Raw genomic sequence first — 144,179 nt, 5'->3', positions numbered from 1 at the left:
AATTCGGGGAATGGACTGAAATACCTGGGGCCCATCATGTCATTCCTTGTGGCTTTATCAAGATTGTGGAGATCCTGGCCCATTCCATTCCAGAGTCGGTCATCCAACTCTGCAAGCCAGTCAAGTGTATCCACTGGAACCAATCGGTCAGCAAGGAGATTGAGCGTGTGGCGGACCACAACAGCGACAGCCCTGAGGAGGACCAGGGCTACCATGTCTTAGTGGAGTGTGAGGACTGCGAGTTCATCCTTGCCGACCACGTCATCGTGACTGTATCACTAGGGGTCCTGAAGAAGTACCATGAGAGCCTGTTCCACCCTGGCCTGCCTGAGGAGAAGGTGATGGCCATTCAGAAACTGGGCATTAGCACCACCGACAAAATCTTCCTGGAGTTTGAAGAGCCCTTCTGGAGTCCTGAATGCAACAGCATCCAGTTCGTCTGGGAGGATGAGGCGGAGAGTGAGAGTTTGACTTACCCTGAGGAGTTGTGGTACAAGAAGATCTGCAGCTTTGATGTCCTCTACCCACCGGAGCGGTATGGCTATGTGCTGAGTGGCTGGATCTGCGGGGAGGAGGCTTTGATCATGGAGAAGTATGACGATGAAACTGTGGCAGAAACGTGCACTGAGATGCTGCGTAAATTTACAGGTCAGCAATGCTCTTGTTCCTTTTGTTGGTGGAGAAGAAAGGGGGGACCGAGAGGAAGGAAATGCAGTGAAGTAGTCAATAGCTCCTTGGCCTCTTGTTCCTTTTGAAAGGATGTGCAAATGCTTTAGACGCACCTGCTGCAGAGATGCACTCTATGTATTTATCTAAGTGCCACTGCTCTAAAGGCTTGAGTGTGTTTTGAGACTCATTTATATAGAGATGATGATGAAGAACTGGAGCACACTACATCAAATGGTGGGTTGAGTGCAGTCAGACTCCAAATGCTTTTTTAAAAAAATCTCCAATATCATGTTATCAGCTTTAACAGTTACAGAAACGCATTGACAGTCAGGATTCCCAGGGCCAGATCCTCAGCTGGTGTAAATCAGCATAGCTCCATTAAAGACAATGAAGTTACACCATTTGAGACCAGCTGAGAGTCTGACATTTGGATTCTGTCTCTGACTCCCACTCACTGCACGTGTAAGTCACATAGGACTAAATTTTAAAAAATGAGCCACTCCGGGCTTCACTTTTTCAGAGGCTCTGCCACACTTCTGTTCAATGTTAGCTGCCAGTAGCTTACAGCAGTGAAAATTAGGGACCACCCAAAAATGAAGGCACCCCAAATTAGTGACCTTTTAAAAGTTCAGGCTGTAACAAGTCTGTTTGTCAGTTCTGCATTACCTGTCTAGCTTAGCTGAGGGAAGGGATATATTTGTGAGGTGTAGCTCATTCATGCTGAAAAGCTCGGTGAGATCCTCAGAGGAAAGGTGCTGTATAAACATGCAAATCATCCCTGAGTCAGTGTGTTTCTAGTGGGGATGCCCAGGGATTAGTTCTTGGCCTGACGCTATTTAACATTTTTATCAGTGACCTGGAAGAAAACCTAAAATCAACACTGATAAAGTTTGCAGACAGCACAAAAATTCAGGGACTGGTAAATAATGAAGAGCTCAGCTAATTGTTATATATAGTGATGTGGATTGCTTGGTAAACTGGGCACAGCCAAACAATATGTATTTTAATACAGATACATGTAAACATATGCATCTAGGAATAAAGAATGCAGGCCATACTTTCCCATACAATCCCCCATGGGGGATTCTATTCCAGGAAGCAGTGACTCTGAAAAAGATTTGGGGGCCGTGGTGGATAATCAGCTGAACTTGGACTCCCTGAGTGCTGCTGTGGTATAAAGGGCTAATGTGATCCTGGGATGTATAAAAAGGGGACTCTCGAGTAGAGAGGTTATTTTACCTCTGTATTTGGCACTAATGCGACCACTGCTGGAATACTGTGTCCAGTTCTCATGTCCACAATTCAGCAATAATGTTGATAAATTGGAGAGGTTTCAGAGAAGAGCCATGCAAAAGATTAAAGGATTAGAAAAGCTGCCTTATAGTGATAGACTCGGAGCTCAACCTGTTTAGGTTAACAAAAAGAAGGTTAAGGGATGTCTTGATTACAGTCTATGAGTACCTACATGAGGGAAATATTTGATAATAGGCTCTTCAGTGTAGCAAACAAAGGTATAACATGATCCAGTGACTAGAAGATGAAGATGGGCAACTTCAGAGGGGAAATGAGGCGTCAGATTTTAACAGTGAGGGTAATTAATCCCTGGAACAATTTACCAAGGGTTGTGGTGGATTCTCCATCACTGGCAATTTTTAAATCAAGATTGGATGTGTTTCTAAAAGCTCTGCTCTAGAAATTATCTATGGCATTTTTGTAGAAGAGGTCAGACTAGATTATCACAGTGGTCCCTTCTAGTCTTGGAAAAATACTTTGCAGAAATGCAGAACAGAGCATTGTACAGTCTTGGTCCAAGGATTTTTGGGTTTAGGGACTACTCCATACTAAATTATAATTTTTTTTAAAAAGAGGTGCTATCAAAGATGAGAAATCTTTCTATGCTTCCAGAAGCTTCTCTCTTATTATTAACATATTTGTATCCACACATCTATCCCATGCTAGCCAAACCTTAGTTTTTGATTAACATCCATCATGTCTCCCTGTTCTATTGACCCCTAGACATTTGAACATATTTTCTGTTTTCACATGGTATGAATGGTCAGGTTTCTGCTGTGCATACCAGCCAATCGGGGTTTACAGCTTAGCTGAAGCAAGATGACAAGTTAGCAAAGTTCTCATACCTGTCTGTTGGCTATGAACCATATTCAGATCTTCAGCCATGTTAGTTGGATCAGCTATGCTGATGAGTACTTTCTAATTAGTTGCTTGCATTCAAGAGGCAAATAACTTCTTGTGTATGTAGCCTCACTTGCACATGTAGACGCAGAGTCTAAACTCCTGGGGTAGAGACCAGGGGTGAAATCCTGGCCTTATGGAAGTCCATGGCAAAACTCCTCCTGACTTCATTCAGACTAGGATTTCACTGCACGTCTCCTCTTTAGTTTTGTATATCATGGAGTCCCTTCTCACCATTCACATAATAGACTTTTTTGGAGAAAAGGACAGCTGTTACTCTTTTTTCTTTTTAAATCACTGGCTACAGACCTTCTCCAACACTTCAGGTGAAGACATTCAGAATGTATTTAACAATAAAGATTTTGGCTTGCAATTTGGCTGGTCAGGATTTATTATTCCTCAAAATAAATATTGGCCTAGACTTCCTCTGTCAATACTTATCCCTCCAGTCATCGAGCTTCAGCTCCAGTGCCCGTTGAAGTCAATAGGAATTGAATTGGGACCTAAATCTTGATACCCACTCCAATGTAAATCAATAACTGTTAACCCTAATAATAAGTGGGACTTGTTAGTGACCATAACAGGACAGAAGTTAACTGATGACTTAGTTGCTTTATTTTGCAAGTACTGTAGCACGTTCTCTTGGCCAGTGGTTTGTTGCTGGTTGAGCCACCAGGATACATCAGAGCCATTTCTGGCAGTAGATTAAATTCCTGTGGCAACTTTAACTTTAAGAGAAATCTATGACCTTCTGCTCAGCAATCTGAAAGTTCACATAGCAAGAAACATTTCTCACCATGCACGGCATTAAAAACAGTTGTGTGGTAGTGGAAAATACTATGCCATTAAATAGGAATTTAAAGCTACATTGCCTTTCTGAATCGGGGTGTTATAGAATCATAGACTATTAGGATTGGAAGAGACTCAAGAGGTCATCTAGTCCAATCCCCTGCTCAAAGTAGGACCAACACCAACTATCATCACCACTTCCTCCTTCTCCTCTTTGACTCCATCTGCAGCTAGAACTGCCTTAAGCACAAACAAGACAAAGGTCCTGTTTGGGGCCCAGTGAAGTCTGAGCAACTCATTATTTATTTCCCACCTCCATCTGTTTAGGGGGAAAATACTTACAAGGCTCAATTTTCCATCCTCGGGACCTTCAAATTGCAAGGTTAATCCAGCCTGAATTCCACTCCACTGCACTCCACTCTTCTCCTCTTGTTCCCATCCCAGCCTCCACTGAGATTATAAACAAGAGTGCAGTGGTACCTTCAAAACATCCATATAAATTGAATCGAAATCACTGTTCTTACTAATTACAGCAGGTCAGCTCCAACCTTCCATAAAGACAAGAGAAGGCTCTTTTCTTAACATCAAGTTGTCTTAGTGCTCCATGATGATGCTTTCCAAATCTTATAAATAATCTTGATTGCCATTGTTCCTCCTATTTAAAACTGTTGGGCTTCTTTTTCTATATTATTTTATTCAGTGGGAACTAAATTCTTTAGCCTTCCTCCTCTCCTACTTTGAACCTACCCTCTTACAAGTAAAGTTAGTTACCGAACTCTCTCTCTCTCCTCCCCCTCACTTGTCTTTTCAGGGGGAAATAGTTAGAAATTGGATCTTCTGTATCCACTTTGGTTGCTGTTCCGCATGATCCAACACCTGCGCAGTGTCTATCAGGTTCTCATCCATCTCAGCTGTAACCCATCTTCGTGCTGTGTAGTGACCTAATCCTGAGTCAGAATCTCTGGTTACATTTCCTAGGTATCTAACTCAAATCTCCGTAGCCAAACTGATCTGATCTCTCTCTCAGGCACTCATCACTGCAGGGAAAAGAGGGTTCTTGGAGCATTTCCATTATGCCTTGTGTCCAGTTCCACCGGTGAAATGTTCATGGTTTGATTCATTCCCCCCAAGCAAATCTTTTTATCTGCGGGAAAGTTTTTTCACAGTGCCCGTAGCTAGTCCTCCAAACCCCCTGGGATAACGAGGCATTTTTTTCATTTGTGTTTGCTGGGTGAATTTTGGTGCTCCAAACTCATATTTGGATAGCTAACTAAGAAGCCTGGGCTCCCTCAGCCACTGTTAAAGCTCACCCTTTTCACGGTCAAACCACCTATTCAGGTGCTTCAGACACCCAAGTCTGGAGATTTGGGTCTTAACTGCTCTGTGTCTGTTTAAAATGACTGCACCCCTCTGCACTACTTCCCTGCCTCACAAGAGAGTTGAGCCACATAATCAGTGTTTTGAGATGTTCAGAAGAAAATGCTCTATAAGTCCAAATAATTATTACTATTGCAGGGAATAGCACTACTTGTGACCTAACTCAGAACTTGCCACCAGCAATCTAGAAATAACCATAACCCCTCTGCTCCATCAGGCCCCACCAGTAATGCTGTTGATTTTTATACCTCTAGGTAGCTTTCACACGGGGTGGACATTGAGGGACAGGACAGTGCTATCTCATGCTTCTTTATAAACAGAATACAGGAGTCCCTAGGACTCCCCTCTTCAGCTGTACATGTAAGTTACAGGGTCTGGTCCAGTGCCCACTGAAGTCAGTAGGACTCTTCCTATTGACTTCAGCGGGTGTTGGGTCAGGGGCATGTTCTATTATTTTAGGCTCAGCATAATTTTACTCTCAGTATGTTTCTTGGAGGAGAAGGAGAGGAGACTATCTGCCTCTGGAACCTTAAATTTTACATGTAAATTAGAGTAGTGGATTATCTGTATTTGCTGTGAAAGCCCTTTAGGCTTTTGCTGGTCTGACAACCATTGACAATTCCAATAATTCACAACTGGGTAACTGAAAAATGTAGCATCCTCTAAATCTGATTAAAACAGAGTGTCGCTAGCCCATAGGCCTAGTTTGACTGCTGTATTTGGGGTGGGAGGCAGCTCAAGCCAGGCTAATAGGGCTGCGTGTGTGTGTCGGGGGGAGTGGGGAGAGACGTGTTCTCTCTCTCCCTCTTGCCCCACTTTCGCTGCCTCTCTTCCCCCTTCTGGAGTGGTGGGCACTGCGACGGGCTGCGCGCTACCTGGGCTGGCTTAGCAGGGGAGCTCTGGATGGTGATGCTGTCTGCTGTGCTGACCTGAGCAGGGGAGCCGCGACCACTCTGCCACCAGCTGCCAACGCTGGACTTGATGCTGCCGTTTTCTGGTGACTCCCGGTGCTGCTGCGGCCGCCTTCCTGCCAGGGCTGCTGCTGCTGCTGAGGGGACATGGCATGCCGGGCTCCCGTTTCCCGCTGCACTGCACAGAGGCACGCGGCAGCATGGGCCCCCCCCAGGACTACCAAACAGCCAGTACCCTGGGCTGCTGGGGGACGAGCAGGAGAAAGTTGGGAGTCAGGGAGCTGCTGGCAGGGGCCCAGCTAGGTGCATTAAGTTAAATGCACCGAGCCTTTCCCCCGACTGCAGCGCCTCCCTATAAGTCTGGCCTTGTTTTTTTGAGGGGGCAACGTCCCTTCCCACCCCCCCAACTATGCCCATGCTCTAGACAGTCTGAGACCTTCTACCCATTGAGAATTTGGATTTCTGAGAGCCTGTGGCCAAGGCACTCACTCAGCCATGCAGCGTTTTCCTAAGGCTGACACATGCTGTATTAAATCTGCAACCTCCCTGTGAAATGTGCTTTGTTCTTTCTGCATCATACATGCTTCAGCTTTTAGACTTCCACATTTTCACAGTGTTGGCAAGTGCAAAGTCTAAAATAACGTTCAGCTGTGCTCATGCTTTTCCATTTTACTTTTGGTTAAAGGTTTTGAACATTACTGGACTTCCTGCAATAATGTACAACCTGCATGGAGTTCCAAAAGATATTCAAAGCTACAGCTGAAAAGCTTGACCCTTCCGTCTTCAGGAACACTTGGATCCTGATCTGTATTTTGTGGGTGGCTCCTAACTCTACAATGGACCAAACAAAGGGCTTGATATAAAGCCCACTGATATGAATGAGGCTTTCCATAGACTAAAGTGATCCCTAAATCCCCAGATCAGAACACCACCCAGCTTTCTGAGGAAGGTAGCTTTCTAGGAGGAACTGATCCAAAGGAAGTAAATCAGCTCTGTCTACTCACTCTTAAGCAAGCTACAAGGCTGACTGACTGCAAAACACACAGGCAAAACTCTACTCGATTTCAGTGGGAGTTACTTACGTGCATGCACACACATTCATCCCTCACTAGGCCCTAAAACTATGATACCCTGGTTTGTGTATTGTAAATCCACATACCCTTGTCTCAGAACTAGTAGTATGAAAACAGAATAAAGAGAGGCTGGTTTGGGTTCCATGGATTCCCCCTCCATAGATTCAGAAATATGAACCCTGGTGGTGTAATAATGGGTACACTCTGTGATGCTTCCCAGGAGTACTCGGGGCTGGGATTCACCTCGCTATCACCTGCCCTAAGCATGAGGGAGCCTTGTATGTACCTGCCCTGGGTAAGCGCCCGGACACTGCCAGCCACAGGCAGCATGAGCACTCTCAGCCTACCCAGGCTGTGTCATCCCTTTGCAGGTTAGTGATACATACACGCCAGTCCCTGAGTCCTCTGAGCATCCGCTGGAGTATCCAGCCCCTGATCCACTGGGCACTCACAGGGAATTCACAGATCCACTACTCCCAAGGGAACAATATGTACTGGCCTATCAGTGTCACCTCAGGATCACTGCTCCGCTTAACACACAGCACTTAGATATGTTTATAGTGCAAACAGCAATATGTTCATTTGACAAGGAACAGTGATTGGAGAAGAAGCAAGTAGGATTAATGGAAATAAATGATTAGAAATAAAATAAAATCATAAAACACATTCTAGAGCTTAATCTCATAACTAGCAAGTTGTCCTCTTCACCCAAAGTCCTTCTCACAGTAGTTTTCAACTAGATAGCTAAGCACCTGCCTTTTGTAAGCCCAAGCCCACTGGCAGCTTGTCTCCCCAGATGGAGGATGCCAGGGTATCTCTCTGTGCACACCTCCATGTAACAGACAAGTCCTTTGCTTTTCACCTGTAAATGGATTTCTCTCCCTGATGTTCACTTCTTCCAATTAATTTCTTCTGAAGTTCCGCAATCTCCTCATTAGCATATGACTCAGTATGCAAACAGACTCCTGTTGTAAAACACGCAATGCACAATGGTCAGCCAAGCATTTAAGAACATAATTTGCAGTATATATACGCGGCTTCTTACATAGTATCGACTCATACATTTTGCAAAGATTAGGATGACTAGTGTGACACAGGCTTTCAGTAGAGACCTGAAGTGATACTCTTCAGTGGAGTGGTATGTAAATACCACACCCAGGATATACTCTAACCCTTCTGCATCCCTCTCCCAGAAGTCCTAGGTCATACGCTCCTGCGTTAATGATAGCCAAAGTATTTGCACAACCATCATCTCTCTATTTGAATAGCGCATCTGTGATCCTTTCTTAGCAGTTTCCACATCCACATCAATGCATTTATTTGATCTGTGGACAAACAGAAGCAGCCTGACTATCCAGCTATCTATAAAAAAAAGTTATGAGAGTATCCTGTTAGATGAGTTTCTTGACAGATTTTCAGCTGAGTTTTGCTTCCCTATCAAGCTGAGGTAGCATTTCTAATTGGCTTTCTTCCCCTACAAGGAAGCACTGCAACATTGTGGCTTGTAGAGTTTGTCTTACGTATTCCTATTTCCCCTCAAATGGAGCTTCCCTCTATCAGTCTGCCATGGCTGGCCAGGTGGAAGTTAAAGAAACCATAGGATTTCTGTTGCAAAGTTGAGGGATAGTCTGTTTCTTGGCCAGCATTCCCCATCTCCCACAATTTCTCGCCCCAAATGTAACAGGTTTCTAATACTTAAGGTGGCGTGAATGCTACAGTCAAGTGCATAATAGATACTGCTGTTTACCTACACCTCCACTGTACTGCAAAGAGGAGGATGGTCTGGGCACAAGCCCAGGGCTGAGAGTAAGGAGGTCTCAGATCTGCATCTTGCTGTGCCACAGATACTTTGGGTTGACCACGGGAAGTCAGTTTATCTCTCTGTGTTTCAGTTTCCAGTTAGTGATATGGGAATGATGATGCTTCAGTTGCAGAAGGACTGAAGCTTTACTCATGAGAGTGGACTTTTGGAGATCTTCAAAAAGGAAACACAAAGTTGTTTTTTACACAAGTATCCGAGTCATTGCTTTGCTAAGCCCACTGATTTTATACAACTGCCGTTCAGGCTAGAGATACCCCAAACTCTCTTCCTTTCACAAATTCAGTACTTCTCTGGCTTCTGTAATATGTTTGCATGCTCCTTAACAGCCTCTGAATTATCTCTTTTTAATCTCTGTCCCTGCTTTTGTGTGATTCTCAATTTAAAATTCAGTACTCGTAAGGGCAACGTCATGTTCCCAGCGTTATCAACTTTTTATTATTGTTCTGTTATGTATTGACGCCTTCACCTAAAGACCTCTGGGCACCTTGACAATATAAAATGAGAACATGCACCCTTTACAATGTGAAGGCAACAAAGGCTCATTTCTAACCACCTCCTCTTATTTGGATTGGCACTGTACAATACATTGTGTGGCTTTTGTGTAAGTGCTTTGGAATGTGCTCTGTAAGAAGACTTTAGAGTACAACAGTATTTGCATTGTGTTATGGCGCTTGCCATATGTTCTCTTGGGCTTATGCTCAACCTTTTCAAAATAAAATGTGACAGCAATTTCCTTGACAAATCTGATATCTTAAAATGTGGCTTCCTATTTCTGCATGGCTCAGACATTTATCAGACTGTTCATTTCAAACCCAAGTCATTGCCTGGAACCATTGCTGGTCCTGCTCCTGATTTTACTGGAAGAGCGTATTATTAATTCCTTTGTTTTATCCTTAAAATTTTACTAAAATCTACAAATGGCTGCGTACATGTTCCTTGACTGTACGGGTTCAAGAATAAAGGTCTTGCTTATTTGTCCGTATTTATACTTTAGTCCCGGTGGTCATCAGTTCAACAGTATTACTATGCCACAATGTATGCTTCTGTGGAGGAACTTTCTGTTGTATGTCCACCTAATATTCTTACAGCATTGTAAGCATACAAGGGGTGAGCTGTAACCAGAGGACTAACCAGCCCCTGTCCTCAAGAGAACTATTTTAGGCTTGTTACGTATGGTTGTCACGCTGACTATGGTTAGGCACTTAGAGTTGTATTTTAAAAATGTGAAGAAATAACTAGCTGCATGGGCACGTTGCAGAGCTCCCCGGTGGTCGCCTCCCATGCCTTTGGCACATCGATGTTGCAGCCGCATTTCTCTGGACTGTGTTTTCTCCTTTGGTTTTGACCCAGGGAATCCAAACATTCCGAAACCTCGCCGCATCCTGCGGTCCTCATGGGGCAGCAATCCCAACTTCCGAGGATCCTATTCTTACACCCAGGTTGGGTCTAGCGGGGCTGACGTGGAGAAACTTGCTAAGCCACTGCCTTATACGGAAAGCTCCAAGACAGTTGTAAGTATTGAACACTAGGATGGAGAGAGAGATGGTTTGGCTATGACTTTATTAAGGGCACTTGCTATTTTCCAGCTCGCTGAGTTCCATGGTTTGTAGCCTACTTTCAATACAATATTTATACCGATCTGTGCGGGCCTCTATTCTCCTCTCCTTGCAGTTCTTTGTTTCTTATACCTACTGGAAATCTGCCCTCAAATATTTTAAACCTGTTCTTGGGATGATTTTATTCAGAGAGGTTTTGCCTCCCTGCTTCACCTGCCTGTTCTTTTTACTACTGCTTTTGGGGGTGGTATTGGGGCATTGAACACACAGAGGCACCTTCGGACGTTTGCTCCTCATCAGCCAGGGCAGGCACCTGTAAAAGAGACTCTCAGGTTGGTCATGATTGGCTGGTGCGTTTTTAAACACTACTTTCTCTGTCTATGCTAGGTGCAAAGTCCTGTTAGAAACGATGGGGGTTAAATAGCGATTGTTTATTCATTTTAAACACAACCCTTTTTTCATAGTGTTCCTGGGAAGCAGTGACTCTGGAAAAAGGGGTCATTTGGGGGTCATGATCGATGTGCTCTCCAGTGTGATGCTGTGGCCAAAAGAGCTAATGTGATCCTGGGATGCATAAACAGGGGAATCCTGGGGAGGAGCAGAGGGGTTATTTGACCTCTGTATTTGGTTCAGGGCGAACGGTGCTGGAATCCTGTGTCCAGTTCTGGTGCCCACAATTCAGGAAGGATGTTAATAAATTGGAGAGGGTTCAGAAAAAAGCCACGAGAATGATTAAAGGATTAGAACAAAATCATGTCTTATAGTGAGAGGCTCAAAGAACTCAATCTGTTTAGCTTAACAAAGAGAAGGTTAAGGGGTTACTTCATTACAGTCTGCAAGTATCTACATGGAGAGCAAATATTAATAATAATAAAGGGCACTTCTGTCTAATAGAGAAAAATGTGACATGATCCTAAGGCTGGAAATCGAAGCTAGACAAAGTCAGACTGGAAGTAAGGGGTACATTTCTAACAGTGAGGGTAATTAACCTTTGAAGACCGGTAATTTTTAAATGAGGAGAGGATGTTTGTCTGAAAGCTCTGCTCAAGGGATTATTTTGGGGAAGTTCCATGGCCTGTGTATACAGGAGGTCAGACTAGATGATCACAGTGGTCCCATCCGGCCTTAGAATTGTGCATCTCTGAGTGAGTGTTAAACATGGCCTCAGTAGCGACTTATCCTGAGGGCTAATTCAGAATATGCCAGAGCAGTGTATTGAGAACCCCTTCTGTGGCTGTGCTAGTACATTAGAGATCCTGCCTCTTGTCGTGAATCTCATGCGTTGGGAGTTCAAGTCTGTGTGATAAAATGTTCTTCTTAGGCAGTCCCAGTTCTTTGAATGTGGTGCTAAGAAGACATGTGAGGTGTCTGCGATGTCCGTGCAATTTCCCAGGCTACTTGTTTTGTCTCAGGGTCTAGACCCCCTTCCTAGAGAGATGATGACTTGTCAACCTGCCTTCTGTGATCCTGTCTCTTCTTTTGGCTATACACTTTTTGTATAATTATGAGGGTCAGAGGGGCCTATTAAAAGGGGAAGATGAGATTTTGAATAATTCTGTGAACATCTCTACTTCCTGTGGAATTCATCACTTCAAAGCCTGTGTAGCCTTTTCCCCTTTCATACCTCTCACGTGTGGGGGAATTTAATTAATAAAATCTCTGGATGAACCAGAGCTTTTTCATATGCGATCCCCTTAACAGGCACATAGATACTGTGGTGAGAGACGCTATAAAATCAAGAGAGATGCCACTGTTCTCTAAGTCCAGGAATCTGGTGGCTTTGTGATGTATCTTGTCATACTGGGAAAAATTAAACTTAACCCTCAAAAAGAATACAGTGAACATGGCATCGTGTGGGATGAAAGAAGCAGAAACTGAATCCACAGAGAAGGTAAAGCTTTCAAACCTCCTCTAGGGTAGATGTGCTGCGGTCGGGTAAAAAATGATTTGTACCAGTACAGCTGCAATGGTGTATCCATGCCCTCAGAGGATGATACTACGCAGTCACGCTAGCCAGTATATATTTGGTACTCACAACTGCATGTTTTGCATGTAGCTGTGGCACATCCCTTTGGAAATTCTGCCTGATGCCCACAAGAATTTGGGTGTTAATTTTGAGAGTGTAGAAGGGCAATAGAATGTTTGACTCTTTCCTGGAACTATAATGGATGGAAGCCTGTAACTTCCACTGACTTTTTTTCTTATCTCCAGCCTATGCAGGTGATGTTTTCGGGAGAGGCCACTCATAGGAAGTATTATTCCACTACCCATGGTGCTTTGCTTTCTGGCCAGAGAGAGGCTGCTCACCTCATTGAAATGTACCAAGACCTCTTACAATGCAGGAACTGAAAGGCTTAATGTTTGAGAAGAACCACTAACTCGTGATACCTTTTACAGTTGTGTGTAGGTTTTTTTAAATTAATAGTAGAACAATTTCTATCTTTTTATATAAAAAAGCCCTAACTGTTTAAAAACATAGTCCCCTGTAGCTTATTTCCTTTACTGTATTGTTAACAGAGGAGGGTGCTCTTTCTGTATGGTAAACTTTGCGTGTGTGTGTGTGTGTGTCATTTTAATTGCACTTTCAGTGCCTCTTCATTTTTTTTTCTGTATTGTAAGTGCCTTCTCTTCTAAAATAAATGTTGCAATAAAATATCTGAGTGGTGTGGTACATCCTGTACACTTGTTTGGGAGCTTCTGCTCAATACTTTTTTTTTCTCTTTCCAAAAAGTTTATGGATTTCTGTTCCCTGCCATGGGATTCTGAATAGGAGGGGTCTTTTCTCTTAATGTGTGTCTTCACTGCAGAGTTCACTTGGGTGATTAGCACGGCTTAGCCTAGTCCAGCTGTGAGCAGTCACACTGCAAAGCCCTGCCTAAGGGTATGGCTACATTTGGAATTTCAAAGCGCTGCCCCGGCAGCGCTGCGGGAGCGCTGCCGCGGCAGCGCTTTGAAGTGTGAGTGTAGTCGGAGCGGCAGCGCTGGGAGAGAGCTCTCCCAGCGCTGCATGTAAACCACATCCTTTACGGGTGTAGCGTGCAGTGCTGGGAGCCATGCTCCCAGCGCTGCCGCCCTGATTACACTGACGCTTTACAGCGCTGTATCTTGCAGCGCTCAGGGGGGTGTTTTTTCACACCCCTGAGCGCGAAAGTTGCAGCGCTGTAAAGTGTGAGTGTAGCCATGGCCCAAGTTATTGTGTTTTCACTGGTGTTGCATTCCTATTGGACTTCTAGGGGCATATCCCATGAGGTTGTGTGCTGCTGTAAGTTGAGCTGCTCTATGATTTTTCCCAGTGAATTGTGGGAGAACTTGTCTGTCCTTCTGGGCACATGGGGGGAATTGTGGGAAGGCACTTGAGTGATTTAGCCTGTATCAGTGTTTCTCAAACTGGGGCTGCCGCTTGTGTAGGGAAAGCCCCTGGCGGGCCGGGCCGGTTTGTTTACCTGCCCCGTCTGCAGGTCCAACCGATCGCAGCTCCCACTGGCTGTGGTTCGCTGCTCCAGGCCAATGAGAGCTGCTAGAAGCGGCGCAGGCCAAGGAACTTACTGACCGCAGCTTCCAGCATCCCCCATTGGCCTGCAGCGGTGAACCACGGCCAGTGGGAGCCGCGATCGGCTGGACCTGCAGACTGTGCAGTTAAACAAACCGGCCCGGTCCACCAGGGGCTTTCCCTACACAAGTGGCGACCCCAGTTTGAGAACCACTGGCCCGTATCCACAGGGCAAAGTGGTCAGGTTATCAGCCTGAGTGAAAGCAGCATTAGCCTATATCCCCAGCTAGCTTGGGTTTAAAGCAAACTCAGATGAGAGCGTTTTGCATGTGGATAGGAGCAGGGTCAGGGGAACACCTGTGTAAGAGCCCAAGCTAACTCTGCAGTGAAGACAGGTACTTAATTCTGTTTGTTTGGTGGCAGATGCCCCAGATGCGCTTTCCAAACAGAAGAAGACAAGGGACCAAAGTCCTTTGAAGTCTGATACTACCACTCACGATAGTAAAGGCCAGGCCTGGCAGCAGTTTGCAGGATTGTGGATAGCAGGTGTTTTAAAATGTATTCTGAATGCTCCAAATACACTGGTAGACATGGACCTGAGGTAGATCCCCAGCATCTAACCATCAGGAGGCCCGATCCAAGCTTTGCAGCCCAAGCCTACCTGTGCACATTTGAGACAGCATATCCTCAGAGGGGTAGGGACCAGCTTCCCTCCTGTTCCATCTCTAATTCCCTTGGCTCTGTGAGAAGGAATATTCTGCTCGTACGCTGTAGGCGGTACCCATATGAGAATACAGAGCATGGGCACTGTTTGAGGCGGATGCTTACTGCACACTCAAATTGGGGCTAACTGTGTTTTAAACACCGTTAGGTTGCCACCTAGCTTAATCTTGTAATATATGTGGGGGTAGGAGGATTTTGTTTTTTGCATGTCTCGGTGATCCTTTTGTGAGGCCAGCTATCTGTAACAGGCCTAGGTTCTGGGGCAATTGGATAAAACAATGGCCTGGCACCTTCCCCCACCTTTGTTTTATTGAAAGCTCAGATTCCATTATGCCTCGGACTTGAGAGCCTGGCACTGATTTAACAATCCAACTCCACGTTCTGTGAGGAGCCTAAACATCACGCAAAAGATTAGGGAATCTCTCTGTCAAGGTTTGTTTATGGTGTACTCTGTCTCTTTCCTTTTGCATGTCTGACCCTGGTGTCCGGCACTGACTAGGGTAATACACTTTTATCAGGGGAGCATCCCAAGGCAATGATACCAGCAGTAGTAATCCAGCACAGCTCAGCCCTAGCCAGTTGGCTTATTTGAAAAATGGTTAAAACTGAAGTTAGATTAAATTTCTAGCCCACAGTACAAAGCCTTGAAAATGTAATTAAAAAGGGAGAGAGCTTGAAAACGGATACAAGCATCTATTGCACCATGGGCCTCTCAAAATGTCAAGGACAGCTGAGCTAGAACTTCAATTTTCCAGCACCAAGAGGACAGACCTTTCCCACTTGAGCTAATGGAGAAGCTCGTAAGAACCTAAAAAAGGCCATACTGAGTCAGATCAATGGTCCATCTAGCCCAGTATCTTGTCTTCCAACAGTGGCCAATGCCAGATGCTTCAGAGGGAATGAACAGAACAGAATAATTTGAGTGATCCATCCCGTCACCCAGCCCCGGCTTCTGGCAGTCAGAGGTTCAGGGAGCATGGGGTTGTGGCCCAGTCCATACTGGCTAATAGCCACTGATGGACCTATCCTCCATGAGCTTATCTAATTCTTTTTTGAACACAGTTATACTTTTGACCTTCACAACATCCCCTGCAAATGAGTTCCACCGGCTCACTGTGTGTTGTACGAAGAAGTACTTCCTTATGTTTGTTTTAAACCTGCTCCCTATCAATTTCATTGGGTGATCTGCTGGTTCTTGTGTTATCTCCATTAGCAACTAGCCATATACACCATATGACATACAGTTGAACAGTTCTGTTTGCATCCAGGAGAGGTCAGTGTAGCACATAGAGCCCTGCCCAGATACAACATTTATATCCACATCCGATCTGTGACCCACAACAATGGCCTGCAGATATCAGCAGATTTGCAGGTCTCTACACATAGTCATTCCTCAGTGTACCAAATTGTTTATGAAGAGGCGCTTCAGTGATCAGGTTTTCCAGCTGTAGTTTGTATTCCAGCAATGCAATCTGGACTATGAAAATCTGTTTCACTGTGAAAGGAGGAGGGCACCAAATGCATAATTAGTGGAAACCATCTGTGCCAAATCCCCAGAGCTACTTATCAGTTTAACAGAGAATTCTCCTAAGGTCTAATTAGGCTTCTCAAAAAGAAACTCACTGTTTATTTTAAAAATGCACTTAATTGGGTATTAGCATTAGCAACAGGCTGAAGCATATGTGTGCCCGTGTGTGTCATTTACTTCTCTTGAAGTTTTTCCCTTATTTGTGTACAGCAAATATTTGCCAGAGCATATGTTCCTTTTATACTGTAAACACAAATGGGCCATAAAACAAAACCCGACTTTTCAGCAAATACTGAACAGGGATCTGGGTGCAAATGCAGAGGTGGGTTTGGTTTATGCAGATTGTCGTTCAGGGTGTTTCGGCTGCCCGGAATTCTGTGGGCAGTTTGGCTAAATGGGTCTGGTTTAGACCCTTTACTGCAAAACCAAAAATCTATAGTTGAAGCCTATAATGTCACTCTGGTGATCACATACCCACATCCACCCCTTGTCTCCTCTGCCATCGGGTTAGACACCAGGAATTACCATAGTGGGTCAGACCTAGAATCCATCTAGTCCAGTATTTTGTCTCTCGGACAGTGACCGGTATCAGATACTTTAGAAGAAGGTGAAACAAACCCTGTGGTAATGAATCTTGAAATAATGTACCCGGAGTCTGTAATTTTGGAGTACAAATAATTTTGTTTTTCTGAGAACTATACATCTTTTCTTTTTTAAGATGAACAAAAATAGACGTGAGATTATTGTTAAAACTAACAAAAATGCTGTTCTAAACAAAACTTGTGGATCTCAGACAACACATGCCATGCGCCCCTGCTTAACCTCTTAGCTTGTTGCATTCTTTCCACTGTCTGTCTACCTGGACAAGGGGATTATGCTTTGGCACTAAAGTGAAGCACATGTGCACATACTTGCAGGATTAGGAGTTTAAACTATTAACTCTGCTAGATGGGGATCTTCTTTTCTTGCTTTTTTGCAAAGTACCTAACTGTCTGTGACTAGTGGGTAAGTAATGCCTCTGCTGTGAAGGTTCTGAGGGCTGGTTTACACGGGGGGGGCGGGGGGGTAATCGATCTACGATATGCAATTTCATCTATGCTGTTCACGTAGCTGAAGTCAAAGTATCTTAGTTCGACCTCCCTGGCCGTCCTCACGGCCGCAAGTCGACTGCCGCAGCTCCTCCTTCAACTCCGCTTACTCCTGCCGAGGTGGAGTACAGGCGTCAATTCGGGGATCGATTTATCACCTCCAGACGAGACACAATAAATCAGTCCAATAGATGGATTACTATCCAGTGATCCGGGTGGCCTGAGTGGCAGCAGAGTGCAACATAGCGTGACCTTCCGATTCTTCCTGGGTATGTGTATAGTGAAAAATACCTCTTGCAAAATGAAGTTGGAAAATGTCGCCATTTCATAGGGCTGCTCCAGTTTTGCACCCTAACAAAACAAGTTAATTCTCCACAAACAAGACTTGTTCATGATTAATATTTCATCCAGTCCTAATATGGATGCCAGCAGAAGAGCCAGAACAAGCCACACCTGAGGAGTTTATTGTCTGCGTGCATGACACACTCTACGTCACAATGACGCTTTAGGATTATTTCCTAGCAGTCAGGTCTATTAGGGTGGAATAATCTCCCAAATGAAGTAGTGGGAAGCCCCATCACTTGAACACACAATGTGGGGAGGCATCATGTCTTTGGTGATTAGCTAGCAGTTTGCAGGAGGCACACTCAGATGCTACAGCATAGAACATATTGACTCCATTCAAAGACTGCACTTGCTCCCTCTGTGCTTCTGGATGCAATTTATGGTGCTGTCTCTCACCTGTAAAGCCCTGTAGGTTGGGCCTTAGGTACCTGGCTCTTTCCCCATTTGGCAGCTGAGGTCATCTGGAATGTCTGGCGCTGGAGACACTTTGTTTCATGGAGGGCCATTGCTCTGGAACTTGCTTTCCCAACTAATCCACCAGTGGCTGTCAATTAGCCTTCTGCGCTTGGTGTGGAGCCTGCAATAGTTTATTAGAAAGTGTCTTCCAGTGTAGACATTAGGACAGCCTGGTCTGTCTGTCTGTTTTCACAGCTTTTAGCTCTGTGACTATGTGATGAGTGCATTTATAAATGGAATAAAAACTCTGTCTGCAACACAATACTCTGTAGCTTCTTTATCTGCAGTGTAACCCAACCTGGTTGGCAGAGTCAGACGGTTACCAAAGCAAAGCACAGAACCTGGAAATGAAGAGGGCCAGGCAAAGAGGGGAAGATGGTGGTGGTTTGTGAGATGTGAAGAAAGCTGGGCTTGATGATGATACAGGAAGGCAATGCCAGATGGCAGAAGCTGCAAAGAAAGAAGGCACTTGGACCTACAAGCAGAGAGAGAGAGGGAGAAATCCATTTGCAGTAATACCCAAGGAGGTAGCTCTGATCTGATTGGCACCCCTCTAGCTGATGTAGCGCAGATGCAGTTATGCTGACAGAAGAGTGCTTCTGTGGGCTTGGTTAATGTCTGGGGAGGTGGTGTAGCTATGACAGCAGAATTCCTTCTGTTGGCTTATGCTGCATATCCACTAGGGGTCTCTGCTGACATATCCATATTGGCCAGAGCGTAGTGTAGACAAGGGCTAAGCTACAGCTACATAGCCTCCCGCCTCAGAGTACAGCACCTGCTGAAGGTAATTCCCTCCAGGAACACTGCCCTCTTTGGACAGTCATAGCTAACCCCCTGGCCTGTTCAGGCTTTGATTCCGTGCCCACTGCCCTGAAATCTGGGCTCCGGGGGTGTAAATTGAGGAGGAACCTGATACACAGTTACACATCCTCACATTAGGTGTGTGGCAGGCCTCAGAACAGAGCCCTGGTCTCCTGGGTGCCAGTCCTGTGTTCAGTCCATTGTCCCAGGCTGCCTCCTGTTGAATGGAATTTCTTGTTTGCAGTTAGTTGCTTCCCCCAAACAGCCATAGTAATCTCACATTTTTCCACCCTTATCTTTTTTTTTAAAGGAGATATACCTATCTCATAGAGCTGGAAGGGACCCTGAAAGGTCATCAAGTCCAGCCCCCTGCCTTCACTGGCAGGACCCAGTACTGATTTTTGCCCTAGATCCCTAAGTGGTCCCCTCAAGGATTGAGCTCATAAGCCTAGGTTTAGTAGGTCAATGCTCAAACCACTGAGCTATCCCTCCCCCCAGACAGGCCCTGAGGAGCATTTGCAGCAGTCAGAGGGCATTAAATACCTAACAAAAGATGACCTTACAACTCCCCCCACACCTACAATCTATTACATGATCCAAGATACACACAGCAGATAAACAAACCTACAGACTCACCCAGGTGGGCACTCGTTACTGAACCAAACACTGGAGGAAAAGGAGGGATGATGGCTCTGATCACAGGCAATCTCCCAGCAGCCCCCACTTACAGAGAAATAATTAGGGAAAGTTCTCCCTGAGTAACTAACTCAGAAGAGCAACACAAAGTCAGAGCTGGGCCTCCAATGGCTGTTTGCTGTCAGTCTTCTAGCTGGTATAACGTTATGATTAAAGCTGACCTAAAAAATGACAGCAACTGATCCAGGCAGCTGTAATGCTGCTTGATGTGTCACTTGTCAATGGAATCATCCAGTGCCTACATTTCACTCCCTCTGCAGTATGCAGAACTGATAGGTTTAAGCACCACCTGGTGATGAATGATTTATGTGTCTTGCCTCTGCTGGGTAGAATATGTAGTGCACCTGATTGTTGGCTCGTTCTACAGGCTGGAAGAGGTGACTTTCTGTTTGAGCTCGATAGCTAGATGTAGTTTTGGTTTTGATGGGTAAATATCAAGATGGTCCCAAGCCACTAAGGCTGGCTCTGGATCCAAATTTCCCCAAAGTTCAGTGGGGCTGGAATCTAGTTGCCCCATCTCAAAAAAGATATATTGGAATTGGAAAAGTTACAAGAAAGGACAACAAAAATGATTAGGGGTCGGGAACAGCTTCCATATGAAGAGAGATTAATAAGATTAGTCATCTCTTTTCCAAACTGAAAAGTCACAAAGGGGGATATGATTGAGAGCTATAAAATCATGACTGGTGTGGAGAAAGTAAATAAGGAAGTGTTATTTACTCCTCCTCGTAACACAAGAACTAGGGGTCACCAAATGAAATTAGTAGGCAGCAGGTTTAAAACAAGCAAAAGGAAGTATTTCTTCATGCAATGCACAGTCAACCTGTGGAACTTTTTGCCAGAGGATGTTGTGAAGGCCAAGACTAAAACAAGATTAAAAAAGAACTAGATAAATTCATGGAGGATAGGTCCATCAATGGCTATTAGCCAGGATGGGCAGGGATGGTGTCCCTAGCCTCTGTTTGCCTGAAGCTGCGACTGGGCGACAGGGGATGGATCACTTGATCATTACCTGTTCTGTTCATTCCCTCTGGGGCACCTGGCATTGGCCACTGACAGAAGACAGGATACTGGGCTAGATGGACCTTTCGTCTGACCCAATATGGCTGTTCTTAATCTGGAGTGTTGGTTTTGGCCTCTTGTTCTGAATTGTCACTGACATTAGGCAACAACAGATAGGGTCTTTTGCATCTATATGTTCTGATTGCACCTAAGCCTGAGTACCTGGTATGAGCCCACTCAAGCATCATATATCATGCATCCGATGACCCCACGAAAGCTCATTCTGCAATACGCCTGTTAGTCTATAAGGTGCCACAGGACTCTTTGCTGCTCAAGCATCATAGGAAGGGCCAGTAAACAGGAAGCCTCTTCTGAATAGAAAGGATTATCTAGAGATACGAGTCACATGTTGCAGCAGGTAACCAAGGCCATGTCTACACTACAAATTTTGGTCGACTGAGCTTACATCGGCACACAGCCTCTGCAGTGATTACGTGGCTTGTGTGTGCACACATTTGGCTCCTTGCAAGGAACAGCTCCTGAAAGCCAGTAACAATCGATGTAAGAACGCAGCATCTGCACTGACACTGTGTTGACCTAACTACATTGACCTTGACTCTGAGCCTCTTGGGGAAGTGGTGTTACTAAATCAGCGTCGACGGGAGCCAAATTTAAGTGAAAACACTTCCACAGCTAGGTCGACGTGAGGCAGGTTATATTGACCTAACCGTGCAGTGTAGACCAGGCCTAATTACAGAGTTCAGAGTGAGTACCCCTATGGGCCTAACCATTTCAGTTAGACATGGGAAATGTGGCTCAATTTGCTGCCATATCTAGGTGGTGCAGGTGTCGTGTGTGTGTGTGTGTGAGAGAGAGAGAGGGGAAGGGATATTGCGGGGTTCCTGCCTTACGAGGAGAAATACTTTAACTCTTCTTTTCCTTTTAAATCTATTGTTCTTTTGCTTCACCCCATTTCTCCTCAGGAAATTTCTCCTAGGCTGTCTCCATTACTAGTGCTGCAGCTTCACAGCTATGGTACTGCAGCTGTGCAGCTGTAGTGTAGACATTTACTACGGTAACAGAAGGGTTATTTCCATTGCTGCAGTATATCCATCCCCCTGGAGAGGCAATAGTGTGGTCAATGGAGGAATTCTTCCGTTGGTCTAGTGGTGTCCATACCAGGGCTTAGGTCAGTTTAATGACGTCTCTCAGGAGTGTGAGTGACATAACTATGGAGACCTACATTTTAGGTGTAGACCAGGCCTTGGACCCAATAGGAACTTTCTGTTGTTGACATCAGAGGGCCAAATTGTGGTGTGAATTCAGAATAACTCCCCTGAAAAGAGCAAAGTTTTGGGGGGTTATACCAGAACAGTATTGCCAACTCTGAGTGTTCAAAAATCATGAACCAGGCCTAAGGAAAAAAAGATAATGAAATTGCCTCAAAACCATGAGATCTATATGAATAATTTTGGTGATTTTTGTTTGTAGAATGGTTTTTGAGCCTTTGGGGTGAGTGTATCTGTCACATTTTCAAGTTTTTCTCTGCTTTTTAATTTTTTTTTAAAATAAATGCTGGGGTTCTTATGTAATTACCTGACTCCAAGATCTGGGGCTTTTAAAGAAAACAAGAGAGATTGCACAACACACAATAAAAGCACAAGAGTTGGCCATACTGCCGGTGTCCCCACTTTCTGTCAGGCTTACGGGTCAAACCCAGGGACCAAGCAATTTCTGTGTGCTGGATGCTCCTAAAAATCCTAGCCAGCCCCTCCAGATGTGCTAACTTACCCCCGTGTGGCTCTCTGGTTAAAGGGCTGCAGCACTTCCTGGCTGTGGTGCCCTTTGTTGGCACACAGCTGCCTGTCCCTAGCCAGCTCTGTGGCTCTTCCAAAACCCGTGTGCCCCTCTTCTCTCGTTCCCCTCCAATGGCCAGCCTGCTGCTCCTTTCCTGTCCTTGGCTAACAATTTGGTGCAGTTTCATCTCTGACTTCTTATGGAGATTGTTTAATGGGGGTGACTGGGTAATAAATGGACACTGGTCAGGCTTCTGACCAGGGCAAGACAATACAGCTCTGGGGTTCTAGGCTGGGCAGCTGGGGGAATTGGCTGGAGTCTTCTCTATTGTTGGTTCATGAGTGGCCGGGAGAAGCATTCATGTAACTCGGTTGGATGTGTCCTTGCCTGTGGATGTCTGTGTATGTACAGGATCTAGAGGGGTCTGCAGCTTGTCACAGCATCACAGTGATAGAAGGAGCCCAGGTTGGTGAGACAGAGGGCTCAGTGGTACCCTGGTTCTAAGTTACAGCCTGGGGAACCTGTAACCCCCCCATGGCCTTCCCCACCGTTCTACCCACTGTCACTGCTGTCACTTCTCCTCCCCCACCCAGGGGTTCCCTAAGGGAGCGTAGAGGTTGCCCAGCTATCTGCACCAGCTGCTTCAGTGACTGCTGGTGGCCAAACGGCAGCTCCCGCAGGAGGGTCCAGCTGGGCTGCAGGAACATAGACAGGGCTGCTGGGTGCATGAGCGTCACATAAGATGCCTGACACTCAGCAGCCCCGCCCTGTGCCGGCTAAAACGACTGCAGCATCCCAGTGCAGGCACCCCAGGCCTGCCTGGTTGCTGCTTTAGCTGGCCCTGTTTGCAGGGATGCCGCACCACAGTCTTTGGAGGGGTTCGTGGGACAGATGGGCCCAAGCGTCACAAGGAGGGGTGCTGGGATCCGAATGTTGGGTTTTCCCTAATGTGGCCTCAATTATATCCCCCCCTCAGGTGGGGCAGGGGTTTCATGTCTGTTGGCCCCCCACTCCCCTCTGGCCTCCTCATGCTCTATAGCCCACGGTTCATGCCTTCACCGTCCCCGGCTGTGCACTGGTATGGCTAACACTGCTCTCTCCAGGGTGTTCCATCCCCTCGGAGGTGTGGGGTCCTCAGGGCCGACCCTGGGGCTGGAGGTGAGCTCCCAGTGTCGGCAGGGTGTTCTCCGCACAGAGGGAATGTGAGGGTAGAAGTGGTTTATACCTGCCGCCTGTCCCCCCCAGGCACAGCCAGGCCCCAGAAGCCAGAGTTTCTCCTGGCTCACACTGACTCTTACTGTTCTTGTTGGGGGCCAGTCTCCTTGACTGGGTTGCAAGCCTCATTGATTGGCAGCTCTAGGGGCCCGCAGCAGCCACCCAGGTCCCATGCCAGCACCTCCCTGGGGTTAGCTGTGGACTCAGTCCCCCACCTGTCTGTTCTCGGGGGCACTGCTAGCCCCACTGCATTGCCCAGGCAAGGGCTGCTACCAGGCTGATTGGGGGATGCTTCTAATCTGTGGGTCAGTGTAGCAGGGTGGTTACCCACTCCTGCCCTGCGGGGCTTGAAACAGCCCAGGGGAGGGCTATGGCTGGGGCAAGAAGCCTGGGGTGATTGGAGGAAAGTAGGCTCAACTGGGGCCATGCCCCAATCGGGCCCAGCTGGCCCTTATAAAAGGCTGTGAGCCAGAGGCCCAGGTAGGTTCCCTCTGCCGACACAGACATGGACACCACCCCTGCCCCCGCCCCCGCCCCCTGGCTGTAAGGTGCCAAGCAGGGAACCTAGACTGAAGCAGGGCTGGGGAAATGCCAAAGGAGCTGGGGAGCTCTGGCCTAGGAAAGCCCCAAGCTGCAGGCCTGATAAGGCCTATCAGGTACTGGGTTGCAGAGGGAAGCTCCTGGGTAGGCAGAGGCAGCAGGTCTGAACCCCTTTGCCTAGGATGACTGGTGTACACTGCAGTCTGCTCCAGTGAGTGGGGGCGAGATGGGGACTGGCAGTAGCCTAACACTGAGGTGAAGTGGGGATAGTGGGTGGGGGTTCCCCTGGGAGGGGGGAGACCCTGAGGCTGTGAGGGGTTACTGCCAGGGGGGCAGCACCCCAGGTAAAAGGGGCACTGGGTCCTGGGAGGGACATGGGCCAGCGGTAAGGTGGATCACTGGCCTCTAGAGGGTGTTCTGGATGCTGGAAGAGCTAATTCCTCGAGACAACCAGCAGGAGGTGCTGCAGGGGTGAGTCCACATCGCTACAGTCAGTCTCTGTGCTCTTGTATCACATTGGGGGTGTCTCTTGCTCTGCAGAGAGACTCTGCAACCTACCCCTGTTCCTGGCCACTTCAAGTAGGGGGCCTACAAAGCAAAGGTCATATCATGAGCCGTCTCTCCTCCAGCTCCTCTCATTTCTTCTCTCTCATTCCTCCCGGTTATATCATCAGCTGGATCCCATATCAGCGCTGCCTTCCTAGGATTCTGTTTCATCGGACCCTTTGCTCAGCAAAGCAGTCCCTGAGCACCATCTCCTGGAGAGCCTTACATAGTACAGCTGGGAGGATCTTAAACTGAGTGTAGAGGTGCTGGCTGGAGCTTGATCCTCTCCGGGCAGTGGGGAGCCACACTGGCTCACTGCACACTTCTGAGGTTTGGGGAATTAGTCTGGCCATGGGAGCCTTCCCTAGCGGCCCTTGTGGAGGCAGAAATAAGTGCAGTTATGCTGGGGCCCTAGGTCAGGGTGGGGCAACAATGACTCAGACCCTTGGGCAGGGGCTGAGCAATAATGCTATCACAGTAGCAATATAAACAGTAGTAAACCCCAGCCCTAGGTCAGGGCAGGGCCATAATGAGTCAGGCCCTCAGGCAGGGCTGAGCAATAACAGTAGGTCCAAGCCTCTAAAGGGCTGGGGAGACGGTCACCCACGAGTTGGGTGGCAGGTGGGACGCAGGCCCACCCACTCTACTGCATCCCAGCCCGGGGCTCTAGCAGCGGCAGATGACCCGATGCTGCGTCAGTGGGGATCCTGGCCACAACACACTGACATGGGGCTCTGGCAGTGCTGCAGCAAGACTTGGGTCAGCTGCCCCCAGGCTACTTCCTACCCCCCCCAAGGTACTAAGTCACAGCTTCTCTGGGTAGCGGGTGCCAGGCAGGCCTGGCAGCTCCTCCAGGTAGCAGGCGCCAGGCAGGCCCGGCCAGTCCTGGTGGGCACCTTGGGCCACAGGAGTTTCCCTCTCACAGGCTAGGCTGGAGGTGGCGGGCCTCCCTGGCGACTGGCCCTCTGCTGAGCTCTGAGGTCGGGCTTTTATACTTCTGGCTCACCACCTGACCCTGTGAGGGGCGGGCTCAGAGCTCCCTAGCTCCGCCCACCCCAGCCTCTGGGGGTGGCTCCCCGGGGCGGCGGGGAGCCACACCGCCTCACTACACCGATGTATTAAATTAGTGGCACTAATGCAGTCCTGTGGTTGATAAATTATATATTGGGGAAATACTTAATACAGCACATAGGTCACACTAACAAGCTGGGGACAGAATTTTGGAAAGCAATGACTGAAAAGGCCTCGAAGCAGAGGTGACGCATGGGGGAGGGGGGGGCAAGTGCTTCCCTTTATCCCCCCCCAGATTTCTGCGAACACCAAGGTGCTCTTGCAGGGCTTGCTCTGTTTGCATTGCTGGGGGGGATGGGATGCTCTGTCCTTCTCCCATTGTACCTCCCCCCTGCATGTTTCTGGCTCACTCGGCCCCTGTCCCAAGCGCCTCAGCCTGGGTAGGGAGCGGTGGGGGTGGGCCACCGCTGCCTCCGAAGCCGGGCTTGCTCACCGACAGCCATCATTAAGGTTAAGAGTTTGCCATGGATATTTTTAGTAAAAGTCAGGGACAAATCCTGGGCAATCACCAAAGATTCACGGAAGCCCGTGACCTGTCCCTGACTTTTACTAAAAATATCCCTGATGAAATGGGGAGGGGAGAGGATCCAGCACCTGCAGCGTCTGGGAGCTCTGGGGTCCCCCGCTGCCTGCAGGAGTCCCCTTCCCATTGTGGTTGGGAGATCTGGGGTCCCCTCCACCTACTGAAGGGATTTACGGGAGGGGCCCTGGCCACCCACAGTGGCCGAAATGTCTGGGGTCTCCACACCACCCACAGAGCCTGGGAGCTGCAGGGTCCCCCTGCTTGCCAACTGCTTGGAGCTCTGGGGGACCCCCACCACCTGCCACAGCTGGAAGCTCTCATAAGGCACAGAGGCAGCAATCCGGAGCAGCCACCCTCAACAGGTGTGAGAAGCGGCTCCATCCTGACTCCTCCGCTTCCTGCCCAGGCCAGGCCACTGGGGTGAGGGGCTGAGCAAGCTGGAAACATGCTGGGGGTGGGAGGGTCAGCAGGACAAGAACAGAGTCCCCCCCCCCCTGCAGGTAATTTTGGCAGGGAGAGTGTGGCAGCTTCAGGCTGAGCGCAGGGCAGGGGGGTCACAGGGGAAGGTGCTGGAAGCAGGTTCCCTCTGTTCAGCTCCAGTTAGGAGCATTGCCTATGCTCCTCCCCTTGCTGAGGGGCCTGCAAGGGTCTGGGAGCTCTGGGGAGACACTGTGTTATTGCAAGCCTCTCCCCCAGATGGGCCCAGCCCAGAGGCATGTGCTGCCTGCTCCTCTTGCCCTAGCCCCCAGGAGTTGGTGCAATTGGCTGCCCTGGCCCAAGGAGATGAGGCTGGAACTCTCCTCTTAGGGTTGACGAGTGAGGCAGTCATGTGCCCTCCCTTTACCTTTAACTCCCTGCCCCAGTATCAGCAGGTATGAGGTATCTCTGCCTTGAAGGTCATGGTGGATGGACTGAATGTGACCCCCCCGTCCCCACTGTGCTGCTGTGGCTAAGAGAGCACATGTGAGTAATAGAGGTAGAAGAATTTCGAGCAGAGATAGGGAAGTGGGCTTAGCTCTGTACACAGCCGTGGAGGGGACACTGCTGGATTCTGAGTTCAGTTTTGGTGTCCCCACCTCAAAAACGGTGTAAAACTGTGAAAAGGATTCAGAAAAGAGCTATCAGAATGATTCATGGTCTGGAAAACCTGCCCCAATGTGACAGACTAAATAAACTCAGTCTCACTAGTTTATCCCAGAGACGGTTAAGAGGTGACTGGTTCCTGATCTGTAGGATCTACAGGGGGAAGAGGTTTGTGATAGGACAGGTCTCTTGAGAGGGCTGGCAAAGGCAGAACCAGTTGTAACGGCTGGAAGCTGAAGCTAAGCAAATTTAGGCTAGAAAAAAGGTGCAGTTGTTTTTGAACCAAGAAGGTAATTAAACATTGGGCACATCTTCTCTAGGGCCAGGGTGGATTGTCCAGCACTTGAAGACTTTAAATCAGGATGGTTGGTCATAAGAAATGCTCTGGCTCATCCACAAATCAGGGACTTGATGCAAAAATCACTGGGAGAGAGTCTCTGGTTCATGTTGTAGAGGAGTCAGATCACAATAGGTCCTTCTGGCCTGAACCTATGAACAGCCGCACTCAGAGAAAAGCTTTCGTGAAAAATGTCACCACTTCCTCAGTTGAATGACTCCCGGGATGAAATTCACCCTGTGCTGTGCACCGAGCCAGCAGGTCCCTGCACTGCTTAGCTTCCACTTCAGTCCTCACATCAGGACTTCAGTGGTGCCCAGGCAACATGCTGGCCCTCGGCACGGGGTGAACTCCACCCCGTGTGTCTTTAGAGTCACGTCCAGGCAGGGCTGGCGCTACCATTCAGGCAGCCTAGGTAATCGCCTAGGGCACCAGAATAAATGGTGGGTGCCGTTTTGCCGGAGGAGGCGGCAGGCGGCTCTGGTGGAGCTGCCGCAGTGGTGCCTGCGGAGGGTCCAGTGCTTCGTGGCTCTGGTGGAGCTGCCGCAGTCGTGCCTGCTGATGGTCAGCTGCTTGCGCGGCTCCGGTGGACCTCCCGCAGGCACCACTGCGGCAGCTCCAGTGGAGCCGCGGGACCAGAGTGCGGGGCGGCGAAATTGCTGTCCGCCTAGGGCGCTCAAACCCCTAGCGCCGGTCCTGGGTCCAGGTGACTTTCTTGTCCTAAAGGAGCCTTGCCTCTCGCTGCCCCTAGGGAGCTGGAGGCACTCTGGGAAAGCAAGCTGCATTTTCTGTGTTTATGTAATGTTATTTCAATGTATCGAATACACACAGCCCAAAAGTTATTGGGGTATGTGTGACGGTGCCACTCAGAAGGCTTTATGGAAATATGCTTATGTATGTATATTATATAACATAACTAGAATGTGTTTTATGCTACATATGTCATGTAACATCTCTGTAAAGGTCATGATCTACTGAATCTATTAATCCTATTTGTATGCACGTATCATTTCTTTATTCAAAGTTATGAATATTGGCTGCATACTTGTTTGAGTCTAAGTAGGGTTTAGTGAAGCAGTTGGTCAGCTTCCTGAGAAGACTATTCTCAGTAAGTACCCCATCAAGAAACATTTAAGCCAACAAGAACTGGGAGACACCAATCCACATCTGGACTTTCCCAGGAATGTGGCTTGGCTGGTAAGGACATGTGACTTTCCCAGGTGACTCCAATACTCCATTTTGTAGCTGGACTTTGCATAGGAGAGAGGACGGGGTCTCCACCCACAAGAGACAGTCTATTTAAGACCAGGGGAGATCCCTCTATTTTGTCTTCAGCTGGCTAAAGAGAGAGCCTCTCCACTCCCAAAGTTACCTGAAAGAAACTGGAACAAAGGACAGTGACTGCAAGGGGTGTGAGTGATTGCTGGACCCAGACTAAAAGGAGATTAGTCTGTAAAAGGGAGCATTCTGGAACTGGGAGATTCTGTATTCAGTCTGATTAGACATAGATTTGCGTGTTTTATTTTATTTTGCTTGGTGACTTACTTTGTTTGGTCTGTTACTATCTGGAACCACTTAAATCCTACTTTCTATTTTTAATAAAATCACTTTTTACTTATTAATTAAACCAGAGTATGTGTTAATACTGGGGGGGAGGAAGGACAACTGTGCATCTCTGTCTATCAGTGTTATAGAGGGCGAACAATATGAGTTTACCCTGTATAAGCTTTATACAGGGTAAAACGGATTTATTTGGGTCTGGACCCCATTGGGAGCTGGGTATCTGAGTGTTAAAGGCAGGAACACTTCTGTAAGGTGCTTTCAGGTAATCCTACAGCTGTTAGGGGATGAGATTCATACCTGGGTGTGGGTTTGCAGCAGGCTAGTGAGTCTGGTTCAAACCAGGCAGGGCACTGAAGTCTTAAGGTGCCAGGGCAGGAAAGCAGGGGCAGAAGTAGTCTTGGCACATCAGGTGGCAGCTCCCAAGGGGGGTTCTGTGATCTAACCTGTCACAGTATATACATCTATTGGACAGAAACTGCTTAGCCCCATGTAGATTACACAGACTAGGCCAAAAGGGTTCCTCAAGGAAGCATTGGCGTGGCAGTTCTGTTACTATCATAGATAATATATTGGATAACCAGTAATATCTGGGTATATTTACTGACTACTGAGACCGGAGAGTGGGGATCACTTGGCCACATGCTCTTTTACATGGATGCTTAAAATAACTTGGGCCCAAGTGATTTGCCTCTGGGCATAGTGCAAATCAGTGCAGCAAAGGGGCCAGATTCTCAGGTGAAGCTTGGGGGAAGGGATCACAAAGGTGGGTATTGCATGTCCTGATCCTCAGACCACTCTGTGCTGGTCTGATCCCTGGACACAGATCTCTAACCTGTACCAGCTGTCAATAGTCACAAGCAGCTGTTACAGCAGCTGGGGACTGTTGAAATGCAGTGACACATGCTCCCTGGGCCGGCTGAAAAGCTGGTTGTGGGAACTGCTATGGCATCTCTGCTACACCTGAGCATCCCCCTACCTGTGGAGCTCCTCTGGGGACTGCATCTGCTGAACGTCGGGCTACTCTGAGGATTGTTTTGCGAACTTTTGGACAAAGTGGGGGGGTTTATTGCCCCAAAATGCTGATTTGTCAAAACCAAAACTGTTCATGAAACATGATCAGTTTTGACGACGCTCCCAACTCCAAAAAATCAAGGGTGTGTGTATGTGAAGAAGTTCTACCACTTTTGGAATGTCCTGTTTCAGTAGTTTTGACCTGAAAAATCAAAACTTTTCCAGTTGAAACAACCTTTAAAGGCAGCCTGGACTAAAATGGTCCTGTAAGGAGCAATCTGACACTAGTTAGGAGAGGTCTTTAATGACTGAATAGGTCTTTTCCATCTCTAACATTAGAGGCTCCAAAGGTACCTATTACAGTCATGTTAATTGGATTATAAAGTGACTGAACACTGCCATCTTGTGGCAAATTTAGATAGCTATGCGATCTGGTTACCAAAAATGAAGAAAGCAACCAAACAACGGGGGTCAAGTTGGACATGAATTCCCTGGGCTTTGGGTCAAGCTGTTTATTTGCAAATAAATGATTCTTGTGTCAGGTGCTGTTATTCACAGCATCATTTCGCACATAACCACATAATAGTCAGGTAGTGCCGAGCATGTTCCGATTCAGGATGGTTTCACTGATTCATTCTGGAAGCAAGTCCACCTGGTGAGCAACGTCTCATTCTCTAGGACAGGAAGATGAAGAAACCTTAACCTGTTTTGGTCAATTTGGGTTAGCTCATTATCTGGTTAAATATACAGTCAATTTTCATTATCTTTATCTTTGTATATGCTTGGTTATCACTACAGCAAAAAATTGGTATTTTGTCTCATTTTTAAGTTTGTATATTTTAAGTAAAGTTTAGTTGTTAATTTAAAAAAAATAAGTTTAGTTGAGTTTTAGTTTGTTTGAATAAAAATACTGTCCTTTATGATTGAGTATTCAGTGTTTGCCTTTTAATAAAATAAAATTCCCTAGGTGCACATCCTAATGAAATGTGCTGCACACGCCTATGCTCTTATCCCTAGATGCGGTGCCCTCCAAATCCAGACAGGAGAACCATGGCAGGCCATTGTAGGTGAAACTTGCTCTCCACTTGCTGACAACAGAGGATTTCCCTCTTCAGCAGCTGCAATCCATTGCCTTTCTTTACACAGTCTCCCATTTACTCAAAGCAGTGCAAAATCCATGCCTAAATCAACCTTTCGTGATGATTTTAAAGAGGCTTCCTGTCTGGGCTCAGCCTGGGCACTTCAGCATTGCCTTGTTTGCTTTTGGTATCTGGAAAATAAAGGAAACAACAGAGCTAAAACAACATAAAACAGAGATAATATGGTCAGAAAACTATTATGTACCCAGGCGAAACAACTGTAAACAAGTTCTCCTGTGTAATGGGAGCCCAGCCAGGTGGCTGACAAATTGCAATTAGCAGCATTACCTCATGGACAGGCAAACCCAACAGATGTGATGAAGGCACTGGAGGGATTTATGGTGGAAGATTAAAAAAGAAAAATATTTACAGCTTGGCTGACCAGCAGCTAAGGGATGAGAGGGGGCCTACATCATTTGAATACGTGGAGGGCATTCCCATCAGGGAAGGAGAGGTATTCTTGGTTGCAGTGCCAGGGGGAGCTAGTAGTGATGGGATGGAATTAAAATAAGGAGACTGTAGATTAAGGGCCACATCCTCAGCTGCTGCAAATCAGCATGGTTTGCTTGTCTTCAACAGAGCTCTGCTGAGTCATGCCAGCTGAGGACTTGACCATAAACATCCAGGGAAACAATTCTTGACAGAAGGGAAGTGGTGGAAACCTCCTGATTTGCAAAAACTAGATGGCTAAAGCATGAGAAAATGTACTTTGTGAATTATCAAATGTTTGACAGTGCTCTGGAGATGGAGGGCCAGGCAGAATGCAGCTGGGATAAAATAGCATAATGCTACAGAGCTCGATGGGGATATGCTGTTTTAGCTGCAGATCTGGTCCTGAAGGTGCTGTGTAAGTGCTAAGTCATCTTATTGCACTGTTATTTGTCATGTAGCCAGGGAGCAATCCTGCACTGGTATAAGTGCCGACTCCATGGATGTTCTGGGGCTCTAGCACCCATGGGAAAAAAATAGAGGGTGCTCAGCAACCAGGAGCCAGAGCTTGTGTGAAATGTGATGAGTTTGGTGATGCTAACAGCTTCTGCCCTAGGGGCAGGTTGGTTGTTTATAAACAGAGGGTGATTAAGATAACAAAAGGCTTGTCCTTAAATTAAATTAAGGAGCATTAGATGATCCTGAAAGCATTGCCAGGAATTCCGGTTAAGAGATAGGAAACAAAGGGTAGGAATAAATGGTCCATTTTCAGAATGGAGAGAAGTAAGAGGGGTATCCTCCAGGGGCTTGTACTGGGATCGGTGTTCTTCAACATATTCTTAAATATCTGCAAAAGGGGAAAAGAGCGAAGTGATAACATTTGCAAATGATACAAAATTACTCAAGATAGTTAAGTCCAAAGCAGAGTGCAAAGAGTTACAAAGGAATCTCACAAAACTGGATGTCTTGGCAACAAAATGGCAGATGAAATTCAATGTTAAATGCAAAGTAATGCACATGGCAAAACATAATCCTATCTATACATACAAAACGATGGGGCCTAAATTAGCTGTTACCCATCATGAAAGAGAGCTAGGAGTCATTTGCAGTATTCTGGAAGGGCAGAGTTCTGCAAATTTATAAGAATCCTTCTCACTGTGCCTGTATCATCCTGAACTGCAGAATGCTCATTCTCCAGCTTCAGAAGAATTAAAAATTATCTCCAGGCATCAGTGGGACAGACATAACTGAATAATATCACTGCCTTTAATGTCCATTCCAGGGAACTAGATGTAAATAAAGGTATGTCTTCACTACCCCCCGGATTGGCGGGTAGTGATTTATTTATTGGGGATTGATATATTGCGTCTCATCTAGACATGATATATCGATCCCCGAATGCGCTCCCGTTGACTCTGGAACTCCACCAGGGCAAGCCGTGTTAGTGGAGTCGACGGGGGAGCCGCGGCTGTCGATCCCGCGCCGCGAGGATGGGAGGGAAGTCAAAATAAGATACGTTGACTTCAGCTACGCTATTCCTGTAGCTGAAGTTGCGTATATGACATCGACACCGCCCCCCAGCATAGACCAGGCCTAAGATTGCTGACAGTTTCATCCAGACAGCTATAGTGAGACATGTCTTTAAACTGGGACATTAGTGAAGACAGCTTGTAGATGACTGCAATGAATTTAATACACTTTAAGTCATGTAGGGGGTTGGACTAGATGACCTTCTGAGGTCTCTTCCAACTCTAATCTTCTATGATTCTATGTAACAAAGTTATATAGTTCAGAACCATTTAATTATTATTAAAATAGCAAAGATACCAATGATAGACACATTCAATAACTAGAATATGAAAGAAGAGTATAAATATGCTGAAAATAGCCTCCTCCCCAAAACTGGCAGAGCGCCCTCTCCCCCTCCAAACAAACACACGTGTCTTCAAAAACACCCACCAGCAAAATCAAAAGTCAGCGCCTATGCACGCTGCCATGGGGGAGCAGTGGGGGACTTAGCAGTTTTTCTCCATTGCTATTGTCTGTGACTCTGTTCTGTACTTTAGAGACAAAATGGAGAAGCCTGAGGACAAATACAGCAGCTGTCTCCCAGAGATGGATTTGTTTGTGCTGATGGATAAGTCACAGGACAGCATTTAGGAACAGCTGTGTCATATTGGCCACCCTGCTGCACCTTGGTTTCCCCTGGTGAACCGACTGAGTCCTTACCCGGCTTCATGTTGGAGTCCACAGGGCTTATGGTCCTGGGTGACTTTGGTGCACATGCAGATGATAGCTCTTTGGGGTAGACTAGGGATCACTTGTAAATCATGTCAGCAGAAGGGTTACTCAAGAAGTGTTCAGACTCAATGCACAGAGGTGGTCACACTCTGGACTGGGCTTGGAAATCGAGGTGAGGTGAGGAGCAGGCTTTTGCCATGGCCTGACTAGCCTTTCCTCCAGTTTGCAGTCAGGGATCACTTCTATTTCAGCCAGGGCAGAGGACCCTCTTGCATTAGTCCACTTGTGAAGAATAAGGGACCTTGTCAGCTTCTGATCTCTCTAAGGGAAAGCGTGGTACAGCCAGCTCGCCATTCTGTGGATGGTTTGGTAGGGCATCAGTATGGTGGCACCTACACGTCGTCTCCCCACACTCTGTTCCCATACATCAAAGGAGTATGTAAAAAGCCTGCAACGGACAGAAGGCTCAGGGGGGGAGTCATTCCATTCTGGAGTTGACCGACTGCTGCATGATGCTTTTAAGAAATCTTCTCTGTGTATGTTTAAAGGTGAAGAAAACATCTGCCTCCTACCCCCCGAGCAACTATTGTCTAGTGGCACTGCTCTGCGTGCAAAGCAATGGTGGATGCACCCCAAGCTTTCCTTCCATTTCCTGTGGTATTCCTCATTCTCTCTCTTTCTTACTGGGTGCGACTGTAAGGTTTTCCTGGGACTAGCTGTTGGGTCCATGGGACAGCCAACACCTCCACATCACTACCCGACAGCTGTGATAGAGTCATATGCATTATTACATAGACCCTGGGGAGATAAACTTCACAGGAAGTACTGCCTTGGAAGGCTAGACTGACAACTTCCTGTTTGGCCCCTAATTGGGCCAAGCATCCTATTTAAGCTCAGGAGACATTCCAAGAAGTATCCATGCAAGAAGGTGGACTCCCCTCCCATCCCACCTAGAGATGGACCTGTCTCTCCACTCATATTCCTGACTTTGGTTCTGATTCCTGGTTCCTGGCTTTGACCTTTGGTGCTGTTCCTGGTCACTGACTGCCACTGCTCTAACTATTAGGCTGATTGCCAATGCTCTGACCATTAGGCATGACTGTCCAAGTCCAGGTTGTGACAGCAACTTTCTGAAACAGAAGAAATATTTATGTGCTACTCCTCTACAAAGCAACAAGGATTTCCTGGAGAGATTTCAGTCCATAAAGCTCTGTGCCTAATGGAATGACGCAGCACCATTCTTCCATTGGGATAATCTTGATAACCTTTTTCTGGTTCTCTAAAACCTCTTGTATGGCTCACTGTTGGAGGCAGGACCCTAGACTAGCTGGAAGATTGATCTCTCCTAGAGTGGCAATTTCTATGCCCTTGCAAAGTGAGACAGGCAAAGAAAGAGTGATAAACACAGGTATGCCCTTAACAGAAGAACTCACTAAGGGATTAATACATTCAGAACAGGAGAATGGCTGGGGGAAAAAATCTTTAAAACCTATTGTTGAACGGCCTAGGAAGTTTATGCTATTTCTGGGCAAAAAGGCTTTTTAAAAATAGAAAGCAATTTCCAAAGGCATTTATGGCAAAGAGAACCAGGGGAAACAAATTCAGGTCAAGCACATATTGTGTGTTGGCTTTTCAATGAAAAAAAGAAGTTTATGAAAAAATGCACACACTGGCCCCAATCTTGAGCACTTTACTTCGTTTTTAATCTGTCTTGCCAAGGTTCTTAGATACCACAGTGATGGGCACAGTAAGGATGCCAAGCAATGCAAGGACACAAACAAATCTCTTCTTGGGTGCTGATCCTGCAAGCCGCCCTATTTCACTCATCTGTCTCTTATCACATTGTCTCCTTGGCCCTTCTGCTTGGCCAGTGAGGCCTGCTTTGATTTCCCATTAGTAAGGCTGCGATGGGAGCAGTGAAGCCAACACTCTGGGCAGAGGCAGCACGCAGAGCTTCCTGGTCATGCCTCCGCCTAGCAGCTGAGCAAGGGAGAAGTTGCCGCTTCCAGGGAGTGCCCTGGTAAGTGCTGCCCAGAGCCCGCCTAACCCCATCCTGTGACCCAACCTCCTGCGTCCTCTCACATCCAAACTGTGCTGCTGGTAGGGCAGGGGAGGCACATAACCAGGTAGGGAGCCTGCTGGCCCTGCCAACCCCCACCATCAGCACCAGCGGGGGTCCCGAGCCACACGCTGCCGCCTGTTCCCATTCCCAGCAGCGGGGCCACCCTCCCGCAGCACCTGTGGTGTCCCTGGGCAGCCTCCTACCAAGTTTTAGTCATGGGTATTTTTAGTAAAAGTCATGGACAGGTCATGGCCCATGAATTTTTGTTTACTGCCCGTGGCCTAGCTTACCAAATGATCCAGATCACGCCTACGTCAGTGACTTGTCCTCTTCTTTATTCACCACTCGCTCAGGCCAGGTCTACACTACACACTTACTTCAGTATAAGTGTGAAAAATCCACTTAGCGACGTAGTTATACCGACTGTAACCCCCTGTGTAGACAGCACTACGTTGATGGGAGAGTTTTTCCTGCTGACATAACTACCGTCTCTTGTGGAGGTGGAGTTATTAAGCTGACGGGAGAGCTCTCTCCTGTCACCTTAGGGCATGGCTACTCTTGCAGATGTAGAGCGCTGTGAGGTAAACCAGCCTTCGTAGAGCGCAGTAGGGAAAGCGCTGCAATCTGTCCACACTGACAGCTGACAGTGCACTGGCGTGGCCATTTATGGCACTTGCAGTGGCATTGGGAGCGGTGCATTGTGGGCAGCTATCCCAGCATGCAAGTGACTGCAGTGATGGAGTGTGATGTGTGTATGTGTGGGGAGAGAGAGTGGGTTTTTGGGGTGCTGAGAGTGTGTCAGCGTGCTGTCTTGTAAGTTCAGACCCTCTCCCTCCGGCCTCTCTCTCACTCATTCAAAGCAAACAATAAATGTTTGCTTTTTTTGAAGCTGATAAGCAGCCAGCTTCTCCAAAACAGAGCTTTGAAAGGGCATTTCTGCATTCCTGCAGCCGATTTCACAACATTCACAACAATGACAAGAGTGGCCACTTGACTTAAGGGGATTATGGGATGTTTTGGGAGGTTGATCACAGTGCAGTAACGCAACACCTCATTCATACTGGCGCTGCAGCGCTCCAGCAGGGGTGTGGCAAATGTTATTCCACTCGCCGAGGTGGAGTACCAGCAGCGCTGTAGCTATGGAGTCAGAGCACTCTATGTGTCTTGCCAGTGTGGACAGGGAGTGAGCTAGGGCGCCCAGGGCTGCTTTATTGCGCTGTAACTCGCAAGTGTAGCCAAGGCCTTCGAATGTCTTCACCAGACACGCTACAGCTGCGCAGCTGCATCTGGGCAAGTCTGTAGTATAGACCTGTCCTAAGTCTTTGCATCACTTGCAAGCTTTATCAGTGATGATTCTATGTTTTCCAGCAGGTAACTGATAAAAATGTTGACTAAGAACTGATCGCTGCGGGATTCCATTAGAAACACATCTGCTCAATGCTGATTCCCCATTTATAATTACTTTTTGAGATCTGTCAGCCAGTTTTTAATCTATTTAATATGTGCCATGTTCATTTTGTGGGCGACAAGATGGGTGAGGTCATATCTTTTGTTGGGGAAATAGACGAGCTTTTGAGTTTACACCGCTCTTCTTCAGGCCTGGGAAGGGTACTCAGATTGTCACAATAGAAGGTAGAAAAGATAAGGAGTTAACACATGTTGCAAGAGACTATTCAAGGTGAAATGGGCAATTAAGCTCTAGAGTCCTAGGACAAAGGAAGGTTAATGGGTTACAAATTCTTGTAATGATGGACCATAAACGCAGTGTCTTTTTTCAGTCCATGATTTTTGGTGAGAAGTAGAGTTATGAATATGAGAGCTCCCAGGCTCCTCTTTTGACGGGGCTGTGCGGGTTTCCTTTGAGGACTAAGAGGTCAGATAGTGAGTGATAGTTTTGTGAGAAGTGTTCGCCCATAGGGGATAGGGTATTTGTGTCTTGTATCCTTTTCCTGTGTGAGTTCATTCAAGAGCATAGTGACTGTGGGTGAAACCAGACATCATTGCTACGGTGTACACTGGATGAGGTACATGCGATAGGCATGCATAGGACCCATGGATCTTGAAAGGTGTGTTGTGGGGGATACTGATCATCATAGCAGTAGAAATATATTTGCAGGTTTTGCATCTTTTGTCTGCAAGCTTTGTTACAACAGGGTCTGGTGCCATTTTGAGTTGGTATGTCCTGCTCTGTGGGGAGCCATCCTAGTACCTGTGGCTGTTTCCATGGTTTGGACAAAGTGTTCGTTTGTTTGAATGAAAGGGTTATGGGTGAGGATGAAATGGATGAGTTTGGTGATGTGTTTGGGGTGGAGATGTGAGTGTCTTGTAGATCTCTGAGGCGAGCAGTGATTCCGCCATTGTGCGAGTTGTTGGTGAATAGGGAGGTGACATCCCTGGTGGCCAGGATGGTGTTCTGAGGGAAGCTATTAGTGTTGCAGAGTTTCCTGAGGAAATTGGTTGTGTCCTGGAGGAACTTGGCCCTTTGTGTGGTGTGAGCAGGGATGGCTCCAGCTTTTTTGCCGCCGCGGTTAAGCCGATCGGCGGCACTTCGGTGGCAGCTCAATCGCGCTGCTTCATTCTTCTGCGGCAATTTGGTGGCGGGTCCTTCACTCCCTCTCTTCCTCTTCGGTGGCACTTTGACGGCAGCTCAAAAAGGAAGAGAGGGACTGAGGGACCCGCCGATGAAGCCCCTGGCCGTGCCGCCCCTTTCCATTGGCCCCCCCCAAGAACATGCTTCCTTCACTGGTGCCTGGAGCTGGCCCTGGCTGTGAGTCCCGATATAGTTGGTCAATAAAAGTGCTATGACCAGATACAAGGGTCTGCCTTGTTTGTGTATCTTGGGAAGCGTGTAGAAGGTCCTTGGGGTGGGTTCCTGGGGGATGAGTTTGTAAAGTTTCTCTTGCAGTTATTTGGGGAAAGATTTGATGACACCATACATATGACTAAATGTCAGAAACCCACTGATCTCCACGCTTACCTTCACAGATCTAGTAACCACCCCAAACACAGCAAGAAATCTGTTCTCATGAGCCAAGGACTTAGATATCTCAGAATGTGCTCCGAGGAGAAAGTCTGGGATACACACGTTCACATGCTTAAAATCACCTTCATCAAACAAGGACACTCCACCAGAAAAGTAGATTGCATCATGGAACGGGCCACCCCATACCCTGAAAGAACATGCTTCAATACAGGACAAAAGCCCCTCTGGCAGCACACCCCAATTGCCACCTACCACCCCACACTGGAACCCCTACAGGTATCATTAAACAGTTACAGCCCATACTCAATGGAGATGACATCCTGGAAGAAATCTTTCCTGAATCCCCTCTTCTGGCCTTCAAACAACCCCTCAACCTTAAAGCCCTATTCAGAATGAAAATAGTCTTAATTCGGTTTAGCTTAATTCACTTAAACTAAATCACCTTCATTCTGATTAATAGCATCCGCACAGGGATTTAAAGCAGTTTAACTAATCTACTTCAAATTTACACCTTTAGTTAATTAAAATTAATTTTCCTGGATATCCCCATGTAGACAAGACCAGATATTTGTTTTTAGACAGGCTGCTTATTATCTGGGCCTCAGCAGAATGGTGTTTCTTGGAAATTCATCTAATGAGAATTCTAATGCTGATCGTTTAATAGGGGCAGCCTCCGCCTCTATTTATCCATCCATCCGTGTAGAAATTGAGCACCTTTTCTAACATTTTCTCATATTAATATTATAATGATTATTTCATTCTACCACCAACTTTCACGCACTGTATCAACACGCTTTAGGAAATGAATAATAGATGCCCAAATCCTCCCATCTCATGGAAAAGCCCATTGGAGGAAGCTCTAGGAAAGGAAATCTTTGTCAGGATCCTCCTCAGCAGCCAGTGGTATTGGGGCTTATATTGAGGTGTCCACATTCTGCTCAGTGAACAACTTGTCAGGAGCCCAAAGGTCATCACATAAATTACATGAAATGGATAAGATTATAGGTGGAGCAATACATGATGGGACTTGTAGTATCCCCACACCCCATCCTCATATTAAAGGTTACAGGAGCTGTGGGTTTAAGGACTCCATGGGATACATGTTTGCTCATCCCTCATTCTAGCCCATCCGCTGGATAGGCAGCTAATATCTCCGGGACAGGGCTGAGTCTGGCCACAGGGCAGTGGTAGCATGGCACATACCAACCTGTGTGTATGTTGCCCTCTGGGGAAAATGAAACTGCTCCCACTCTTGAAAGATGTTTTTCTGGGGCTTGTGTCAGTTGCATGTGTCTCTGTTCATACAGTGCTCTGCCAAGGAGGCTGCAAAATCATCCCGTGAGTTTACTTCAGTGCTTGTCATCTAAAAATACCACATGAATACTGACAGTGGCGCCTTTCTGCAGCTCTCTGTTGGCCGAGGAGATGGTGTCTGACATCTCAGAGTTCAGCACAGCCATAAAAGTTCCTCACTACAGGCTGCATAGTTGACCCAGAGCATTTTTTAAAAACACTTTGTCCTAAACATTGGCCCTCTTCCAACATCGCACACCCTTTGGTAATAGGAGGAAGACTGGTCAGCTTCTCTGCATTTTTGGCAGTGTCCATATCACAAGCCTCGTTAATTCTATTTTCAGATGCACTCTTGTCCTAGGTACCCGTAGGGACTGAATGGCTGTGGTGGATCCATAGGGATGTATTTTTTTTTTTCAGTCTGAAGGCCACTGCATTGGGAATATTTGTTCCTCATTATGTCTTTGGCACCAGCAATAAGCTCTGGTAAGCAAGATGCCAAGGTAAAGTCAGTACCTACCCGCAATGGGAAAGACCCTCCTGGCCAAACCCACCATTAACCCTGCTGCTTGATCCTCATTTCGTTTTGCGACACCCGGGGCTCACAGGCAGCTGGTTCAGAGGACAGGTAGCAAGCTGGGAATGGGCGACAGGGGATGGATCACTGGATGATCACTTGTTCTGTTCATTCCCTCTGGGGCACCTGGCATTGGCCCAGGGCTGGCTCTACCATTTTTGCCGCCCCAAGCAAAAAAAAAAAACATGCTTGGATTGTGCCGCCCCAAGAATAGACGGAATGCTGCCCCTTAGCATGTGCTTTCCTCCACTGGTGCCTGGAGCCGGTCTTGTATTGGCCACTGTCAGAAGACAGGATACTGGGCTGGATGGACCTTTGGTTTGACCCAATACAGCCGTTCTTATGTTCTTAAGCTAGGCCCCCCATTATCTCTAGGCCAATGGCTTGAATCCAGGAAAGCTCAGGAGAGTAGAAATCCTTGTCAGCTGTCTTGGTGGCCTATGTGAACTGAGCTTTTTGGTCTCGGCCTAGTGCTTAGGGCCTTTTCCAGCTCCCGTTGAAGTCAGTGGGCATCTTCAATTGACCTCAAGGGGAGTTGGATTTGGCCTTAAAACTGGGATTGCCTAAGGAAAGCAAGTGCCTGTCTCCCATTGTCTTTCAATGGCAGAGGAGGACCATTACTCCCCCTCCCCCCTTAGGCCCTTTTGAATAATCCCAGCCTGAGTGAACAAGCACAGCTGGCGCTCATTGGCCTCGTGGCTGGCAATCTCAGCACTGACGACACTAGACTGGGCCATGGTCTAAGAGGTGATCTGCTCCAGGATGCAGCTCCGTGGCATAGCATACAGGGTGGCCTCCATTGTGACGGTACAGGCAGAATCTGTTTTTTAATGGGAGGGTGGGGGGAGGGAGAGAGGCCCCCACGGCTGTCCTCATGGCACCTTTCCCTGGCAATAACTCACTGTGAAAACTACAGACATAAATACAATGAATCAAAACAGCTTTTTCTAACCCCGTGGCCAATTCCCAGAAGCGAAAATAGCTGCAATGACCCTTGGTGGATAGACTGTAAAACACAGAACCCAGAATCTAAACATAAATAAACAAATGACTGAAACTCTCTCAAAAACAAGCCAAAGTGTAGTTGTCCCTGGAGCTTCAGAATGGCAGCAGGTAACTCCCCTGGCCAGGTAAGTCTGCTCTGATGAACAAAGCAGGCGTGCTCTTCTGGCAATGACTCCTGTGTTTAGTAGGATGTACTGTCCATCCCCTAGGCCAGGTATAGATTTATAGATTGTTCAGGCCAGAAGGGACCATTATGACCATCTCATCTGACTTCCTGCATAACACAGGCCAAAGAACCTCACCCAGTGATTCCTGCATCAAGCCCTTAACCTCTATTTGAGCTAGAGCATATATAACGTAAAAGATAACCTGTCCTGACTGAGACTTCAAGTGATGGAGAATCCACTCGCTCCATAGACAATTTGTTTCAGTGGTTAATAACCCTCACTGTTAAAAATTGTGTCTTATTTCTAGTTTGAATTTGTCTCGTTTCACCTTCCAGTTGCCGGATCTTACGTGTTTTTCTGCTCAAGAGCTATCTATCAGAAATCGCTTCCCAGATACTAAGAAGCAGCCTTTTTAAACAGTAGTCTGTGATGAGACTAACTCAACAGAAACACGTAAACATCCCACATGAATAGCAGTGTGCTAAAGCAGAAGTAGGCAAACTTTTTGGTCTGAGGGCCACATCTGGGTGGGGAAATTGCACACAGGGCCATGAATGTAGGGTTGGGGCAGGGGGTTGGGATGTGGAAGGGAGTGTGGGGTGTGAGGGGTGTGTGTGCAGGAAGGGGCTCAGGGAAAGAAGTTGGGGTGCAGGGGTGCAGGGTGCAGGAGGGGGCTTAGGGCAGGGGGTTGGGGTGCAGGAGGGATATGGGGTTCAGGAGGGGGCAGTGCAGGAGGGGTGCAGGGTGTGGCAGGAACCTCAGGACAGGGGATTGGGATGCAGGAGGGGGCAGTGCAGGAGGGGTGCGGGGTGTGGCAGGGGGCTCAGGGCAGGGGGTTGCGGTGCGGGGTGAAGGAAAGGTTTGGGGGGTGGGCTCCAGCCTGGTGCTGCTTACCTCGAGCGGCTCCAGGGTGGCAGCAGTGCTCAGCAGGCTCCCTGCCTGTTGGCCCCGCACTGCTCCCAGAAGTGGCCAGCATGTCCAGCAGTGGGTCCTGGGGGTGGGGCAGGCAGCTCCACTGTGTGCTGCCCTCGTCTGTGGGTACCACCCCTGAAGCTCCCATTGGCTGCCGTTCCCCATTCTTGGCCAATAGGAGCTACAGGGGGTGGCCTCTGCAGCCGAGGGTAGTGCACAGAACCCTCTGCCCCCACCCCCTAGGGGCTGCAGGGACGTGGTTCTGCCCGCTTCCAGGAGTGGAGCGGGGCCAGGCCAGGCAGGGAGCCTGCTTTAGTCCTGTTGCGCCACAGGTCTGGCAATCCCATTGGCCGGATTGAAAGCCCTGACGGGCTGCATCCACCCCGTGGGCCATAGTTTGTCCTCCCCTGTGCTAAAGGATGGATTGCAGTCTAGAAGTCACTGTAAGGCTGGACTCCTCGGTTCAATTACTGCAGTAACTCTACCATTGATGTTACAGATCAAGAATGAGCTCTTCAATCTGCACAGAAAGTTACAACAGGATCCACTGGCTGAAAGCTGAAGCTAGACCAATTCGGACTGGAAATAAGGCATACATTTTTAACAGTGAGGGTAGTTAATCAGTGGACCAATTTACCAAAGGTTGTTGTGGATTCTCCATCACTGATAATTTTTAAATCAATATTGGATGTTTTTCTAAAATCTCTGCTTGAGGGATTATTTGGGGGGAAGTTCTATAGCCTGTGCTAATCAAGAGGTCAGACTAGATGATCACAACAGTCCCTTCTGACCTTGAAATTTATTAATTATAAATTTATTACATATCTTCCATTAAAATAGATGTGTCTAAATCTCCTAGTTGAAAATATCTGCCTTGGCTGCAGGCCTGATTGCCAATTCCATTTCACACAGGTCACCGAACAACTGTTGAGGTTGAGGTTACTATTACCCAGACCTGGATTCAAACCAGTGACCTACGTGAAAAAAGCTTTGTAGCCCATTACTCACCCCTGAGCCATTGAGCTCAATCTTTGGTTTATATGAGTGCTTATCAATTTTTTTTGGCAGAATAGTTTTCCATCGGAAAATGCAGTTTTGATGAAATTGAAACATTTTGCAGGAATATGTTGATTTCAGCAAAATTTTCGATGAGAAAATGTTGACACAATTCCTTTCAACTGTCTCATTTTGTGAAAAAATGTCAAAACATTTTGCTTTGACCTTATTGTTCTGTTTAATTTCATTTAGACGTTTACGTTGTTATAGCTCAATATTTTATTGTATGCATATCTTTAATTAATATTAAATATGATGACAGTGTTTTGACATTATCAAAACAAAACAGTGTTACCTTTGCAAAATGAAATGTTTTGACATTGTTGAAATTAATTAGGTCTATATTATGAGCATGACATGATTCAATCTTTCCAAATTGAAAACTTGGAATTTCTGTTCATGGAAAACTTTGACTTTTTCCCCTGATTTGGGGGTGGAATTTTTTTTGAAATGTTGGAATTTCCCATGGAACAGAAATTCCATTTTCCAACCAGCTCTAGTGTCGACAGAGTTGTATTTAAAAAAAGAAATGAATAATAACCTTGGTCATATAGCTGCTATGAGATCTTTATTGATGCTAATTAACATTTGAGGTTTTATAACTCTTAGCTGGCAACCAAAGGGTTGAGAAGTAAAGATGCTCATTATTTTGGTCCGATAACATGCAGGAGCTGTCCTTTAGACCTTGCTGAGTGGAGACATCTTTCAGCTATTGCTAGCAGCGGCCAGCAATGAAAAGATGCTTCCCATTTTCCCTGCTACACTGTGTCAATCATCATGTTTCTGGATATAAGTTTTGTAATAGTTCTTTTGCTGGTTGAGATGTGCTATGTGTCCCAATCCTCTGAAGTGCTGATTATCTCCAATGCCCCATTGACATCTATGGGAAATGACGGAGCTTAGCTCTTCACATCACCAGGCCAACACTTATTAATTTGGCTGACCCGTGTACATGGTTCTGGCATTTGGAATCATAGCACTGCCTTCAGCAGGCTCTTGGGAATTGAGTGAGTTTTTGTCTTGTTTTTACCCTGTGCATCAGGAGAACCATACAACACATCCAGGTGCCAGACAGACGTGCAGTTCAAAGGACAGCCATGGGCTATCTGCCTATGAGCCTCTGACTTAGCAGCTAATACTATGTAACCTTTCACATGGCTCAAGGCAGAGGAAGCGTTTCACAAACTCAATGGCAAGGCAAGATGAAGGGTGTGTGTGAAAGCTGAGATGGGATATTTCACTCAGGCAAATTCTGTGGTACGGAAAGATCATTAAGTACATGTGACAATGACAACTTCCTTTATTTTTTTTCCCCAGGGCTCTGTAACATTACAAATATTTAACAAAGGGAAGAAAACGGTCTTCCCCTGCTCCTGTTGCGTCTAAAATTTCATCCCAAGTGGGTACTAAATTGTAGGCAGAAGAAGCCCCTTTAAAAAGGTTAAACCTTTTAATCTTTTTTCATCCCTAATATCTGTGGTTTTTGTTCAGCTAAAGCAACATGGGATCCACTCAGGCTGTGATTTATCACTTGCATTGTAAGGACCTATTTCTGTCTCCCTGGGACAGAGGCTCTGAGCTGATTGGAAGACTTGGTCCCCCACTCCCTCCATATACAGAGGAATTCAACTTTTTGGCAAAATACTTTACCCCAGATCCAAAATATTTCAATTGTAAAACGCTGCTGTGGTGCCTCACAAGACTTATAGTTTGGTTGCCCCATGATTCCATTCTCCCTTATAGGCTAGGCCCAAAGCTGAACTTCATCTCCCATAATGCACTACTGCCATATGACTGCCAATACGCACTGCCTCCCTTTACCGAGAAGGGAGATTGTGATGCTTCATGGGAAATGTAGTCCAGCCAGGGAGCCTGATGCATAAAGGAGAATGGGAGAACGAGACACCCAAGTGACAAGTCCCGTGAAGCACTTCACAATGGAACTATTTCAGTTTTCGTACATTTTCAACAAAAAATTGAAAATTTCCAAGGAAAGCAGACATTTTTCAGAAAAAAAACCCATTAACCCTCCCCCCTACCAATCTTCCATCAAACAAGAATTTCAATGGAAACATTTTCACCCAGACCTAAATCTTAACATTTATGATACTAGTGTCCCCTTTTCCATACCAGAACCCCCAGCCCATCCCAGGACACACACTCCCTCCAGAACATGCCCTCCTCCATTCAGCAATGTGGAAAGAGCAAGGTTGTCATGACCCCTGACACTCTTTGTAATCCTCAGCCTGAGAATTCCTGAGTTTAGATCATTTTAGGAAGAAATGGCTTCTTTTCAAACTCCCGTCGTATATTCCAGCTGGTCAAACTTTTATAATCTTTTTAGATCATTTATATGTGGGTGAAAATATATGAATGAAAAATGTGCGCTTTATCACAACCTTCCCTCCTATATTTCAAAAATTATATAAAGCAACAATACTGCACCTTAACAATAATACTGCACCTTTTATACAGCATTGTGCATGTATTTGGTACAAACCAAAATATGTGCATTCAGTTTTGTAGACTTTACATCAATCCAACGTACCTCGAATCACGGAACAGAAATACTTTGACTAATAAATACATCTGAGGGTGAAAAATAAAAATCTATACATAAAAAAAAATCCAACTGTTGCTAAAGGAAATGTACACTTATATACACGCTGTAAACAATAGAAATGTAACCAAACTTCAGTCCAGCTTAATGGTGGATAAAACCTGCCCTCCAGGAATGGAAGCTGAGCGTTTCTGTTGACATAAGTGCTGCGGCCAGCCAGTCTTAGCATTAGTTCATTGAAGCAACAAAGTATAACAATGCTAAAAGTGACCCTAGAAAGCCAGCATAATGAAGTGAGAGCTCCTGGACACCAATGATGCACTTGCTTTATGAAATGGCTCAATGATTAACCACTTGGAAGGTTTGGCGATGTTGGGACAGATCTTCACCTGGGGTACGTCAGCCTGGCTCCACTGAAGTCAATGGAGCTGTGACGTGGGCATCAGCTAAGTATCTGACCCATTTTTTCATACTGGTAAAGGAAAACAGAATGAGGAAAGATTTCCTCCAAAAGTTCTACTCTTTGGAGGGCCCCTGCTGATTTCCATTGGTGACAGGAGCACAGGGCAATGCACTGGCTATAGACACCCTATCTAGATGTCCCTCTCTCCTTGAAAATTGCCTGTGCTGAAAAACGTTCTTCTGGTGAATGCTTGGTAATGGCCAATCATAGCCTGATAGGACACAGTTCAGGATTTCAGTTCAACACGAGAGGAAGGAAGCCTGTGCTGGCGGATTGTGGTTGCAGGGGCGGAGGCGAGGGCACTCCAATGAGGCTCCAAGGGCTGCAAGAAGATAGAAACGGAGGGCAGCTGGTAATGAAAAGCAAGGGTCCACTTTGCAAAGAAGCCACTTGCCTCTGGAAGATCACAAGGTCTGCAGGGTTCTCGCTATCTAGGTCTGTATATGGCCCTATCACCATAGTTAGGATTTGAGTGCTTTGGGCCAGAGGGCGGGGGGCAGGAGCTAAGCCAGCTGTACCTTGTGTGTTTGGCTCCTTATGTGGGTGTGGGGGGAGGGGAAGAAAACAGATTCTGTCCCCTTGACAGAAAGAAACAGAAACCACGTGAATTTCAGCTGGTGGAGTCACTGTTCCCCTAGGGCAGGGAGAATGGGGCCCCTATTTTGCACAGCATGTAAAGGAACAAGGTCAGAGAGTTTTTCAGTAGAGGAGTGTGAACTCTTTTCTACAGTGGGATATTTTGTGCAGGAGAAGGTTAGGCCAGCTCTCATGCTTCAGGGCATAATTTCCTGCAGGGGTCAGGAAGGAACTTTTTTCTGATAGACATTGTTGCACAGTTGGGTACATGCATTAAGAGTTATTTTCTCCTTCCTTTTCAACATCAGGTGTGGGCCATGACATGGAGACCAGACTGCATGAACCTTATGCTAATTAAATATTCCATGGCTTTCCATGGTTTTTTTTAACTAAATGTGAATTTGATACGTGTCCGCTGCACTAATTCAATTGTATATTGGTTCAATAATTTGTAAATACAGGATTTACAGATTATATCATATGGACTCTTATAGTTTATTGGGCAAAATATCTACTTTCTGACATGGGACTAAACCTGTGTTGGGTTTTATTTTTTTTAATTGGATTCATCATAACCCTTCTCAAGGAGCCCTTATGATCAATTATGTAAATAAGATGCATTTTCAAAATGAGTGCTTGTACCAAAATATATGTCATTCCACGTTGTTATTAAATCAGTCACAGGAAAATGTCATTTATAAAGTGTTTATCAAATTCATTATCCAATCAGGTAAAAAAAATGCATCTTTCTAAATTCCCACATGAGTATTTTTTCATTCCTCATAATAATTTATATGAGACAATATATCGGTTCCCTTGATAGTCTGGGATGGTCTTTAGAGGAATTTTGGACTCTAACTATCTATAGGAAACACTCCAGCCCATATTCTGACCCACTGATATCCTGCATGTCAATATCAACGAGAGCTTTGTGTGAAGAGACTAAGGTTAACCTATGACCTTGATTCTGTTCTGGTGTCCCTCTAATGTAATTCCACTGAATTCACTGGAGTGACTCTAGATTTACACCAGTGTGATCAAGATTTAAATCAGACTCCCAGCACCACTGGACTCCAACTTCCATGAAGTGATGTTAATTTGTACCTGCAGAAGATCTGGCTTTTTTGTTTTAGAAATGCTTATTTTCAATTTATCTCAAATAGTTAGACAAAATCCCTCAAAAAAATTAAAATTTTCTGTAATCCATATTTAACCAATGCTAAGGTTTTGTCTCCAGACTGACCAGGAAGATAGAACTGAATCATCCAAACATGGGCAGCTACAGTTTACGATGTCCCAGCTTGTCCTGAATGATGTTATAGCTTCCATATGTGCTTAGTTAATCCCCACACTGATCTGGAAGGCAACAGAATCAGCTGACAGAAGGGCAGAATTTGGCAAGACGCTGCGAAAGTATTGCACAGCAGCCAGTGTTGGAATCCTTTCCTCTGATGGATTCCGCCTCTCTGCACAAAACTAACCCACTCCTGTTAGGGGGAACTTGCATCCTTTGTTTAAATGAAGAACAAAAATGCTGCCAAAATGCACTAGACTACAGCATAGGGTGACCAGATGTCCTGATTTTGTAGGGGCAGTGCTGATATTTGGGGCTTTTTCCTATATAGGCTCCTATTACCCCCACCCCCGTCCCGATTTTTCACACTTGCTGTCCGGTCACCCTACTACAACAAGTAGCAGGTATCATCAAACAACTTTATAGTGAATGGCTCCACATAATTCTACTTTATGCTCTATGCATCTCCAGATGTCTTAATTCAAACATCGGCACAGCTGTAATTAACAAAACAAAGGGGATGGGTTGGGGTTGGTTTGCTTGCTTAAGCCTACTTTTATCTCCTCTGTTCTCCTGCTGCTCTGACTAGAACCCGGAGGGAGAATTGGTGAAACACCCAACAATTAGACGTTGTTTTGCTGAATGCGTTCAAGTGATCAGAGCGTAAAAATTCAGGTATATGAAATCATAAAAAATAAAACAGAAGAAGCTAATTTAAAAGGTCAGACGGAAGTGTTAGTAACAGCCTCAGCAACTTGGGAGGAATATTTGATAAAATGTTTGCCAGGAATGGCTAGACAGCCCTGGAAAATCTTCAGTTTATGAGAAAATGTCTGTGCTTTGGGAAATGACAGTATACTGGTGTGTGTGTGTGTGTGTATATATATATATATATATATATATATAGGTGTGTGTATCTGTATGCAGCATATAAATCTACACACACATATACACCCAGATGGATGGATGTATTCTCATCTCACTGTATGGGAAGTTACCTGCATAAATCCATTAATATTATATGAAACTCCCATTTAAGATCAAATTTCCAACCTGTCCTTAACTAGGCCTCCATTTTGGTGAGTGCAATTAACATCACTTGTACAACTCACAGCCTGATTGCACCTGGAGGTCAGGTATTTAGATGGTTAAATATCCGCAAATTACCACAGCTACTGACGTGGGCATATGATTATAAGCACCTTTTGCCCCTGGTGCTTTCTTTCCTCTGCATACAGCAGATCTCGAATAGGTAGCTGTTTCCATACAGCACCTTACCTGTCCAGTGGATTAGTCCCACTGTTAGTGCAGATCTCCCCTGAACATCAAGGGACTACATGCACATGTGTCTGGAGTTGAGGGCAGAAGGGCAGGGTGAATGGATTCTTCTCCTTCCAGAGCTCCTGACAAGCCACCTGCTCTGGGCTGGATTCCAGCGTCAGTGACCACACACTGTTCTGGCTTTGCCTGCCTGGTGCTGTCTCATAGTGCAACAGAGCCTTTAAGCTGCAAGCTCCTTGGTTTAGGGGCTCCAGTCTTTGCATGGCTGCACTGTCCCGGGCGTGGCTACATAATGCTCCCACTCATCGGAAGTCTTTCCACTGACTTTAATGGCTGGGGGATTGGGCCCCAAACAATTAGCGGTAAATAAACAATAAACTGCAAATTGAAAAGTGCCCATCACCTGCAGTGGGAATTTGGCAGGGGGAGGGGTTAGATCTGTGCCGAGCTTTGTATGTTAACCATTTGCAGGCACTGTTCTTACACCACTAAAGGGCTATTTGGTTATCCTCAGCTCTCCCTTTATTTACGGTCACCGCAGGGCTCCTACAGACCAGAAATGAAATATGCTTTTCCCACTGAGACGGCCCAAATGGGTTCCCCTGGGGAATTTTGGCAGGACTGGGCCAACTGGGATTTGTGAGTGCTCTTTGGCAAGCCCATTAGCAATCTTTGAACACACACTGTAACGAACCACCAGACATGGCTCACAGCAAGTGCATCATTGGCCAGTGCTGCTTGATATTGTTGGCTTCCTGCAGGGAAATAGTTTGACACACACCAGACTTGCTTGTGCCATAATTCATTTAGTTCAGTGTCAGCTTGACAAGGGTATTGCAGAGTTCAGCTACTACCCGCTCCATACACGGCATCTTGGAATCCAATAGATTGGTTTCTTTCTTTCTTTTTTTTACATTTTGTATATTGAGTTTCAATTTGAAAACAAAGAGAAAGGAGGACAAACCATAACACCCGGTTTTCCTAACACCGTGAGCCTGGCAGCTCTGTTTCTCTTCTTGCAAAAGCTTAGTTAGAGAGGCTGGGTAAACATACGTCAGGCCCCAGTAATGAAAGCCATGTTAGTCTTAATGGGCCAAGTTTGCTCCAGGTGGGACTGTACTGACCTGGGTGGGATTACACCTGGGATGAATTTGACAGCATGTCTCCACCATGGCGCATGTTTTCCCGTATTTTTATTTGCACCAGAGAACAGACCTGAGATAAGATATTTAGACTCAGATCCATGTTCTGCCCAAGTCCCCAGGGTATCTGAAGTCAGGGATTGTGGGCTGAGCCTATTTCTAAGTTTAACGCAGGTTGTTTATGGAGCCTACTGGGCTTATCAGGTGCCCAAAATGCAACAAAATAGGCACATGAAATACACAGCTGAGTGGGGTTTAACCAACTAATTGGCTGAGTGCAAATATACAACAAAGCATAACACACAACACTGTATCTGGTCATACTCCAATGATGCCCTTTTGAGGGGTCACACATCTTCTTTCTCCACATAGTCTAGGGCACTGAAGACCACTACATCGTCTCGGAAGTGGGTTCAATCTGGATCTGTGCATGGTGGGGAAAAAAATCATTGCTACCCTTTTTGGCCACAGCAAGAGCAAACAAAACCAACAATTACTGAATATTTCAGCTTGGGTAGCTCTGCCGTCTCGGCAAGGAATTGTATCGGAAGGGCCCAAGAGTGCTGAATATCATCTTGGACTGATTCAGCTCAAGAACCCTGATGCATTACAAGGGGGAATGGCAACCTTTATGGAGAGATGTCTGACTTTAGCTCCGACACACTAACTTCAGAGATGGGCCTACATGGAAACCTCCATCCCAAACTATGGGGAAGTTTGAGCCTTGAGCTGAACTTCGCTGCCACCATGTCTCTTTTATTGTTTGAGAGAGAGAGAGAGAGAGAGAGGTGGTGGCAGAAGAGTCAGACATGTCCAATATCCAAAAGCATGTCTGGCAGTGTTTCCTCACTGCTGACACACAGCAACATGTGCTAGCGATGGTGCTGGCAGTGGGTGCTGTGCAAGGCTTTTCAACAAAGTAAAACGAGAAGTATATCTCAGATTTGGATTAGAAAAAAGACCCGCATTTCCCTTTGCTTCAGCGTGTAAGTGAGGATGATTGTTCAGGCATAAACCCATCTTACGTGTAGGTAGTAACCTGTGGGCAGATACATCAGAGACCCGAGAGTCGACAGCAGGAATCAAACCCTGGGACCTTCACCTTAAGCCCTTATCCTTGAGCTAATGGAATAGCTCTGTCAGCTGTCACTTAGCAGCAGTTGAATCCTGCCTGGGAGCAGCCTCTGGAAGGAGACACTAAGACAGAAGAATTACACCCAGCTTTGGGGCTTTCATGGTGTTGACCTTTCCGTGTTTTTATAATCGCGGAGGATGCATTCTAGTTTCCCCTGAATTGCACAGCAGCTGTGAAACACCATCACCCCAGTAGACGAAACAGATCATTTCCCTAGAACCCCGCAGTCCCCCTGCTTCCTTCACCTGGCAATACAGCGGATAAGATGCTGGTATTCCATTAGAGCATTAGTATTGCCCTTACACTAAACTCTTATTTCTGTAACCTTAGTGGGCGGTGATCACAAAACCTGCCGGTGGCTCATTTGACACCCGATCGCTTTTTCCAGCCTGCCTGACAAACATATCGATTGCATCCCGTTTTCGTCCCCTCTACCCACATGTAATGCACATTTAAAAACAAACTAATCATTGTCCTGGGGCTTTAAATATCTGTTTCTCTGAGCCCGCAACAGTCTGGTAAATCGTACATTTGGTAGTCAATAGCCTCCATGAAGTCGTTAGGGATCCCTATGGAAACGGACTCCACCTCCATCTTATAAGCTGCGGTCACGCCCCCTTTGCTGGAGCCCCTTATTTTGTTGGAGAGGCTGTTCATCTTTTCTTTCAGTTGGGTGGAGGATGGTTTTTGGAAAGCTGTGACCATTTTCCACCCTTTGAAGCTTAGCGTTCGCCTCTTAGGGGTTCTTTCCTGAGGGGTGGAGTTCAATATGAAAGAGCTGTTGAGGGTGGCGATTCTGGGCCCCATGTCCATGTCGGAATCCCGCCCTGAGCTGCTCATGGAGGCAGCGCGCCAGTGGTTGTCGTACACCCTCCAGATGGGCCGGCGGTGCCGGCGGCACTGACACTTGAGCAGCCTGATGAAAGCTCTCTTGAATTCTTTGCTGGAGCAGGGGTAGATGATGGGGTTCACGCAGCTATTGAAGTACCCCAGCCAGAAGATGATCTTGAAGACCATGTCGGAGGGCTTCAGGGAAGGAAAGAAGGAACCTTGGAGGAAATGGGGACAAACAAGGTTAGAGGAAGGCCATTGGGAAACTTGAACTGCGGGTCAGAATATCAAGCTCTGCAAGGAAGGGCAAAACTGATTGTTGCCCTGCATAAAATCGGCATGCACCATGGACCAAGAGTTGAGGGTCTGACTGGCTGTTTCAATGCCCCAGGTTGAGTAGCTGGCAAGCCTGGCCTCTAGGTGGTCATAACAGTGCAGTCAGACTGTGCAGCATCCACCGCACAGTGGGGCAACATCAGGGATGAAACAGCTTCACCAGAGCAGCGCTGCTGAAAGAGCTCAGCGTTGGGGAAATATCTCTCTTCCCATCCCGCCACATGCCTGCCCAGTGCCCATCCTGGCTGCTTGGGCTGGGCTCTGGGGACAGTACTTGGTCCTAAACCATTTTCCACGATTCACAGAGAGACGGGCTTAGAAGCCACAATCCAGACCACAAGGCAATGTTTCCTTTCTTACCTGTAAAGGTACAAAACCTGCTTCTCATCTGGTGCAAATCAGCACAGTGCAAGTGAAGTCAATGCAGCCATGCCCATTTGTCCCAGTGGAGGATCTGGCCCCTGTGATACCATCTTTGAGTAAACTAGGTGTTTCAGGAAAATATCTGGTTGACAGTTCTTAGAGGATATCACTCATTTGGCCCTGGCTCCTGATGTGCAGGTTAACCACGTTAACTGCCGAGCTCTTGTGCTCAGTGAGAACAGAGAGCCAGGGCTCAGAATGAGCACCGCAGCACCAGGCTGCTGCAGCAGTGAGGGTGGTATATGAACCCAGACTGATAGACAGCGCAGCTGTTTGTGACACTGATGGTTCTCCCAATGCTAGCGCCAGACAAAGAACTAGTCCCCAAGGGACAGCTGATGTCAGTCACTGACAAACACTGCAGCAGGCTTGCAAACTATAGAAGAGAGCAATTGAACAAGCGAGACTGAGGTGCTTGGGGAAACCACAGAGTGCAGTCAGTTATCAACATGAAGGCAATTCCCATTTCAAGGCAGATGAAACACTAACAAATTCTGAGGGAAGACTTTAATCTGTACCCACGGTGCATGCACAGGATCTCGCTGACTTTTATGAAGCGCTCTGTCCCGAGCTGCCGCTCCTCTCCTGTTTGGAGAGTGGAGGCACATGGCCAGTTTATACAATCCTCAAGGTCCTTGCAGCTTGGATTCTAGCTAGAGAGAATGGAAAAAACGTGTTGTGAACTATAACTGTGTATATATGGCACGGAAGTGGGGGAGGTGTGGTGGGGAGCGGGGGACTCTTGGGTTATTATAGCTGTAGATCTGCTACTGACTCATCAAGCTATTTGGGCACCAGATGAACCAGCTGGATAGTGATGTAAACTTATCTCACAGGGGTTTGCTGAGGCTAAGTTCAACAGTATTTCTAAAGTGCTTTGGGATCCTGAGCTGAATAGAGCTTTACTACTGCTAGGGTGATCAGACAGCAAGAGTGAAAAATCGGGACGGGGGTTGGGGGTAATGGGCACCTATATAAGACAACACCCCAAATATCAGGACTGTCCCTATAAAATTGGAACATCTGGTCACCCTAACTAGTTCAAACTATTTATTACTACTTAAGAAACCTAAAGGAAGATGTAACTAAGTGTCTAGTTTAGCTGTACATAGCCAAAGCATGCACATATGCTAAGACTCTTTTGAACTCCCAGGAGAGATTTACGGTAGATGGTGTATTGGGATAATAATTTTGTCCTTCTGTTGGGAGCAGCAGAACCCCACCAATAACTCCAGGAGCTATGGCATGTGGCCAGGGATACATAACAAAAATAGATGAGTCTTCAAAATGCATATCATTTCTGTAAAACAAAGAATGGACTGAAAAGGAAGAGGAATCCTACCAGCTAGGAGGTTTATCAGGGACTGATATTCAAGATCTCCTTGCAAAGTTATTCTAAAACTTATATGATTTAACAGAGAATGAAATCTTTTCTATAGAACTTTGAAACCACCCTGTTGAGCTGAATAGGGAAAAACCCAAAGAGTCCAGTTTAAAAAGGCCACAGAGAGGCGTTTTCTGTGATAGGCAGGTGCCAAATAGTATCATTAACCAGGCTATGTTGCATCCTGCACAACCAAAAGTTACCTTCTCTCTCCACTCCCCATCACAGGCTGCTGGCTCCCCATTCTGTTGTGGCATCTCAGCATGCACCACACTGTGACATCGCTGCTTTTGCATGGAGTTGGCTGTATGGTTAAGTAATTCCCAACCCCCAAATTTCAAAAATCAAAAATCAGGGCCACAAAATCATGAGATTTAAATAAATAAATAATTTTGGCATTCTTTTCATTTTCAGTCTGGCACTGGAGCCCGTAGGGTTCCCTTTTTCAAACTTGTCTCCCCAACCTGGAGGGCTAAAAATGTACTTTTTATTTTAAATGAAAACTGAGATTCTCACATAATCACACGACTCCAGAAGCTGGGAATTAACAAAAAAAGTGAAGAGTGTGAGCTCTGGGAACACAGTTTTACTGCTAATTCATACCTTGGATGTGTGTGTCCCCTTCTGGGATAGGAAAAGGAATTGGGGCACAAAGTTATTCTCTAATTATGTCTTCTTTACTTTGCCCATTTTAACAAATGGCTGCTTTTATAGATATCATAGGCCAGCTCTTGGCAGGGATGTACACTGGCTTCGACCCAGGTATAACCTGTATGATGGCCCTTGAATTGAGAGTCCTCCAAGAGAAGAATGCAGTGGCACAGAATAGCCACAACTTCCCTGCCACTGCAGGGACCAGATCGGGGGTTCAGCCCAGGCGCTGGCTCAGGAGTGGACAGGACAAGAAGATATGCCAATTCAGCACACGGCAGCAGCAGCCTCACACAGCACAAACTTTGAGACAGGGGGAGTGGTGGTATTACAGACCAGGGGTGCAGTCTAAGGGCCAGCATAATTCAGAGAGATGTAATTCCCTGCAACAGCAGCTGTGATTCTAGGCGTCCATCTTCATAGCACCACTATTGTCTTTTGAACTGGGTATTAATTAAACTTACTGGAGTGTTTTTTGGACCTGGAAGCAGTTGATAAGGCACTGGTCCTGCCTTCTATTCTCAGCTCTGGCACTGTCCTTGTGCAACTCAGTTCACCTTTCTGTGTCTCTGTTTCCCCATCTGTAAAAGGGGCAAAATGGTACTGATCTTTCTTTGCAAAGTGTTTGGAGAGCTGCAGATATAAAATTGCAACTTAAGTGCTGGCTGTTATTGACTCTTGAGCTTTTTTAAAAAAATTTCAAACAAAATATAACCTCTCAAATCTTCCTAGTTATTTTTTTGCTTGCTGTTTGCTTTTTTAACTTTAGAAGAAACACACAAGCAAAAATAAAAAAAAATACAATGCAATTAGCAAGAAACTTAAGGATGGGGTTGTCACAAGTGCTAAAGGGATTTAGGAACATAAGTGTCAGTGACTTTCAATCCCAATTCAGGTAGGCACTTGTGACAACCCCTCTCTAAATTAAAGTTATTGAATCAACCAGGAATTTAATATTAATGAATTTAACATATCATAAGAATTAATTTATCATGATTAAAGTAAACATTATTCCAGCATCACTGCAAAGGAATGTAAACAGATAACTGCTTTATGCTTTGGTTTCTATATGGTTTCTAATGTTTTTATGGCTATATGGTTTCTAATGTTTTTCTTGACACAAAAGGCCAGCAAAAGGACACGTCATAGCCAGCAGGTGTCACTGTTGCACCCGCAGAGTCTGCTGCTCACTATTACACAGAAAAGCCTGAAATAACTTTCTGACTCAGCCTTAATTTCTTTTAATTTTAGCTCTGGATGACAAATCACGACACTGTGTGACTGAGCGTTAATTTGTATGTTAGTAAATATCATTAGATCTGGGTATCATTATTATTTTATCTGCACACATAGCCCTGGTGTCAAAACAGTTGAAAGGGTGTTGAGAATCTGGCATGAAGCCACAGAGATCCAGAAATTCAGCGCTACGGAGAAAACCTTCCATGGCCCAGTGAGGAGCTTCCAAAATAGTTTGATAGATGAAAATATGCTCTGTAAAACCCAGGGCCCTCATTCAGCAAAGAACTTAAGCACATGCCTATCTTTAAGCATGTGCTTAAATCCATCCCTATTCTGCACAGAACGTAAGTGCATGCTGAAATGATAAGCATGTGCTTACATCCTATTGAAGCCCAGGGGAATTAGGCACATGTTTAAGTGCTCTGACAGGGAAGGCTGGACTTAAGCATGTTCTTAAATTATGTGCATAAGACCCCATTCAGGAACGCACTCAAGCCATGTGTTTAAATTTAAGTATGTTTTTAAGTTTCGTTGCCCTCGGTGGTGGTTAAAGTTAATTGTGTGCTTAAGCGATAGTCTGAATAGTAAGGCTTTCAGCTGAGACCAAAACCCTGTGCTGAACTGGGGCCAAGTGGCGATTTACAGCAGTGAACTCTGAATGTTTAGGCTTTTGCTGCTCTTCGAAACAAGCAACACTATTGTCAATAGAGATGTGCAGCACCAAAACCACTTAAGCTATGATTAAGTGGCCGGGTTTTACCCTGGTACAATTATTAGTGATACTGTGGCACATAGGAGCCCTAGTCACGCCCAGCACTTCACTGTGCTAGGGGCTGTACAAACAAAAGAGCTTACAATCTAAATATAAGACAAGAAGCATCAGTTGGATGCTGACTGATGGGGGAGTACAAGGAAACAGAGGCAATGCTGGTGAGCACGACAGGCGGTGGTCTTGGCATGCCAGTGGCCTAATTGTTGTCAAGTGTTTTTGTAGGTATCCTGGCAAAAGAGCGTTTTAAGGAGGAATGGAAAAAAGCACAATGAAGTGGCTTTGTGGGTGTTTCTGGGGCATGACCTCCAAGGATGAGGGGCAGCCTCGGAGAAAGCAAGAAGGCTCTTGTTTGAAAATGTAACAAGTGAGTCCTGTAGGCTGGCATCACGGGCCAATCAGAGCAGGAAGTCGACAATGTGAGCTGATTGTGAAGGGCCTTGAAAGTGAAGGAAACCAGCTTATGTTGGATATGACCAGAAGGGGGCGCCAGCGGAGACATGAAAAGAGAGAGGTGCCCTGGTGGAAGCGACAGGCTGGGAAAGTCATCTTTGCAGCTGTTTTCTGAATGGATGAGAGAGGAGCAAGACTGCATTTGTCAAGGACAGAGAGAAGGATGTTGCAGCGATCAAGAGGTCAGATGATAAGAACATAAGAACGGCTGTACCGGGTCAGACCAAAGGTCCATCTAGCCCAGTATCTATCTACCGACAGTGGCCAATGCCAGGTGCCCCAGAGGGAGTGAAGCTAACAGGCAATGATCAAGTGATCTCTCTCCTGCCATCCATCTCCATCCTCTGATGAACAGAGGCTAGGGACACCATTCTTTACCCTTCCTGGCTAATAGCCATTTATGGACTTAGCCACCATGAATTTATCCAGTTCCCTTTTAAGCATTGTTATAGTCCCAGCCTTCACAACCTCCTCAGGTAAGGAGTTCCACAAGTTGACTGTGCGCTGTGTGAAGAAGAACTTCCTTTTATTTGTTTTAAACCTGCTACCTATTAATTTCATTTGGTGACCCCTAGTTCTTGTATTATGGGAATAAGTAAATAACTTTCCCTTATCCACTTTCTCAACATCACTCATGATTTTATATACCTCTATCATATACCCCCATAGTCTCCTCTTTTCCAAGCTGAAGAGGCCTAGCCTCTTTAATCTTTCCTCATATGGGACCCATCCAAACCCCTAATCATTTTTAGTTGCCCTTTTTGGAACCTTTTCTAGTGCTAGAATATCTTTTTTGAGGTGAGGAGACGACATCTGTACACAGTATTCAAGATGTGGGCGTACCATGGATTTATATCAGGGCAATAATATATTCTCAGTTTTATTCTCTATCCCCTTTTTAATGATTCCTAACACCTTGTTTGCTTTTTTGACTGCCTCTGCACACTGCGTGGACATCTTCAGAGAACTATCCACGATGACGCGAAGATCTTTTTCCTGACTTCTTGTAGCTAAATTAGCCCCCATCATATTGTATGTATAGTTGGGGTTATTTTTTCCAATGTGCATAAATTTACATTTATCCACATTAAATTTCTTTTGCCATTTTGTTGCCCAATCACTTAGTTTTATGAGATCTTTTTGAAGTTCTTCACAATCTGCTTTGGTCTTAACTATCTTGAGTAGTTTAGTATCATCTGCAAACTTTGCCACCTCACTGTTTACTCCTTTCTCCGGATCATTTATGAATAAATTGAATAGGATTGGTCCTAGGACTGACTCTTGGGGAACACCACTAGTTACCCCTCTCCATTCTGAGAATTTACCATTAATTCCTACCCTTTGTTCCCTGTCTTTTAGCCAATTCTCAGTCCATGAAAGGACCTTCCCTTTTATCCCAGGACAACTTAACTTACATAAGAGCCTTTGGTGAGGGACCTTGTCAAAGGCTTTCTGGAAATCTAAGTACACTATGGCCACTGGATCCCCCTTGTCCACGTTTGTTGACTCCTTCAAAGAACTCTAACAGATGATGGGAGCCTGGAAGAAAGTTTTAGCTGTGCAGATGGATAGGAAAGGGCGTATCATAGACATAGGCCGCAGAGCCAGGGACACCACCTGGACCATGGTCCAACTATTACCTTTGGGCCAGGCCAAAACTGAGTGGCACTGGGACCCCATGTGCCTGGTTGCAACACCACTCACTCAAATTTGGCTAAGCAGCCACTCACTCTGATCTGTCCCAGCCACCCCCTGCTCCCTCACGAACCTCCTGACCCATGAGCCCCTGCACCCACCCCTACTAAGTCTGAGTGGCATTGCAATGTGACACACCGGGTTGCAATGATACTCACTCAGATTTGGAAGGGGTGGGGGTAGGGACTCATGGGCCTGGGAACAGGCTGGTAGTGGTGTTGGGGTACCTGAGAGGGGAAGAGGAGAACTCTGGTTTTCCTCCCACCAGAGGTGAAAGTAAGCCGGTACACCCCGGTGTAGCGTACTGGCAAGAGCTGGTGCACTGTACTGGGGTGGTTCGGCTTCCCCTGGTGGCAATTTAAAGGGTTTAAATTGCCACCAGAGCCCTGCTGCCGGAGCCCTGGGGTAGCAGCAGCAGCCAGGGGCTCCAGCAGCAGTTTAAAGGGCCTGAGGCAGTAGCAGCTGTTGAGCCCTGAGCCCTTTAAACTGCTGTCGGAGCCCCCAGCAATGCTGCTACCCTGGCAGGGGAGGGGAGGGCACTGACCGGTACAGGGCGGGCCAGGGCTGGCTCTGACCCCCCCATCCCTGCCCCTTGTGCTCGAGGTCCCACCACTTCTGGGGTCCAGAGCCGGCCCCAACCCAGCCCCGTACCAGTAAGTCCCTATTTCTACTTTCACCCCTGCTTCCCACATACTTTAATTGGGGCTCAGCAGCCCTATTAGACACATAACACAGATAGACTCTGCAAGATGCTTGGATGTGAGGTCCTAGAGAGTGGCCTGAGGTGAAGATCATGCCCAGGTTAGAGTCCTGAGTAAGAGGGAGGATTGTGGTGTTCTCCACCGTGACTGAGAACAGAGGTAGTAGTAAGGGCTTAGGGAGAAGATTAAGAGCTCTGTTTTAATCATGTTGAGCTTGCGCTGGTGGCTAGGAGATGTCAGAAAGACAGGCCGAGATTGTAGTTTGGACAGGAGGAGACAGGTCTGGAGTAGTGAGGTAGATCTATCAATCATGGTAGCTGTATGTGTGGGCGCAGATGAGATTACCCAGAAATGAGGTGTTGAGGGAGAAGAGAAGGGGACCAAGGACAGAGCCCCAGGGAACCCTCACAGGAAGCTGGAGAGGGAATAAAGAGGATCCTTTGAAGGGCTGGCAGATGGCGCGATTCGAGGTAGGAGGAGAGCACAGAGTCACTGAACCCCAGGGAAGACAAGGTCTCAAGAAGAAGAAGATGTTCCATGGTGGTAAAGGGGGCTGGCAGGTGAAGGAGGAGGAGGATGGAGTATTGGTTCTGAGCTTAGGCTAGGAAGAGGTCATTGTTAAGAACAGTTACCGTGGAGTGCAAGGAGTGGAAGCCGGACTGGAGAGGGTCTAGGGTGGGATTGGAGGCAGGGGTGGCCCCAGGCACCAGCACTTATTGGTGTAATGTAGCTACTGTAGCTTATCCCTTGTTCCTGCAGTGTCGGAAAAGCCGTGCATTTTAAAAGCAGTGGGAGAGTTCACTGAAGTTTAACACTGGTTGTTTTTCTCCCAGCTGAATTTTGTGTACATACCAAACCTAGGGGCTCATTAGCATCGCTATTAGTATGCAAATATACATGCCCCAAAGAGACACATATCGAGTGCATCCATAATTCATCCCACCACTTGCCGTGTGATTATGCAGCTCATATTTTATGTCCTTGGCTAGTAACTTTATATACATGTAAGCATTCATCAGTCTGGCAGAAAAATCATTAGTAAGAAAGAACTAGTTCTCTGTATCTCTCACCCACATAGCCACATGGAGAGAGAGGGTTCTCAGGATTGGGTCTACGTTATATAAGAGTTACACTGCAGATGCTATTCAAGCATGGAGTGAGAACACTGAACATTGAACACACTAAGGACCCAGGATAAAATTTCCAAAAGCACTTAAGTGACTTAGGAGCCATAGTCTCCTTTTCAAAACTGACTTAAGCACTTAAAAGCCAAAATCCCAGCAATTTTCAGTGAGATTTAGGCACCTAAGCAGTTAAAGGACAACTAACTGTCACTGAAATCACTCTGAAACCTGAAATCAATAGTTACCTTTAAAAATGTGACCCTTAACTGCCTGCGGCATTTAGGCATTTTTGAAGTTTTTGCTCCAAATCTTGCAACCCTTGTACAGTCTTCATTTGGAGTTTTGCATGAGTAAGAACAGCAGGATGAGTAAGAACATTATAATTATGTATCATTATCCTATGCTCCAGTAGTACCTGCCATAAATAAAACTGCAGAACAGTTTCCATTAAACCCTCTTGTTTATGTGCTCCTAACTGTCCAAGCCATTCACCTTTGGGCTATGGTTGGATTCGGCCTGCAGGTGAATTTGGAGCAATAGCTGTGGAAGTGTTTTGGGGTCAGGAGAGGGCAAAGAAACCCACATTTTTGTGTGTGTGGCCTGTCCTGAGTATGTGCTGTGGGGAGTCTGAGACTACGTGGGTGCAGAATCTGAAAGTGCAATGGCTTTAAAACCTACATTGGCAGCAACCTTTCCCTCAAAAGTGACAGCTGATCCCAGCCCCTCCTCCTCTCCCAGGTTGAGGCCTCGGGCATGGTGCTGTGTGGTACATAGGACGGCAATGGGACAAATGTGCTCTAGAGAAATGAAGTTGCATGGGTGGGAGATGCTGCAGTCTCATGGGTTAAAGGTAGAAATATGAATCAGGGGCTCCAGTCCTGGCTGTCACTTTGGCTGACTTTGTGACCTCGGGTAAGTCACTTTCCCCCTCAGTTCTCCATCAAGATACTGATGTTTTCCTACATCATAGAGGCCTGGCTGAATTATGTTCACAGAGCATCCAGGAGGCCAGTTAGTTTTCCTTCTCACCTGCAGCTTTCCTTCTGGCTCATGGGTGAACACCCTCACCTTCTGTTTATCATGGGGTTTTGAGGACACCTCATGCGGACATTCCCAACAAGGGTACCCCTTGGCTGTCTCACAGGATGTCTTGTGGGAAGCTCAGTTAGTTATAAACCACAGTTTCCCATCCCTGTATGGGCAGAGCGTCATCCACTGACATTCATGAAGATCTCCCATCCACTCACTGACCAGCCCTGACCCTTTCTATGCTGCCTCCATCCCATAGCTTTTGCTCTTCCCCCAGGCAGTGAATCAGTTTAAGTTGCTACCATTGGATTGTTTTGCGAGTTCCCAGTCACGGTTTTCAGTGAAAATGACAAATGCACAAATGAAAATGGACTGACTCCAATTGAATTCTGGCCTCAGCTCCCTGGATGTAGCCAGAATCTCTGAGCAGCTTTCTTCCTGACGCAGCTGGTGTGGGGGGGCTGGTCCTTTCACAAGGACACTGGTTACAGCACGCCCTGAAGAACTGCGGAAGAGAAATGCCACAGTGTCTCCAGGCACAGGCACGTGACGACTACTGTTCAGAAATGGGTGTTAGCCCAAACCCAGAGATACTAAAGACATCAACGTGCGAACCCCAGCCTCTTGACACTGTGTAACCTTGGGCAAATCAGCTCTATCTGTCTATCCAGCCCACACCCTTCACCATGGTATCGAGATGCTCAGCTAACACAACCATGGGCACAGAATCTAGACAGGCAGGGCTGAGGACCTGACCTCTCTCTCTGTACCTCAGTTTCCCCAGTGGGGATACTGACACTTCGCCACTGCAAAGGGACTTTGTCCCAGGTGGACAGCACTCTGCACACTCACCCAGTACCAGTCTATGTGACCCTGTCAGCAGAAAAGTGAGATAATGGTCTGGAGGGACTTTAAAGGGATTCCCTTACCTTCTGATCTCCCCCCACCCTCCCCACAACAGAACAAGGGGGTTCTCACTCAGTGGCATAGCTAGGACAGGAAAACTGGGTGGGCCCTGGCTTTCAGGTGGGTGGGTTCTCATGGGGGGCGAGGGGTGGGGCAGGAAAGATGGGAGGCCCTGGGGAGGGGGACAGAAGGGATGGGGGCCAGTCTCTCCTCTCTCCCTCTTACCGCTCAGTAGGCACCTGGGGCACACAGGTTGTGGGGCGCATCCATGGGGCAGATGGGGGCCCCCAGAGGCTCGAGCTCTACCCACCTCTCCTGACCCAAGCTCAGTATCTGTCAGCCCGGATGTGCTCCCATCCTGCTGGCACCGGGTGCTGCTGACCCTGTCTCCAGCCCCAGTGTTAGCCCTGTCCAGATCCGCCCCCATGAGGCATGGCCCCCGCAGGGCTATGTCCCTGATCTCACTTCCTTAGCCCTACTAATCCCCCAAACCCAAGGAGGCCTGGCTGTGCCTCTCACTCCCTATCCACCTGCCTCACCTTGTCCTGCTGGTCCCCACCAGATGTGAGCTCCAGACCGACCTGCATCCCACTGCCTTGATATTCAAGTCAAGAATTGGGCGCAAGGGTGGGGAATCAGTGAGGGTTTCTGGAGGTGTGGGTGGGTCAATATTCTCGACTCTCCCACCTGCCTGCTGGGAGACCCTGACCGACCTGCTGCTCCAGCCCCTAAAAAACGCTTCCTCCCAGCCTCTGTGAGAGTGCTGGGATTGGTAGGGGCCAATGTTTCACTGCCCACTGGGATGGCCGCGTATACTGGGGTGGTTGTGGAGGTCACTCCACTGTCAGGATGGCAGTAGGGAGTTGCCTTGTCTAGGGCAGAGAGGAACACGGGAAGCTGCAGCTGACAGCGTGTTTACAGTGATGAGAGCCGCTGCTTGCTGGAGGTAGCGGCGCTAGGATCTCAAGTGGCCCAGCACTGGAATTCCTCGAAGATTGTAAATGTCCCAGATGCAGTTCAGCCCCATAAACAATCTAACAATAACAAATGGCTTCCATCATGCCACCAAAAACCCAAACACCATGGCATCTGCTAGAGGCTTTTAAAAGGTACGTTCTCTGAATTCAGTGCTGTGGTGAGAAGTGAAAGCATGGAGCATGTAACTCTTTCACAATGACTATAAGTCCAGAGCCCCGAGTGATCCCTGCTTGTAGATTGCCGTCAGCAGCGACAGTGGCCAGTTTTGATCTGGGGATCTTAAAGCACTCCAGCATGGTAAGGAGGTGTCTCTATCTCCTTTCACAGGGAGAGTTCAAATGGATTGCTTACAGTCACACAGCAAGCTAGTGGTAGAAGCCAGAACAGAACTCCAGTCTCCTGATCCTCTGACCTGGCCTCTAATTGCTAGCCCACTTTATCCCTGAAGGTGATGCTTTGGGATCTGCAGATTTAGAATATGCTGTGATCTAGGGGCTCAGATTGCAGCTGGGTCGCTGGAAAGCACTTCGTTGTCATATGATTTCCGGGCAGCTTAGCAGGTGTGTTGTTTCCAGATGACACCTTAAAGAAAAGAGGTCATGTCTGTGCTGCATGAACAATAAAAGGCCTGACTCACTGCATAGTACAAGTAGGGGTTTGTCCCCTCAGCCAGAATTTCTTCCACTGGCTGCCCACACTTCTCCACTGCAGCTCCTGACAGCGAAAGAGCTGGGTTCAAATCTGCTGTAAGGCACAGATAACAGGGGTAGAGCACTTTAGTTTAGGTCTCCATCCATAGCAGAAGATCACCAGCTAATTGTCTGTCTAGTGATTTCAGTGAGAATTGAAGGTGCTCAACACCCTCCCAGGAGGCACTCAGTATCTTGCAGGACTGGGCCTCCAATTGCTCTGCACCTCCGTTTCCTCATCCAGAAATGGGACTAATAAGACATACCTGCCTCACAGGTAGGCGCTGAGGCTAAACTGATGAATGCTTGTAAAGCTAGGGCCACCCGGGGGGGCAAGTGGGGCAATTTGCCCTCGGCCCCCATGAGAATATAGTATTGCAACTTTTTTTTATGGAAGGGGCCCCCGAAATTGCTTTGCCCCAGGCCCTGTGAATCCTCTTTGCAGCCCTGTGTAAAGCCTGCTAAGATCCTCAGCTGGACAGCGTTACAGATGTGCATGTGCTCAGGGGCACTATTCGCTCCTCCAACAGAGCAGGACTGTTCCCTGTCTTCCATTCCTTTACGCTTCACCCAGCTCATGGGTGATCTTGCTCTTTAACCCGGCATCAGCCCAGAACAGAAGCCACAGATCTCTAGAGTCCTTGCTCACCGTTATGGGCAGGGCTATTTGTAAAGCTCATGGGCTTCCAGCAAACTGGACCCCTATCCAATGGACTGCGGAAAGTAGACCAGACGGGCCTTCGAAGCTGTGACCAATGCACTACGGATGGTAGCGGGAGAACCATTCTCCCTGTCGGGGCTTCTCCACCAAGGTCTCCATCCACACTGGCACTGTGCTCATGGGCATTGGCCCAGTGGAGGACAACTCAGTGGTTAGCCTTCCTCTGAACCCAGTGTTGTGATGGCTTGTGCACTACTGGAAGCATTTGTCTCTGTGTGTGACATATGAGGGGGACCAAACAGGGTGTCAAATTCCTTTTGGGTAGAAAAGGCCATAGTGATGGAATAGCGCCACCTAGTGATACATCACTTCCCAGGGCAATGGACGGTGCAAGCCAAAGACCAATGTGCACCAGAGCTCTTATACGGGGACAAAGATCTGAAAGCCACAGCAGAAGGGGCCCAAAAAATTACTGCACTAACAATACCAGGCACTTCCACAGCACATGACAACTGGGGATCTCAAAGCACGATGCTGGCATAACACATTAAGCTTCATTACACCCCTGTGCCGTGGGACGTATCATTGCCCTGCTGTTAGCAATGGAAAGTCTAATCCACAGAGAAGATGAATGCCTCAACCAAGCAACAGAGGAAGGGCCAACTTGCCCCACTGCTGTAATGCCATTGACTCGATGGGAGTTACTTCAGTGATGGATATGGCCCTAGGTCTGTATAAGAGCCGGGAACAGAACCAACATTTCTTGGTTTCCTGCCTTGCAGTGTGACTACAAACCCATCCCCTCCCCCTATTACACATGCAAGCTTCACCATTCACACGCAGAGTTGTGACAGCCTTTCTCCCCATCTTACGATGGGCTAGCAGAGGGCGGCGGTGAGGGTGCATATTAAAAAGAACTGGTTACATTTGAAACCGTGCATTTACAGGGCCAGCATGAGGAACTGTCAGAAACACTTAAAATGAAACGCTAACTGTCAAAAGCAATTGTGTGATTGCTGCGCCTTGTTCTGATTTGTACGCGCGAGTCGCTCAGGGTACAGCTACACAGCCAAAAAACTAAAAACCAAACCAAACCTTGTGGCGCTGAGTCTCAGGTCAATTGACGCAGGCTCACTGGGCTCAGGCTGCAGGGCTAAAAATAGCAGCACAGACGTTAGGACTCAGGCTGGAGCCCAGGCTCTGAGACACTCCTTCCTCCCCACCCCTGCTGGGTTTCAGACTTTGGGCTCCAAGCTTGAATGTCTACACTGCTATTTTTAGCCCTGCAGGACGTAACCTGCAAGCTTGAGTCAGTTTCCTCTGGCTCAAATTTGCTACTGTGGGTTTTTTATTTTTATTTTTTTGCTATGTAGCCGTACCTGAATTTCAGTGATTCGCAAAGCCTCTCCAAATTGTTAGAGCAGTTCTGACTGTAATGGTGAATTAACTGTTCCCAGAACAGAGACTGCAAGGCCAGATGGGATCACTAGCTCATCTCACCTGACCTCTGGTATAACACAAGACATAGAATTTCACACTGTTACCTCTAACTTGAGCCCCAAAACTTGTATTTGGCTAATGCATGTCTTCCAGAAAGACAGCCAGTCTTGATCTGAAGACATCAAGAGATGGAGAATCCATCACTTCCCTTGACAGTTTGTTCCTTTGGTTAATCACCCTGAATGGTAAAAATCGTGACATTTCTTGTCTGACTTTAACTTCCAGCCATTGGTTCTTTTTATGTCTTTTCCTCTGTAGGTTAAAGCACCCATAAGCAACTGGTTTAGTGCCCCTTTTCTCCAGTATGTAGAACTTCCGGGTCTCATATTTGGGCAGCACCTTTTATCTGGTCAGATCTGCAAACCCTTTACAAACAGAGGGCTTTCAAGAGAGACCTGCTGCATGGCCACCAGCAAGAGCTGCACACAGGAAGCTGTTTGCAATGCAGAACAACAACTTTTTAGACAAACTTATGAATCATAGATTATTAGAGTTGGAAGGAACCTCAAGAGATCATCTAGTCCAACCCCCTGCTCAAAGCAGGACCAATCTCTAAATGGCCCCCTCAAGGATTCAACTCATAACCCTGGGTTTAGCAGGCCAATGCTCAAACCACTGCAACATGTGCTGTTACTCTTACTTGCCACTATATAGCAGTCTTTGCATATACTGATGCTATGTACATAGCCAGACAGATACCGCTTTTTATCTGCAACTCTTGTAACCGCCATCAGATCACGCCACTTAGTGAGTTAGATCTGAGAAAGGACAGCATAGGCAAGCACTTCAATGGAAGGGCGATGACTGTTTTGACTCATGTCTCCCCCACATCTCTTTTCGACCCTGTTTCATGTACCATGTGCTGGGTAATGACATGAGAGGATGCTATTCTTGTTAAACTCACCTGGCTCTTCTATGAAAGCTACTATTTACACAGCTACTTCAGCTGCAGGTTAGCATTCCCAGCCATGTGCACACAACCTGATGTCTTGTCACCTCCTCCAACCTCTGTTCCGCCTTCCAAGTTTCAGGCAGGGTCTCTGTGTTCTTGTGAGTAAGGGGGTAGGTATTTGAGGGCTTTGAGACTGACCGCAGCTCAGCACCAAGGGGTAAGCCTATCGCGTAACCTTACTTGGTATATAGACCTAGTGCAATTATTCAGCTTGGACACTAGGGTAATAAACTTTATCAATATCAGTATCTTGGCTAGATCAGGCAGGTGATTGGCCTGGTGCAGTGCAGTGGACTCAGTGCAGAGTTGGGTTTCCTTGTGCTCTTGTACCTTCTTAGCATTACTTCTTTTGTGCTTATACACGCAACCCTGTACCTAGGCTGGGTAGGATGAAGCCTTTAATGAGATCATTGCTCTGCAGCTGTCATGTTACTTTTACTTAATGTAGCAACTTGCATGCAACTTGGAGGGAGGAGCCCAGGTTGCAGGAGGGAATAGTTTGGAGGAGGCACTGGGAAGTCAGTCTGTGGGCACATGGCTAGACTGTTAGCTGTGGTTGCAGAATCACTGTATGTAGTTCTCTTAATAAAAAGTCAGTTTAGTTTATAAGCCTGGAGTCCTCACATATTCTTACCCAGTGTGTGGTACATGAAACACTTAATAGCAGGAATCATGCACAGGGAGACAGTGTACAGCTAAGAGCCTCATTTGCATGCTGAGGATCACAGCACGTCTTCCCAGACAAACCCATTGTTTAATTTGTGCTCTTGAGAGTAGTGGAGCCAGCCTGCAAGGGGCTTCCGATTTACTCCAACTCAGTGCAGTGGGCCACGGATAACACGCAGTCTTAGTTGTGCCCCCCATCACCTGTGCATCTACATGCACTGGAGTGCAACAGTCTTGCTGTGAACTGTGTCAACAATTAAACAGTGTTAAGGCTGAAATGAGTAAAGAATGCAGACAGTGCCTGATATTGCACTGGCTTGCACCTGGTCATTTACACTAGTACAAAGAGGATGCAGAATGCTACAAAGTCAGGATCAACAACCCACTCACTCACACCAGCGGTAGCCTTTTATACTCACTTGCCATGCACTTTACACAGGTGGAAATGACAACAGGCAGCAGAGAATCAGGCCCCAGATTCATAGATTGTATGCCCCTGAGGGCAGAGACTGTGTCTTGCTGTGTGCATGGGCAGCGCCTAGCACATTGTGGTCTGTATCTGAAGACAAATAACATACAATAACAATCACTTTATGGAACAGTCACAACTGCGTGCTTAGTTACACAGCAGTAGTAATGGCTCAGGCCATCTCCAGTATCGCCGATCCCAAAGTATCAAAAATCATATCAGTCCCTTCCCCCAAAAATGATGAGATTGACTGAAAAATCATGAGATTTTTTTTTTAAAATTAGGTTCTCTTATTTGAGTTCTGATTTTGGAGCCTTTTAAGGGTCATATTTTTAAACTTCTCACAACCACGAGGATTAGAAACATTCTTTTTAACTGAAAGCTGAGACTCTCAGGAAACAGCCTGAGTCATGGGCTAGAAAAACCCTCGGGTCACTAGACTTGTGAGAATTGGCCACCTTGGAAATCTGTGAAAAGGCCTCAGGGTGACTGTTATTTATGCAGAAAAACCGGGGACTCCAAATAAAAGACATAATTTGTCTCCTGAGAACAGGGAACACTCAGGATAATTGAGTTTAGATCTTCTAGTGTTTACATCTTGCTAGAGGTCACAGGGCTAGAAGAACGGAAGTCATTGGATGGAACTAACACAAGGTAAATATGCACTAGAGAGATTATTATAAGATCCTTGTTTGGATGGTTTGTATTTCCTCTGCTCAGATGACACTGGGTGATGCCAAAGAGCCTTGAGCTTCAAGCACGCAAAGGTCTTCAGAAAAATTCCATCTGCATCGGGGGCTGAATGAACACAAGTGATGCATGATGTTCCCAGGAACTCTTATGGACGATTCAGAATAAATGAGTCATGCAGGATCTATGCCATCACAGGTGATAGATCCCAGAAACAAGGGCTCTTGTTTTTCTGTAATATGAGTCAATTTCCTGATTGCTTTGGCATAGCAAACAGCTGCAAAATGTCCATAGTTCATGCATTTATTACACTGTGTGCCTCTAGCTGGACATGCATAGTCTCTTGGAATATGACTTTGTCCACACCCTGTTCATGTAGGCTGGACTTTGTCCCTCTTGCCTGGGAGTTCTTTCTCCTTCCTTAGGGGTTTTACAATTATGACTTTTAATACTCAAATATCTGTTTATAGCTTCTAAGCTCGCTTTAGGTTTTTCATGTGGCTCCTGCCTTTTATTCTGTTGTTTGACTAACTCTGAATGCTTTCTATCTGTATAGGTGTGGCTAAGGTTAAATCACTCTTCAACTGTAGCTGCTGTGAAAGGTTTTTATCTGGTAACCCAGTAGCCAGCCTGTCTCTGATATTTTCATGTTTTGCATTCCCCAGATCATAATTTTCAGCCAATGTATGAAGAGCTTTTATAAGCCATTCAACACTTACCCCCAGTTCTTGAATTCTCTAGTGAACACATGTTCTTTCATAACCCACATTTCTGAAGGGTATAAAATATGGGTCAAATATAGCCAGGACCTTTTCATAGTCATCTTTATGACTGTCTTCAGTAAAGTCAAAGTATTTAAAACTATACTTTGCTTGCTTTCCCGTAGCGTCAATTAGATATCCGCATATCTCCAGTTTCTTTGTGGCATTTGTTTGCAAGGTGAAATCTTGCAAAACGCTGCTTCCAGCTCGTCCATTCTGTAGGTTTGTGGAAGCTGAAGTTCTCTGGGGGCATTGGCGTGTTGATGAGATCATGCAACTTTTGTTGCTTTATTCCTTCTCTCTGCACCCTTTGTTGCTGTTCTTAGTTTACTGCTGAAACGATGTCATGTTCCTGCACCAGATATGGACTGGTCACAGAGCTTGCTTATGCACACCGGATGTGTTCATCATAAGATCTTTTAATGCCCTGCCTGGTAGGGCTGAGGTTCGTTTAGATGAGGTATTTTACACACAGTGCCATATTGTGGGTGAACAGTATGATACAGTTGAGCGTTTCATTACAACTCTTGCAGATTTCCATTGTGCGAGCACTGGTGTTTTTTAAGCATTGGTGCTTGAAGAACTCACAGCATCTGATCACAGAATCTGTGCACACAAGACTGTCTGATCCTCTGCAACCATATCCTGGGATACTGTAGCCAGCTCTAGTGGGACAGAGAGTGTTTAGTTCAAAGCTGATTGGCAGCAGTGACAGAGTGCAATGGGTGGGATATGAAATACATCATAGAGGGAATCCACTCTTACGCAAGAGGGCTGGGAAAAGGCCTCTAAACCACTTAAGTTCCATTTAAGCTGACACGTGATTCAGTTGGTGGCTAGGCTAGGGTGACCAGACAGCAAATGTGAAAAATCGGGATGGGGTGGGGGTGTGGGGGGAGTAATAGGAACCTATATAAGAAAAAGACCCAAAAATCGGGACTGTCCCTATAAAATCGGGACATCTGGTCACTCTAGGCTAGGCCCTGTTCTGGATCTCTGCATAGGGGTGTATTTCCCCCCTATGAATTGTCAGAACACTGAATAACTTTACCATTGACAGCTGGATTGTTTTCTGCCATTCCATGTAAAACAACTTCCATTCCATATGTTGCTCTCAGGTTGGGTGTGGGGGAGACAGGAGGGGTTAAATTGTCTGTCAGCTACAGCAGATTCTGCAAAAATAGCCTCTTCTAGCTACCTGTATGCTACCTGTGTGCTGGGGGCTGGGAGATCCTGATGTTTTTTATCAGCTCACAGTAGCTGACCTTCAAGACAGCGCCAGATCCAGTTCAGCCAAATCAGCCACACAGTTTTGCAATTCAATGGCAGCTCTACTGCCTTGTGTTGTGATCCTCGCCTATTTCCGAAGCTAAACAACATCGAGCCAGGGCAGTGCCAGGACCAGAAGTTTAATCCCCCAAATCCTTACTACCCGAGTAGTCAAAGTCAGCCACATTGGCCTCTTCCAGCTGTTACGGACTTCGGAGAGTAGTGGTTTACCAGCATCAAGCCCTCCCCTACATCAAGGTCTTGCTGCCAGTGATCTCTCTGCAGAGATCCCTACAACTGTATGTGGGAGAAGGCCCATAACCCCTGCTTACAGTTTCCCTTTTGGGTTGCCAACTTGCTTCCAGTGCCTGTGCAAGACCTTGGACCTGATCTGCAAAGTCATCAGCTCACCGACATCAGTGACTGCCTCATCTTCATTCGTGACACTCTCAGGCAGCCACATTCCTCGGGAAAAGGCCATTCGCAAAGGCCAGCGTGGAAGGCAGAGATGAAGTATTCTCAGCTGAGTGGGTTTGGCTGTGGAGGAAACTCCCAGAGGAAGGCAGACTAATCCAGAGCCTAACCAGCATTAGGGCCTTTTGCCAGATTCTCCTATCTGAGAAAGCGTTCCCATAAAAACTGGAACGATTCAAATTTTTAAAAATAATTGAATAAACAACAATAAATAAAGACCAGGATGAAAGAAAGTGTGTGTATAGGTTGGTGGAAGGGGAACTAGGTTGAATATATATTTAACCAAGCAGAATCCTCTTTAACCTAGGATGAGAAAAGAACAGAAGACTCCATGAGGTCCACTAGAGGCACACCATGCCATGTAAATTACTTGAGAAATGCTTACATACTATGACAACAGTTGCAATAGAAAGCCTATAGATAAGTAGACAGAGCTAGGAGAGTTCTGCTATGAGCCTATTACCAGAAGTCATATATTTTAATGAAGGGGAAATTTGGAGAGAAGACCAGATCTTTTGCCAGACCCTTTTACAAGAGTGCTCTGTGCCTGCATATACATAAATAAATAACAGATAAGGTGCCAGTAGGTGACACTCAAGACTCTGGCACATAGCTCTTGGGTTTTTTAGGACCAATACAACTTTGTGCAGTGGCCTGTGAATGGCTTCTTTTGTGCAGGCCCTAACACGCTCTTCAACCTCCCTCCCCATTTAACCACTGCTTTTTCTGAGAAGACCAGAAGAAGTCTGGTTTCAACATACCTCTATGATAAAAGGTAACTTGCAATCAAGCTCTCTCCTCTGCTAGAAATAGGGAGAACATTTTTTTTTTAAAGTGAGAGCTTGGGGAATCCTGGGGAAAAGGAAATAAAAGATTCTCAAACAAGTCGCAGGATTCTTGGAAAAACCTCTGTGTTTGCTGGGCCTGTCCCAAGACGACTCTTTGTTTTTCTAACTCAGAAGTTCTTGTCTTCTCTCTTGGTTTTCTAAGAATTTGAACTTGGAGACCCCTCCCCCTCTCGCTCCTGTTTAAACACTCATAAATATGAAGTTTAGACTTGGCTGCAGGATCAGCGTTGGAGTATCTGAATCCCACTGGGAACACATGCATTTTTATACGCTTCGGGGCCAGATCCTAGCTTCCCAAGAGAAGGGTGAGTTCCACCCCCTCCCCTGCCGGAATGCCTTTCCTGCATGAAATTCACTCAGTGTATCTGATCCTATGCCCCACTTCAGCCCTTAACATGGCCTCAAGCATGCTCTCTGCTCTAGGGTGAATGTTTCCTGAATCCAAGAACAGGTGGAACTACTGAGGGCAGAGAACTGCCCACCTGAAAACGATGACTGGGGCTTTCTGCCTTCATCAGAATCCAACAGCCAGAACGTCAGCAGCTGCTGCTCCCAGTGCAGTTCGACTCCTGCACCTTCACCGTGGCTCTGACTGTAAATGCCACATAAGAGCACAATAGGCTGACCAAACAGCAAATATGAAAAATCGGGACAGAGGGTGGGGGGTAATAGGCACCTATATAAGACAAAGCCCCAAATATTGGGACTGTCCCTATAAAAATTGGACATTTGGTCACCCTAGAGCACAAAAATGCTCACCCAGGTGGCTTGAGAGCAGCAAGCCCTGAGTATGGGCAGAGGGAATGGGCATTGTGATATCACAAAGGAAAGGGGGGGATCTTTTGAGGCTCTGCTAAAGCTCTTAGTGGATCCCTGCTGAGCGTGCTCAAGAGTGGTTATTCAGAACCAACCAAGCAATTTCTCATGGCCCTGGGTATTCTCCAAACGAGCACTAGTGAGTCGCCCAGGTTAAAAGTTCAGCCCTTCCTGAGTGAGTCTGTGTGAAAAAATGTATATAATTTCCCATCGTTTTTCGCCGTGAGAAAAGTGTTGGTGGTTTGGTCCCCTCCATCCACCCCCACTCTCCTGCCAAGCTTGTATAATTCAGAAAAGATGGGATGCCGGTTTTTCAAACTGCCAAAAGATATTCATCTTTTGGCTGAGACCAAGACCTGAAAATTACAGCCCCAAAGAGAGACAAGGTGGTGGAGGTAATCTCTTTTATTGGACGAACTTCTGTTGGTGAGAGAGATTTATGGATTTACGGCTTTTTACAACACTCTATAATCTATTAACCACCTCTTTCCGTCCTATGACTGCTGAGGTGTTAACGGGCCACTCGATCTTGAATAGTCTCTTACAATATTACTTATGATAAAAAAATCTGCTCCACCTTGCCTTTTGCTGTGATGCTGGGAGTTCCTTTCTCAGACCTGAAGAAGAGCCCTGTGTGGCTTCAAAGCATGTCTCTCTCATCAACAGAAGCACGTCCAATGAAAGAGATTACCTCCACCACCTTGTCTCTCTAATATCCTGGGACCAACATGGCTGCAAAGCCCCAAAAGAGACGTTTCCAGAAAATGAGGAGAAGGCAAAACACAGGTCACTATATATGAAGTTGTTCTGTAGCCTTTTCTTTGACATTCTCTATCATGCACAAATAAAATAACAGCAACATCAGAACTGGGGCTCCGAGGTGATACCAATTAACAATAAGAAGAGGAACCACCTCCGACCACTTCCTGAGGCCCTGAATAACTTCCTGCTTTAGTTTATATCATCCTCTTGAAAATATGGAACATGATTTGTACAGCACCTAGCACAATGGGCCCCTGGTCCATAACTAGGGCTCCTAAATGCTATTGTAATATAAATAAATAATAATAATAATAACAATAATTATTATTTAGGGCCTGATCCTTCTTATTGAAGTCAGTGAAAAGGCTCCCATGGACTTCAATAGGACTTCAGGCCCAACTTTGCCATTGCACCCTGTGCAGATGTTTACACGAGTGGTGGTATGTAACCATTCTGATTGGGCAATGCTTTACCTCCAGGACTGGCCTTACGGGTGGGTGATATGGGTGACTGCCTACGTCATGGTCAAGAGGCAAGGAGCGGGGTGGGCCCGGGGTGTGTGTGAGACAGCAGAAGGGAGCTCAGGGCAATGGTAGGGGGAAGGCAACAGGGGCCAGAGGAGATGGGTGGGTGGCCTGGGGAGGCAGCGGGGGCCAGGAGCATCAAAATACAAGTTCGCCCAGAGTGCCATTTTCCCTAAGGCCAGGCCTGGTTACATCCAGTTATATTATTATTTGTATTACAATAGCACCTAGGAGCCAGACACGCCAAACCCATGAGAAAAAAAAAAAGACGCAGAAATTGAGCTTGATTTTGGCTTAACTGGTTTGTGAGTTGCTCGCTGGCTAGTTTTTGGCTTGTAGCTTGTTTGGCTTGTAGCTTGTTGCTTGTTGTAGCTTGTTGAGTCTTTTTTTTTGATCGGTTCCTGGCAAGCCTGAGAAGGGGCAAGGGAGGGAGAGAGTCAGGGGTGCACAGCGGGCCCACAACAGTCCCAGACTGCAGGCCAGGGGGATCAAGTCACATAGAGTGTTGGGGTTCTTAGGAACTGGCTTGTTTTGGCCTTGTTTTGAAATGAGATTAGCTTGATTTTTGGCTTATTGTGAAAAAGTCGGGGTGCTTATTTACCGCATGAATGTTGGCAACTGTGCTAGGAGCACCAGCCACAGACCAGGTTCTCCACAAACACAGAGCAAAGAGACGGTCCCTGCCCCAACGGGCTTACAAAGTATCAGACAAGAGACAACAGACTGATACAGAGAAGAGAGAACAAGAAAACAGTGAGATGATATGGTACAGCACGATCAGCAGTGGTCTCAGTGCACCAGCAGCATCACTGTTCCCAAGTTTTTGGTACGGATTTGAAGAAGGATCATGAGGTGTAAGTGGCTCCATGAGATACAGGGCAATGGGATGCCGTGACAAGGAGAGTGGTGCTCTGCCGCTGCTATGTTAATCCAACCTCGTAGCAAGTGTTAGGCCTCAGAGCAAGGTGTAGCTAAGTGCCTTGTTATCATGATGAGGTCAATATGGAGTCTTTTTCTTTACTGGCACATTCGTTCTCAGCCTATGCCTCACCCCTTTTTTACTCTGTGCTCTTGATGCAAACAGGGTCAAAGCTCCATCAGTATTTCTTGGCATGGGCCCATCTCCAATTTAAATGCAACCTGTGTGGTAGCTGCCTTCCTCACTGTTGCCTTTCAAGCTGGATAAGCAAGACTTCTTGCCTACTCTGTTCTTTAATTCACTAGCCTAAGGGCTAGCTAAGGCATCCATGTTACACTTTCATGTCACTAAGCGTCCTCAGTTGCTAATTATGTTTGAATACTCAAAAGGAACAGTCCCCAGCCTCTTGAGTCATCCATATTAAAAACCAGATGACTGTGACAATTCTCATACTGCAGATAAATTAAACATCATAATCTCAGAAAACTACTATTGCCCTGTCTTCTGAAATTAGTCTCCTGCTTCTTATACCAATCGTGCCACCCTACTGAGTGGCAGAAGAATTCTGGGGCCTTGCAGGTTGGCTTCTCATTGGAGGAAGATCCATGATGTGGAGATATGCTTTACTTACACACATACATCAGACAGAGGCAGTCACAAATGGCATGCAGGAAACATCCTCTTTGAGAAATCCCAGCCCACACACCAGTATCTAGTTCCCAGGAAGCTTGTCTGTCCCCAGGAATTGTCTCCAATCATACAGAAGAAAGAAACGAACAAACTCTCTGCTATCTGCTGCAGCTTCTGTCAACTGCAACACGGGGCAAGATGGCACTTCAAGGAAATGCCTTTCAATGCTGGTTCTGTTGACTGACTGATGCTGTGATTATTGTTAACTACCTCACAGAAGGATAGACACTAGAGCAGATTTGGAATTTTCTGACAAAACATTTTTTGTTGGAAAATGGTGATTTGTCAAAACTAGAACTCTGTGGGAAAGGGTGGTTTCTGACAAACCTCCCAAGTCAAAAACAATTTTGGAAGCAAAAAGAGTCCAAAATTGCTGAAACATGATGTTTTGACATTTTCACAATGAAGGATTTCATTTTTTTTTGCTTTGAAACAATGTTTTGTTTTGAAATGTTAGTTAATTTATACTTTTAAAAAATGATAAAAAATAAAAAAGGTCAAAAACAAAATAGAATGTTTCAAAATGTTTTGACTGACCCTATCTGAATTTTTTCCCCAGCTTATTTACAATTTTTTTTGACATTTGTCCCATTTGGGGATGGGAAAAAATGTGAAATCTCAAAAACACTTATGGTACGGGAAAAACTCTTTCTTGCCCAGCTCCACTGGTGATGTTTAACTAACTAATATTTATAAAAGCTCTCTGACATCCACATATAAAAGGTGGTACAGATATAAGGCAAATAACAACCACCAAAGCACAGAATAATATGTAACAAGTCAAGAATGGGAACAGATGAACAGGACCAATGAAGAGGACAAAATGGAAACCCCTCATCTGGAATAGGTGTCCAATTTCAGAGCCCACGCTTCAAAAAGGAAGTTAAACAACTGGAACAGATTCAGAAAAGAGCCGTGAGATTGAGTTATAATTTGGAAAGCCTGCCTTGTAGTGGCAGACTAAAAAACTTGATCTATTTAGTTTATCCAAGAGAAGATTAAAAGGTAGCTTGATCACAGGGCATAAGTACCTATATGGACAAGGGATTTCTGATAGTAGATGGCTCTTGAACATAGCAGATAATGCTCTATTGAGATCCAGTGGCTGCAAGCTAAAGCTAGACAAATTCAGACTGGAAATAAAGTAAATATTTTTCACAATGACAGTAATTAACCACTGGAGCAACTTATTAAGAGATGTGGTGGATTCATGATCACTTGAAGTCTATAAGTCAAGACTGGATGGATGTCTTTCTAAAGGATATAAAACAACTCACACAGAAGTTATGGGCTTGGTGCAGAAATTATTGAATGAAGCTCTTTGGCCTGTGTTATGTAGAAGGTCAGACTAGATTGGGAATCATTAAGAAAGGGATAGATAATAAAACAGAAAATATCATATTGACTCTATAAAAATCCATGGTACGCCCACATCTTGAATACTGCATGCAGATGTGGACACCTCATCTCGAAAAAAGATATATTGGAATTGGAAAAGTCTCAGAAAAGGGCAACAAAAATGATTAGGAGTACGAAACGGCTTCTGTGTGAGGAGAGATTAATAAGACTGGGACTTTTTAGCTTGGAAAAGAGGCAACTAAGGGGGTATGACAGAGGTCTATAAAATCATGACTGGTGTGGAGGAAGTAAATAAGGAAGTGTTATTTACTCCTTCTCATAACACAAGAAGTAGGGGGTCACCAAATTAAATTAATAGGCAGCAGATTTAAAACAAACAAAAGGAAATATTTTTTTCACACAACGCACAGTAAACCTGTGGAACTGTTTGCCAGAGGATGTTGTGAAGGCCAAGACTATAACAGGGCTCAAAAAAGAACTAGATAAGTTCATGGAGGATAGGGTCCATCAATGGCTATTAGCTAGGGTGGGCAGGGATGGTGTCTCTAATGTCTGTTTGCCAGAAGCTGGGAATGGGCAACAGGGGATGGATCACTTGATCATTACTTGTTCTGTTCATTCCCTCTGGGGCACCTGGCATTGGCCAGTGACAGAAGCAGGATACTGGGCTAGATGGACCTTTGGTCTGACCTAGTATGGCCATTCTTATGTTCTGATGTTATGTTCTAGATGATCATAATGGTCCCTTCTGGTCTTAAAATACTTGAATCTATGAATCTGGCTTTGGCTAGAGCACTCCTTCTAGTGGTCAGAATTAACAGAATTGGTACAGATAAGACTTCAAAGTTCAAAGATCTGTGGAAGGTAGTTGTGGAAAACAGCAGTGTGGCAGAGATCACTCTAGATCACCATAACTGATGAATTACTGAAACTGCTCTAATTATACATAGCAACAGAGCCTTATAATCCACCACAAGGTCCTTCGCTGTGTTCGCTTCAGAGTCCCTACACTAGGGTGTATTTTGTGTGAGCAAGTAATTACAATAAATCAAGTGTCTCTGCTAAGAGGTTTAATTGCATATAATGAATGTTTTGGTCATTGGGGATCACTCCCCCAGGACACTACAGACCTGATGCCAAATCCATGTTTAGGTAAAATTCACCATCGGAATCCAAGGGAATTCTGTCTGAATGAGGAATGCAGGGCCAGGCTCAATGCAGTATGTAGGTCCTGGTAATGTTAGTACTGAGCATGGTAGGGTGCAGACAGTGGTAGTGTCAAGACAACTTGATGGGCCCCAGTCAAGAGTATGACTCCTGCTGCTGGAATGGGGAAAACCAGGCCTTGAGTTGCGTCCTCACTCCTGTATTATTGCTGCAGGGGATTATGGGAGCCCGGCTCTGTTTCCTCTCTGCATGCTCCTGCTTTGAGGTAGAAGGAGACGGGAAGCATGTGAGCTGAATAGGTTGCGGCGCCCCCATAAGAATGGCCACCTAGCCAGTCACTTATTTTACTTGTGCCATAGACCTGCCTTGCATCTCTGGGCACTGCACCCAGGGCCTAGGCAGGAGAGGTGGCTGGGCTAATGAAATCAGTGGTCCTTCATGAGTTATGTCCCTCCATCCCAGACACACCCATCTCCTCCCTCATCTGTTCAGACATGAGCTCTACTTGCCTGCCCTTACAACCAATAATGGCAACAGGAATAAACAGCTCATAAATCTCCTCCCCTCTCCTTTGGGGCTTTCACAACATTTTTCATACTCTGCCTTGGAGGGGCTGAGCTTGCTCAGGGCTGTGGAATCTGTGCTTGGATCCTGAGGGAACAATCTGTTCTCTGCCCTAGCAGGAGACAGTGAGCTCTCTGCATGTGTCCTTCTCAGGCTGCCTCTTCAGACGCCCATCGAGCCTTTGCTGTCGGTTCGTTCCTCGCTGCTGATGCTGCTCGCACACCCTAGGGACAAGTGGCAAAGGACACACGCTAGCTCCTGGCCACAGCCCAATGAGGGAATTCAATCCCTGCGGGTGCAAGTAGTTGGCAAATGCTGACCATTGTTCAGCAGAGACAGAATCCTGAACATAATTGGCTTTAGGATTTGCAGGGCTTTTCCCATGCCCTGCCTTGCGATTCTTCTGCTGGAGGTGGGAGAATAGGACTATAAGGAGCCTCCTCCTCCATTCCCACTTTCAGAGTAGGTCCTTTAAGGTCTTCCCATCTGGTTCTCCTTACCAAACATGGCCTCCTACTCCAGACCTACTGCCAGAAGTGTGTAGGTCAGGGAGAGGGTGAATTAGGCCACATGTTCCTTCCTTCTTCACTCCAGCAGCTAAGGAAGTCTGTCAGTTGCTGAGGCTATGGAAGGGTCTCAGAGAACAGTTGCTTGTGCTGAAAGCCAGCCTAGGAATCATATTAACCAATGGCGGATTAGCCAGTGGGCCAATGGGGCCTGTTCCCAGGGTTCCCCGTGCCCCAACTCCGCTTCCCTCAGGGACTGGGGATGGGGCAGGAGGGCTTGCCCCGCTTGCTTGCCCAGCTCTCTTGCCAGTGAGTGGGCAAGCCCCCATGCCCCGACCCCACTCCCCAGCAGGAGCACCGGTGAGGGGACTGCGGGGCAGGGACTGCAGGTGGCAAGGATGGGGAGGAGGCCACACTTGCTCTGGGCCAGGGCCCCACAGTACCCTAATTCACCTTTGATATTAACAAAAGTGGGGATGGGGTAAGACTGCCATTAATGCCTTGGGACATGGGAGTGTTGTCGAGATAGAGCACTCAGCCCCGGGGGCGAGGTGGGGGAGGAGGTCCTAGCATCGATGCTGAGGTGCTAGACTTGCCCCAAGCAGGTGGGACAAAGGGCCAGTAGCTGCAAAACCCTGTTGCCCATATTTCTGAACAATATTAAACTCCATGGGCCTTGTCCAAAGCCTACTGAAGTCAATGGGAATCTTTCCTTTGACATCAGTGGCCTCTGGATCAGCCAAACTTGCCTGAACAGCCAGGATCTCCTATTTTGCCTAGCTGTGCACCCCATTTGGGAGGAGATGAGATCATATTAAGGTGCTGAATTCATAACTTCACAGGCCTCTGTGCAATCACAGATTCATAGAAGATGTGGTGGCCTCACCAGTGCTGAACAGAGGAGAATAATTGCTTTCATCGATCTGCTGGCAATGCTCCTACTAATGTAGCTCAATATGCCGTTAGCCTTCTTGACAACAAGGGCACACTGTTGACTCATACCCAGCTTCTTGTACACTGTAATCCCCAGGTCCCGTTCTGCAGAACTACCACTTAGCCAGTTGGTCCCCAGCCTGCAGCAGTGCATGGGATTCTTCCATCCTCAAGTATCAGAGGGGTAGCCGTGTTAGTCTGGATCTGTAAAAGCAGCAAAGAGTCCTGTGGCACCTTATAGACTAACAGACGTTTTGGAGCATGAACTTTTGTGGGTGAAATGCATCTGACGAAGTGGGTATTCACCCACGAAAGCTCATGCTCCAAAAAGTCTGTTAGTCTATAAGGTGCCATAGGACTCTTTGCTGCTTTTCCATCCTCAGTGCAGGATTCTGCACTTGTCCTTGTTGAACCTTATCAGATGTCTTTTGGCCCAATCCTCCAATTTGTCTAGGTCACTCTGGACCCTATTCCTGCCCTCCAGCATATCTACCTCTCCCCCCAGCTTAGTGTCATCCATGAACTTGCTGAGGGTGCAATCCATCCCATAATCCAGATCATTAATGAAGATGTCGAACAAAACCAGCCCTGGATAGACCCCTGGGGCACTTCACTTGATATGGGCTGCCAACTAGACATCGAGCCATTGATCACAACCTGTTGAGCCCGATGATGTAGACAGCTTTCTGGAGTTATGCCATGGGTGCATTTAGCCCTGTAGAGCACATGGCCCGCCAAGTAGCTATGGCTGATGAATGCTTTAATAAATGCATTCTACTCCAGGCATCCCTCGGCTCGGTGCTTTCTGTGCTGTTGAGCTATACAGTAATGTCACACAAAGTGAACTGCTGGCACTTGCATCAGGGAGAAGAGAGACATTCCCCCACTTTCCAAACACAGACATTCAGATTGGTATCTCTTGCAGCATCATTTGTGCGTAACTGGAAGACAATCAGGTAGTTTGGTCCTTTCCCTATTTGTGTCTGGCTGATAGAGGGCATGACTCGAGGCAGCAGACACAGTGCAGTAATTACACACTGCAGTCAGATGGCTCTTCTGACTTTGAAAAAAATGTTTTTCTGACTGAGGAATGACCTTATAAAATAACCCAAATGTCTGAGGGGCTTTAGAAAATATTGATTGGCCCAAGTCACAGAGGGCACAGACAAATCTGGACTTTCCTAAAGTGCTAGAGGATATTTGTTTCAGCCTGTTAGAATAATAGAATCATAGAATATTAGGGTTGGAAGAGACCTCAGGAGGTCATCTAGTCCAACTCCCTGCTCAAAGCAGGACCAACCCCAACTAAATCATCCCAGCCAGGACTTTGTCAAACTGAGCCTTAAAAACCTCGAAGGATGGAGAGTCCACCATCTCCCTAAGTGACCCATTCCAGTTCTTCACCACTCTCCTAGTGAAATAGTTTTCCCTAAAATCCAACCAAGACCTCCCCCACTGCATCCATTTTGGAACCCCCCTTCAAGTAGTTGAAGTCTGCTATCAAATCCCCTCTCACTCTTCTCTTCTGCAGACTGAACAATCCCAGTTCCCTCAGCCTCTCCTCATAAGCCATATGCCCCAGCCCCCTAATCATTTTGATTGCCTTCCACTGGACTATCTCCAATTTGTCCACCTCCCTTCTGTAGTGGGGGGCCCAAAACTGGACACAGTACTCCAGAGCATCCCGAGCACACTGTCACTGCTTCACTTCTCCTGCCCCCCAAGGCTTGCGGCACCTAAGCTGATTGGTGGGAGGAGTGAAACAGCCTGGGAGGTGGGAGAAGTGAAGCAGCCACGGCATGCTCAGGGAGGAGGCGGGGCAGGGGTGAGCTGGGGCGGGGAGTTCCCCTGCGTGCCGCCCCCTGCCCCTTACTTGCTGCAGGCAGCCCTCCCCGTGCTCCCCCCGCCTAAATGCCGGCGGTGACTGCGGCAGCCGAAGATCCAGCCGCCGTGGTCACCTAAATGGTGCCCCCCAAATCCCAGTGCCCTAGGCGACTGCCTAGGTTGCCTAAATGTTTGCACCAGCCCTGCTTGTTATAGCTGTGTGTGCTGTGGGATGGATGACACGAATGTCCCCTTTCCATCTCCCTGATCCTGAGTTGACTGGTCATTGGCATAAACTAGAGCTGCCTGAGAGCTGCTCTAAATTATGTCAGCTGCTGCTAGAGGATTCCTGAGGATATTCCAGCAGCTGGGGATTGGCAGGGTTTCCAGACACCCCAGCTATGACCCTTGCCCTTCTTTCCCCTATACCAGTGGCTGGAGGGCGGATGGCAAAGGAGCAGCTGTAGTGGCACTATGAAGGGGGAATCGCCAGTGACCAGTTAAGCTCCATTTACGTAGCTCTATTGCTTTCAGCCATGTACACACAACAGAGGATCTAGCCCCATCTCTCTCCGTCCAGCATGCATGAGGCTGAGGCAGATAGCTTGGAATCCCATGTAGCCACAGAACACAGCTAGCCCCAGGCCTTTGCTGTTACTGCTACAGAGCTGCTGCTGCTTTTCTTGGCATTTCTCATGGCTCTTACAGCCAAGATGGCAGATACATCACGGGCCAAGAATGTCACATGGGCCCCTCCAAACAGGATGGCGCATGGATTTTACTCTGAAAGCCGACAGACCCTCTTCTGATTGCCCACAACCCTTCTTCAGCTCCTAGGCTTGGATTTGCAGCAGAGCGTGCAAATGCGAGATGATGCCCATCTGGCAGCTTTCCGGTGTGGCGTCAGGAGGCAAATGCAGCCAAGTATCCCCCGCCATCCTCCTCCTTCTCATGAAATGCCATGGCCAATCAGCACGGGATAGGCTCCAACCGCTCGTTTCCCCTGTGACTTCAGAGTCTGGAGATCTCATCAACCTGTCCTCTAGCCCTGAGAGGTTACAAGCCCTAAGGCTGCTCCCCAGCCTGGTCAATGGGAAGGAACTTTTAAAATTTTCACAACAATACTGCATCACAGGCTGGTTGTTACTAAGAATAAAAGGTGTTTGCATAGCAGCTTTTACTCAGAAGGAATAACGAGAGCTTTACAGACGGGTGTGTACGGAGAGATCATCTTTTCACACAGCTGGGCAGACACAGAGACTATTCCGGATTACCTACGCTGTGTCTACACTTAAATCACTGTAGCACTTCAATGTAGCCACTCACGGCAGTGACGAGAAGGGCTCTTCTGTCAGCAGAGTTACTCCATCTCCCCGAGAGATGGTAGCTGTGTCTAGGGAAGAATTCTAGTGCTGTCTACACTGGGGATTAGGTTGGTTTAACTCAGGGGGTCTCTCCCTTTTGCTTTCTGAGCCCTTCCCCTCAAAAGGTTATAAAAACTCCATGGCTCACCTGTGCCTATAAAAGCCAGGGCCAGTGTTAGGGGGCAGCAAGCAGGGCAATTGCCTGGGGTCCCCTGCCCAGGGGGGTCCCACGAAGCTAAGTTGCTCAGGCTTCAGCTTCAGTCCCAGGTGGCAGAGCTCGGGGCTCTGGGCTTCAGCCCTGCATGGTGGGGCTTCGGCTTTCTGCACTGGGCCTCAGCGAGTCTAATGCCATCCTTGCTTGGAGGATCCCCTGAAACTTCCTCGTGGTACCTCAGGGGGCCCCGGACCCCTGGTTGAGAACTGCTGAGTTCTCTATCTATCTCACTTAGGGGGTGTGGATTTTTCACACCTCAGAATGTTATAGTTGGGTCAATTTAACTTTTTGGTGTAGACCAGGCCTCAGATTGTAAACTCTTTTGGGCAGGAACTATCTTTCTCTTCGTACAGCACCTTGCACGTCATGGGGGCAGGTCAATGACTGGGACTCCTGGGCGCTACTACCACACCACAAATAAATAATAATAATAATAATAATAATAATACTCTCAGATGATCAGCCTTTTCACACTCTCGGTGTTTTAATAATGGATGACCATTGCTAAATTCCTTTGCCTTCTTTCACCTGCTTAGACCTTTTTACCTTGGTTTTGCCACCATTCGAGTGCTTAGCTCAAACGTTTGCCTAGGGACAAATTGTGCTCCCAGTGACATGAGTGCAAAATGGAGTAAAGTCAGGGGAGGCACTCCAGATTCACACCGATAGCAGGGTCTGGTAAAATGTGCCGAAACCAAATTCTAAGGTCTGTACAAAAGCTGCGAAGGGACAGCAACTTGTTCTGCACTAGAAATTAAGTTAAAGAGATGAAATTGAATAATTAAAGAGAAAATCAGGGAAAAACTTCATAACTGTGAAACTTTCAAACTGCCGAATAGTCTCCCGAGGGAAGTAGTGTAAGCCTCGTTGCTTGGGATGTTACAACTGGAAGGAGAATGTACGGTTAAGAACAACCTTGTGGTGGCAGGATGAGATGGCCTAATCGGTCTTTTCCATCACTGTTTCTATGATTAGGAGTCCAACACTTATCATAATGTTTAAATGAACGAAAAGAAATGCCCGTACTATAAATACTGCATCACTTTATGCTACAAATGGGCCCAGATCCAGTCAAGTTCAGAGTTCAGGCCAAATCAGGACTTAGATTGAATGGCTCTGAAATCTTGCAGTCTGTTCTTACCAGCTGTCCACCCTCTTGAGTAGCAGAGCTGTCATGAAATCAGCTGTCTGCATGAGATTCCTCCTTTCCTGGGTTGGAAAGATGTCAGCTGCATTTGAACCAGCACTAGGAAAGGGCACCTTCAGAATTCACCTTCATCAGTGGCCAAAATCACACTGGCAGGGATCTGAAGTCAAGCCAACAAACCCTATCAAATGGCATTACACACGCAGGGGTATATTTTACGTTACAGTACCTAGAGGAGAGCCTCTGACTGAGATCAGGTCCCACTGAGCTAGACATTGCACACCCATAGTAAGAGACAGTCCCTTCCTCGAGGAACTTAGTCTAACTAGCCAAGACTGCCCTTTCCTCATTTTACAGGTGGTTTTGTTTTTTATTTATAGGTTTTCCTATGAGCCTTGTGGCTGATGTATGTAAGTGCAAACCATTGGTGTTACAGATGCTGATCTGCAGGGGATATGACAGACCCATCTACTGAATCTTGGTGCTTTAACGGCTCATGCTTTTAGCTCTCCACATCCCCAGTCTAATCTGCATCGCCTCAGCCAAGATGGCGGCGGTCACATAAGCGCCTCACAGACCTTAATGGATTTTGCCTCATCTCATTCTTGTGAGGGATGGGAGTATTTGCATCCCCATTTTACATATAGGGAACCTCTAAGCACAGAGAGATTGAGTGACTTGATCAAGCTCATTCAGGGAATCTGTGGCAGAGCTGAGAACTGACCCTGTCCCTCCTGAATGCCAAGCCAGTGCCTTAGCCACAAAAGCATCCTTCCCACCCTGCTTTTGTCTCATCACTGTTTTGAAGCTGAAATAGAGGGGTTCTTTTTTATTAAGGGGCCATCAACAATGGCAGGATGCCCATCAGTCTTCAGGGTGTCAGTCCTAAAGCTGCAGGCTGCTGTCTCCTCCATGCATACCATTGGACAAATTGTCTTGGTGCATTCTGTGAGTGTGCCTGCTTTCCCTTGATACTTCGGAGCTTGGACAGTGGGAGAGGCAGGATAGGAGCCTAAGTGGATCCATCTAGTGTGGCACATCCTATCTACAACCTGGCAAATGTATCGCAAGTGCGTCTGAGAGCAAAGAAGGACAGAATCTGGGGGAGATGATCTCTCCTGCACTCTCAATTCCTCTGCCACTCTGTCCTTCAGAAACAAACTGCTTATGATGCTCTCTGGAAGGTATTGAGAATGTGAGCAGCAGAGAATGGCTAATCAGCGAGTGCATTTCCAAAAGGATTAAACGCACCTCAATCCTTGGTGGATGGGGCACTCCCAAGAGGAAAAGAAAGAAAAAGAGACATGAAAGTGACAATAAACAAACAAATCAGGAGAAAATAAAATTGACTTTCCCAGCTCAGATTTCCAACCCACTTGACCCAGTCGCCATGGTGATTGTACCCAGGAGATTTGGAGACAAGATGACGCCCATCTGGCAGCTTTCTGATGCGGCATCAGGAGGCAGACACAGAGAAGTATTCCCCCCATCTACCTCCCTCTCATGAACTGCATGTCACAGTTGGCTTCTGTGGAGTCAGAAGGCTTTAAAAAGAGCCCCCGACGTGTTTTCTGTTGTGTGATTTGCAGAGCTATTTTAAATCTGGCTTTGGAGGGAGGCAGAATGCTGCTGACTGGACAAGCCTCAGCCGCAGTAAGCAGATAGACTCTAGGAAGGAGAGGCAATCATATGAAATAGCCAATCTGAAGCCCTCCCTCCAAGGACGTATGTTGGGAGTAGGCAGGGGCATGCTTTTTTGGAGGGATTCTACCCTGGGATTTGTAACTGGCTTTGTGGGTGATTTGATGACACTCTCAAGAGCCAGAAGCTGGTGTTGGCCAAGCATCAAGCTTTAAATACCAAAGTGCCTCTTAGCTTGAATTGTGGGGAATTGTCCATTCCTCACAGCTGGCTCAATGCCATAATTCACTGCCCTCTTTAGGAGGGCAAGCGTAGTGCATCCTCTAATCATAATAACAAGAGCATGATGGACTATTCTCCCCAGGTTCCAGAGGTTGTCAAAACTCTTTGTCTGAACAGATTCATAGAATGTAAGGCCAGAAGGGACCATTATGGACATCTACTCTGACTGCTGGCAGAACGCAAGCCTTACAACCCCACCCCATGAACTGGCTTCCCTTCCCACACAAATGAGCCCCCAAAATGTCTGTTGACCAACAGCATCCCTTTTACAAAGGCACCGAGCCTCAAATTAAAGATTTCCAGTGGCATCTGTATGCCAGAGCAGCAGCGATCTGCCAGTTAGCATCTGGAGAAGCAAGGATCAGTGAGGGGCTGATAGGTTAAGAGGTGAGGACCTTGAGAGGCTGGCTCGTAGGAAGTGGTGCGCAGAATGAAAATGAGTGACACCCACTGTGTCAGAGTCAAAAACACAACTGGCGATGTCTTTATCCACTTTGCTAGCTGGGAGGATAATATCTTGCTTGTTTATTGGGCTTTTCATGCGCAATGATCTCAAAGCACTCGCTCTACCAGCGAGTTACAAAGGAATCGCTTCATGCAGCACTGAAATGCAGCCATCTCTGGGGTGGAAGGCTGCTGCTTTTTACCAGTACCCTGTGGAATATATTGCTAGTGTGTACATGTTTCCACTTGCTGTTCTCTACATGGTGGAATATCAGACCTCACTAAGGTGACCAGATGTCCCGATTTTATAGCGACAGTCCCGATTTTTGGGTCTTTTTCTTATGTAGGCTCCTATTACCCCTCACCACCTGTCCTGGCATTTCACATTTGTTATTTGTCACCCTAGACCTCACCAAGTGTTTGTAGTTATGTCAGCTGCTACAGACTAGTCTTAATACTATTTAAAGAGCATTTAAAGCATTTAAAGAGCTTCTCCTTTAGATCAAGAGGCAGATGCCTGTGGTTTTGGTGCTGGATGGTTTTATCACCCATGCTCCAGGTGGGTGGTTTAGCTGGTGATCACAATGTCTTTAAATGTGTGGCCTCAACAGCAATACCACACACAAAAGTGCAGGAGAGAACAGGAGGGAGCAGACCTTTTCCAGCTGAAAATGCAGAATCATTCCTTAAGTGGTGAATAGTATATTCAATATAGTAGAAAGAGATTTGAATTAACTCCCCTAACCTGCCCCAGTCCAAACAGTACCAAATTTTGGGGAAGTGCTGATCTGAACACAAACTTTGTCTCGCTCCCCTGTGACTGCAAAGGGCTCAACAAAACCCCCAAATTCCAACGCCCCTGAGCGTTGAGGCTGTTCAGAAAGGGCCCTCCCCTGATCCCGTCTCTACGTAGAGAGACACAAAGTAACCAAGCCGTGTGCAATTCGAGCGATTAGCCTTGTGTGCCGGGAGTGCAGTGATGCTAATGGAACCAGAGAAGCACCCTCGTGCCCCATTTTGCTGCCTCTGGTTCCTGGCCCAGTTTCCACATCTCAGTGCTATCAGGTGCAGAGCGCAGCAAAGCTGTAAATGGGGCAAGATAGTTGGACTCTGCGGAATACAATCTTATTTGAAAGGACGTGCACTTGCTAGCGTTGTGCTCCAGTGCCATTTCTCAGCAAAGAAAACAATATTGCTACACATAGAGCCTCAGCCGATGTGACTCAGCCCAGCCCCGCTAGAACAGCACCAGCTAAGGATCTGGCCAACAGAATTCAAGTGCCAGGGAAATTATTATGCATGGTTTTCTCTTCCTTTCTTCTTCCCCTCTTCCCATACACAGCTGTATCTTCAAGCACAGATTAAAGCGTACTGGCATTGTATTTGCGGTCATGCTGCTAAGTATATCAAGGCATTAGTCCCAGTGCTTTTTCCTTTCACAGCGGTACAAGTGTAACGATTTAAGCAGTCTGGCAGGAAAGCAGCAGTTATGCCTTCAGGCTGCCATGTTCATGACTCGGCTCCAAAATTAACCTGTGGGACTCATCGTCACAGGATATTATTCAGGTACCAAGATCTTACACTTTAGGGTACAAACAACATGTAACTAACGGGAGATTTGAAAGAAGCTTTCCCTGTGGAAAGCTATCCCATAAATGCCTCTTGCAGGGTGTCTGGTCTCGCTTGTAATTATCTAGTGGATTTACTCCTGCTTTACAGAAGTGCTGGTGAGACGAGGCTCAAACCTTCTGTTTTATTGCCTGATTTCCATACCTGTTTCACTAGATCCCTTGGGAATCTTGCATCATGAGTGGAAGTTGGGATGTGGAAGAGCCCAGAGAGGAAAGACACAGGCGGGGCTCCCAAAAGATTTGGGCTGGCTCTGGTACAAGCTTCCTGTAGGACCTTGGGCAAGTCACCTAATCTCTCTGTGTATCTGTAAAATGGGGCTAACAATAATACTCTACCTCGCGGGAGTGTGTGAGGATGAAACTTTGAAGTGCTCAGATACTGTGGGGTAACCAGAGCATGTTAGTAGGTAGCTAGAACTCTTTGCTCCACCTTGAAAAGGAGTGCCCCAACATTGTGAACATTTTCAAAACAACGGAGCAATTTTGCATTCATAATGAAACCCCAATATTATTTTAAATAACATTCCATCTTGTTGTAAATATTTCACACACTTCTGCAGCTCATGCACTAGAGAGATTAGTGCCTAAATTCTTGGGGGTAGGGCCATCTCTTACTGTGTGCATGTACAGGGCCTAGCACAGTGGGGCCCCACTTTTGGTTGCTATTGTAATACAAAGCATTAGCAATAATAACGATCATAAAGAACTTACCCCACAAACGTGTACCCCTATTAATCTCAATGGGAGCTAGCACTGTTGGGGGGATCAAAGATGGTTTAGTGGCTGGCATGGACTTGCAAGGACAGCGCAGCTGCAAAGCCGCAGCCTGAGCTGGTGCTCTGGGCAGTGTGGCTGTAGTGCCACCAGCCGCTGGTGCTCCAGGCAGCGCGGTAAGAGGACAGGGAAGTTAGGGGTGGTGGTCGGGGGTGTGTGTGTGTGGATAGGGGTCGGAGCGGTCAGAGATTGGGGAACGGGGGGGTTGAATGGGGACAGGGGTCTGTGAGGGCAATTAGGAAGGAGGGGGGATTGGATGGCATGGCAGGGGGCAGTCAGGAAGGAGAGGAGGGTTAGATGGAGTGGCAGGGGGCAGTCAGGGGACAGGGAGTGGTGGATGGGGCACGAGTCCCGGGGGGCCATCAGGGGACACGGAACAGAGGGGTTGGATGACGTAGGAGCCACAGGTGGGCTGTCAGGGGGTGAGAAGCTGGTGGGGTTGGATAGGAGTCAGGGGCCGGGCCACGCCTGGCTGTTTGGGGAGGCACAGTCTCCCCTAACCGGCCTTCCATTCAATTTTGGAAACCCAATGTGGTCCTCAGGCCAAAAAGTTTGTCTGCCCCTGCTCTATAGCCTGTTTTACAGTGGGGAGAATAGCACTGCCCTTCCTCACAGAGACATCATGAGGATAAATACACTAAAAAGTGTGTGGTATACAGGGACTTCAGTCATGGGGGTCCTATAAGTACCTGAGATAGATAGATCAGGTCTCCAGGCAGTAAGGGCTACTCACGTAAGGGTGTGCAAGATCTGGTGCTAAAGTAGTGCAGTACATCTTGAAATGAGGCCCTCTGTCTGACTGACTTTAGAACAGTCTGGCTTTTACAGTACAGACCGGTGGCAGAGAGAAACCGGCACTGAAGCAGATTTGACATGACTCACAATGAACTCGGTCCCACAGCCTCGGTGTATTCTAGCCTTAGCGACAAGCACGTTGAAGGCAAACACTGTATCTTAACGGATTTCGTTTCCCAAATCCGCCGTCCGATCTTGTTAGCAAAGAAGGCAGGCAAGCCTGTGGCGGTGTGCCAGCCCGACTTCACAACACTGCCTCGCAGCCTTCAAGATAATTCCTACAGAAAAGACCCCAGGTACAGAAATAGCAGGAGTTCGGAGAACTTTCCTGGTGCATTTTGTAAATGTGGCTCCTAATTAATTTCATTTTAAAAACATAGATTCCTTGGCAGCTGCCTGCTGAGGTTTGAACCCAAGACCTCCACAGGCTGCGCTCAGATTAGGGCCTCAAGACCAAGCAGCTGAAAGTCTTTGTTGCTGAGGTGTCTCTTTTTTTTTTTTTAATTTTGGTGCCTTGAGCATTCCCTGTCTAACCCCGTTATGTTTCTCAATCCAAATCCCAGCTCTGCTGCCGAATTATTGTGTGACTTGGACAAGTCAATTAATCTGTCTCAGTCTGAGCCCTCCCCAAGGGGTAGCAATGAGAGAGTGGGGACTGAAAGCTGATGAACATCTATTCATTGACTTCAGTGGGTTTAGGAACAGGACCCAGAAGCCTGGGTGTATAGCTGGGGCTTTAGAGTGGCCTGATCCCAAACCCACTGAAATCAATGAACAGATCTCCCTTGACTTCATTCAGCTCTGAAAAGCTACTGACGAAGGCAGCCAGGGATGAATCAGTGCCTATGTCTGGTGCACTGGTCACAAGCCTTCTCCAGCCAGCCCCGCCCACTTTTTGGGCTGCACTGGCTGCTTCTTGACCCCCTAGTGGAGTGGGGGGCTGCAGGCGCCCTGTGCCACTGCATTCTCCCTTCCAACAGTTGCACTGCCCCTAGGACGCTGCCTCAATCAGCACGGAGGGAAACGCCTGGTGACTCAGTTTCCCCATCTGTAAAATAGGGATAGCAATGCACCTGTCTCACAGGGGTGTTGTGACATTCAATCTGGGTGTGTCTGAAGGGGCTAGAACTTATTAACAGATGCAGAGGGAAGACATCACACATGGACAAAGGACTGTCACTCAGAACGGAGTAAAAGCAGCAAAGAATCCTGTGGCACCCTATAGACTAACAGACGTTTTGGAGCATGAGCTTTCGTGGGTGAATACTCACTTCGTCAGTTGCATCTGAGGAAGTGGGTATTCACCCACGAAAGCTCATGCTCCAAAATGTCTGTTAGTCTATAAGGTGCCACAGGATTCTTTGCTGCTTTTACAGATCCAGACTAACACGGCTACCCCTCTGATACTTGACATTCAGAACGGAGTGTTCAACTGATGTCTGATGCAAGCTTGCGGAAACTGCATGGATCTCCCACAGCAAGGTCTCTTCTTTTCCCTTACAGGAAAGCCGATGTTGCCTGCAAATACTGGAAGTCCACCTGACATGGAATCTCATACCATGGAACCACGCTGCAGCTTTTTGTTTCTAATCAACCAGCACCAAAGGGAGAGATGAGATCATACAGGAAATATGTCCAAGTGTCTATAGCTATCCATCTAAGGTACTTATATCGCCCCTGTCTAGACAGACACCCATCTGTTGTGAGTGGACTAGATCTCACATGCTTCTAAGCTCCCTAGGTCTGAGCAGTGACTGGTTTCTGTTCCTAGCTTTTGGGTCTCTCAGATACATTCTCAGGTGCAGATCCTGTATCTGACACCCTCCTTGGGCAGCGAGATCCCACATTCCAGCCATCTAGATCCCAAAACCAGTGCCACAGTCCTCCTAAGCCCCCTGTCACTCACACACATTTTCCCAGAGTCCATCCGCCTGGGGGAACTCTGTTTTCTCAAGTAACCCCTTCAGTGACAACATGGTAGGAAAGCAAGGGATACAGGCCTAGCAAAGGAGTTTGTTAGCCACAGGCTGTTCACTCATAACAAAGCACACTAGAGAGTTACAGATCTTTGGAAAACAACACAAGCTGCAGGGTAGGGCACTACTATTGTCCCCCTGTTACAGACAAGGAACTAAGACACAGAGAGGCTAAGTGACTTGGCCAAGATCACACAGGATGTCCGCGGTAAAGCAAGATCTGAGCCCAGATCTCCCACAGCCAAGCCTAGTGCTGTAACCACTGGACTCCATTGTAAGTGGCAGAAATGAGACCTGAGCTATACTTTTTAAAATTCATCCCTTCTGCCCTGAGGCGCCCATACCTGATTCTGGCACTAAGCAGCAGGGACATCTCTTTGCCTGAGAGCTGATATTGCACAGACAAAAGTTTGCGTCCATTCCTGATATGGGTGAGATTCATTTTTCTCAGTTACTTTTATGACCTGGTGATGGTATCCTACATTTACAATGCACCGTTTCATCTCCTCATCCAGAACCTTTCTACAGTGCTGTATGATATCTCTATGGTGATGCATGACTTGTACTCCTTGCGTGCCCATCACTGTTGTGTCTGGATCTCTTTACACAAAGGATCAGACCATCTAACTACCTTGGGGAGTAACTCCAAGCCGAGGCCTGCCCCACCAGACATGCAGGCATGCGCGCGCGCGCGCGCGCACACACACACACACACGTTTATTTTTAGTATTGATGTTGCTACTAGAGCCCCACCAGCCTTTGGGTTACAGAAGCACAAAGCCAGAGATTGCATCAATCAGGGACAAATTGCCAGAGGGGAAAGTTAGAATGACCTCTTTGTTTCCTGGTACACCCGTCAGTTGGTCTGTCTCCATGTTGCCTCTTGCCGTATATTTACATTGCAAGCTCTTTGGGGACAGGGACCATTTTTTGTTCTGTGTTTGTACAGGATTGAGCCTAATGGGGTCCTGGTCCATGATTGAGACTCCTAGGCGCTATTACAATATATAGAATAATAATAATAGAAGACACTATTGAATATTTTCATTAATGACTTAGATCATGGAGTGGGAGAGAATGCTTATAAAATGTGTGGATCACACCAATCTGCGTGGGGTTGCTAGCAATTTGGAGGACAGGCTAAGAATTCAAAACAACCTTGAAAAATTGAAGAACTGATCTGAAATATACAAGATGAAATTCAATAAAGACAGGTGCAAAGTACTACACATAGGAAGGAAAAATCAAATGCACAGCTACAAAATGGGGATTAACTGGCTAGGTGGTTGTACTGGTGAAAAGGATCAAGAGGTTATAGTAGATCACAAATTGAATATTAGTCAATCATATGACAGTTGCAAAAAAGGCTAAAGATATATTAATGGGAGAATTGTATGTAAAGCATGGGAGGTAATTGTCCCACTTTAGTCAGGACTAGTGAGGCCACTGGAATATTGGGTCCAGTTTGGGAAGCCCTGCTTTAATAAAGATGTGTACATATTGGAGAGTGCCCAGAGGCGAGCAACAAAAATGATAAAAGTTTGAGAGAACCTGACCTATGAGGAAAGTTGAAAAAACTGAGCCTGTTTAGTCTTGAAAAGAAGATTTTAACAGTTTTCAAATATGTTAAGGGCTCTTATAAAGAGGACTGTGATCAGATGTTCTCTAGGTCCACTGAAGATAGGACAAGAAGTAATGGGTTTAATCTGCAGCAAGGAATCTTTAGGTTAGATATTAGGAAAATTTTCTAACTAAAATGGTAGATAAGGGCTGGGATAGGCTTCCAAGGCAGGCTGTGGAATCCCTGTCATTGGAGGTTTTTAAGAACAGATCAGGGATGATCTGGGTTTACTTGGTCTTGCCTCAGTGCAGGGGGCTGGACTAGATGACCTCCTGAGGTCCCTTCCAGCTTTACATTGCTGTGACTCTATAATTCTAAGATTTTAGCTAAATTCCTTTACAGAGCTCACTGTAGGTCCCACGCCATTGTCACATTCAGACTTTATATATTTAAACAATATCCCTACATTTTAATGAGAGGAAAAAAATTTTGAACATTAAAATCAGATGAAAAATATCACTCTGGCTTTGTAATTTTTCGTAGTATGTTGTATGCAGCCCATAAGGAAAAATGGAAAGACAGTGGATTATTTATTCTTCTAATGTGGCTATTAGTCAAGTATTTGGAACTACTTACCAAGGGTTGATTACCCATCACTGGTCAGTGTTAAATCAAGGTTGAATGTTTTTCTAAAGGATCTGCTCTGGGTCAAACAGTAATTAAGTCAGGGAAGTCCTATGGCCTTTATATAGCTGGTCAGACTGGATGATCACAGTGGTCCCTTCTGGCCGTATAATCTGTGAATCTATAATAGGTGGCAGGATTGTGACAGTTGAGGTAGCCCAACCAGTCACTCTTTAACAAAAGCAATACTAAATACCTACAGTTCTGTGCTGCTGCGTCTCCCTCCCTGCCCCCATTGAGTTACCATCCCTAGGATGAGACCATAGCTGCCGGCCTGTGTGATGGAGGAGGTCAGATTGGATGATCGTAAAGGTCCCTGCAGATCTTAAAGTCTGTGAGTGAAATCCAGGCCCCACTGAGGCCTCTTTAATAGGCAGAAGGTTTAAAAAAAAGGAAGGGAAGTATTTTTTCACACAACGCACAGTCAGCCTGTGGAACTCCTTGCCAGAGGATGTTGTGAAGGCCAAGACTATAACAGGGTTCAAAAAAGAACTACATAAATTCATGGAGGATAGGTCCATCAATGGCTATTAGCCAGGATGGGCAGGAATGGTGTTCCTAGCCTCTGTTTGCCAAAAGCTGGGATGGGAATGGGCAACAGAGGATGCATCACTTGATAATTACCTGTTCTGTTCATTCCCTCTGGGGCACCTGGCATTGGTCACTGTCGGAAGAAAGGATACTGGGCTGGATGGACCTTTGGTCTGACCCAGTATGGCCATTCTTATGTTCTCTTTTAATCTGTTGTTTAGCCATGGCGGATTTTTTTTGGTCCTCTTGCTGTTTATTTGATTTGAGGTATATATATATATATAGTTTGAATCTCTATTATGCTGTTTTTAATTAGTTTCCATGAAGCTTGCAGGCATTTGACTCTTGTGACTGTTCCTTTTAATTTCTGTTTAACTAGACATCTCGTGTTGTGTAAGTCCCTTTTCGAAGTTAAATACTACTGTGGTGGATTTCTATAAGGATGTTAAATTTAATTACATTATGGTTGCTATTCCCGGGCTGTTCAGTTATATCCACCTCTTGGACCAGATCCTATGCTCCATTTATGACTAAATTAAGAATGGCCTCTCCCCTGGACTGGGGACTAGTTGCTCCAAGAAGCAGTCACTAACAGTGTCCAGAAATGTTATCTCTGCAGCCCATCCTGAGGTGACATGAGCCCACCCTGGAGCATCCAGAGAAAAAAATTAGTGGTGCTTAGCACCCACTAGCAGTCAGCACTCCCCACTCCCACCCAGAGCCTCGTGCCCACCCCGTTGATCAATTCCTCCCCCTCCCTTCCAGCACCTCTGGGCTGCCGTGATCAGCTGTTCCACGGCATGCAGGAGGCTCTGGGAGGAAGCGGAAGGAGCAGGGACGAGGCACGCTCAGGAGAGGGGGCGGAACTGAGTGGGAAGAGGCAGGGAAGAGGCGGGTCGGGGGCTTGGGAGAAGGGGTCAGGTGGGGCAGAGCAGGAGGTTGACCACTCCCTGGGCCCAGAGGAAGCCGGCGCCTATGCCCCTAGCAGACCACACTATATACTTCAACAAGCAGGCAGAGGGCATGCAAAGAGGCACACAACAACAGACAACAAACTCACCACAAGGGTCACACAGTTGCTTCTCCTTCCCCCAGAGAACTGCCTCACCAAACTCCCCTGTTCACTAGCTGAATTCATAGACCTTACAGCACTTTACAAAGATGAGTCTCATTATCTGCATTTTATGTAGGGGGAAACTGAGGCACTGAGTGGCAAAATGACTTGCTCAACATCATGCGAGGTGCAGAGCTGGGACTAGAACCTTTGCTTCCTGACTCCTGGTCTTGTACTGTAGATTTTCAAAGGCAGCAGGACTTGTGTCCCTACCTGCTCATTGTGCTGTTGTAAATCTTCCCCTAAAATGCTCTAAAAGCAGCTGGGATTTTTCTCACAGTGCGAAAAGGATCAGTTCAAGCCTCTAATGCCTCATCTGTGACAGGCAGCCCATTCAGGACATAACAGGCATCAGAAATTATCTCTCTTCTGTGAGCTGGCAGGGGAATTTTTGCTATGGGAGCCTATGGCTTTCTGGCCTCATACCAAATGCATTAGCGAAGGACTCTTATCAACCAAAAGCTATCCATTAGGATTAGCTAAAGAGCCATATCCGCCAGCCACTCCAGTAATTCCGTTCTTGCACTAACCATGCCAATGAATATTGGACATGATAAAATACAGCATTCTGTGTCAGCAGGGCAACTTTTATATGGGAACGGCTTTGTGGTTAAGACATGGGAATGTGAGGTTGCTGAGCTGTGGGCTAGCCCCAGCTCTGCTGCTGACTTCATCAGTGACCTAAGAATCTTGCCGTGCCTCAGTTTCCCCCGCTGCAAACTACGTATAGTAAAAGCTGTTCGCATATGCACCTCTTCCTTGGGCTGCATGCTTTTAATCCTAGAACCAGTCCCACTAGCAGAAGTTCTTCTGCAATGCAAACGGTAAAGCCCCATTCTGTGTGAGAAGGAAGATTTGAATTCTATCACCATGCAGTTCAGAACAGCCTGACAACCTCCCTATAAGAGAGGCAAGATGGGTGAGGTAATATTTTTTTATTGGACCGACTTCTGCTGGTGAAAGAGGCACGCTTTTGAAAAGTTCTGTGCAAGCTCAAAAGCGTGTCTCTTTCACCAACAGAAGTTGGTCCAGTAAAAGATATGAGCTCACCCACCTTGTCTCTCCAATATCCTGGGACCAACACCGCTACAACAACATCCCTGCAAGACAGTTAAATGTTGCAACAAATCCATGATCACCTAAAGATTTCAAGTTGCAAAGTGACAATAGTGAGATTTCTAGGGATGTCTGAGAAGCTTAATAATTCATCAATATCTGTTAAGGGCTTTGAGACATAGGCGCCGACTCCATGGGTGCTCTGGGACTGGAGCACCCAGGGGAAAAAAGGGTGGGTGCTGAGCACCCACCGGCAGCCCCTGATCAACTCCTCCCCTCCTCTCAGCATCTCCTACCCTGCCAGAGAGGTGTTTTGGTATCCTCATCTCTGTTTTACAGACGTGGACAGTGAGACAGAACAGACCTGATTCTCCACTGCCTTTGTACCTCATGTGGTCATCTACATCTACGCAGAGTCAGCACAAAACACCACCCAATGAGAATTCTCCACTCACAAAACACCACCCCTGTCATGCTGTTGGAAGTGGCTCATGAGCATGACTGCCAGCCTGAGGGTAGACTGTCAAAAAGTAGGGCAGACACTCCAAACTGGTTGTATGTTCTGTCATTAGATTTCACCAGCCCAGTGTGAGTGTGAACTCCCAAAGCACTGTAACAGTCTTGGAGTCACAGACAGCCCTCTGGGGCATTCCAGTCTAGCTTGCCACCAGGGCAAGCTGGATGATAGGATAAAGGGTCACTTGACACCAAAAATCACAACAATATTCAGGTTACTCTCAGTCCCAAAGGACCAGGCATTTTGTACTCAGATCTCAAACCAAAGACAACACCTGTAGCCAATCCTGCAATAAACTTAACGAAAGATTTATTAACTAAGAAAAGGAATGAGAGTTATTTACAATGTTAAAACAGGAAGCAGACACACACAAATGTGTTACAGTGTTAGATTTAAAAAGGTAATATCAGCTTCTATAATTAGCAGCTCTATATGTCCTTTAGGGCTGACCCACGCCAAGCAGCAGGGGGAATCTCTTGCTTACATTCAGGAATCTTTGCCCCCTCAGAGTCCAGACAGCATAAAGATCTCAGTTTCACCTTGTCAGGGATCTGAAATTCCCTTCACCACAGAATCCAAGATGATGGGATAAGTTTATGAGCAGGTCTCCCCTTCCTGGAGGGAGTTCAGAATGCAATCAACAAGGTCTCTGTCCTTTGATGCTACACAATCCCTCATTTGCCTTCAATGGGTCATCTTGTGTGCAGGACGAGCACTTTACCTTAATCAATGCTTCTTTTCTGTTTGGTGAGTTGCACAGTTACAGAGGTTTACAATGCAAATGCCCAATATAACTTTGTACCCTGTGATACCACAATAAATGAGATTCATATATGCAGCATCCTACAAGCATTCCATAAAGTCTAACAACTAAACTCATAGACTCAGACTCATAGGTCAGAAGGGACCAATATGATCATCTAGTCTGACCTCCTGCACAAGGCAGGCCACAGAACCCCACCCATCCAATTTTATAACAAGCCCTAACCCAGGACCAAGTTATTGAAATCCTCAAAATTGGTTTGAAGACCTCAAGCTGCAGAGAATCCACCAGCAAGCGACCCGTGCCCCACGCTGCAGGGGAAAGCGAAAAACCTCCAGGGCCCCTGCCAATCCGCCCTGGAGGAAAATTCCTTCCCGACCCCAAATATGGCGATCAGCTAAACCCTGAGCATGTGGGCAAGACTCACCAGCCAGCACCCAAGAAGGAATTCTCTGCAGTAACTCAGTTCCCATCCCATCCAACATCTCCCCGCAGACCATTGAGCAGACCTATCTGGTGGTAATCCAAGATCAATTGCCCAAATTAACGATCCTATCATAACATCCCCTCCATATACTTATCAAGCTTTGTCTTAAAGCCAGAAAAGTCTTTTGCCCCCACTACTTCCCTCGGAAGGCTGTTCCAGAACTTCACTCCCCTAATGGTTAGAAACCTTCGTCTAATTTCAAGTCTAAACTTCCTAATATCCAGTTTATACCCATTAGTCCTCGTGCCTACATTAGTACTAAACTTAAATAATTCCTCTCCCTCCCTTACTTTAACCCCCCTGATATATTTATATAGAGCAAGCATATCCCCCCGCAGCCTTCTTTTGGCCAGGCTAAACAAGCCAAGCTCTTTGAGTCTCCTTTCATAAGGCAGGTTTTCCATTCCTCGGATCATCCTTGCAGCCCGTCTCTGAACCTGTTCCAGTTTGAATTCATCCTTCTTGAACATGGGACACCAGAACTGCACATAGTATTCCAGATGGGGTCTCACCAACGCCTTATATAACGGTACTAACACCTCCTTATCCTTGCAGAAAATACCCCGCCTGATGCATCCCAAAATCGCATTTGCTTTTTTAACTGCCGTATTACATTGGCGACTCATAGTCATCCTGCTATCAACCAGTACCCCAAGGTCCTTCTCCTTCTCCGTCGCTTCCAACTGATGCGCCCCCAACGTATATCCAAAATTCTTATTATTAATTCCTAAGTGCATGACCTTGCACTTTTCACTATTGTATTTCATCCTATTTCTATTACTCCAGTTTACAAGGTGGTTCAGATCTTCCTGAATAGTATCCCTGTCCTTCTCCGTGTTAGCAATACCCCCCAGCTTTGTGTCGTCCGCAAACTTTATTAGCACATTCCCGCTCTTTGTGCCAAGGTCAGTAATAAAAAGGTTAAATAAGATCGGTCCCAAAACTGATCCTTGAGGGACTCCACTAGTGACCTCCATCCAGCCTGACAGTTCACCTTTCAATACGACCCGCTGGAGTCTCCCCTTTAACCAGTTCCTTATCCACCTTACAACTTTCATATTCATCCCCATCTTTTCCAATTTAACTAACAGTTCCCCATGTGGAACCGTGTCGAACGACTTACTGAAATCTAGGTAAATTATATCTACCGCATTTCCTTTATCTAAGTAATCCGTCACCTTCTCAAAGAAGGATATCAGATTGGTTTGACACGATCTACCTTTAGTAAATCCGTGCTGCAATTCGTCCCAATTACCACTGACCTCTATGTCCTTAACTACTTTCTCCCTTAAAATTTTTTCCAAGACCTTACATACTACAGACGTCAAGCTAACAGGCCTATAATTACCCGGATCACTTTTATTCCCTTTCTTAAAAATAGGAACTACATTAGCAATCCTCCAGTCATACGGCACAACCCCTGAGTTTATCGATTGCTTAAAAATTCTCGCTAACGGGCTCGCAATTTCATGTGCCAGTTCCTTTAATATCCTCGGATGGAGATTGTCCGGGCCCTCCGACTTCGTCCCATCGAGCTGTTCAAGTACGGCCTCTGCCTCAGTTGCGGTAATATCCACTTCCATATCCTCATTCCCGTTTATCATCCCTCCATCATTGCTAGATTCCTCACTAGTCTTATTAAAAACTGAGGCAAAGTACTTGTTTAGATGTTGGGCCATGCCTAGGTTATCCTTAACCTCCATTCCATCCTCAGTGTATAGCGGCCCCACTTCTTTCTTTGTTTTCTTCTTATTTATGTGGCTGTAGAACCTTTTACTATTGGTTTTGATTCCCTTTGCAAGGTCCAGTTCAATGCGGCTTTTAGCCTTCCTCACTTTATCCCTACATGTTCTGACCTCACCAAGGTAGCTTTCCTTACTGATCCTGCCTTTCTTCCACTCTCTGTAAGCTTTCTGCTTTTGTCTAATCCCCTCTCTGAGTTGCTTGCTCATCCAGCTTGGCCTACAACTCCTGCCCATGGTTTTTTTCTCCTTTCTTGGGATGCAGGCTTCTGACAGTCTCCGCAGCTGCGACTTAAAGTAATTCCAGGCCTCCTCCGCGTTTAAATCCACTAATTCCTCCGTCCAATCCACTTCCCTAACTAATTTCCTTAACTCTTTAAAATTAGCCCTCCGGAAGTCGAAAACCCTAATCTCGGATCTACATTTGTTTATCCTTCCATCTTGTTTGAACTGAATCAGCTCATGATCACTCGAACCAAGGTTGTCCCCTACCACCATTTCTTCTATGAGGTCCTCACTGCTCACCAACACCAAATCTAAAATGGCATCCCCTCTTGTAGGTACTTCAACTACTTGATGAAGAAATCCATCCGCTATCACATCCAGAAAAATCTGACCCCTATTATTCTTGCAAGCACTCGTCCTCCAGTCTATATCCGGGAAGTTGAAGTCCCCCATAATCACACATTTCCCCTTTGTGTTTACTTCATTAAAGACATTAAAGAAGTCTCTATCCATATCCCAGTCAGATCCCGGCGGTCTATAGCACACCCCAAGCACTATCTCAGGGAAAGCTCTAGTTGCTTTTTTACCCAGTGTGATTTTTGCCCAGACAGACTCTGTCTTATCCATTCCATCGCTTCTTATTTCGCTACAGTTAATTTCATCATTGATGTACAAGGCTACTCCACCACCTTTGCCTTTCTTCCTGTCTTTTCTAAACAGCACATAGCCTTCAGTACCCGTGCTCCAGTCATGAGTACTATTCCACCAGGTTTCGGTTATCCCTATAATATCCGGTTTCACTTCCTGCACCAGTAACTCCAGTTCCTCCATCTTGTTACCTAGGCTCCTCGCATTAGTGTACAGACCTTTTAATTTTCGGCATTTGGCGTCAGTGACATTCTTTCCCCTGTCGTGCAGAGAACTGAGTTGCTTGCTCCACCAGCATCACCCGTTACTCTGGTTTCTACTCCACTATTCCTCCTTGGATCAAATCTTGGGACCGCAAGGGTATCCCCTCTCACTTTGTTTACTTTCCTCTCCAGGTCATATTCCGGCGTGGAGATCTCCCGAACATCTCCCAACCATCTCCCCCAACTTCTTAGTTTAAAGTTCTCTTGATGAGGTCGGCGAGCCTCCATCCTAGACTTCTATTTCCCTCCTTGCTTAGATGAAGTCCATCCTGAGCGAACAGTCATCTATCCGTAAACGCTTCCCAGTGACCGTACATCCCAAAGCCCTCCTTATAACACCACTCCCTGAGCCATCTGTTGATCGCCATAATCTTGTCACTCCTTCGTCGCCCCACTCTAGGAACCGGCAGAATCCCACTGAAGATCACCTGAGCCTCGATTTCTTTGAGTGTCTTCCCCAGTCTGGCATAGTCCTCCTTGATACAGTCCAGCGAGTAACTAGCCGTATCATTCGTTCCCACAGAAGGATAATCAACGGATTCTTTCCCGCTCCCGCTAAGATCGTATTCAGCCTCAGGTCCACATCCTGTATCTTAGCCCCTGGCAGACAGCACACCCTTCTGTTCTCCCGATCAGGTCTAGTTACAGGCCTGTCTACTCTTCTCAGTAAAGAGTCTCCAATCACGTAGACTTGCCTTTTCCTGGCGACAGTGCGATTCTCCGGTCTATCCCCCACAGCAGCTGTTTGCAATTCCTCTCGATTTGTATTCGCCCTTACAATCCTCCTAGGGCTCGTACTTGGTGTCGCCTCCATTGACTCCTCCCCTCCTTCTGCAGGACTAGCTGCTCGCCTCTTCTTCCTCGCCCTTTCTCCTTCAGCAGCCTGCTGTGCTCCATCTTCATTTCCCAACTCAGCAAACCTGTTCCTGAGTTCTATTTCTCCATCGCTGGCCCGTCTTTTCCTCTGCCTGGTTCTCCTAGTCACATGCTTCCACCGTCCACTTTCCTCACTCGGCAGCCCCTCCTCAGAGTCCTTTGGTCCTGCTTCTATCCGCTCGTCTGAGCTTGTCCCCTGTGCCTCATCATGTCTGTCTTCCATCATCTGCTCAAACCCCCTTCTAAACTCAGCCAGAGTTTCCACCTGCATCTCCAGTTCCCTTACCTTTTCCTCCAGCAGCTCTATCAGATGACACTTCATGCAGATGAAACTCCTTTCAGGTGCCCCCTCCAGGACCATGTACATGCCGCAGCTACCGCATCCGGTCATCCTCAATGTGTCTGCACCTGCTGCCTCTGCCTCCATTGTAGCGCTGCAACTCTGTGCCTGGCAATTCACACCTCACACCGCACCGCAGGCCGCCGACAGGCGCAGGGCTGCTGGCAGACCCCTGCCTCTTCCCTAGTCTGCCTTCCTGGTTTCTCTGCCTTGGTCTCCCCTGCAACCTCCCCCTGGAAACTCCCACTGAAACTCCCCTGTTAGCCGCTCTGTTCGCCGCCTCCTGTGCCGCAGCCTGAGTGCCTGGCTCCTTATATAGGACCCCTAATCAGGTAAGCCCCGCCCCCAACTCAGGGCTCAGCCTCGCTCTCAGCACACAGCCCCTAGCAGCCTGCACACACACTCACTCACACACAAACACCACAAACCACAAAAACCTGCTCCTCCAACAGCACTCCCACTGCAACTACCCTGTTAGCCGCTCTGTTCGCCGCCTCCTGTGCCGCTGCAGCTGACTCGTTCTTATAACACTAATATCCATTTTAACCATACTAACCAACAGGTGAGCCAGACTGGTTTCCAGCTATGCATTTGTCAGTGTTCAGCGAGGATGGGCCTTGGCATGAGTTGGCACCTGCTCTGCCAGCATTACCCACCCAGTAAGAATTCTCCAGTTGTTTACAATGATGGGAGCATTTTATATTCACGTGGTGACACAAGATGCCAGGCAAGGGAAAATCAAGCCTGCTTGTTTTCTCAGCAGTAGAAATCACATTAATCACAACTCACTCCATCTGGGCCCTGATTCAGCAAAGTAATTAAGCACGTTCCCAACTTTCAGCATGCCAGCAGCCCCACTGAAGTGAAAACAAGGTTACGTGCCTTACTGAATTGGGGCCTTTGTCAATTATTGCAGCTTACTGAGGTAGAAGGTGACTGAACTTTGTGTGAAAGGGGTGGAGAGGGGAATGGTGGGACATGCTTACAAGGGCTGCTCAAAAACTGCCCATTGAAACTTGTATTTGATAGAAAATTGGGTTTCTGTCAAAAGTGAAATTTTGTATGAAAAGTGTCCACTTTCTGTGAAAATGTTGATATTTTCCCAAACAGCTTTAATGTTTCAATCTGGAAATTCTGCCGTGGTGCCTTATGAGAGTTGTGGTTTGAGTGCCTCATGCTCCTCATTCTCCTCTATAGAATGGGCTCCCCAATTAGACTACACCTCCCATGATGCACCACAGCCAGAGACTTCCATGATGCACCACTTTCCCCTTTCCAAGGTTACTTGGGAAACATTAATTCTGACACGTCCTAACTTGTGAGTGCTTGACTTTGCAACCTTAATAAAGTTCTCTTTGTCAGAGGGGTAGCCATGTTAGTCTGGATCTGTAAAAGCAGCAAAGAATCCTGTGGCACCTTATACACTAACAGAAGTTTTGGAGCATGAGCTTTCGTGGGTGAATACCCACTTCGTCGGATGCAACCCACGAAAGCTCATGCTCCAAAACTTCTGTTAGTCTATAAGGTGCCACAGGACTCTTTGCTGCTTTTAAAGTTCTCTTTGTGTAGCTTTTTTTGTGTGTAATTTCCTAGGTGTTTAAAAAAGCAAACCCATGCCCATGTGGATCGACAGCAAGGTTGACACCTTCAGATCTACCTCACAGACACCTGCCACTTGAGCTTAGGGAGTAACGGATAGCAGTAGTAAGTTGTTATCCTCTATGTCGACCAGCACTAGAGGGGGATGAGACACACACTTCCAGCAGGTTTCATAGATAATTGCTGACCACAGAGGAATGATGAGACTCTGGAGACTTGGATTCCATTTTAGGCTATAGAGGGGAATATTCTCTACTAGGCACAACTTCTTCTGCTCCTTCCCTCAAACTTGTCCCCTTCTGTTTTGTCCCCTCCAACCTGCCTAGGAGAGGCTCGTGTCTTCCCCACCCATTGTTCCTCATCCAACTCCCATTCTCTTCACCTAGCCAACCCCATTCCCCACTCTTCAAGTTTCTTAACCCAGTCCCAGTCTCCTTGCCCAGCCAGTCCTAATCTCCCTCTCTGGACAAGTTGTCCAAGACTCAGTTCCCACCCTGCTATCCCAAACTTCTCCCTTCATGCAGCCAGTCCCAGTCTAGTCCCAGTTTCCCATCTCTCAGCTCCTCATCTGATCTGTCTGCTTCCTCCCTGCTCCCCAGTTGTGCCCTGCCCATACTTCTCACTCCCACTGGTTCCCAGTTCCAGTCTCTCTCCCTAGCTTTCTAGTCCAGCCTCAGAGTCATACCCTCCACACACCCCCACTTCCCTCAGTTCCTTGTCTCAGTCTATTCCATCTGCCCTATACGTTTGTCTCTTGTCCACTCTGTAGTCAAATCAGGCAGCTTCCTCCTCTGTGCTACTTGGGCCCAGCAAGGGAGTCATTGAAAGCAAAGGAGAGAAAGACTCCCTGTTGTCAGTTCTGGTGCCGGGACCCAGAGCCAGCACAGCCCGAAACTTTCCAGATGAGCAACTGCTGGGAAAGTCCAGCTCACCCCCAGGAGTATGTGTAGTGCACATGGACTCTGCCAAGATTTTCGCTCTGAGAAGTCTTTACTGAACAAGTGCATGCTGCAATTTTGCAAAGGCTTGTAGTCTGGCTACAATTGAGTGGATTGTCATGGGGATGGCAAAAGGCACATCCCTGACGTAACAGCCACCCCTCTGCAAAATGTCAACTTCCTGCGCCAAAGCATGGTGGCACTGGAGCCTTTTTTTTTTTTGAAACAGTCACCAGAATTTAACATGGGCAAGACAATGTAATTTTTTCTTAGTCTCCTTCTCAAAAACGGCTGAGCAATTTTAGCCAGGCGAGCTGAATTTTTCCAAAATTACAGCTCTATAGACATCGCTCGATGCCTTTATTAGATGACTTGTTATCGCCACAACATGGTTAGTGGCTCTAGACAATTCTATTTGTTCTGGCAGAATCAATTCAAAACAAGCTGATAAAAGATGATTAAGTCGCTGCACTGTAATATCATTCAAAACTGCATCCGCACCCAGGTTTAACTTTGCATCAAGCTTATATCATGTCTCATTAACCACATTACAAGATGTGATCAGCAAATACTGGCCCAAATTTGGGTTAATGGAAAAGGAACAGGTCATTAAATGCTCCATTCTAGAACTCTGGCATGGGCAGCAGGAATCATAGGCAGGGAGAGGCTGTGCCTCCCCAAGCAGCCTATTGTGGCCCCGCCCATGCTCTGCCCCCAGGCCAGGCCCCCTCCTGCTGTTCCCAATGCTCTGCCTTGAGCCCCGGGGCTGGGAGCACTGTGGCTGCACCTCCCAGAGGCTGGGGGTGCTGAGACTTAGGGGCGGCTCCAGGCCCCAGCACGCCAAGCGTGTGCTTGGGGCGGCAAGTTGCAGGGGGCACTTTGCTGGCGCCGTGAGGGCGGCAGGTTGGTTGCCCTCGGCAGCTTGCTGGAGGGTCCACTGGTCCCGCGGCTTTGGTGGACCTCCCGCAGGCACCTGTGGGAGGACCGCCAAAGCCGCGGGACCAGTGGACCGTCCGCAGGCAAACCGCCGGAGGCAGCCTGCCTGTCGTGCTTGGGGTGGCAAAATCCCTAGAGCTGCCCCTGCTGAGCCTGCACTGCCCCATGCATCAGGGCTAGGGCCTGCTCCCCGAGCCACCTGGTCCTGGGCCAGGGGGTTGTGGTGGGGGTGCTTTGGGCTCCTGTGGGGGAGGGAGATAGATGAGGAGGAGCAGAAGGGGAGGGGCAGGGCCTCAAGCAGAAGGGGAGAGGCTGGGGGCTAGTCTCCCTGGGCAGCTGGATCACCAGTTGCCCATGAACTCTGCGACAAATTCTATTCATTTGAATGTAACAAGGCCATAGGGCCAGTTTAAAAAAAAATCTATTTATTATGCAGCACAGTTTGGTTTGAATTCATCAGTTTTTGCCCCTTATAAGAAATCCAAAATATTTAAGGTGAAAGATCAGGAACAAAGAAATGTTAAGTGTCAAAGCAATTCCCCTGCAAAATGTCAAACTAGCTACCCTGGGCAAAAGTCTCTGTTACTGTAAACAGTGACAGCATTACTATCTGTACGTCAACAGAGAGTCTGGCCCAATAATAGCAACTCTTATTTTCAAAGCACATCACAGGCATTAATAAATATATCCACAAAACACTCCTGGGAGGTTAACTGAGGTCTGCGAGGCAGAATGAAAATTTCTTACTTCCGATCGTGTGCACAGTTCACTCAGCTATGGGTCTGATTCTCAGGTCTGCTCCAGCTCCTCTGCAACACTCTGTCAGCAAAAAGCAGCCAGAAAGCCAGCATCAGTGGGTCCCTGAGCAGCCCCTTTGTGGCTATATGCCACTCGGTCAAGGTTTTTTCCCCACTTTGAACTTTACAGTACAAAAAGTGGGGACCTGCATGAACACTTTTAAGCTTAATTACTAGCTTAAATCTGGTACGCTGCCACCAGCCAGAATTTAGTGTCTGGCACACTTTCTGTTCCCCCAAAACCTTCCCTGGGGAACACAGACCCAAACCCCTTGGGTCTTAAAACAAGGAGAAATTAACCATCCCACTCCTTTTCCCCCTAGACTTTCCCATTCCTGGGTTGCCTTGAGAGGCTTCACACAGATCCAAACTCCTTGGATCTTAAAACAAGGAGGAATTAACCACCCCCGTTCCTTTCCCCCCACCAATCCCTGGTGAGTTCAGACTCAATCCCTTGGATTATAAAACAAGGAAAAATCAATGAGGTTCTTAAAAAGAAAGCTTTTAATTAAAGAAAGAAAAGATAAAAATTATCTCTGTAAAATCAGGATGGAAAATGCTTTACAGGGTATTCAGATTCACAAAGACCATAGGGACTCCCCCCCGGCCTTAGATTCAAAGTCACAGCAAACAGACGTAAAAATCCTTCCAGCAAAAAGACACATTTACAAGTTAAGAAAATGAACATAAGACTAATCTGCCTTACCTGGCTATTACTTACAATTTTGAAACATGAAAGACTGATTCAGAAAGATTGGGAAAACCTGGGTGTACGTCTGGTCCCTCTTAGCCCCAAGAGCGAACAACGAACAACACAGAAAGCGCAAACAAAGATTTCCCTCCCCCAAGATTTGAAAGTATCTTGTCCCCCTATTGGTCCTCTGGTCAGGTGTTAGCCAGGTTACTGAGCTTCTTAACCCTTTACAGGTAAAAGAGACAGTAACCTTTAACCATCTGTTTATGACACAGCCTCTTCCAGACTCCTCTACATGGGGATTTCCCAGGAGAAAGACAACATTGACAGAGTGTCCATATGGCAGCAGTCCATAAAGCCGCTGGACATAATTTAGAACAGCCTGATACAGTCTTGAGGCTGCTCTCGATTACAAAGGGACCAGACTAGCTCCCGGACAGCCCCAGGATCTGGCAATGTAAAAGTGACTTAAAGCCACCTTTCCTATCTCCTATCTCAGATGGGTCTTAATATACACAGCTAAGGCTTCAGCCCCATGTCTTGCTCTTACTTCATATTATTTACAAGTTAGTCCTTGCCCTTGATACTATTACACATGATAGTGTTAACCAACACACCCTGCTGAAACAAGTACCCTACCTATTGAAACTGTGTGCTGCCTGACATAATAGATTCCGGCGCAGAAATGAATTAAATTGATATATGTCCATATAACCCTATATACTGCAAAATCTTTCTGTTGCTGCTTATTGAGTCTGGAGTGCTGCATAATCCAGGCTTCAGATAGTTTATTTAACAGAATACATTTTTCCGTGGTTTCATTGAGTTTGTCTAGAGGTTTGTAGGATTTTGCTCACTGAATCACAGTGATTTTAAAACTTTCAGGTTCTATATTTTTCCCTGTTTGTATGACATTTCCCATTATAGAAACTGTATTCAGAGTTAGTGACAGGCACCAACCTAAAATAGCCATTTGGCTTTAACTGTCTCTCTTTGGGACAGTTTGGCAAGCGGTTGCTGCGGTCTGGTGGCAGAGTAACTCGATGGTTTCCATGCCCCAGCTCTGTCACTGCCTCAGCGCTTCACTTAGGGCAAGCCAAAGCAGACCCAGTGTTCAACCTGGGGTCCTAAACTGGATATTTGGGAGAAAGAGACTATTATTTCCCCAGCCCTTCTACTGCTGCTCTTCCAGCCAGTGGCCTGCAGTGGGGGATGGGACCCCAGTGCATGCCATCTGATGGAGTTTATTGCCAACTCTTGCGATTTCCTCACAACTCTAGGAATCTTGTGGTGTTTATTTATCTGCCTCAAGAAAATATGATGAAAGTTGCCAACTCATGAATTTTCCCAAATTCAAGATGGACACCGCCTCCTATTACTGTCAACGGGGCTCAAGCCAGCAAGATGGCCACCATTTCCCTACAGTCTCTCTGCATGTGGAAGTGAAGCTGCCCTTAATAAAGTTGACTGCTATCTCCCACTGTTTTCAATGAGATCAAAGCCATGTCCACAGGCAAAATGGCTACCACCCTATGGTTCAGGGGACTAGACAGGGCACAGGGATTATAAATATTTCATCGTCACTGGATTCTTGTTATCAGGGTCCCCAACCCAGCCTGGTTCCAACTAGAGTTGGGCAAAATTATAAATGTCCATTTAAGGCACCTAAATGCCAAGTCCTTTATGCAGAATCAGAGACCAATAAAAACCACTAGGACCCTTGCTGTAGCTTTGCTCTCTACACCTGTCGCTCTCAACCTGTGGTCCACAGACCCTATGTCTAAGGGGTCCACAAAAGACTTAGACTGGAAATAGAATGAACAGAATTCAACTATCTATACAGACAATAGATTTCCAAAGAGGCTCACAGATCCATTTGAAATTTTGTAGAGGAGTCCTCAATTGAAACTGCTCTACACAACATTATGATTAGGAGGAAAGCACACAGATACAGCTGGTTTACAATATATAATTTTTACTAACCATACACAAACATACAAAACCTAACTACATATATATACACTGCCGCTCTGTTAGATTCTGGTGGCTTACATGACAGAAGACAACGGAGGACCACTGAATGGACCCCGAACTATTTAAAGAGACGATACTCAATTCTTATGCGCTAAATACTCCTTCCCTTTAAAAGGAAATTTAAAAAAAACCCATTTACGAATGTCTTATATCAAAACTCCTATAATTAAATATATGACAACCCTTCTGTTTTTTTAATATTACCAGGGAGTTTTCACATGGGAAATGTATCCCAGACTGTTATAACCCCAGCAAGAACATCTGGTGCTCTTTCTTTCCCAACCTTCAGGCAGGAGATATGAAATAAGCCTGGTGATTTTCAGTGGGTTGGTTCTTTATTTGGGAAGGCCCAAACGAGTTACTAAAAGGACAAAGGACAATTTGTCGTTTCAAAAGTGAAGCGTAAGACATACATGAAGGGCCAATCCTCAGTTTCAGCCTAGAAGAACTCAGTGAAACTGAAGGAAAAGTTGGGATTCTGTTCCAGATTTCAAATATCTTCAAGTTTGTTGGAGTTTGGGTATGGAATTAATAGGTCTATTTGCAACATTCAGTTTAGTTTTCAAGCACTGGGTAGGTTCAGATCCAGGCTTTTAGGGCTTGGGTGTATCTCTTTTAGGAACTGATCCCACAAAGTGTTAGTACCCTCAATTAGAGCTAGGTAAAATGTTTCGACCTAAACTTTTTTTCTGGCAAAAAAATGCCTATTCAGGTTTGCATAAACTTTTTGTGACTTTGTGTTGATTTTGCCAATTTGTTTTTGGTTGGGAAAAAACCAAACTTTTTAAATGTTCTGAAAAAACGTTTCATGTTGACATTTTTAAATGCAACATTTTGTTTAAGGTGACTTTATATTTAGAAATGTCCCTCAATTTTATGTAAAAAAACTCCTAAATGTTAAAAAAAACCCTGCTCAAATCAAAAGAGAATGTTTTGTGTCAGGTCAAGTGAGACATTTAATTCGAACCAAAACTATTTTTTAAAATTTTTTGATCTTTCAGAAATTTGAAAAAAAAATCATTTTCATGTTGACCTGAAAAAGACTGTTTTTCAATTTTTCTGAATGGCCAGTGAACTGAACAATCAGTTATTTGTCCAGCTTTGCCCTCAGTTCCCACTTAAGTCAGTGAGAATCAAAGATGTTCAGCGCCTTATACCAGCAGGCCCTTATTGTGGGATGAACCTCCAAGACGTTTACAAGGTCTTGAGGGGGTTAGTTCAGATCAGACTCCAGAGGTCTAGAGCTGCGCCATACTATCCGAGCCTCCTGCTTCTGAAAAATGGAGCAGGAAAAGTCAAGAGAATGAGGCTTCTCATGGGCTTCTTTTCTGCTCCCAGGCAGAACTACCCTGTGACTCAATGGCTGTTCTCATGATCATAGAATCATTGGGGGGGGGGGGAAGGGGAAGGGACCTCAGGAGGTCATCTAGTCCTACCTCCTGCTCAAAGCAGGACCAACCCCAACTAAACCATCCCAGCCAGGGCTTTGTCAAGCCAGGCCTTAAAAACCTCTAAGGATGGAGATTCTACCACCTCCCTAGGGAACCCATTCCAGTGCTTCACCACCCTCCTAGTGAAATAGTTTCTCCTAACATTCAGCCTAGACCTCCCCCACTGCAACTTGAGACCATTGCTCCTTATTCTGTTATCTGTCATCACTGAGAACAGCCGAGCTCCATCCTTTTCGGATCTCCCTTCAGGAACAAAATACATAAATAAAAGTCCAAGTGATCTGCTGTAACAAACATCACCTCGATCCTCATCAGGGACCAAACTGAGGGCTAAAGTATGAACTTCAACAGCGTGAGCTGAAGGACTGAGGGTACATCTACACTGCAAAAACCAAAAGGCCGCAGCAGAGTCCCAGCGGCTGGGTCAATTGATGTGGGTTTGGGGACTCACGCGTTGGGGCTAAAAATAGCAGTGTAGTCATTCCCACTTGGGCTGGAGCCTGGCCTCTGAGACCCTCCCCACCCTGCCTGAGTGGGAACATCTATGCTGTTATTTTTAGCCCCATCGTGTGAGCCTGAATCACTTGACTTGGGGTCTGAGACTCATTGGTGGGGGCCTTTTTTTGCAGTATAGATGCACCTTAAGTCCTCAGCTGTATCTCTAGCAGATTTATATCCTCCCTGGATCAGGCATGGAAGAGATCATATAGCAAACTTGACTGTAAGTTACACTAGCATCCATAAAATGGTTTGATTCTAATTTCAACAAAGGAGCAGTCCAAATTCTTCCTCAGTATAAACCCAATTCAGTCAGTGGAGTTACACCACTGATGTATTCGGCCCAGTTGATTTACACCAGGGTTTAGCTTAGTGCATTTTGTTTTCCGTACCAATTCTGCCATCTCTAGGACGGATGACCACCTTATATAAAAGGAAATAAAATCGGAGTAATACTTAATGATACTTACTATACATCCTTTCACACAGCCTTCCTGAAACCCATTTAAAACAATCCTCCATGCATCCAATATAGATTTACATTCCCCCTTCATGACAGAACTGACTGCAGCTCCTTCTCAGATTTGCTGCAAAACAAATGCCCTTTCCCTGTCACATAATTTATAAATGATGGAATCACTCAAGTCAGAGCCACCGTCGTGGTGCCGTAAGCCTGGATTTTCTGCAAAACCCAGTGGGAAAGCAGTCTAATATACATTGTAGACTTTTAATCCATTGAGAAACAACCCAAAGAATACAAATGACAATCTAAAACCTGACTTGGACTCAGATGGCTTCAAATTTAGGGCTAGACTGTGGCTCTAGGCACAGATTTGAGCAATGCGGAGTGAATAATGTGCATCATGCTAGAGGTACGTCTACACTGACAGCTGTGCGTAGAGTACAGATCCGACAAGCCCAGCGAGCATGGGTATAAAGAGCAGTGTAGACAATGAGACGCAGGTTAGGTGAGTAGAGTACAGTGCCCTACGTGCCTGAAGACCCAGGGCCAACGCGTACATGGGCTCTCTACACACCCAAGCAGCGCCTCCTATGTCTACTGTGCTATTTTTAGCAGTACAAGGTCCTGCTACCTCTCTGCTGCTGGAGTCTTTCCCTGTAGTGTTTAGCTCCATGTGTAGTGCCTGTACTCTAAACGCTGCCGTAAGGGTAGACACAGCCTAGAAGTAGCACCTGGAAGATTTGTGAGTCAGACCTTGGCTACACTTGCAGATGTAGAGCGCTTTGAGGTAAACCAGCCTTCCCAGAGCGCAGTAGGGAAAGCGCTGTAGTCTGTCCACGCTGCCAGCTGCCAGCTCACTGGCGTGGCCACATTAGCAGCTCTTGCAATGGCTACAGAGAGCAGTGCATTGTGGTAGGTATCCCAGCATGCAAGGGGCTGCAATGTGCTTTTCAAATGGGGTGGGGTGAGCTGTGACAGGGAGTGTGTTGTGTGTATGTGGGGGGAGAGAGAGTGAGTTGTGGGGGGCTGAGAGCATGTCAGCATGCTGTCTTGTAAGTTCAGACAGCATCAGACCTCCCCCTCCCACCCGCCTCTCTCTCACACACAGCATTCCACAGTAATGGTTGCTTTGTCTCGGAGCAGATAAGCAGCTGGCTGTTAAACGGAGCTTTCAAAGGGCATATCCAAACCAATGACAAGTGACCACTTAACTTAAGGGGATTATGGGATGTTTCCGGAGGCTGATCAGAGTGCAATAATGCAAAACCTTGTTCACACCGATGCTGGGGCGCTCCAGGGGGGGCGCAGCAAACATTCTTCTACTTGCCGAGGTGGAGTACCAGGAGCGCTCTAGCATCGTCGTCAGAGCACTCTATGTGCCTTGCCAGCGTGGACAGGTAGTGAGCTAGGGTGCCCGGGCTCCTTTAATGTGCTGTAACTTGCAAGTGTAGCCAAGCCCTCAGAGACACGCCTCTGATCCTGACCCTGCTCCCTTCTTGCTCTCAGGAGGTAGCAATGTACTGCTGGCAGAGTACCCATGCTGGATCAGCCAGTCTGCCCAATGAGTCGGAGACAAGGCTCCACCCATTCCCTCCCCCTCTGCCCACGTGCCCCAGGGCTGGAGTAAGCAGGGGACAGGCCCATTTACTTCTATGCACAGAGATCCAAGGTCCAGATAGAGCAGGGGAGTAGAGGGGGCAGGAGTATTCTTACTCTCCCCTGAATGGGCGCATAGCCTGAGTAAGAATATACCCCTTTACTGGTAAAAACAGATGTCGGCCCAGTTGACACATTCTGCTCTGGACTGGAGTGGGGGCCGACGACTGGATCCTGTGTTCAGTTTGGTCCCATCTCTAACCTCTGTCCTGCAACTGATTTTGGGGCATTCCTTTTGGAAAACAAACACAGCAGGAATGGGCCCTCTCCACGCATGAAGGATAAAGTACCTGGCTATGCTGCCCTTTAAGCAGGATAATTAATGTGAGCCTAATGTACTACCTGCCCTGTAGGAGCCTTGTCTGTGCCTGCCCCAGGGTCAGCTCCCTGCCACAGGAACAGAAGCCTTCCCCTCTCAGCCCAGGCCGGCTCCATGGTCCCACTGCAGGTGAGCAATCCTTATGCTCCAGGGGAACGCTGGAGGGCTGGGGGGTGTGGAGCATATCTCTTGCTTATCTGCAGAGGGGCATGCTTGTGCAGCCTGTGCCCAGACGTGTCAGGGAACTGACCTCTGCCAGATGCAGCTAAGGCTCCCTCATGCTGAGGGTCGGTGGTAGCGAAGTGCCTCCCCCCAACCAACCCCCCACAACTATACAGCACTACACAGGTGGCCTGAGATCAGATACAGATTATGGGCTGGAGTTTTGAAGGTATTTAGGGACCTAGCTGAATCTTTAGATGCTTAAACACCTTTAGAAATCCAGCCCCTAGTCTCAAAAGGCATTCACCTGGATCCCTGCTAATGGGAAAGGTGCTATGGCATATCCAGCCAGGGAGTAAGTTTAACTCCAGTGGCTTACTTCACAGAGCCCATGCATTCTCTTCAGGGCCGGCGCAACCCATTAGGCGACCTAGGCGGTAGCCCAGGGCACTAACATTTGGGGGGTGGCGACCGCGGTGACTGGATCTTTGGCTGCCGTGATTGTCGTCTGTATTTTGTGGGCGGGACCTTCGGCTGCCTCTGTCGGGGGCAGGACCTTCCGCCACCTAGGGTGCCAAAAAAGCTGGCGGTGCTCCTGATTCTCTTCTTCATTGGACCGTAGAACTCCTATTACTATCAACAGGAGCTGCACATGCCCAGAAAGGGAAGCATATACTCCGGGTGTGTCATAAACAGATAGTTAAGGGTTAATGCCTCTTTTACCTGTAAAGGGTTAAGAAGTTCACCTAGCCTAGCTAACACCTGACCAGAGGAACCAATGGGGGAACAAGATGTTTCAAAAGGAAGGAGGGAAGTTTTCCTTTTGTTTTTAGAGTTTCATTTTCAGCCAGAGTGAAAAAGATCAAGGAACCAGCCTCTTATCAGAGTAGTAAGTTTTGGAAAGGGATAAATAGGTTTATGTTTATTTTCTTTGTAACTTGTCTTGGTACCATTAAGGGAATTATCAAAATTGGGTATTTGGGTATTTTTTGTGCATTAAGATTTTTGCCCTGGGGAACATCCTCTGTGTTTTGAATCTGTTGTCTGTGAGAGTAGCTGGTATGCTAATCTCTCCCAGAGGGTTTTCTTTTACCTTTCTTTTCTTTAATTAAAAGCCTTTTTCTTAATACCTGATTGATTTTTTCCTTGTTTTAATATTCAAGGGAGTTGGATCTGGATCAACCAGGAGTTGGTGGGAGAAAGGAGGGGGGATGGTTAATTTCTCCTTGTTTTAAGATCCAAGGGGTTTGGATCTGTGTTCACCAGGCAATTGGTGAAGTCTCTCAAGGCTACCCAGGGAAGAAAATTAGTGCTTGGGGATAGTGGCAGCGATACCAGATCTAAGCTGGTAATTAAGCTTAGAAGTGTCCATGCAGGTCCCCACATCTGTATCCTAAAGTTCAGAGTGGGGAAGGAACCTTGACAGGGTGTGATTAGGGTTTTGTCCCTTGCTAAGCAAACAGCTTCCTAAAGTGCCTTATTAGCCAGGCAAACATATTCTTATTAATTGCACCAATACTCTCGACGATTGCATCGTATGCTGGAGATATATATCACAATACCAAGAAGGGTGTAGGTTATTCAGCTGATAAAACTCCACAGAGGTACTAGGGAATACGTTTAGATTTCAAGCAATATTTTTGCAGTTAGGTCTAGGACCAAAAAATGAATAACACCACTGCACATATATGCAGAGTTATTAAAGATCTCACAGTGCTTTTAAAATATTCATTAGTTAAGCTCCTCATCCCCAACAAATTAGGTAACTATTATCCCTGTTTTACTGGTGGGTAAGAAGCGGGGTCAAGTGATATGTCCAGGGTCACACAGGAAGTTAAGAATAGAACCCCCGAGTCCTAATTTCTAGGTTCCTGCTAATCTCTAAGAATTGCTCTTTTCCACAGAGGACAGATCCTCAGCTGGTGGGAAATGGTGTAGCTGCACTGATTGCAATGGAGCTCTACTGATTTATATCCAGTGAGGAGCTACATTTGTGTCTGTAAAGCCACACAGTATGTTTGCAAAAACTCTCCTGCTAAGCACTGTTTAGGCATTCACACATTTGAAATGGTGCAACGCAATGAAAAGAAATCAAAGGCAGCATGGGTTCTTTTTTTGAAAGTCGAACCATAAATGAACTTGTGCAATTTAGAAAAACATATTGAAAAGCCACCGGGAAGCTGACACCGAAGTCGTTTTTACACTGAAACTGTCAAGTTGCACAAACGGAGAAAGAAAAATGTACTTCGGAAATACTGGCTCCAAGGAGAAGGGCCAGAATTTCAGCGGGTGTAAATTAGCATCACTCTGTTGATTTCAGTGGAATGGATTTACACCCGCTGAGGATCGAGCCCAACTTTCCAACTGGAAACAGAAAACATGTTTATTAAAAAGAGATATTGTCGGACAATCTTTCCCCTCGGTTTCCTATTTGAAATAACTCTGTAGCAGAGCTTCCGAACTCCTAGGCTTATTAATAGAATGCAAAAGCGTTGGGGTAGGATTTAATGCTGGAGTTTTGGCTATCCGGGCTCTTCCAAGGGGCGTGCATAAGGATGTGACCACATGTCAAATACAAAGCTGATGAGAGAGACTGAATTTATTCCACTCATGTTTCTATAATCAAACTTTTCATTTCCATTGCACACTAAGTCCAAAGATCTCAAAGCTCTTTACAAACTATTAAGCCTCACAACATACCCCAGGAGGTAGGTCAATAACATTATATCCATTTAGTGCAATAGAAAACTAAGGCACAGAGAGGGTTAAGTGGCTTACTTAAAGTCACACGGTGAATGAGAATCCTGGCTCCTGGTCCCATGCTCTGAGCAACATGTAATATGTGACTAAGGGGAGATATGATAAAGATTTGTAAAATCATGAATGGTGCAGCGAAAATGAATAGGGAAGTGCTATTTTCCCCTTCACATAACACAAGAACTGGTGGCCAGCCAATGAAATCAAGAGGCAGCAGGTTTAAAACAAACCAAAGGAAGTATTTCTTCACACGGCGCACAGTCAGCCTGTGGAACTCCTTGCCAGGGGATGTTGTGAAGGACAAAAGTGGGTTCAAAAAAGATTTAGTTAAGTTCATGGAGGATAGGTCTGTCAATAGCTATGACACAAGGTGGTCAGGGACACAACCCCACTCTAAATCTTTGATTGTCAGAATCTGGGACTGGATCACAGGGGGATGGATCTCTTGAATTGCCCTTTTCTGTTCATTCCCTCTGCAGCATCTGGCACTGGCCACTGCTGGAAGACAGGATACTGGGCTAGATGGACCACTGGACTGATCCAATATGGCTGTTCTTATACTTCATCTTTTACTTAGGGTGAGAACTGGCTCTTAAATATAGCTAATTAATCCTTACAACATCCTGATGAGGTAGAGAAAATAGCACCATCATCATCACAAAAGAGAAACTGAGGCAAAGCAAATAAGTGATTTGGCCAAGGCCACAGGCAGGATTAGAACTCACAAATTCTTGGCTCCCTGCTATGACCTTAAACCATGATTTACTCACCTAAATCTCAATTTTTCAAAGTGTTGTCAGGAACGGTAAGTCCAGAAATGATTTTTAAAAGGGACAAACCCACCACAACAAATATCTTTTAAAAATGTTCTGACAGAGCGGCTGTGTCCCTGCATGCTTTTTTAAATTGACTTTTCCATTGGGCTAAACAAATCTATTATGCTGCCTATAAGCAGTGAGGCGATTCATGTAATCTAAATCTCAGATGCATGGCCTTCGATCACGTGACACCTCCCTGTAGGCTCAGATGACAACAGGATGGGAAAAAGGCCTGGCTAGTGTCAAGAGGATGCATTTTGACCCCTTCAGCACCCCCTCAACAATAACTAAGGGCATGAGAAAATCCGATGCAGAATGGGCTGTAAGATTTCCTGGACCCTAGGATTTTCCTAAAGCTGTTTATTTAATGAGTTGTCTGTGACTGGAGAGGGATGGTTGACAATGCGGCATCAGATCTCAGCTGGTGTGCATGGTCTACGCTGACTTCTAGGAGCTATTTGGATTTCCATCAGCTGAGGATCTGTCCCACTAACTATATTTTGGGGGAGTCTGAAAGAGAATAAGGGGTATTTAAACTCCCGTTTCTTTATGAACTAGCTATGCTGCTCCAAGGGGAAGATCTGCCAGCACTGGTGTAAATGCCTCTGTCCTACCTTGTGAACTAGTACTTGTGTTTCTAACCAAGGTCATGAAACCTGGCTTTGGAGCCGGGGGTTGCCAGCTCTTCCTCGCAAAGCTACAGAGGCTGCCTGCATGCCAGAGCAATATTGGCACAAAGATTTTAACCCTTAGAATACTGGCTGGGGAAATGCACAAAGCGGCACAGGGATGATAATCTTGGCATTTTACAGCAACTTTCACTGGAGGATTTCAAAGTGCTTTCCAGATACTCAGAACTAAGCCTCACATCTTCTGTGTAGGGTAGGTGGGGCTAAATTGTATTCATTTTACAGATGGGTAAACTGAGGCACAGAAGGGTGACATCACTTGCCAAATGCACCAGAATAAGCCAGAAGCAGACTCAGGAATTGAATCTAGGAGTTCCTACCACTAGGCTATAGAATGAGGAAATCAATAGGCCTTGTGTGTGGCACATCACAAGGTCTCAGCGAAATGCAGACAAAACAAGAGTTTCGCCTCTCAGCAATCAGCATAGATACTGGTAGCAGCCATGGGAAATCACCCAGAAAAATGCTACCATTCTAGAGAAGACTTTGGCTCTTGGTCCAAAATACACCCCTGGCATCACATTCCACTGAAGGCAATGGAGTTACACCAGACACAGGTTTAGCCCAATGTTTTTGCATCCATAGTCAAGAGGAGGATGCCTTCTGCCCATGTCTGCCCTCTTCATTTGCAAACGTGGTGCCCGATCCAAAGCCCAGCCAAGTCAAGGAGAGGCTTCCCACTGATCTGTGCGGACATTGGCTCAGGGCCTCTAGACTTTGGCAACCTATTGTGATGAGTCTCAGGGCTGCCAATCAGAAGCCTGACTCATGGGGAGCTGAGAAAGAACCAGTATAACCTAGTGTAGTGTTCTGTCCCATGTAGTGGCACCGAGTCCACTTAGAGTTAAATGGGTCTGCTACAGTCTTAGCTCAGGGCCATATGGCTTTTAGCTCATGCAATAGAGGCTTGTACATTTAGCTTCAGAGGTCCCAGGTTTGATCCTGGATGGCTTTACATCAGGACAACCCAATCCAAGAGCACAGAACTTGGGAGAAATGCACCAAAGTAACCACTGATGCTCCTGACCATGTTGAGTAACTTGATTCTTTCCTTCTCCCTCTCAGTGTCTCTTTGACAAAATGATGCCTCGCTCTTGGGGCAGTTTGGGCAGTTTCAGAATGATCACAGCATAAAACACGTGTTATTCTCCCCCGACCCCTTACCACAATCTTTAGTCAATTTCTGACCCAGACTAGCGCCAGCTGCTGATGGACGTTCCACCGCGGTGGGGAAGAGGGCGCGCAGATATTGCGAAGTTCTTTGGAGAGTATCATTATTATTCCGCCCTTGAGAAGGACCCCGCCCCCCTTTAATTGCCACCAGCGCTTGAAATGAAGCCTGGAAGTTTACTCATGGCAGAGAGCAACAGCGAAGAGCGAGAGGGGTCGCGCTCCTCCGCTTCGCTGGGGAGGACGCGACAGCGCAGCGGGGGGTTCACTTACCGAAAGGCAGGACGAAGAAGAAAGGGAACCAGCAGAGGATGAAAACCCCCACGACGATGGCCAGGGTCTTGGCCGCTTTCTTCTCCCGGGAGAACTTCAGGAGGCGAACGGAAAGCGAGCTCCTGAAGTTGTGCCCTTTGCTCCTGGCGCTGGAGAGGGAATCCCCCACCACGCTGCGGCAGTGGATCCGGAGCACCACTTCCATGGACTTGCCCCGCTCCTTCTTGACCCCCGCCTCCAGGCTCCTGGTGGTCCGCCGGGCCACCACGTAGATCCTGAAGTACATCACCAGGATGACCATGAGGGGCAGGTAGAAGGAGAAGAGGGAGGAGAAGAGGGCATAGCCCGGCTCCTCGGTGATGCTGCAGATGCTCTCGTCCGGGGGAGGCGGCTCCTTCCATCCCAGCAGAGGCCCTATGGAGATGACCATGGAGGAGAGCCAGACCACCCCCAGGATGACCACCGCCTTCTTCTCGGTCATGATGGTGGGGTACTTGAGGGAGTACTTGACCCCGATGTACCTGTCCACCGAGATGATGCACAGGCTCATGATGGAGGCGGAGCAGCACAGGACATCCACCGCCGCCCAGATGTCGCAGAAGATGCGCCCGAAAGCCCACGAGCCCAGCACCTCCAGGGTGGCCGAGAAGGGCAGCACGGTGGTGCTGAGCAGCAGGTCCGCGATGGCCAGGTTGACGATGAAGTAGTTGGTGACCGTCTGCAGGTGCCGGTTGCAGGCCACCGAGAGGATGACCAGGATGTTGCCCACGATGGCCGACAGGATGAAGAGGGCCAGGAAGACCCCCACGCCCACCGCCTGGAGATCCAGGGCCAAAGGCAGGGAGGTGCCATTGGTCTCTGCGTCCTCCCCCGGCAGCCCCCACTCCCTCCAGGACCAGTTAGCGCTGCCTTGTCCCGTCTGGTTCCAATTCAAGCTGGCATTGATCAGATCAGGAAAAGTCATTTTAAAAGGGTCCAGGCTCCATGGAGGATGGCTCCACTGTGGAAGGGACGCAGGACATGCTCCCCCCCCCGAACCTTCCCTTGCACTGCAAAGAGTTTCTTCCTCCTCCACTCACCCCCAGTCAAGTCCCCAGCCAGGAGGTTGTGTTTCAGCCACCCCCCGCTTCCAGCCCACCCCACACAGGCAAGTCTCCCGGGAAGCGATGGGGGGAGCAAACGGAAAGGAAGAGCATGGGGTACCCTTTGCTCGCCTTCATCCAAGAAGATGCCTCGGCTGAGGATGCAGGAGTTGGCCAGACGGATGCAACAAGAGACTGCTTGCAAATTTCACGTCCATCCTCCCCTCCCTTCCCAGTCCAGGATGCAGAAAGGAAAATCCAACTCTAAGGCGGAGGGAGGGGCGGAAAGTACCAGCTCCTCGGATGCTCAAACTTTGCATTCAGTGGATGGCACGGCTGAGAGAGAGCGAGCGAGATCTGTGCCTCGCTTCCCGGGGTGGTGGCAACCTCAGTTCTCCAAACTCCTCCTAACGCTTCTGTTGCATTCCCCTGCTGATCGGGGCGGGCGGGATGCTGGGGGAGCAGGAGGAAGAGGAGGGAGTTGTTACTTTGGAAAGAAAAGGGATCCCAGAGCCTGGCATCCACGAGGATCCATTCCAGCTCCACGCCAGGAGGATGCAAAAAGCTCCTTCTCTGCAGGGCAAGCGTTGGGGGAAGGAGCCACTGCGGAGCATTTTTAAAGACAGAGGCAACCACGCGGCTAAATATACACCGCTACCCCTGCTGCAGCGGCACCGAGTCGAGGCTCAGCGCTTCCCGAGGCAGCAGCGAGGCCCCTGTCCAGCGCTAGGGGGCAGCAAATGGCTGGAATCCTCTGCGGCCAGAGCCACGTGGGCTCAGACTCCAGAGGAGGGAGTCGTAGGATCGAGCCCAGCGCCAGGCTCCTGCCGGGGCTTGCCTCCCGGGGCCTGACCCAGTCTCCCTAGGCACAAGTGGTGCCCGTGGTCCAGAGCCCCTTTGGGGGAACACCCCACCCCGCGGGGGGAGGGCAGCTGACGCAGGCTTGGCTTCTGCCCCCTCCTGCTGCTCCCCTTCCTGCCCCAAGCATCGCTGCCTCCTCCAGCTAGCTCCTTCTGCCCACTAGCCTCAATCCAGCAGCCCCCTCCGCCAGGCAGCCCCCTAACCCCCCTACCTGGCATGGCCAGCACTGCTGCCTCTCCAAACCGCCCCCTGCTTCTCTCATCCCCTCCCCATCCTGCCGGGAGCTCCCAGCAGCCCCATCCTCCTCTCCCTGCACCTCCAGGTATTGTCCAGCCTTCCTTTAGCCAACCCCCCAGGAGCGCCCTCCCTCCCCCTGCAGCCAGGTGCTGGAGCCCCAGCCTACGTAGGCAGCGCTGCCTTCAAAGATCCAACCCCCCAAAGTACAGGGCAGGAGAAAGGCACTTGGGCAGGGATATTGCGCGACCAGGGCATCGCCCCCGGTGCTGTTTGCAAGGCAGCTTGTGGTTAAAATGTCCAGGCATTGCTTGGGGGCTTGTTTATACAGTCACTTTCCCCACGGATAGACCCAAGCCCTGTTTCCAGTGATTTATTTCTAACGAGCCTTCTTCCCCTCCCGCCTCCATACATTATGGCAGGGCAGCGACCTGTAAGTTTCGCTGGGATGGTTCCGAAGCTAGTTCCTACTGTACACAGGAAATATTTGCTTTCAGTTATGTTTATCTTGCATTTTAACAACTATTCTCCCCCCACCGCCCCCGCCGTGGCCGCAAACATTTGCAGCCAAGTGATTTAACTGCAGCCTGAGCAGAGGCTGCTGCTGATTCGTGCGATGAGCAGATCTGGTCAAAAATGTTGTGTATTTTTCTGAAGGAAATGAAAAACAAAACAAAATAAAAAACAAACAAACACACACACACAACCCCCCCAACCCAACAATTCCTTCCCTTTGAATGGGGTGTGTGTGTGTGTAAGTTTTATTTTTGAAAGGGAGATTTTCATCCTCCTTCCTTTACGTTCCAGCTTTTTTTCCCCAATGCAGAAGAAAGGGGGCAAGGGCAAAAACCTGACCCCCCTCAAACATGCCCAAACTGATTTTTGTATTTAATAATGTATTTATTTATTTGGTAAGAACAAAACCTTTCAAGCAAAATGACAATTTTCTGTTCTCATCAAACAATCATTTTCATGAAAAGAAAATGTTTTGAGGAAAACATTTCAACGGGCCCTATTTACTTCTGTTTCTTCCTGAGAAGCCAAGTTCAGCTTGCTGTCATCTTAGCCCAACAAATTTTGTAGCTATATCTGTACAGCTTTAGATAGATCTCACTATGTCTATCACTCTCGATAAATATATCGAATCTTATCTATGGGCACACACAGAGACGGAAAACTTACATTTCCCCACAGTTAAGGAGTAGTTGACTTTATGTAAAGCAGTATTTAAATTTATTTTTTAATGTGTAGACAGATTGCTTAATGCGCTACTGGGCAGTGCTCTGGTACTATGGTGGTGGGTGTCCTATAAAAACCTGCATAGAACAGAATAGAATAGAGTGTTGCTCACAATCAGAATAACACTAAATCTTTACCCTAAAAATATTTAATTTTCTGGATTTGGGGGCCCTGAGCTACAAAAGTACGGACATTAGGAACCTAAATACCTTTGTGGATCTGGGCCTTGGTGATTGTTGTTATACAGAGTTGCAATGGTTAAACTGAATGTTTGATTTAAAACTAATTTAGTTAAACTGGTGCGAATGGCTGTGTGGCCACTTATTTCAATTTAAACCAGGATTATGTGGTTTTATTGAAATTGATTAGTTAAAGCTCTGAGATAAAACCGAATAAGCCACTCTTTAGCAGAGAAAAGAGTGTCCACATTGGGTTTTGCATTGGTTAAACTCAATTGGTTTAATTAAACAGGTGCCACTTTGTGTTTAGATAACACTGTGCAAGTCAATCTGTTCAGTTGAAGAATTCAAAGGAGTTGCAGCTATAGCTGGTTTGAAATTTTATGTTGAAACTGTTTTCGGTCAGAAAATGCCGTATCAATGAAACTGATTTTTTCTGCAACATCGTACAGGTATGATAAAATGTCCTGCACCAAAACATTTTGAAATGTATGTAATATATGTATTACATTATAGAGGAGCGGCTGTTTTTATTATCTTAGAGAAAAATTAATTTCAGGCTAACACGAGGACCTTGAAAACAGCAGCTCAGCTAATTAATACATTGAGCGTTTATTGAAAGTGTCAAATTGTTTCATTATAACACAAACAGAAGATACTGTGATCTAGACATTAAGATATTTCAATCTGTATAAAATAGCTGTTTCCCTTAATGCTTATTTTTAAATGAAATTAAATAAAAATAAAATACAACATAAATAAAATATTTCAGCTACATATTTCAATTATGATATGACATCATTCACTATTACTCAAATGACATAAAATTATGTAAAATAATGAAAAAATTAAAAAATAAAATAAAAATTGAAACAAAAATTTCATTTTGAAACAAAATGTTGAGCTTTTTCCAAAACAAAATTTTCTAAACATTTCTGAAATGTCAGAATATTCTGTGAAACAGAAATTCTGAGTTTTGACGAATTTTAAGACAAATGCTTCCCCTTTTCACATTTAAGGCTGTTGTCTCACACTTCCTCAGCCTCCTCTAGCTTTCTATTGATTCTGTTGATAACACTTGGAATTTTATGGAGACATAGTGCTAAATGCACTCTTGTGCACAGGGTAACTTATAAAATTAAAATAAGAAATTTAAAACCACTAAGTGATTGGTATTGTTTGCTATTAACATTAGTATTGTAGTTATACCACAGGAGGAAACAAAGCAGACACATATTTTAAAAAAGGGAATACAATTTTTTCTATGTACAATAACAGGGCTGAACATGTATTTTATTTGTGATGTTACTGACATGAACTGTGACCGTATAGATCATTGTTGCAACCAGGGTCCTATGGTTGTGCCAAGTCTTGTACACAGGCGGTCAAGTGGGGTGTCTATGGAAAGGCTGTAGTTTGCTGGTTATGATTATGCTGTCTGTATGTGAGTATCATTTTTGTATTTGTAGTTATGAATATTGGCTATGTACTTGTATCTCAATGTGCTTGATTCTAAGTCGCCTCAGTGAAGCATTTGACCAGCTTCTTGAGAAGGGACTAGCCTCAGTAAGTGTCCAGTCAAGAAACACTTAAGTGACAATGGACTTTGGGAGATGCCAATCCACATCTGAGCTTTCCTGGTAATGGTTCAAACTAACATGTAAACAATGGTATCGGCCTGCAAAAACCTGAATCATTCATGGACATGTGACTTGCCCAGGTGGCTACAAACTTCATCTTGTTGCTGTGATTTTGCACAGGAGAACAAAAGGGTTTTGCACAGGAGAACAAAGTGCCCCTCACTCCCGACCCACAAGAGAAAGAATATAAAAGGCCCTGGAAACCCTTCAATTTTGTCTTCAGGTGGCTTAAGAGATGGGCTCTCCACCCCAAAGAAACTGGAACAAAGGACAGTAACTATAGGGGTGTGAGTGATTGCTGGACCCAGACTAAGAAGGAGTCCAATCTGTGAAAGAAGCTTATTGGAAAATCTCTGTGGGTGAGATTTTATCTGTTTTCAGTTTCCTACTGTACTAGGCTTAGACTTGCGTGTTTTATTTTATTTTGTTTGGTAACTTACTTTGTTCTATTACTTGGAACCACTTAAATTCTACTTTTTATACTTAATAAAACCACTTTTGTTTATTAATTAACCCAGAGCAAGCAATTAATAGCTGGGGGAGCAAACAGCTGTGCATCTCTCTCTATCAGTGTTTCAGAGGCTGGACAATTTATGAGTTTACCCTGGATAAGCTTTCTACAGAATAAAACGGATTTATTTGGGGTTTGGATCCCATTGGGAGCTGGGTGTCTGGGTGCTAGAGACAGGAGCACTTACTAAGCTGTTTTCAGTTAAGTCTGCAGCTTTGAGGTTCGTGGCTCAGACCCTGGGTCTGTGTTGCAGCAGGCTAGTGTGTCTGGCTCAACAAGGCAAACTGGCAGAGAAAATGGCCTCAGAGGTAGTCTCAGCACATTAGATGACAGTCCCAAGGGGTTTCTGTGATCCAACCCTTCAAAGTATTGCATCCAGTTTTGGGCACCACATTTCAGGAAGGATGTGGACAAACTGGAGAGAGTCCAGAGAAGAGCAATAAAAATGATTAAAGGTCTATAAAACATGACCTATGAGGGAAGATTGAAAAACAATTGGGTTTTTTTAGTCTGGAAAAGAGAAGACTCTGAGGGAACATGATAACAGTTTTTAAGTACATAAAAGGTTGTTATAAGGAGAAGGGAGAAAAATTGTTCTTTTTAACCTCTGAGGATAGGATAGCAAGCAATGGGCTTAGGTTGGACATTAGGAAAAACTGTCAGGGTGGTTAAGCATTGGAATAAATTGCCTAGGGAGTTTGTGGAATCTCTGTCGTTGGAGATTTCTGAGAGCAAGTTAGACAAACATCTGTCAGGGATAGTCTAGATAAAAGTTCATCCTGCCATGCATGCAGGCGACTGGACTAGATGACCTCTCAAGGTCCCTTCCAGTCCTATGATTCTATGTTTTATGCATTAGATGTTTCCAAAAGCCACAATGGTAACTTATGTCAGTGGTGTCTAAACTTCTCAGCCTTGTGGCCAAACATATTATTTCAGGAAGGTTGAAAGGACCACGACCAATACAGGGGGAATTCTGGGAAGGCACTGGAGGACTGCGGCACCAAGCTATTCTTGCCTGTGTCCACACTACGGGTTTGTAGACTTAGTACAGTTAAGGAGTGGTACTAACTCAGGTTTCCACTTAAACTCCCTCTTGCTCCAGCCAACTGGAGTTAACACCATCACCCAACTCCAGTGAGGGGTTTGTGTGTGTGGATGTGAGTTTGAGTGCAAGGTAACACTCAAGCTATAGCTCAACTTACCTTAAAGACAGAACCCCTTTGTGTTGCTCAGACAATGCAAAGGGAGTGGCTGGAGCATGCTGCTTTTCCCAGCTTGGCTATGATCTCGTGGTTTGAGTTAAGTTCAGTAGCCACAGTTAATATGACTGAGAAAGAAAAGCAGAAACTCAAGAAAAAGAAAGGAAAACCAATGAAGAAAAGGCTAACAAGCATTGGAGGTATTCATAGGCGCCATCTTCCTCTCTACCCAGGGGGATGCTTGAACTCCACCTCCGCCCCAGGCCTGCCCTCACTCCACCTCTTCCTCCAAGCCTCCAACCTGCCTCTTCCCTCCCTGCTCTGCCCTCACCCACACTCCACACCTTCCCCCGTAGGCCCCACCCCACCTCTTCCCATCCCCGTCCCAACTCTTCCCAGCCCTTCCACCAAGCACACCCAATCCCCACTCCTACCCTCTGCCCTCCCAGTGCCTCCTGCATGCCAGGGAACAGAACAGCTGTTCTGCAGCGTGCAGGAGGTGCTGGGAGGGAGGGGAGGAGTTGATCATTGGGGCTGCCTATGGGTGGGAGGCACTAGGGGGAAGGTGAATGCTTGGCTGCCAGTGGGTATTAAGCACCCACTCATTTTTTTCCATGGGTGCTCCAGCCCTGGAGCACCTATAGGGTCGGTGCCTATGGAGGTATTACACTTTCAGGCTGCATTCTTAGTGCAGCCTAGAAGACTGTGGTCTTAAGCCAGCTCTGGACTAACAGTTAAGATACTTTTGAGTAGGAATTAGTTTGGATAAAACAACCAGGACAGCAACATGACACTGCACAGCACAGGATTTGTTTACAAAGGGGCTTCTGAACTCAGCTTGTCCAATAAGTAACATAAACCAACTAGAAGTGTGGCTGTGTTGGAAATCATCAGCTCCTGCTATAGGTGGGATAGAGTCTAACGTAGGGAAAACTACTTACCCCAAACCTAAAACCTTGAATATGGCCTAGAATGGAAGAGAACCAAGACATTAGGATCTACTGGTGTGGTTTTAGGGTTTCCGTAAGAAGCTCACACAATGCAGAGATGAGCATCATATCAATGCAGCAAAGAATCCTGTGGCACCTTATAGACTAACAGATGTTTTGGAGCATGAGCTTTCGTGGCTGAATACCCACTTTGTCAGATGCATCCGACGAAGTGGGTATTCACCCACGAAAGCTCATGCTCCAAAACGTCTGTTAGTCTATAAGGTGCCACAGGATTCTTTGCTGCTTTTACAGATCCAGACTACCCCTCTGATACTTGACATCATATCAGTGCTGAGATAGATAACAGGAGTAGTAGAGCTGGCTGAACATTTTCCAATGGAAAACTTTTCCATTTGAAAATGACGATTTATTGGAATCAAAATGTTTCACAGGAGCATGCTGATTTTCACAAAATATTCTGTAGAAATTAATAGAAATAAAGCAGTAACATTTTGAAATGCCTTGTTTCAAAAATCATATATTACATCATTTACAATACCAGCTACTAATTACCAAGTAGAACACCGGTTGAGCAAATCAATTACCAATTAGGATATCGCTCATCAAGTTAATATATATATCAAATATTTTGTAGAAAGAAAGAGAGAGATATAAACTATATATATATATGTGTGTGTGTGTGTGTGTGTGTGTGTGTGTGTGTGTGTGTGTGTGTGTGTGTGTGTGTGTGTGTGTGTGTGAAAACGTCAAAATATAAATGATTGACCTGAAACAATTTCTTTCAGAAATTTCATTTCACAGGAAATTTCAAAAGTTTGACCTTTTGTTCCAATTTGGAATGAGTTCTGTTTTAGTTTTCAGAATGTTGAAATGTCTATCTCTTGGGAAGTTTGGAGATTTGACCCGCTCTAATGGATAGATACTATAGAAGCCTGGATCTTGAACACTCTTGGGCTTGGGAAGCTCATGACTGGCCCATCTACCTTTATTGGTCTGCACCAAAATCAGTGATATAGCTTCAGGCTTTCAGAAAAGATGCTGAATCAGAATCTGTCCCAGAGATTTGCATTATGGCTTTGGAATAATAATGGCATCATTGCTTCACAGCATTCAAAGTTCCCCAAATCTTGCCATCTAAATAAAGACATGAGACAGCAAATGGATATAAGTTAATAAAAAGGGTAGGGAGGATGAAGGAAGGACAATGGTTATCAGATGGTGTGGCTGTTAAGAGAGGAATGCCAATGTCTGAATAGGCATTGGAGTCAGTGTATCTTAGCTAATGGGATATGTAGGCTACAACCAATTGTGTGTTTAGTTTGGCGGTTTTCTGTGTGAGCGCTTGCTGGAATGGAAGTAGGGAGGGGAATGGTAGGAAGGGGAAGGTTTTGTGGAAGTAAAAGGGAGAAAGGGAGAAAATTAGACAAGAAGAAAGAGGGAGAGAAGCACATTGCACAGGACAGGAGAGGAGGAGGAGCAGTGGAGGGGTTACATTGTTGGGAGAGGATGGGACAAAAGTGAACCAGCAACCCATGGCAATGGAGGGAAAATGATATCGTCCTCCTCTGTGACAGGCATGGATTATTCCAAGCCTCCGCCACCTCCCATGGCTCCCTCATTTCTGGATCCAGTTCAAAATTGTCCTTGAACTTGCTCCAGCTTCTGTTACTAACCTCTGCTCCCTCCTTGTCCCCTCCACTCTTCTAATACCCGGCTTCCTCTCGGCCTGTTAGGGCAGTCTGTCGATGGGGCAGCTGTTTTCTGGACAGCTCCTGCTGCCAGTACAGCCTCCCTGTTTGCTTCTGCCTGTGCAACTCATTTCAAGTCTCCGCTGAAACCCCGGTCTTCTCTCCCTTGCTTCCTTGCCTCTAACTCTTCATATCTTTTCCTTCGTGCCATTATTTAAAGGGACAATGATCCTGATTCTGTTAACGTCATGGGAAAAAAACTGCCATGGATTTTCCTAGCTCTTTAAGTCCCTGATCCAAAGCCCAATGCAGTCAACCGGAGTCCTTTCATTGACTTTAATGGATTTTAGATTGGACCCAAAGACATTTGGAGATACAGTTTGCAACATAGACCCTACCTAAAATAAAGCTGTCATGTCTACATTTTACATGCTCCCTTAACATCTTCACTTCCTCATGAAGACATAAGGATATTTCAGATAGCGAATATTTAATGTAACACACATTAGATGCAAACACACGTAAACAAACAGCATGAAAACAGGTTGCACAAACCTAGGCTATAATTAACCACCGCAATCTGGACTCTGTGTCTTTGCTGTCCTTTCTTCTAGGAGTGAGCAAAATTAACTCTACACTTATCCTATGATGGGTCAAAATTCTGATCAGCCCACTCTGGGAAAAGAGATGTCTGGGTTTCCTTTTTGGTTTTACCTCCATTGTAAAAGAAATATGCAGATATTCAATAGAACTTGGCTAAAATATTAGTGAATTAGGGCCAAATTCTCTGCTGAGTTATGACTGATGGAAGCTCACTGAAGCTAATGCAGCCATGGAGGTGTAAGTCAGCGTAAGCCCTTACGTACTAGGCAGTGCTGATGAAGCTAATATTTCAGTGGCCAAGACTGGATGAGACTGCATCCCACGGTCTGAAGAGCTGGACGATGGAAAATGTACACATGGACAGGGAAAGGAGAATGTTTTCGAGCTACTCATAGAGTTTCCACCAGCGTGGTATTGACACAGAGCAGGCTGGCAAAGAGTAGGTGGGGGAAGGTCTAGCTGCTGATCAAATGACTTAGCAGCCAACAGGACACAACGGAGTGAAGCTGTTTGAAGGTAACTGTCAGTGTTAACCACAATTGCAGGCTGTACCTCCTCCCCACTACACTCCCCCGCCTCCCCGCTATCGCCCGAGCAGCATTAACACCCTTGCCTGAACTGAACGGATTGTCTTGGCCACAGCCATGCTGACAAGAGGCAAAGCTTTCTTTGGTCACAAAGGGCCAGATGCTGTTCCTCTCACTCTGATTTGGCAAGTAGCGGCACCAATTTCAATGGGACACTCATGGAATAAGGCAGTACTCACTGTGAATAGGGCTCTGACCCAAAGTGAAAACTGTCTCGCATTAATAGTTCACCTCTTTTGTTACTATCTTCCCCCTTCATCTCTGTCCTTTCCATTTAATGTTATAGCCATTAAAAATGATGTGGGTCAAATATTGCCCTGGTGCAAGTTACACTGGAGTTACCTGCATCTCTAGTGGTGTCTGAAAAGCAATGCCATGATAAAGCATCATATATTACTCTTGCTGCTCATAATACCAACAATAAGTGGCTATCGTCAACGGATATCCCAGTAGACTCCACTAGAATCCTTCAGATGGTTTCTGTTGGCCTCTCTTGGGACTGGATTCTGCTCTCCTTAGTCCTGTTGAAATCAATGGAGCGATGTTAATTTAGACTTGCTGAGGATCTGTTTCTTGTACCACATGCTGGGAAGTGATATAAAGGATTACGTGCTTGTAAAACTAAACTGGCTTTTTATCAAGAGAACTATTTACAGAGATGTTGCAACTGTAACTAGCATTCCAGCCATGTGCCCACAGGCTGACTTCCCAGCACCGCCTCTAAATTCTTCCCTCCTGCTACTGTGTTTCACCCTCCAAGTTTCATGCAGGTTGCTGTGCTAACAGTGTTTGTATTTTACAAATCTAAAAGGGCCCTAAGTTTATCATGTATTCTTACTGTTAATGATGACCCATAAACACAACCCAATCTTCGTTTCTGGTTCACCAAGCTGCTTCTAATCCAAGCTACGGATATTTCAGAACAATGGCAATGTTTTGCATTTCTATGGCTCTTGCTCTATTGAAGTCAGTGGATACAGAATAGGAGATGTCAGGCCTTCTGTTTCAAAATCTCAACAGTGTTTTTCAAATACTAATGAAAAACCTCCCTCATAGGTGTGTGGGGAGGCATGAGTAGTCCCATTATTATCCATTTTTACTGATAGGAAAACTGAGGCCCTGAGCAGGGGAGGGATAGCTCAGTGATTTGAGCATTGGCCTGCTAAACCCAGGTTTGTGAGTGCAGTCCTTGAGGGGGCCATTTAGGGATCAGGACAAAAATATGTCTGGGGATTGGCCCTGCTTTAAGCAGGGGGTTGGACTAGATGACCTGCTGAGGTTCCTTCCAAGCCTGATATTCTATTCTATGAATGTGATATTGAGGCTGCAGAAGACATCTGGTAGAAGTGAGACGTATACTCACACCTCCTCATTCCCACTTCAATGCCTTAGTCACTAGAGGAGCTTTTTTCCCCTTTTAAATAGCCAATGTGTTTCTGTTTTCCTCTCTAGGAATCCTCTGCTCGCTTAATTTAACCCGTCAGTTCTCCCTGTGTTAACGCCAAGTCACAGAGTGATGTGTCCAGTGGCTGCTGTTAGTTAGCATGTACGGCTCCCAACACTGCTCCTGGTGTTTCCACTAAAATCTCTATTAGCTTTTGTCCTTCAGTGTGACTGCAGCTTAATTCATTATCATCACTTTTCTAAAGCCAAAAATAAAAAAGTATAAAAAAACCAAAGTTATAAAAAGAAGACTCGAGCCATATACAAACACACTGGGCCAGATATCCCTGGGGTAATCCAACTGAAGTTACACTGGTAATTAATTTAGCAAACCGTGTTATAGATTCACAGATTCCAAGGCCAGAGGGACCATTGTGATCATCTAGTCTGACCTCCTGGATAACACAAGCCAGAAAGCTTCCCTAAAATAATTCCTAGAGCAGAGGTTTTAGAAAAACATCCTATCCTCATTTAAAAATTGCCAGTGATAGAGAGTTCCCCACAACTCTTAGTAAATTGTTCAGGAAGCAGGATCTGAATGAGCTCTCCCCGACATCTAGTAATCATTGTGGGGAAAAGATTTCAGGAACAGACCGTATTTGCATAAACACACCTACTCTACCTACGTGCGCAGCATGATAGAACTGCTTTGCCAAACTCATCAATTTTGGCTGCTGCTGGGCTACAAAACACTTTAGTATTGAGTGCAGGGTTAATGGAACACTGTTATCCTTACTGAATGAGTAAAGGGCAGCAGAACTGTATATAGCCTACCCTGATTGATACCTTGTTTGCTAAGCAGAGAGTAGGCTTGCCAAATCCCAGGGAAGGGTGACCTTCCTGCATGCTGGTTTGACTTCTGCCTGAGAGTCACTAGACATCATTGGATCCTTCTCTATCCATTGGTTAAAGATAGAGCTGAAAAGGCTCATTTGAGAGTCCTAGTTTTGTTCAGTGATCTCTAGAGCTGAAATCACTGATAACCAGGTGCTGAGCCTTATACCCGCTGTGGGACAGTGTTGCAGTGAAAGAGACTGCACAGCCTGCACTATCAGTGAGGTTCCCCACCAGGGCTGGCTCCAGACACCAGTGTGGGAAGCAGGTGCTCCTGTATTGGGGCGGCACGTCCAGGTCTTTGGCGGGAATTCGGTGGCGGGTCCCTCAGTCCCTCTTTTCCTCTTTGAGCTGCCGCCGAATTGCCGCCAAAGAGGAAGAAGAGGAGGACCCGCCGCCGAACTGCTGCAGAAGAAGTGGCATGATTGAGCTGCTGCCGAAGTGCCGCTGCTCTTTTCTTTTTCTTTTCTTATTTTTTGCTGGTTGGGGCAGCAGAAAACCTGGAGCCGGCCCTGTTTCCCACAGTCTGCTGAAATCACCGAGAGCTGCATTAGCGGTGGAACCTCAGAGCGTGAGGCTGCAGCAGAGAAACAGCAGTAGCAGAGGGTGGTGGCAGTGGCAGCCTGTAGTGACGGCAGAATGAATGGCAGCAGCTGTGAGCCAGTGCAACACTGAGGCACTGCTTGAAGTCTTCTGCCCCGCCCCTGGGAACTCTGTGAATGCCCTTGTGAACACTGGGTCTTCACTGGCCAAGGACAGCAACTGTGAGTGGAGTGCAGTGACACGTTAAAGGAACATTTGGTGATCAGACTTTCACACGGCACAGTGAGAAACTGAGGCAATGGACGCTGCTGAATGTATGCTGGGTTTTTGCTCATGGCGACAGGCTTCTGAATTGTGGTTGTGGTGTTTTTCCCAAATTAATACTAGGTTCCTTTTCCTTTCTTATTAAAAGTTTTCTTTGCTATTCACAGGCTGTGCTTTTGAGAGGGGAAGTATTGCCTCTGAGAGGCACCCAATGCTTGTTTAATTTCCCCAGATTACTGGGTAGGGGCTCACGCCAGTTCTGTTTTGTAACATTAAGAGGAGCCCCCAGATATTGAACTCGGGCCCTTGTTGCTGCCACTTCCACATGACAGAAAGGTGACATTTCCAGTGGTTAATTACCTTCACTGTTAAAAATGTACACCTTACTTCCAATCTGAATTTGTCTGGCTTTAACTTCCATCTATTGAACCTGCTTTTCTCAGCTAGATTGAAGAGCCCATGATCAAATATTTGTTCTCCATGGAGCTACTTGTGACACTGGCAGACCAGCCAACCTGTGTATGACCCATAACAAGAGGCATTACAATTGTAATCAAGACAATCCACTTATGCCTGGGTATCAAAGACATGTTAATTACGCTAGCAATCCTCAACTCATTTACTTTGTATTGATAAGACTAAAAGAATAGGTACTAAGCGTATTTGTCTGTGTTTACCTATATCCTGTTAGAAGTCTAACCATTACACTGTGTAAATGGCTAACTTTTTAACAATTTTGGTTTCCTGTGGCTCTCACTTCATTAGATGTCCATGCTGTCCCTATTCTAACATGCCTTTTCTTTTAAAGACGTTTGGGATCAGACAGCCTGTATAACAGTGGCACTAAAAGCTGGCGAAAATGGGGCTGCTTGTCAAAATGCCAGCCAGGTACCAACTGTAGCAATAAAAGCATCAGCACACCTGCTGGGAGAATGCATGCAGCTGGGCTGAACTCCAGAGGGTTCCTGTGCATGACTATCTATCAGGAGAAAATCAGAATGGACATGTCCTGAAAGGCATTATCTGACTCCATCTTTCTAATTTCAGCCATTGAGGATCTCAAAAGCTAATGAGTCAATCAGGCACAAGTGCTCCTTCCAAATGACTCATGGAAACCATTTCCAAGAAGACAATATCATCTCTGCATTGGCGAGAAAATCAGCTCGGTTGGATCAACTAGAACTCAGTTAATTATTACTATTATGTTTAGTGGCATCAAGAAGCCCTAATGTGATAGACGCTGTACACACAGCGGTAAGATAAACATGCCCTGCCCAGAAGAGCTTACAGTGTAAACAGACGGTGGGAGAAAAAGGTACAGCCTGCAGAGGCTTAGAAAGTGAGGGTTTGCCTAAAATGACAGAGTTTATGGCAGAGGTAAGAACTGATCTGACTTCCCAAGTCCTAGGCCAGTGGTGGGGTGACTAGACAGTCCTTATCCCTAGGAAGAACTTGGATATACTATCTGTTGTGTAGAGTTTGGAAGAGGACACATTAATAAAATCTTGAGTTCTGGATCGGAAGTTTGTAGGAGGCCTTCTAGACTGAGAAGCTATGGGACCTTCTGAAGTTGGCATCTGCATATTGACCAATTCCTAGTTTAGTGTTGTGTTGATCACAGCTTGTATTGGCATAGCAAGCAGAGAATTACCATAATCCAGGACAGGTGTTTTAGCAGTCAGTGAATCCCACATTTTGACAACAGTTTTTCAGTGCCCTGGAAATTATTGTGATTAGAGATTAGTACTTTCTACTGCCGCTTTGCTATGGAATGAAAATGTGGATTTCACAAACATCAATAATGTAATTTAAAAAATCAGTTAAAGTTCAAGGATTGTTTTTATTGGATGGGAATGGCAGAGAAGGAAACAAATGCTGTTTTGTCTTATTGGGAATACACCCATTTCTCAGCATATAATGATCAGTGGGGAAACAAGGAACCCCAAAGAGCACCCAGGCACTGACACAACTTTGTATGGTAGTTGTCTTCTTAATACTAGCACAAGATAAATAAATCTAGGTTCTCAATACAGGGCACAATTAGCTTTTTAAATCCAGACAATTCCACTGGCTGAGAAAGCTGAATGGGAGAACCTTAACACAAGCCAGAAAGTACAGGAGAATGAGATGAATTCTAGTGATTACTTTCAGAACTATTAGTCAAGGGCTATGGACCACCTTCCATATAAGGAGAAATTAAAAAGACTGGGATCATTCAGTTTAGAAACCAGATGACTAAGAGGAGAAATGATAAAATTTTATAAAATAATGCGTGGTGTGGAGAAAATGAATAGGGAAGTGTTATTTACCCTTTCATATAACACAAGAACTAGGAGGCACCCAATGACATTAATAGGTAGCAGGTTTACAACAAACAAAATGAAGTATTTCTTCACACATCACTCAGTCAACCTGTCAACTCATTGCCAGGGGATATTGTGAAGGCCAAAAGTATAAGAATTAGAGAAGTTCATGGAGGATAGGTCTCTCTTGGCTAACCAAGATGGTCAGGGATGCAACCTCATCTTCTGGGTGTCCCTAGGTCTCTGATTGCCAGAAGCTCTGACTGGACGACCAGGATGGATTACTTGATAATTGCCATGTTCTGTTCATGACTTCTGAAGCATCTGGTACCAGCCCCTATTGGAAAACAGGATACCAGGCTAAATGGATCATTGGTCTGCCCCAGTACAGCCATGCTTATGTTCTTAAGAAGATGTATTAGGACCTGATCCCTTTGACTTCAGTGTGCTTTGGATCAGGCCCTTCTCGAATAGAGAGGAGAGAACAAATGGTTCTAGTTCAGAGATCAAATTGTCCACAGCTCAAACAAAGAGGAGGTTCACCATGGAGTGTTTGATTATAAAAGTAAACTTTGGCTTGCTGTGTGAAAGGGGATACCAATACAAAAGTTTGAGAACCACTGAGATAGGCATTGCACCATAGTGAGATAGAGTCCTCAATGTCATCTGTTAATTATATTCTGTGCCTTGTACAGCAGAGCTGCATGTATTTAATTTTAACAGTATTCTCTCCATGATGACAGACATACCAAAAGTCTTGTTCTCTATCCTCTTTTTAATGAGAGGAGAAAATGAACCATGATAGCAAAGCAAGTTTCCATACTACTCTGGAAAGACCAATTGGTTATACTTGTGACTCATTTAACAGAGTCTATACTAAAAATCACTGCTCATGAAATATGGAGCCTTCTTGTGCAATCAATTCACCATATGACTATTCCGTTGGGGAAGCTGAAATACTCATGATTGTTCATTTTCAAAAGAAAACATAAAAAATTATTATATAAATCCATGGTACGCCCACATCTCGAATACTGCGTACAGATGTGGTCTCCTCATCTCGAAAAGGATATACTGGCACTAGAAAAGGTTCACAGAAGGGCAACTGAAATGATTAGGGGTTTGGAACAGGTCCCATATGAGGTGAGATTAAAGAGGCTAGGACTTTTTAGCCTGGAAAAGAGGAGACTAAGGGGGATATGATACAGGTATATAAAATCATGAGTGATGTGGAGAAAGTAGATAAGGAAAAGTTATTTACTGATTTCCATAATACAAGAACTAGGGGCCACCAAATGAAATTAATAGGCAGCAGGTTTAAAACTAATAAAAGTAAGTTCTTCTTCACACAGCGCACAGTCAACTTGTTGAACTCCGTGCCTGAGGAGGTTGTGAAGGCTAGGACTAGAACAGGGTTTAAAAGAGAACTAGATAAATTCATGGTGGTTAAGTCCATTAATGGCTATTAGCCAGGATGGGTAAGGAATGGTGTCCCTAGCCTCTGTTTGTCAGAGGATGGAGATGGATGGCAGGAGAGAGATCATTTGATCATTACCTGTTAGGTTCACTCCCTCTGGGGCACCTGGCATTGACCACTGTTGGTAGACAGATACTGGGCTAGATGGACCATTGGTCTGACCCAGTATAGCCATTCTTATGTCCTCATTGAAATTCCTGGTTCACTTCTTTGTGGCTCTGTTACTGTGTGTGTGTATTGACTCTTTAGAAAAGTGGCTCTCACCCTTTCCAGACTACTGTACCCCTTTCAGGACTCTGATTTGTCTTGCATACCCTTCAAGTTTCACCTCACTTAAAAACTTCTTGCTTACAAAATCAGACATGATATAAAAGTGTCACTGCCACACTAGTACTGAAAAATTGTGTACTTTCTCATTTTTACCATTCAATTATAAAATAATTCAATTGGAATATAAATATTGTACATACAGCTTTTTATAGTATAAAAAGCAGTATAAACAAGTCATTGTCTCTATGAAATTTTATTTGCACTGACTTCACTAGTGCATTTTATGTAGCCTGTTGTAAAACTAGGCTAATATCTAGATGAATTGATGTCCCCCATGGAAGACTTCTGTGTACCCCCAGGGATACATGTACCCCTGGTTGAGAACCACTGCTTTAGAGGGCCAAACTAAGTGCCATTAACACCAGCTGAAAGTCTTCAGTGGGAATTGGATCAAGCCATAGATCTGTCTTTATACCTTATCTTTATCATTGTCTGGAAAAGTGAGGCTGACGTGGTATGAATGTCATGGTACATCTTGCTCAAATCCTAGTTTAGGTATTTGTAGCTGGAGTAATAAGACAGAGTGAATTCACCAGTAGAAACAGGTGTGAAGGGGTTTTAAATCAGCTCTGATGTTAGTAAAATTCCCATGAAATTAAAAAAACAGTAAGAGATACTGATCTACAGGCAGCTGGCAAAGAGGGAAGTTTGGACAAGGAATGATTTAGCGTTAGCATGATTCACTCATTTTACCAACTTTACTCATTTTACCAAAAGTTTAATGAACCACACAGGCTCGAAGGGAGGATTCCACTTGCTCAACCATTTCCTAGAACAAGGCTCATGTCCTTCCAAGTTATGTTGTCAATACAGCAGGCTTCAATTAACTAGAATACGCTCAGCTGGGAAATTCACTCAGCGGGAACATCTCCCCAGGAACCAGTTTAACCTAACGATAGTGAATGGCAATGATGGCTGCTTAATCAGGAGAGCAGGAGCCAAAGTTTTGCTTCCTAGGGCATATTTGGCTGGTACTGAGGGTGATTCACCAGGTGTGACAAATACTGAGAGGTTTATCCAAACGATCTTGCATCTGCCAATCCTTCTTGGCTTGCTCATCATTGACGTCTATATTAATTTGTATTAGGTTATGGTATGGTTCTTGTGGTAGCAAGCAGGAGTCCTGATCATTGATCAAGACCCCACTGCTCTAGGTGTAGAACAAACACAAAACAAAAAAAGTTAGTGCCTGTCCCGAAAACAGATCGGGGTGAACAAGTAAACAATGAGACAATATTAGCCAGCTTAATGGGCCGTGGCCTCAGCTGCCTGGCTGTTGTCAAGTTATATATATTATAGGGTTCTTCCTTTCGCTACCCTGTGTTACAACATGCATCTCAGAGGCAGTCTGGGATAAATGAACGAGACATGTTCATGTGAAAACTGAAGAGGGAAAACTGGGTCAAGAGGAGATGTAAAGGGAGAGATCCAGATCCAGTAGATGGCGCAGCACGGCTAAAAGAGTGGCCCTACTCCCTCCCCCAGCCCTGAGGAGTTGAAGGCAGAGAATAAAGACTAGCTGGGTTTAGGGTGCTGACCTGAATGGCTTTGGCTGGGGGAATAGGTCTTTATTTATTTAAATGTGTATGACAGGAAATGAAGGAGAGCCCAGCCTAAGCTCCAAGTGTCTTTGGGAAATGCTTAAAATGTCATCTCCTAAAATAACCCTGCTCCAGTAATTACCCACAGAGAATGGCACTGTGGTGGCAAGACAGAAATCCAAGGTTAATAAACCCCACTGAGAGAACCCCTACCAGTGTGCCTTGCCAACCTCTCTCCTCTCCCTGCCTCCCACAGGCCAGGAAGGAGAGATGAGCTTGTGTCTGGAAGGTTAACGTTCTGGAAAGTTGCAGAACAAGTGGGGAAAAGAAAGCATGAAAGGTGTAGGGCCTAACACACAACACCCTACCACAGTCCCTTCCCATACAGAAGCAGGAGCATGAAGATCTGAAAATAGGTAGGAGTTTACATTGAAAGGAGGAAGGTCATTAGGAATTGGATTTCAACATGGAGAAAATTCCCACAAAGGTGACAGGTGATGTGATCCCATTTCAAGTCTAAAGGACTCTTCCTGGAGCAATATACCCACATGGGAAGGGATGGGAAACTACACCCCCATCACTAGACTCCTGACTTGTGGGGTTCCACAAGGATCAATTCTTTCTTTGGTCCTTTTGACATCTACATCTACATTACCACAAGGTGAACTAGTGAGATGACTTGAACTCAAGTGCCACCAATATGCTGATGATAGACAGCTCGACCTACCCTTTGCCATACACAGTCTCACCACTACCACAAATTTGGTATAGTCCTCGAATAATATCAGTTCATGGATGTAGAATAGTTGAACTCAAGCAAAACAGATGTTGGTGAGCAGAGGAAAGTATTTTGAAGAGCCGCAGTTCCGTCTTCTTTGGTTGGAGACAAACACCCACACTTGGCCAATTCAGTCTGTAGTCTAGGTGTGCTCTTGAATTAATCAGTGACACTAAATGCTCATGTAGCAGCATCCAGAAATAACACTTTAATAGAGTCCAAGTCCAGAAGAGACCATTGGGATCTGACCTCTTGTAGAATGCAGAGCATAGAACTTCCTCCAAATAATTCCTAGAGCAGATCTTTCTGAAGAACATCTAATCTTGATTTAAAAATCATCAGTAATGGAGACTCCACCACAACCCTTAGTAAATTGTTCCAATATTTAATTACCCTCTCAGATGATTATGTGTGCCTTATTTCCAGCATGAATTTATCCAGCTTCAGCTTCCAGCCATTAGATTGTGTTATGCTTTTCTATGCTAGATTGAAGAGCCCATTATTAAATTTTTGTCCCTCATGTGGGTACTTCTAGACTAATTAAGTCACCCCTTAACCTTCTCTTTGTAAAGTTAAATAGATTGAGCTCCCTGGAGTCTATCACTATGAAGCATGTTTTCTAATCCTTTAATCATTCTCATGGCTCTTCTCTGAGCCCTCTCCAATGTATCAACATCCTTCTTGAATTGTGAGCACCAGAACTGGACACAGCATTCCAGCTACAGTTGCACCAGTGCCAAATTAGGAGATAAAATAATCTACCATCTCCAAATGGCTAGTAGACTCCATCCTATCCTGGTCTCAGTTAGCCACACCTTAGTCACCTCCTGTCTGGACTATAGCAATGCAAAATATCTGGGTGAAGCCTTCAGCACACAGGGAACTCCAGCTCTGCTCAGCCAAAACAGGCTACTTTGAGCACTCTGGCCTCCACTCACTACACTGCCTTCCCGTAGAAGTTTGAATCTGGTTCAAGGTCTTGTTCCTCCTCTTCAAGGTGCCCCATAGCCTCAGCCCAGGATACTTAAAAGATTGATTCAAGCTCCAGAGGAGAAAAACTGCAGGAGTTTGCCTGGGAACTGTCCGAGAGCAGCTACGCTGACGGCTGCATTGGGCGGCTGTGTTGTGAGCTGGTGGGGTGAATATCAGAGTGTGCTGATTGCTATGACAATTTGTTTGATTCATGCTAGTTGCAGGGACTGTTTGACTGTGTGTTTGTTTGAAAAGTGTGAATTGGGAGTGCTTTGTTCCAGGTGGGCCTTGACTGGTTGATTAGAAAAAAGGCTTTGAGCCAGGCCAACTGCTTCAAGCCAGCAACCTAAATTTTTTTTTAAAAAAACAGACAGTTGCAAACTGAGTGAGCTGCGAACAGAGGGAGAGAAGCAAAACAGAAGATGTTTGCCTGGGAGGAGTTCCCACAGAGTTTTTTTTTTGCCTTCCAGGCTTGTGTGAGCAGTAAATACAACATGTGAAGAG

At 46.3% G+C, this 144,179-nt stretch overlaps 2 protein-coding genes across 6 annotated transcripts in view; one reads left to right on the top strand and one right to left on the bottom strand.

Annotated features, from left to right (window-relative positions):
* SMOX (spermine oxidase) overlaps positions 1–43,681 on the top strand; it is a 152,974-nt gene extending 109,293 nt beyond the window's left edge. For 3 of the 5 annotated variants that reach the window (XM_050943385.1, XM_050943384.1, XM_050943388.1), the window contains 3 exons: positions 1–648; positions 10,185–10,345; positions 12,602–13,052. The exon at positions 1–648 is cut by the window's left edge and continues 52 nt beyond it. In XM_050943385.1, the coding sequence (XP_050799342.1) occupies positions 1–648; positions 10,185–10,345; positions 12,602–12,739 (947 nt within the window). In that variant the 3' untranslated portion in view covers positions 12,740–13,052. Of the gene's footprint in view, positions 649–10,184; positions 10,346–12,601; positions 13,053–42,436; positions 42,521–43,512 lie in introns of those variants that run through there. The other 2 variants (XM_050943386.1, XM_050943387.1) reach the window with 2 other exon arrangements.
* Positions 43,682–49,363: 5,682 nt separating this feature from the next.
* Positions 49,364–124,331, bottom strand: ADRA1D (adrenoceptor alpha 1D). Its single transcript, XM_050943396.1, has 2 exons — positions 122,412–124,331; positions 49,364–53,569 (listed from the first exon to the last, which is right to left on the bottom strand). Exons 1-2 carry the CDS (start codon positions 123,373–123,375, stop codon positions 53,004–53,006), a joined length of 1,530 nt encoding a protein of 509 aa, XP_050799353.1. The 5' UTR covers positions 123,376–124,331; the 3' UTR covers positions 49,364–53,003.
* Positions 124,332–144,179: the final 19,848 nt, after the last annotated feature.

This window comes from Gopherus flavomarginatus, chromosome 3 (genome assembly GCF_025201925.1).
Source record: "Gopherus flavomarginatus isolate rGopFla2 chromosome 3, rGopFla2.mat.asm, whole genome shotgun sequence".
Classification (NCBI taxonomy): Eukaryota; Metazoa; Chordata; order Testudines; family Testudinidae; genus Gopherus; species Gopherus flavomarginatus.
This window is presented reverse-complemented; position numbering and strand designations above follow the sequence as displayed.

Excerpts from the sequence above, each read along its gene's own strand:
- ADRA1D (XM_050943396.1), bottom strand. The coding sequence starts at position 123,375 with ATGACTTTTCCTGATCTGATCAATGCCAGCTTGAATTGGAACCAGACG. Across the intron at positions 53,570-122,411 it reads CTTCTTCGTCCTGCCTTTCG|GTTCCTTCTTTCCTTCCCTG; the intron begins GTAAGTGAACCC and ends ATTTCCTCCAAG.